The sequence below is a fragment of the Lithobates pipiens genome, unplaced genomic scaffold (genome assembly GCF_037356315.1).
Source record: "Lithobates pipiens isolate NorthernLeopardFrog02 unplaced genomic scaffold, aLitPip1_a1.2 Scaffold_27, whole genome shotgun sequence".
In the NCBI taxonomy this organism is placed as follows: Eukaryota; Metazoa; Chordata; class Amphibia; order Anura; family Ranidae; genus Lithobates; species Lithobates pipiens.
Window position 1 is genome coordinate 95,056,650 of NW_027507788.1, and position 144,179 is coordinate 95,200,828.

The following is a 144,179-nucleotide window of genomic DNA, read 5'->3' on the forward strand; positions in this document are numbered from 1 at the left end:
ATTCCATTTTTTTCTCTATAAAGTAAAATTCAATTAGCTTCACCTAGAATTATGTCCCTTGCTGCTTATGTATAAACTGTGGGAAGATTGTATTCTTGGGAAGCTCGCTATAGGCTTTTTGGAGAAAGCCTTACTAGAGAAAGCACTAAACAGCATATCAGTAGAAAGGAGAACACTTACAAAGTGTGTTATTGGCATGATGTCAAATGCCAGAATGACTGTACAGTTTGTTTAATGTGATCTATGTGTGTGAAGTGCAGTTCCCGGTCTTAGTAGCACTCTGTGAAGGGAAGAACAAGGTTAGGACACATCAAGACTTGTTCTCACATGCAGATTCATCATGAAGACGTTTCTGTTTACAGAAAGCAACCTTTTTCTTATGTCTCAAACGTACAATGTAGTGGAAAGTACACAAAGCATTATTTATATTTAAATTTCTGAGCAGCCCCGTTTAGGATCAGGGTGCTACATATTTTTTGTCTGCTAGGTGGTAACTAGCCTGGATAATTGTTAGGGTGATCTACTGACTTTTGCCCTAAACCTGAATTCAGTGCACCTTTCTCTTCTGTCACTAGGTGGCATTGCCATGACAAGGGCATAGTGAGTTTGGGATGGAAGTGGATAGGTTGTCCCAGAAAAATTGGTAGGCGTCTCTTTGGCCCCATGGACTGCTGGGAGAGCCTATTTGTTCGGGAGGAGTCAGGTGATTGGGGTTCTGTGTGGGTTTACATGTGTTCGGCTTCTGGCCTTGCAACTGGGAGAAATATGAGGCCTATCTGGGAGTACCTGGCAGCTAGACTGTCTTAGGCCTATCCAGGACAGTGAGAAACGGCGCAGGGTTGGGGCTTCAGGTCGGGAGCCTAACCAAGCTGTAGAGGTTCAGCCGGACGGGGAACTGAATGTTGGCAGTTGCCATAAGGGATGGCCACTCCTGTTATCAGAGGCCAGTGCATGAAGTCTGAAGTAGTACCAGAGCAGCTTTTTTTCTAGGGCTGTCACTGATTAAAATTTTTCATGTTCGATTAATCAATTAAACAACTAATTTCGATTAATTATAATGCACATACAGATCCAAATACTTTTAGCTGTTTTAGCACTTGTTTTGGTAACGGCCGAAGCCGGACATAGCAGGGCATGGCTAGGATGTCACACGTCTTAAACTCAGCCTCACCGCACCCATAATTGCAGCCTCATCCTGCCCATAATCGCAGCCTTACTGTGCCCATAATACACTCTCACGGTGCCCATAATCTCAGACATACCGTGCCCATACTGCATTCTCACGGTGCCCATAATCGCAGCCTCACCATGCCCATAATGCTGTCTCGCCATGCCCATAATCGCAGCCTCCCTGTGTCCATAATGCTGTCTCACCCTGCCCATAATTGCAGCCTCGCCGTGCCCATAATGGCAGCCTCACTGTGCCCATAATGCAGTCTCACTGTAGTCAGTGCCTCTGCCTGGATTACACAGTCTGCGGGTATCTCTCACTGTGTGTCTCTCCGAGTTGAGTGTGAAAACTTTGGCCGCACTGTGTGAAAAGACCCGCCCTCCTCCTAGATCAGCTTGTGTGATAGACAGAACACTGCGTCTATCACACAAGCTGATTTAGGAGGAGGGCAGGACTTTTCTCACAGCATGGCCAAAGTTTTCACATTCAGCTCGGAGACACACAGCAGGAGATGCCCACAGACTGTGTATGACATATAGTGGAGGAGGAGGGAGCGGAGTGCTGCGTTGCAGCAACAGCTTGGCCCAAACGGCCACAGGGCAGGCAGCCTACTGATCATTTTTTTGATCCATCAAAATTCTTTTGAACGATTAATAGAGGAATTCATTGTTCATTTCCGCATCCCTAATTTTTTCACTAGCCAGGGACGGTGAAGAAGTGGGAAAGCTTAAGTAGAGCCGAGTCAGGGACCCAGTGGGTATCATGGGTGAAGCTTGAGAAGTATACATCGGATTAGCTGTGAAGGAGGTCAGGGGATCCGGTGCCAGCTGGGATCTTGGAAGTCTAGTGAAAAACTGGGAGCTCAGTGTGAAGATCTACAGTGGGATACTGTGAGTTAAGTGTACAGATCTCTACTGACTGTTGAAATTTCAGTTGCTATAGGAGACAGCAGTTCTACAAAATACAGTGCGCTGCATTCAGCTTAAAGACCCTCTACCTGTATCGCTGTCTGCCTATTACTATATTTTGTCTGCGGAGTCTGCAAATTGCTATTGCATTTGCCTAAGGGTGTCCTGGCCCTAAACTCTCTCTCTCCCCCAGTTCTCGTTAAGAGACAATAAAATCTCTTTTGTTGCATTCAAAAGTGATTGGTACACGTTTCTAACTTGCATTACACCCACCAAGCCCAATGACCTGCACCCTGAGGAGGAATGTCGGTTCTCTCTGGCTCTAAGGGTCACCATCAGGTCTTTGGAAGTCGGGAAGAACGCTACAAATAGATTGAATGTAAAATGAAATATAAAAGAACTCTTGTGCATGGTGTCATAGCATTTATGCTGCATAATACTGCACAGAAAATTTGCCTTTCATCTACATTCCTGGTATCTTAATGCCCGTTGACATCAGCATCCCAGTGTGCCAACACTCACACTGCACAGAGATTTTTCAGCTTGCATGACAATAATTTAAGCACCAGCAGTAATAGTCACTTGGTCAAATCACTGGGTCAGATTAACTTTACCCATAACAACCTTATAAAAAATAATGTTCTTTAGCAAGTGTAGCGCTGGCTCCTGACGAGCAGGCGCCATGTTTTTTTCTAACGTTAATTTGCCTGAAACCACAGTTGGGTTTCAGGACTATTCTCAAAATTTCTGGTTTCAGTACCAGTCCAGCTGGGTTGCACTGGGTTCTCCTTGACCGCAAGTGTCGCTGTCACCGCCGGCAAAAGTAGAAGCGCAGTTTAGATGGGCGTATTGACTGCCACTGTTCTCTCAGAACCAGCCCAGTGGGAGTGTTCTCCTGCTGTGCATTCTGGGGGGTGGTATTTAAGGTGCCGATGCCACGTGGTTCGGGGTTTTCCACCTGTTGATTTTCTGTCTGTTCGGGTCTGGTGGTCCTCCTGACCCAGCCGGCTGGCCCGAGGCAACGCAACTGCAGGGACAGTCCCGAGTGGAATTTGGGGCCTATTGAGCCAAGGGTGATCTGGTGCCGTCTCATCTGAAGGGAGAGGCCCAGCAACTGAAGAACCCCAGGGAAGGACTGTTCAGGAGAAGGCCGTGCGCAAGGCTGGCTTCTCTGAAGGAGCCTGGAGGCTTAGTTGAAGGACACAACCTGGATCCACACTCATATGGTATCGCCGGATTGGCTGAGAGAACCCCAGTACCTCGGTAACGCTCAAGTGTAAATAACAAGTCTGTGGCAGAGACTTTGTCAAACACCCTACCAGCTGCTAGGCCTAGTGAGAGGAGGTCTATCCAGGGGTTGTAAAATCCAGCTGTGAAACGGTCTTTATTCTCTGGATTTACTATAAGGACTTCCTTTAATTGTTGCAACTTAAGTACCTGAACTTACTCCTAACCCTCTACCCTTTATTGAAAGACTCTGACACTGAATCTTCTTTTGGGTTATTTATTTGTAACAGAAACAGTTTCCACATTCTTTGGGCCATCAACCACAGGAATCCCTAGACGGAGAAGCAAACAAGGAGGTAATGGTAAGCCCAATAAAACCAGCAGCTCCTTCGGGGGTCAGTGCTACACAAGGAACATACATTCCATATTAATAATTATGCTACCAAAATGAGTGTGTGCTGTACATTTCCCCCAGCATTGTTCCTGTTTCTTCTTGCTGCAGGCTGCCATTTTGCTGAAGCACAAAGCCCCTGAGCAGCAGTAAATCTTTAGGCTGTCAGCAGCTCGGCCTCTATTTTTCAGCACTGCCCCGAAAATGTAGAGAGCAACTAAGCATGTGCAGAGCAGGGTGAAACAGTGTATTCCATGTCATCTGCTTGTGTTGGTCCACTGTGCTTTTTCCATCGTCAGCGCAGCCCTTTACCAGGAAATTCATGCTTCCCTCTGCTGACCAGCTTTATGGAGATGCTGATTTCATTTTTCAGCAGGACTTGTTACTTTTGGCAGTGTCAGCCTGTACCAACACCTGGTTTATTGATCATGGTATCACTGTGCTTGATTGGCCTGAAAACTCCCCTGACCTAAAGCCCATAGAGAAGAATCTGTGGGGTGTTGTCAAGAGGTAGATGATAGCCACCAAACCCAACAATGCAGACAAGTTGAAGGCCGCTAAGCAACCTGGGCTTCCATAACACCTCAGCAGTGCCCCAGGCTGATCGCCTCCATGCCACGCTGCATTAATGCAGTAATTCATGCAAAAGGAGCCCCGACCAAGTATTGAGTGCACACTATACTGTACATGGACATACTTTATATTAAACCAACATTTATGTATTAAAAAAGCCTTTTTTTTTATTGGTTTTATGTAATATTCAAATTTTTTGAGATAATGAATTTTGGGTTTTCACTAGTGTAGGCCATAATCATCAAATAAAAAAAAAGCTTGAAATATATCACTCTGTTTGTAATTCATCTATATAAATTATGCGTTTCACTTTTGAATTGAATTACTGATATAAATGAACTTTTTGATGATATTCAAATTTTTGAGATGCACATGTAGCTCTTTACCAATGGGATGTACTGTACAGAAAAGAAGTCTAATCATTATTATTATTTATTTTTATTTTTAGCAATAAAGCTTTTTCATCAGTGAGCTGTATAGTAAACACAACCCATTCAATCAGAAGATAAAATAGGAACATGGTGTGTGATTCAACATTTTTATGCTAATTTCAGAGAATGGGTTTGTTAATAAACAGCAAAACCTATTCATTCAATTAAATCAATGTAAAAAAAAAAAGAAAAGCAAAATACAACATATATATTTTTCTGTTTATTAGATAAGAAAAAAAATGAAGTCCAAATAGAACATTTAAAAATGTAGAGACGGCGACATAAGCATGCACCCATGCAGATGCATGCTTAACAAAACTGTATAGATTGAAGCATAATGCCAAACATATTGGAACTTGGATTTTGGGTTTGGGTTTGCATACACTGGGTGCGCAGGTAATGGCCCAAAGTGGTAAATACAAATCTCTTGTTTGCTGGTTTGATGTCACTAATGCCGCGTACACACGACCAGACTTTTCGACGGACTAGGTCCGACAGCCTTCCCGACAGTCCGTCGGACCTCCGCCGAAAATTCCTTCTGAACGAAAGTCAGTTCGTTTTGAACGTGATGCCGTAAATGGGACTAAACAAGGAAGTTAAATAGCCAGTAGCCAATAGCTGTCCTTGCGTCGCATTTGGTCCATCGGACTAGCACACAGACAAATGGTTTGCATGCTAGAAAGCTGAGACCGTCGGATAGATTTGAAACATGTTTTATTTCTAGGTCCATCGGACTTTTGGGAAAAAAAAAGTCCACTGGAGCCCACACACGATCGAATTGTCCAACGGATTCTGGTCCGCCAGACCTAGTCTGCCGGAAAGTCCGTTCATGTGTACGCGGCATAAGGTTCATGTTGATCTCTTGTGGTGGGTTACAGAACTTCACACGTGCTGCTTTGCCCCTGCTTCGGTTTTCGAATAAGCCAAGTAGCATGCTGTTGAGTCATTTTCTCCATTACAAAAACAAGTCTAAGTAAGCAAGTGTAAGTAAAAGTCTGCACAAAGATGTGCATATAAACACCGGGATTTATTAAGTTAGTGGTGCAATAACATCGATATTACAAGACAGCAGCAAGCTAGGCCTGTCTTACTCTGCAGCTTATTTAAGCCTTGCAGTATTTAATCAATATACTGTAACAGGAACTTGCCACTCTCCATCCATTCCTCTGGGATGACGTCTATCTAATGTAAATATCTATAAAACTAAACACGCACTTGCAGTCGTTGTTTTATCTAGCGCTAGCTACACATACATTGCATTTTTTTTCTCACCTGATTTAACCATTTTAAAACCATAATGCTTTTTTTAGTTTTTTTTATATGGTATACAGTGGCAGTAGTAAGCAATCAAAAAGGTTTATTTGTCTAACCATTTTATGCAGAAGTAGAAGTAAACATTTAAATTCACAGCTGAATGACAGTGTATTTTTTGGCAGGTAAAATACTTTTATTTTGTTCATCTGGTCTTCTAAGACCCCCTTCACACCTGCGAGCCTATAGCGTCGGCGGTAAAACAACGCTATTTTTAGCGGCGTTTTACCGTCGGATTCGGCCATAAGGCGGGGGGCTTTTACCCCCGCTAGCGGCTGAGAAAGGGTTAAAACCGCCTGCAATATGCCGCAATAGCGGCGTTTTGCCGGCAGCATAGCCGCGCTGCCCCATTGATTTCAATGGGGAGCAGTGGTGGAGGAGCGGTAAACACACATCTCTCCTTCACCGCTCCAAAGAAGCTGCTGGCAGGGCTTTTCCTGACGTCCTGCCAACGCACCGCTGTAGTGTGAAAGCCCTCAGGGCTTTCACACTGGAATGAATGGTGCAGCAGTTTGAGGGCGGATTGCAGGTGCTATTTCTAACGGTATAGCGCCTGCAAAACACCCTCGGTGTGAAAGGGCTCTAATTGTCAGGGCTGGGCTCAGCCCTTCTCTGAACTGGCTGCTCAGCTGTCGGCTAATTGCCAGATCCTATCTCTCCACAGTTACTCAGCTGTTGATATCTCGCTCGTCAGTCCTGCCTACTTAGGTCCCTTTCACACTGAGGCATTTTTCAGGCGCTACAGCGCTAAAAATAGTGCCTGTATAGCGCCTGAAAAATGCGGCTCCTTTCACACTGGAGCAGTGCGCTGGCAGGACAGTAAAAAAAGTCCTGCTAGCCGCATCTTTGGAAAATGGGGCTGCAGCGGCACTTTGCAAGTGGTTTTAACCCTTTTTCAGCCGCTAGCGTCCGAATACCGCTGCTAAAGCGACGGTAAAGCGCCGCTAAAAATAGCGGCGCTTTACTGCCGACGCCGCTCCCGCCCCAGTGTGAAAGGGGCCTTAAGCCTGCTGTCCCCTTGGAGAGGCTCTGGAAAAGTCCTGGAGACAAGCATGGGAGGAGGTGACAAGGGAGCTTGAGAGCAGGAGGTCTTGAGATGAACGAAGAGAATGATTAGGATGGTATTTTTGACTAGGTCAGTAATGTAGATGTGGGCAGAGTTGTGGATGGCTTTGTAAGTAGTTGTTAGTATTTTGAATTAAATTCATTGGGTGAGCAGAAGCCAGTGGGGGGATTGACAGAGAGGAGTAGCAGACACAAAGCGATTGGTAAGGTGGCCTTAAGCACCTGCCTTAACCGTGTGAAACATGTTAGTGGTTTTATCCTTGCTGTATGGATTTATGACAGTAAAGAAATCGTTTTTCATTGGAGTGCGGTTTTGTTTTTAGGGAATTCAACTTGGATAGGGTAAAAAGGGGAAATGGGTTATGCCTACTTGACTCGAAGGACAACAAAATGAGGAAGACCTCCTTTGGCACGCTGCAAATATATTTGACTGTGTTCCCTTCGGAACAGCAACAAGATTTATCAAGGGTAATCCCCTGCTAGAAGCTAAATTGCCTTGAAAAAGTTTTCAGACCCCTTAACATTTTCCACATTTTGTCATGTTACCAAAAACGTAAATGCGCTACAGTATTCTTGGCAAAGTGAAGATTTGTCTTGTTAACTAAGCTCTGGAGCAACAGCACTTGCAAAGGGCACATTCTATTTGGCTTTAGTAAATCCACCCCACTGTTACATTGGCAATGGGCGCTGGTTTTTGGGGTCATGAGCCATTTGTGGAAAGAATAAACAGGGTACGACCCATGTGAGGCACTCTTACCCAGAACATCGTAGTTCATCAGATCTAAAAAGTCGAATGTTCTGCTTCCAGATACAGGGAATTACCTTCATAGCTATGAAACACCTAATGCTGCCAAGGCAGAGTATGTGGGTGTAAAGCAGATCATTGAGGAGAGCTCCCATAGCCACAAATATGATTAATTTACAAAAATTTTCCACACCTGCATAAAACTTTTGCACAGTACTGTTTATTGAGATTTCTTTTAGAAATAGAAGTGTTAACTGATAAAAATAAACTTTTAACAAAATGGACAGTAAATGAACAGAAGATAAATACAAATCAAATCTCCTTGGGGTGACCACCCTTTGCATTCAAAATAGCATCAAATCTTCTAGGTACACATGCACACAGATTTTGAAGGAACCCAGCAGGCAGTTTGATCCAAACACCTTGAGGCTGGGTTCACACTGCTGCGGGGGGAGATCCGGATGTGATTCGCACCGCAAATCACATCCGATCTCCGTAGCGATGCGAGTACAGCCATACAGATAGTATGGCTGAATTCGCATCGGTCCCGCAGCAAACTCGCACGGGACCCTTTTTTTGGTCCGCAACAGAATCGGATCGCATGGGGGTTCACACCATGCGATCCGATTCCTGTGCGAGTCGGCAGATCGCACTGCGATATGCGGACGGATCTGGGGGTGTCATTAACATATCATTGACACTCCCAGCCGTCCGCATAGGGCAGTGTGAACTGCCGGCGGGAGTAATGCGATGCGGGAAAACGCCGCGGATTTGCGGCGTTCCCGCATCGCAGCGGTGTGAACCCGGCCTGAAGAACGAACCGCAGATCTTCTGTGGATATAGACTGCCTCAAGGTCTTCATTACATTGAAGATGGTTCATAATGACAATGGCTGTAAGTTTGGGGTTGTCGTTTCGCTGCAGATTACATTTGGGGCCAATTACACTCCTCCCTGATGGTATGACATAATGGATAAATATCTGACTGTATTTCTCAGCATTGAGGACACCATTGATCCTGACCAAATCTCCAACTCAATTTGCAGAAATGCAGCCCCAGATTTGCAAGGAACCTCCACCATGCTTCACTGTTGCCTGCAGACACTCAACTATGCGTGAAAACATAGGCACTAAAGACCCTTAGACACTATTAGATTTTCTGCAGATTTTTGTCTTCAGATTTACCAAAACCATGTAGTGCAAGGGCCTGCCTGATTGCATACAAATTGAAGCGCTAATGCTGCGTACACATGATCGGAGTTTTAGTCGGAAAAATCTTGGATAGTTTTTCAGACGGAATTCTGCTCAAACTTGGCTTGCATACACACGGTCATACATAAGTTCTCTGGACTTTCGACCGTCAAGAACGCGGTGATGTACAACACCACAACAAGCCAAGAAAATTAAGTTCAATGCTTCCGAGCATGCGTAGGAATTTTGTGCTTTGGAATTGCTACAGATGATTGATCAGAATTTCCGAACTGAACTTTTTCCGTTTGAGAACAGGTTCTCTATTTTTCCATCTTTTGCTGGCAGAAATTCCGCCAGCAAAAGTCCGATGGAGCATACACACGGTTGGAATTTCCAACCAAAAGCTCTCATTGAACTTTGCAAGAAAGCCTGCAAACAGTTTGCTGAAGACAAGCAGACTAAGGACATGGATTACTGGAACCATGTCCTGTGGTCTGATGAGATAAACTGTTGGTTCAGATGGTGTCAAGCGTGTGTGGCGGCAACCAGGTGAAGAGTACAAAGACAGGTGTGTCTTGCCTACAGTCAAGCATGGTGGTGGGAGTGTCATGGTCTGCAGCTGCATGAGTGCTGCCGCCACTGGAGAGCTACAGATCATTGAGGGAACCATGAATGCCAACATGTACTGTGACATATTGAAGCAGAGAATGATCCCCTCCCTTCGAAGACTGGGGTTGTTATCCTGTTGCAATACTGCCCTGTGGCCCAAACACACCTCCAAGATGACCACTGCCTTGCTAAAGATGCTGAGGATAAAGGTGATTGACTGGCCAAACATGTCTCCAGACCTAAACCCTATTGAGCTCTGTGATGTCTTTATGGAGGAGTGGAAGAGGACTCCAGTGGCAACCTGTGAAGCTCTGGTGAACTCCGTACCCAAGAGGGTTAAAGCAGTGCTGGAAAATAATGGTGGCCACACAAAATATTGACACTTTGGGCACTTTTGTTGCCCAAAGTGCCATTACATTCATGGTCATGGACATTAATGGCTGTGTGTTGAGTTATTTGTGAGGGGACAGCAAATTTACACTGTTATACAAGCTGTACACTCACTACTTTACATTGTAGCAAAGTGTCATTTCTTCTGTGTTGTCACATGAAAAGATATAATAAAATATTTACAAAAATGGGAGGGGTGTACTCACTTGTGAGATACTGTGTGTGTGTGTATGTATAATCTTTTTTTTTTTTTTTATGTATCACAGGATAATGCCAAACTTGGCAGGGATTACTCTGCTCCCCTTTGAAGCTCCCCTCATACCTACCTGAGCCTATCTCGATCCAGCGATGTTGCAGGAGAGTCTCAGCTGCCCGGGACTCTCCCTCCTCATTGTCTCAGATAACAGCGTGGCGCCATTGGCTTCTGCTGCTGGCAAAGTTAGTGAGCCAATGAGGAGAGAGAGGGAGCTGGGCCAAACCACGGCTCCATGTCTGAATACACACACAGAGCAGCGGCTCAACTCAGGTGCCCCCCATAGTAAGTTGCTTGCTGTGAGGGCACTTGGTTAGAGAGAGGGGCCTGGGGTGTCGTCAGGGACTCGAGGCGAGGAGGATCTGGGCTGTTCAGTGCAAAACCACTGCTCAGAACATGTAAGAATAATGTTTGTTATTTTTAAGTGATAAAAGTGATAAAGTGTCATTTTTTTATTTTAATTAAATTTGCCCTGATTTATAGTAGATGGGCTCTGGCAGAGGACAAGTGGGTGAGTTAGTCATGTTTTGGGCCCCACCAACAAGTTAGCCTTATACAGTTCAACATTAGAGTCGTTCAATTAATTTCCGGTAAGACTACTATGTGTAGCACTGACCCCCGAAGGAGCTGCTGGTTTTATTGGGCTTACCATTACCTTCTTGTCCTCATGTGCATCTAGGGGTTTCCCAAGGTAGATGGCCCAAAGCATTGTAGAAATTGACACTGGATCCACTTTATATTTATTTGAAAACAAGTAGACAAAACAGTCTCTCAAAGAAGGGTAGAGGGTTAGGTAGGAAGTTCAGGTACTTTTGAAACTGCAAAACATAGGAAGTCTCTCACTATAGAAATCTAGAGAATTACCGCTCACAACTGGATTCTCACAGCTACCTGATAGACCTCCTCTCACTAGGCCTAGCAGAGTGTTTAAGCAAAGTAAGGTCTCTGCCACAGTCCTGGATGTAGAACACTTGTGAATAAATTCTCTGCCACAAACTTGAATGTAGAACACCTGAACAAACTCTCTGCCACAGACTTGGATGTAACTGAGGGACGTAGACAAATTTAGAGAGCTATCATATGGTACCAGTATCTTGCAGCTGGTCCGGCGATACGGTATGAGTGTAGATTCACTTAGAGTCCTTCAACTGAGCCTCCAGGCTCATTCTGAGAAACCAGCCTTATGCATGGCCCTCTCCCGAACAGTCCTCCCCTGGTTGCTTCTCCAGTTGCTGGGCCTCTCCACAGATGAGACGGCATCGGATCACCTTTGAATCCTCCTCCCAGTTACTTTGCCTCGGGCTAGCCAGCCCCGAGACTTGGAATTGGATGGATCCGCACCCCAGGCCATGAGGGCTGGTCAGGAGGACCAGGACCAAGCAGACAGAAAGATCTTCTGGACTGGAACCCAGAAGCACGTGATGTCAGTACCTTAAGTACACTCTCCGAGAATGCACAGCAAGATGACACTCCCACTGGGCAGGCTCAGAGAAAGAATGGCACTCAATGCGCCCAGCTAGACTGCGCTCTCACACTTGCCAGTGGTGATAGCAACACCTGTGGCCAAGCAGAACCCAGTGCAATCCAGCTAGATTGGTACTGAAACCATAATTTGGTAAAATTAACCCTAAAACCCAACTATGGCTTTAGGAACTCTAAATAGAAAAAAAAACATATAGCGCATGCTCCTCAGGAGCCAGCGCTACATACCTATACAGAGTTTGTATTATCCACTTATTTGCATGCTTTCTCTCCCACAATCCAAATATATACTAGAAATTTTATTGACCCCAAAATGTGTAGAAATATGTGACTGCGGTAAGGACATTATTAGACTATAAACGCAGTTGGGGCAGGGACTGACGGGAACAATCCAGTGTGTTTTCTGTAAAGTGTGGTGGAAATAGTCAGCATTTAGTAAGTTGGTAGCTAAAATTAAAAATGAGTAAAACTGTTTATTACAATTTCTATTTTCCGCAGAGGACTTATTGATCGTTAATGCACAGCCATGTTTCCTGCCTCAGAAGGCATAGCTTCTAGCTAATGGCTGTACAAAATGAGCCGTGTCAGAAAACAACATGCTCAGGCAACTAGAAAAGCTTCTAGTATACACACTTGTTCGACAGTGCAGCAAATGAAAAACATTTAATCTTACTCAGCTATCTCATGCTATCTTCAAACAATATAAAAGTTTGACATCTGTTGTGTTGTCAATGACTATAAATTAACAAATAAGCTGTACGGCATGCCATGAAGTCATAGTTGGTGACTTATGCTTGGCTTGTGAGTTCACAGGCCGGTAACCTTAGGAAAGAAAGTTTAAAGTAGAACTAAGAGCAAAACATTTTTTTTCATTTTGGATAGAGTAAGGGATGGTTATAACCCCCGTTAGTTAATTTTTTGCCATCTGTGCCCCTTTGGACAGATTTGCCTTAACTTCCTGTCCCATCACCAAAACAGGAAGTGAGAAGAAATCCCTGCAAATTAAGGGAATACTTCAGGGACCCACAGGTCACCAGAACTAGTGTCCCCATTGGAAGATTTTCCCTTTATTCATTTTCTTTGGACAACCCAAAATTTGGGATTTTCTTTTACTTTCAATGCGAATGGTGAACAGGACAAATAAAGAGGATGAATCTCAATAATCGCAATAAAAACTGACAGGTGTTTTAATCCCTTTCCACTCTGTCCAAAATTAAAGAAATAGTTTTGCCTTTAGTTATAGTTTAGCTTTTTTCTGTGATGGATTTGTGCTTCTCAGAGAGCAAGGCTAACTTGCCAAGAATTGGAAATTTAGTAGGAAATTTGCGTGGCAAGTCTCTAGCAAGAGCAAAGTTGCAGTGGTGAGTCTACAGCAAGAATTTTGAAAGTCTATAGCATGAAAATTCAGTCACAGTGACCCCTGTGGTGGGATGACTATTGCACAACATAACAGAACCAGAACCTGCAGCAGACTTGCAAAGAAAGTTGATCTGGAGTCGTGCAATGCAGACTTGCTGCAATTGTGCAACAAACTTGTGAAGCCTGGCAAGTTTAGCTTAGCAAGTCATTTTCAAACTTGAGGCACAATTGCTTGCTATCTGGGATATTTACAATGTAGATTTTGATGCTCAGATTTTGCAATCATAAGCCTGCAGGTTGACCTATTTGGCATTGGATGTTGCCAGAATGGAAGATTTTAAACAGCGTAAAGGATGTGTAATTGGCTGAACGATCAGACAGGGGATAACTGTAACTTCACATTTACTAAATTGGTGCAGATTAGAAAGCCGTCCCCGCCGGCAGAAGACATTGGCACAATGTCGCTGTTAATGGGGGGAATCAAGCAAATTTTGTTCCTGCAACCCATGCTCCGTGTATAGCCCGCCTAAATCTCTGTTATTCTTGAGCTTCATAGAGACTGTGCTGTGCTGGAACGTAAAGCCTTGAAGGAGCCACAGAAATCTGGCTTTGAGGCACAGCCTTTATAATCGGTTTAACGTTGCTCTCTACTGGATGCATATTCTTTGTCTTTCGGACCCTTTTTGTATTGTTAATCCTAATCTGCACAAATTTAGTGATTATTTCTAGAGGCTTTAGCAGTCGCTTGTAATAACCTTAAGCAAACTCAGCAGGTTGGTTTACCCAAGTTGATTGACTAGGCCACAAGACAGTATTCCAACATAAGGACCCCAAACACACCTCCAAGAGGACCACTGCCTTGCTAAAGAAGCTGAGGGTAAAGGTGATGGACTGGCCAAGCATGTCTCCAGACCTAAACCCTATTGAGCATATGTGGGGTATCCTCAAATGGAAGGTGGAGGAGCGCAAGGTCTCTAACATCCATTAGCTCCGTGATGTCATCATGGAGAAGTGGAAGAGGACTCCAGTGGCAACCTGTGAAGCTCTGGTGAACTCCATGCCCAAGAGGGTTAAGGCAGTGCTGGAAAAATAATGGTGGCCACACAAAATATTGGCAATTTGGGCCCAATTTGGACATTTTCACTTAGGGGTGTACTCACTTTTGTTGCCAGCGGTTTAGACATTACTGGCTGCAAGTTATTTTGAGGGGACAGCAAATTTACACTGTTATACAAGCTGTACACTCACTACTTTACATTGTAGCAAAGTGTAATTTCTTCAGTGTTGTCAGGTGAAAAGCTATAATAAAATACTTACAATAAATGTGAGGGGTGTACTCACTTTTGTGAGATACTGTGTATATATATATATATATATATATATACAGTGGTGTGAAAAAGTGTTTGCCCCCTTCCTCATTTCCTGTTCCTTTGCATGTTTGTCACACTTAAGTGTTTCGGAACATCAAACCAATTTAAACAATAGTCAAGGACAACACAAGTAAACACAAAATGCAATTTGTAAATGAAGGTGTTTATTATTAAAGGTGAAAAAAAATCCAAACCATCATGGCCCTGTGTGAAAAAGTGATTGCCCCCTAAACCTAATAAATGGTTGGGCCATTCTTAGCAGCAACAACTGCAACCAAGCGTTTGCGATAACGTGCAAGAGGCTTTTACAGCGTCCTGGAGGAATTTTGGCCCACTCATCTTTGCAGAATTGTCCTAATTCAGTTACATTAGAGGGTTTTCGAGCATGAACGGCCTTTTTAAGGTCATACCACAACATCTCAATAGGATTCAGGTCAGGACTTTGGCTAGGCCACTCCAAAGTCTTCATTTTGTTTTTCTTCAACCATTCGGTGGTGGACTTGCTGGTGTGTTTAGGATCATTGTCCTGCTGCAGAACCCAAGTTCGTTTCAGCTTGAGTACACGAACAGATGGTCGGACATTCTCCTTCAGGATCTCTTGGTAGACAGCAGAATTCATAGTTCCTTTTATCACGGCAAGTCTTCCAGGTCCTGAAGCAGCAAAACAGCCCCAGACCATCACACTACCACCACCATATTTTACTGTTGGTATAATGTTCTTTTTATGAAATGCAGTGTTCCTTCTACGCCAGATATACTTGGACACACACCTTCCAAAGAGTTCCACTTTTGTCTCATCGGTCCACAGAATGTTGTCCCAAAAGTCTTGGGGATCATCAAGATGTGTTGTGGAGAAATTGAGACAAGCTTTGATGTTCTTTTTGCTCAGCAGTGGTTTTCTCCTTGGAACTCTGCCATGCAGGCCATTTTTGCCCAGTCTTTTCCTGATGGTGGAGGCATGAACGCTGACCTTAACTGAGGCAAGTGAGGCCTGCAGTTCCTTGGACGTTGTTGTGGGGTCTTTTGTGACCTCTTGGATGAGTCGTCGCTGCGCTCTTGGGGTAATTTTGGGCGGCCGGCCACTCCTGGGAAGGTTCACCACTGTTCCATGTCTTCGCCATTTGTGGATAATGGCTCTCACTGTGGTTCGCTGGATTCCCAAAGCTTTGGAAATGGCTTTATAACCCTTTCCAGACTGATAGATCTCAATTACTTTCTTTCTCAATTGTTCCTGAATTTCTTTGGGTCTCGGCATGATGTGTAGCTTTTAAGGATCTTCTGGTGGACCTTACTGTGTCAAGCAGCTCCTATTTAAGTGATGCCTTGATTGTGAACAGGTGTGGCAATAATCAGGCCTAGGTGTGGCTAGAGAAATTGAACTCAGGTGTGGACAACCACAGTTATAGTATGTTTTAACAAGGGGGGCAATCACTTTTTCACACAGGGCCATGATGGTTTGGATTTTTTTTCACCTTTAATAATAAACACCTTCATTTACAAATTGCATTTTGTGTTTACTTGTGTTGTCCTTGACTATTGTTTAAATTGGTTTGATGTTCCGAAACACTTAAGTGTGACAAACATGCAAAGGAACAGGAAATGAAGAAGGGGGCAAACACTTTTTCACACCACTGTATATATATATATATATATATATATATATATATATATATATATATACATGCACATACGGTAGATACACATTAGATAATGTCTTTTACTTTTACTACACCTCCCTCTGGTGGTACATGTAGAATATTGCAGCATATCGGTTTTCAATGGTTAATGAATCAGATTTGGCATATTCACAGCTTTGTCATTTCCTGCATGTGGAAACCTTAGTAAGTGCAATTGCCTGTTGTCAGGAAGTTTATGCATTTATAATGTATGTATAAACGTGAAAAATAAAGAAAGCAGATCCACCTATGTCTGTCCTTTTCTCCAAAACAGCGTACAATCTAATTCATTCAAACACATGGGCAGTTTTGCAAGACACCAATTCAGTAACAATATTTCATGACTAAAATGAGTTATGGTATGAAAACCGATCAAAAATAGGGATTACATACATGCAGATAGCATACCTGGTATGATTCAGCTTCAATCCCAGCACTTGCGAGGCAAAAATCCAAAAACAGAGTCTGTGCAATTACTAATTTGGTATAATCTTAAAAACAAAAGGTCACTGAATTTTAATATTTCCAAGCACCCCCAATGCCAGTAGAGTGGTACATGTAGCTTGCATCAATTTTGTTTGTTAGGAAGTTGGTTGGAGCTTAAAGAGGGATTCCACCTAAAAAAAAAAATATTAAAAGCCAGCAGCTATAAATACTACAGCTGCTGACTTTTAATAAATGGACACTCACCCGTCCGGGGGTCCAGCGTTGCCGGCAGCCGAGGCCGATCGATCGCTCGGCTCTCGGCTGCTGCCGTCACCATTCTAGGTGAGGGAATCAGGAAGTGAAGTGAATCGGCTTCACTTCCCGGTTCCCTACTGCGCATGCGCGAGTCGCGCAGCGCAATAGGAATTGTCCGCGCTGTCACTGGGACCCGTGTGTGTCCCAGCAGACAGCGCGGCAGGACAGGAAATGACATAGACTCCCACGGGAGTCTATGCCCGGAAGTGGGTGTAAATACCTGTCTTTGACAGGTATCTCCACCCCCCTCCCCCCTGTAAGGTGCCAATTGTGACACCGGAGGGGGGAGGGTTCCGATCAACGGAAGCTCCACTTTAGGGTGGAACCCCGCTTTAAGTGGCTTATGGCATATGGGGTAGAATAAGAAGCACTGGCAATACCATGGGGAGATTTATTCCCGATTACAGCCCATAATGACCCCAGTGAGTGCTGCTTCTTCAACATGATTGCTGTCATTCCTGATCTGTATTTGTTATGGTGTGTGCAGAAGTGACCACGATTTTCTAGCTCTTGTTTTTGAGCCATGGCATTTATATTGTTACCAGACACATTTTTTTGACAAACAGATTCTAAAGCACAGCGATGAGTTGACATAACAATATTTATTATCTACAGTATATGATCATTAGACTTACAAAAAACAAACAAGGAACTTTTTTTAAATGAGCAACCAATCGACTGCTGCCCTTGAAGTTTATGCTACTTGTGGAGTGATCCATTTTGATGGAAGAAATATTCTCACTGGCAAAACTGGGTGGGCATATGAGGTTGGATAGTTCCTGGATGTAGCACCCTTGCAGCAGAGAATTCTGGCAATGCTACCAGTTCTTCCTTTAATTTGTAAAGATCAATGATGATCCCAAGGTAAAATGTATTCCTTATTCTTGTATTCCTTTTTTACTTCCTTCTTCCTTCTAGCAGTTTTTAGTGCAAATTTAATGTGTGTAGATAACACAAAAAGTGACTGTTGTAAAAAAAAATTGGGTAATACATTCTTTTTTGTTATGCGGAAGTATTTTTTTTGTACCATATGATCACATTGAAGTTCACAGTTTGACTCTGGTTTACATTAAAGGGTAAGACCAGTTAAACAAGAAAATATATATATAGAAACGACTGTACTTGCCAAAAGGTTTGTAGGGTAATTTACATATCCTTGCTTTGCTAAGCATAAGGATCATAATAATACTTTTCAGAGCCTGTAGTTCTGCAGAAAATGTGCCACTGCTCTACTGGCTGCAGACTGTGCCACTGCTCTACCGGCTGCAGACTGTGCCACTGCTCTACCGGCTGCAGACTGTGCCACTGCTCTCTGCCTTCTGCAGATTTTGTGCCACTGCCGTACCTTCTGCCTGTTCATTTTGCTCGTTACCTGCCCTACTCCAACCCATCAGCTTATAAAGGAGTCACCTCTGAAAAATGCAATGACACTGCTTCTAAGAAAATACAAATAGTTCTGAATGAATACATAGATAAACACAACCAGCATATGAGGCTTATATCCAAAAGTCTAAATTTTCTTTTTATTTCAGCAATAAGCTGCATTGTTCCATCTTTATTCTATGTCTCAGGTAACATCTTTTGTTACACATGAAGATGGAGTAATGTAGTAGGTCACCTGTTCTGCCTGGTCATAATGATGCAATGAGTAGGGAGAGAGGGGCGCCCGTTGTTCTGAATAAGGAAACTCTTAGGTCCCTTTCACACTGACGGACTGATCCGGTCCACCTGTCCGTTTGGCAGGCAGATCATATCTGACCATCCATTCCTCGCTATGGAGCGGTGGATTTTCAATGGACATGTGTCTGTTGACACTCGACGACATCCGATTGGATCCTGTCCGCTAAAAACAGACTAATGGGAATTTGTTTCCCATCCATCCAGTGGATGAGATGAGAGATGTCTACGGACCACCTGTCCATTTCCATCTGACTAACAGCAGGCTGTGTCCATGTCTGCTCTGCATCAGTGGAGCGGTCATGGACCTGTCATCTGCCTGGTCAGTGGGGATTAACAGGGAGATCCCCTGCTGAGTGGGCAGATCTACTGGTGGACGCCACCAGTGTGAAAGGGTTGAAAAGAAGGAAAACATGTATATGTTTTGCTTGCAATAAACAATTATATTCTTCATTAAGAGTTCTATTCTGGACACCAAACGCTCCTCTCGCCCTATACACTAAATATGCTCCTTCCTAAATGTGCTCCTTTCTCCCTACTCAAGTATCTCTTCAGCTGAAGAAACCGCTTTGTTGTACCACTAAGGTAGCAGCCCATATCTCCAAAGAGAGATCATCACCATCATTCACCCGCGTAACCATCCAATATCTATCGAGAACCGTTCTACTGGTCCAAGCGTGGTCTCTAGCTCTAACTAATAATGATGTAATAGGAAAGTTTTTTTAGACTTTTGGATACTTGTGCTGGCTACTATCGCATGGAGAAAAATTATGGAGAAACCCTTCTTATAGTGAGACTGATGGTTTTAAAGAATACACTAGTGAACTAAACTGTGATATATATTTGATTGGATCTTGTTTAGAATGTGGGCCCTGTAGCTTATAATACTCATATCTATCATAACCCCTTCTTACAGCTAGTATCATTGAAAACCTCTCTAAGTGTAGGAATAATATGCAAAGGCTTCATATTTCATAACTAAAGCTGTGCTGTTTGGTGTCATATTGACATTGTCTCTTTGGGGATTGATTCAACAGGAACACTAATGAATATTCTGTAGATTCCCACCATTCACAATTTGGTTAATTATGGCTTCCATTGATAACATCTCGTGCATTAATTCTCCGAGACATCTGAAGTAAAGGGGGAAGAGGTGGCAAAGGAGGCGCTGATGGATTTGGAGAATCAAAAGTAGAATGGCGGAAGGATGGAGGTAGAGGGGGTGGAGGGAGTGGTCGGTTTCTAATCCAGTCCACGTCTTCTTCATCGAGGAAGGATTCAGATAATGTGCTGGCCAAGTCAGCAGAGGCAGCACACTCCTAACACAAGACAATGTCACATTATAATGCCATATATGGAGTCACCAGTGCACACAAAAGGAAGGACAGTCTTCTATGTGGTCAGACAACAGGACACAGCACTGCAGAGACAGGACAAAGAGAGACAGCCGAACAACGGACGGGAGTCACAGTGATCATTACTCACTTCATGAGGTGGTGGCTTCGGAAGGGTCTGGGGACTTGAAGTCTGTTTTTGATGCTGAAAGGTAAATAGAGCGCCATGAGGAAAATCAGATCTATCATAACAGTGTACGGCAGAGAATATTCCCAAGCAGGTTTTTCAGGTGAAATTTCTAAAAACAGCCCAACACTGGTTCAAAGCCAACCAAACCTGCTCTAACTACTGGATGAAAAATAAGAAAAAACAAAGAAATTTAAACTTATATTTTCCTCATCTTGCTGTGTATACCAACTACCATTATAAACCACATAAAAGTTTATCTATTTCTTGTTTTTTTCCCCACTTTCCCACTCTTATGCCGCTTACACACGATCGGAATTCCGGACAGAAAAAGACCGATGAGAGATTTTCATGGGAAAATGCGACCGTGTGTATGCTCCGTCGGAATTTAGCTGTCCAAATTTCCGCCAGCCAAAAATTGATAGCATGTTCTCAATTTTCCCGACGGAAAAACTTTCTATCGGTAATTCAGATCGTGTGTATGCAATTTCGACACGCCAAAAATCACGCATGCTCAGATTCAACTACGAGACAGAAGCTATTGGCTACTGGCTATTGAACCTCCTTTTTCTAGTCACATCGTACGTGTTGTACGTCACCGCATTTATAAATGATCGGAATTTGATGTGACCGTGTGTAGGCAAGACAGCTTGAGCCGAATTCCTTTGGAATTCCGTTGGGAAAACTATCAGAGCTTTTTCCGACGAGAATTCCGATCGTGTGTACGTGGCATAAGTTGACAAAATTCATACTGGTAACAAAACATTTTCGTAGACTAAATTTAATACTATTTCAGTCGCCTAAAATACAACTAAAACAATTGAGATGACTAAAATACAACTAAAACTGAATTTTAGTCAAGAGTATGACTAAAACTAAATTGAAATTTGACATTGAAATTAACACTGGTCTGTAGTGCATGTTTAAACCTTAATACCATGAATAACAGATTTTTCACTCCAGCAGTAAGTATAATATGTTTGGAAATCGTAGAGAAATGCATTACAATTTAACTACACCCAATAGATTTTAGATGACTAAAATGTATTGGAGAATTTAGTTGACTAAAATGTACTGGAGATTTAGTCAACTAAATACGATTAAAACTAAAACAATTGCAGAAGACTAAAACGGGGCTAAAACTAAAATAGACTTTTGACTAAAATTGCAAAGACTAAAACTACCGTAATCGAAATTTGCTGCCAAAATTAACACTGGTTGTTACCCACCTCTTCTGGCTTTGGTTGTGACGCAATGTGGACCTTCTCTTTGCCTGTGATTTGACAACGGCAGAATGGACATGTGCTGTCATTTTTCTGCAGAGAATAAAATACAGTTAGGGAATGGTGGGAAATAAAATTCAGAAGTTTGCCAGGGTCCTAAATGGCGCAGAACACCTTGCCCATGATAAAAAGTTGCACAGTGGCATGGTGAACAACACAATTTCTAGTATTAATGTCCACCCTCTCCTAGAGTCTAGGGCAGCCTTTCTCAACCTTTTCAACACAGAGGAACCCTTGAAATAGCTCTCTAGTCTCGGGGAACCCCTGCTAAAAGTTAGAAATCTACAACTCGTGATACATTAGTGTGATGGTCAGTGGGAATAATAGTCCTTACACTTGTGGCATTTGGGTAGAATTACCTCCTTGCAGATAGCTAAAAAGATCAATGGTGTAAGTAGGAGCTTAACTGACAGGTGGAAATTGCCCAATGTTGAAGGAACCCCTAGCAACCTCTGGGGTTGAGCAGCACACAAGGCTATCTGTGAGTTTCTAAGGCCAGCATTGAAGGGCTTTTGATCACTTCAGAAATGCATCTCTTCCAGGTCAATGCATCACTGGTAATTTAAAATCCTGGAGGGGAAGAAACCACTTTGTGATCCTTTGAGTTTTTATCCTTATTTTGTGGCATTTAGCTAAAGGGTGCATTTTCTTAATAGGCCTGCCCTTTAAAGAGGAAGTAAACCCTGATGAGTTTACTTCCTCTTTCATTCCCTGCAAAGGTAAAGCATAATGGACTACTATGTATCGCATAGTAGTCCATTATGTGTCACTTACCTGACACAAGAGCCAGCGCAGTCACCGATGTCCCCTGTAGTCCGGCGCATCCATCTTCTCATGGGTCTCGCTGCTCCGCCGCTGTCATTCGGCGAAGCCGCGATGACGTCACTCCCGCGCATGCGCACGGGAGCCACCACTCGCGGCATATCGCCGTTGATCGTGGCTCGCTCAGTGCGCCTGCACACCGCTGTCTATGGCGCATGCTCCGTAGACAGCGGTGCCTGTCTTTCGGCAAATATCTCCTAAACCGTGTAGGTTTAGGAGATATTTCTTGGACCTACAGGTAAGCCTTAATCTAGGCTTACCTGTAGGTCAAAATTGGTTGCAAGGGTTTACAACCACTTTAAGCTCAAGTAATATCTGAGCCCCTCCAATGCCCAGTTTGTTCTTTTGTAGAAAGTGTCTTGCAAAAGTTTCCCCAGCTAGCTGACACAAGACCACACCCAGGCCTACTTTTAAAGCATCAGTTTGCACCAAAAACTCTTTCTGAAAGCGCAATACTATTGCTACTGATTCCTGGGAAGAAGCATGCTTCAACTGGCAGACTGCTGCTTCTGTCTCGGGATACTAGGGTTTTGCAGATGAGGTTTTTCCATTTGTGGGAACTGCCAAGGGGGTGGTTAAGGTAGTAAAGTTGGGAATAAACCTTCCTCCCAAAGAAGGAGTGTACCTTTTATGTGAGGGGACAGAGCCATTTTTGGATGATTTTCACTTATTTTAGCTGGGGTCTGATGGTGCATATGCCTACCACGTACCCAAACAGTGGGTTTCTTCCAGTCCACTCACACTTTTCTAAGGGTTTACCAAGAACTCTGCCTTTTATTGGGGAACTGGAACTATTTAAATGTTTTTTTAATAGGCCTTTCCAGTCTTGGTTAAAAAAAAATGATGACATCTAGACAAGACCCTTAAAATGCCTGAGGAATCTCAGGATACTTTTTCTTTAGCCTCTTTGTAGAGTGCAATTTGTCAGGGAGCCTTTGTTAAATTAGGAGTAGTGATATATCCGGCCAGACCTAATCTTTCAATTTGTCCACCCAGGGCATCCGAATACACTCTATATTCAACTTGGAGACTTAGTTAAAATCTTTACAGAATCTCCAGATTCCAAAGAAAATATTTAGCTTGGGGACTGGCACTATAGGATTTAACCATTCATTCATTCAACCAGGTCTCCTCAATGATTCCAAGATCTAACATATTTTTAATCTCTGATGCTACGATTTCCTGGTGGGCTTAGGGAATTCGTTAAGGCTTGATGTTGACACACATGGTAGCGTCTATAAGAATATCATGCTCAGTTACATTGGTTGGCAAACTTGAAAAAAAAATCCTGATCTTTCTGCAAAAATTCCAGCAACTGTTTGTGAGTGGGAGAAAGTCTTTGCTATTGTCAGTTGTTTTTCTGTGTGTTGAGATGCTCCTGAACTGTCTTGTCCACTGTCAAAGCCTTTGCTTCCATGGTTTGATCAGGTTAAAATAATAGGTTTGGTAGAGCTTTCTCTTCGTGGGCTTGTAGACCTTATAGTTAACACTTCCTACCTTTTTCAACTCATAGTGTCCCTGCCATTTTGGTGTAAACTTGCTCCCAACAGATTTAACCTGTTGATCAAAGTTCTTGTATTGGTGAAAACTCTCTGACACTGGAGGATTGGTTATACAATCGGCTTTGAGTCGCTTGCATAACCCACAAATGCTCCCCGAGTATGGGCATAAATTGTGTAATATTTTTCACTATGCTCTGATAGGGCATTATGTCTCGTTTCTATGGTACGTTAATCCATGAGGATGTCACCCAAAAACCACTGATTGTGGTTAAAGTCAAGAAGTGAGAACTTCATGTACACCTGGGGAACCTTCCGTACGGCCAATGGCAAATGAGGTAGTAAACGATCCCAATTATCACCATCTTTCAATCACATTATTGGGCATCCTCTTTAGGGTTAAACCTTTCAACTAACCCATCAGTTTGCAAATTATATAAAATTAAGCAGTTGCAGACTTTGGTATATCATCTCCAGAGTTCTTTCATACCCTTGGACATAATTGGGGTTCTTTGATAAGTCAGAATTTCAGGCGGGAGTCCTGTTCTCATGAACATTTGAAACAACCCTGGTGAAAAAACATTGGATGAGGTATTTTTTAAAGGAACTGCCTCCAAGTATTGCATGGCATAGTCAAGAACTACTAAAATATATTGATATCCCCAGAGGCTATGGGATCATATGGATGGTACATTTTATAGTCTGTATCAGCAGACTCCGTATATGGGGTTTGCTATTTGACAGGTTGAAGCAGACTCATAGCAGGCCTTCATCCTCTGCTACCACCTCAGGTCAGTAAAAATGTTGCAAAACCTATTCCTTAGTTTTAGCAACCCCAAGATGACCCCAAGCACATGAGCATGAGACTGTTGCATTACCTGCCAGGACGTTAGACACTTGTCACACAGTAAGTGGCCACAAGGCTCTATCCGCATATTCTTTTCATTGTCCGCACAGATTTTGCACTGTTCGAAGGTGGAATCCATGTCTGAATACAATTCCCACTGTTCCTGCATGGACAGCACAGAAAGCTTTTACATTTCAGGTGGCTTGCTGAATTTAATTTGTAAGAAAGAACTCAGTATAAGGTTAAAGGGAATGAGCAGTGTCACATACATATATAATGCAACAAAAAAAATGTGAATATGTAATATATTTAAAATCACTATTTCCACCAGGGAGTAGGATTTCCTGGCTATTTCACGCTTAAAGCAGATGTAAACCCTCACATATACCCAGTGACGTGAACAGCTTCAGATGATACACAAGGATGAAACAAATCTCCCTACCTAAGTTTTACATCTATGTCTGCTGTCTTCAGCTTTATTTATCCTTTAAAAAGTGCAACTAGTGTTGAACAGGAAGAGAAAATCTGTAACCTGGAGTGTGAAGTCTGGGCACACAGCCAAGACAGCTGATTGGAGGTAAGGATGAGCTCAGGCGTGTTCACAAGTCCGCGTGCCCAAGCCCGCCAGAAAGCTGACACTCCACAGCGCTAATCACAGACATTTCCTGATCTGTGCAGCCGCGGATTGGGAAATGTCTCACTGCCTGCGATTTAGCGCTGCAAAGTGTCAGCTTCCTGGTGGGTACGGGCAAGTGGACTTGTGAACAGGCCTGAGCTCATCCTTAATTGTAGGAAAGACACACGCCCCCACTCCACATTGGCAAAGGAAGGAAGGAATGTGCAGAGCTCTGCCGTGAGAAGGCAAACTGTCTGCTAAGCTTTTTATAGCAACCTCACACGACACAAATTTCAGGCCGGTTTTAACTTCTGACAAGTTCTCCAACACAGGAGATATCAGGCTGATAACAGAGTTACAGAGCAGGAGAAAGCCATGGGACTCAGTGCTGGAGAGAGATATGAAAACAATACAGATATATGTGCCCAGCTCAAATTTCATGAATCAGGGTTTACATCCACTTTAAAGCGTTACTAAACCCAGGACCCTGCATTCACTATATCAGATCAAAAATGACATAAGACTATCCCCTATTTTGTAGACGCTATAACTTTTGTGCAAACCAATCAATAATAAACGCTTATTGCGTTTTTTCCCCCCAAAAATATATAGAAGAATACGTATTGGCCTAAACTGAGGAAAAAAACTTTTTTTATATATAATTTTGAGGGATATTTATTATAGCAAAAAGTAGAAAATATTGAGTTTTTTTCAAAATTGTTGCTCTTTTTTTGTTTATAGCGCAAAAAATTAAAGAGAAACACACAGACCCATGTTCTGTCAGGGGAGAGGAGACCGATCGCGTGTTCCCATTCCCAGTACAGAGGAACACTGATCAGTTTCCTCCCCTTGTGAGTTCCCTCCCCCTACAGTTAGAATTACTCCCTAGGTAACACATTTAACCCCTTGATTGCCCCTATTGTTAACCCCTTCCCTGGCAGTGACATGTTATACAGTGATCAGTGCTATAAAAATGCACTGATTACTGTAAAGTGTGAATGGTCCCAAAATAGTGTCAAAAGTGTCCGCCACAATATCACGATAAAAATCACAGATCGCCGCCATTACTAGTAAAAAACAGTGTGCAACTTTTTTTTTATTAACTTTTTTTTATAAATTTTTTTTTTATTGTGCAACTTTTGTGCAAACCAATTAATATACGCTTATTGCATTTTTTTTTAACAAAAATATGTAGAAGAATACATATCGCCCTAAACTTTTTTTTTTTACCACTTGGCATCCGTAGGCCATCATATGACGTCCTCGGATTTGTGGGGTTATATCTGAATGATGCCTGAGGCTACAGACATAATTCAGATATCGACATTTTCAGTTGGCGATTCTCTACACCATAAGAATGATCATAGTGGCTGTTCCGCCACTTGATCGTTCTTATGGGTGGTGAAAGGGGACTCCCCCCCCCCCCCGCTGCCCTCCGGTGCCCCTACCAACTCACCGTAACGATCTGTGAGTTGGACAGAGGATCCGCCGGCCCCGGGAAATTTCCAGCGGACCAGATGGTCTCCAGAGTCTCTATGATCGTTGGAGGCTGGGCGTGATGTTATGACATCACGCCCGGCCTCGGCTGGGAAGCGGTGATCGTTTTTTTTTTTTTTTTTTTATTTATTTCAGGCTTCCCAGCCTAGAGGTGACATGCGGGGTCTTACTGACCCCACATCTCATTGTAAAGAGGTCCTGTCATGCTATATTTCTATTACAAGGGATGTTTACATTTTTTTTTTTTAAAGTGTAAAAATAAAAATGATTATGTAAAATTTTTATTTTTTTAATTTTTTTAAAGCGCCCCTGCCCCTGTGTGCTCGCATGCAGAAGCAAACGCATACGTACGTCCCGCCCACATATGAAAACGGTGTTCAAACCAAACATGTGAGGTGTCGCCGCGATCAATAGAGCAAGAGCAATAATTCTAGCCCTAGACCTCCTCTGTAGCTTAAAACCCGTAACCAGTAAAAATTTTAAAGCGTCACCTACGGGGATTTCTAAGTACCGAAGTTTGGCGCCATTCCACAAGCGTGTGCAATTTTTGAAGTGTGACATGTTAGGTATCTATTTACTCTGCGTAACTTCATCTTTCACATTATGTAAAAAAACTGTGCTAACTTTACTATTTTTTTTTTATTAAAGCATGAAACTGTTTTTTTTTCTCAAAAAATGCGTTTGAAAAATTACTGTGCAAAAACTGTGCGAGATAAAAAGTTGCAATGACCGCCATTGTATTCTCTAGGGCAGTGATGGCGAACCTTGGCACCCCAGATGTTTTGGAACTAAATTTCCCATGATGCTCATCCACTCTGCAGTGTAGTGGAGCATCATGGTAAATGTAGTTCTAAAACATCTGCAGTGCCAAGGTTCGCCATCACTGCTCTAGGGTATCTGCTAAAAAAAACATGTATAATGTTTGGGGTTCTATGTAATTTTAGAGCAAAAAAATTATGATTTTTACATGTAGGAGCGAAGTGTCAGAATTGGCCTGGATGCGAAGTGGTTAAATTGGGATATTTATTATAGTCAAAAATATTGTGTTTTTTTCAAACTTGTCACTCTTCTTTTGTTTATAGCGCAAAAAATTAAAACCGCAGAGGTAATCAAATACCACCAAAAGAAATCTCTATTTATGGGGAAATAAAAAGATAAAAATGTAATTTGGGTGCAGTATTGCATGATCGCACAATTGTCATTCAAAATGCCACAGCGTTGAAAACTGATCTTAAGTTAACCTCTTCAATACATGGCATTTTCACCCCCTTCCTGCCCAGGCCAATTTTCAAAGATTTAATATATTGCAGCTTACAATTCCATAGTTATGGTGACTGCATTCGATTTATTTTTATTTATTTTTTACTCTTTGTATCACCTGTTGATCCTATCATAAACACACTACCCGCCCTAGGGTGACAATGCTCCTTCACCGTACTGTATAGTTGAAGAAGTAGCTTTGTTCTCCTAGGTCAGGACTACAAGAAACTGCAGGTGTTTTTTTTTTTTACCTTTGCTCTTACCAGACAGATCCAAGAAAATGCATTTAATTGTATACCGGTATTCAACAGTACAAATAGAAGTTCATTGTAAAGCTCACAGTGGGCTGAACAAAAACAGATGACGGAATTGGTATGCTTTTATCTACAAAAATGAGGTGAATGGAGCAATCTACCTCCCAAAACGTTGGGAACCACTTCTGTCAGATTACACTGACTGAGGAAAAAAATTTCCCAACATGTTCCTTCAACAGAAGGTTAAACAATTGTTATTTGTTGAGAAGGAAACAACCATGCAGATCCAAAGTCACACGTTCCTTGTTGGAATGCCCAAATTAGTGTCTGGCCAGTTTTAGGTTTTATATACCATTTAGGCTGGGTTTACACCTATGCGAATTGGATGCGGTTTCTCTGCATCCAATTTGCATAGCAGGAGATGTGTGAACCCGCTCCAAAGAGAGCCAGTCACAATCTCTGCAGCGGCTCCTATGCAAATTGCACAAGAGTCCTGTGCATGTTTCAGGTCCGAATTCAGCCCAAAATATGGGCTGAAATCTGACCTGAAACAGTGAATGGAGAAGCACCAGACTCCTGCTGTGAGCCGTTGTGTGTTCCAATGTGAACCCTGCCTTAAAGCAAAACTCCAGTTTCAGACTGCATTCACACTTCAGCGGCAACCCGCATTGCGGGAAGCATGTCGCCCAAAAGCAGTTCGGAATTTTTTTGGGGCACCATGCTTGCCGAGACTGCAGCACCGCACAGCGATTTGAGGTGTCATCCAAATCAATCTCAAATGCGAGTCCCACGATTTATTATTCACACATCAGCGCTTTTAAATCATGAGCAGATTCGCAGCAAATCTGCCCACAATTCAAAACGCTGAGGTCGTGTGCGTCCTGGTTCACCGTTTCAGGTCCGATTTCAGCCCTTTGGGCTCACTTCAGACCTGAAATGGACCAAAAGATGCACAGATGTGCAAATTCGCTTTGGAGCCACATCGGAGATAGGTGAACCAACTCTATAGAGAGCCGGTCACATTTTCCTGCTATTGCGAATTGGATGCTGAGATCCCGCCTGAAGTGTGAATGCAGCCTTATAGAGAAACAAAATCTCTCCAGGTAAACTAAACGCTTTAGAAAAATACAATTGAAAATCCGTATCTGCCTCTGTTTTGTGTGCACTGAGATAAGTTCCTCTGATGCTCTTACTAAAAATAGGGGTACCTGATATACCAGTAGAACTTCAATCGACCATTCATATGGAAATTCCAATTTATTTATTTTTTTATTAGAGCACTTGATCTTGCCATATTTGTTTCAACTAATTTTGTTTGAAATCCCTAAAAATTTTTTCCAGATCTGCAACTTGAATGGAATCCCAGCCATATTAACCACTTAAGCCCCGGCCATTTTCCACCTAAAGGTCCAGGCCCCTTTTTGTGATTCGGCACTGCGCCGCTTTAACTGACAATTGCGTGCCGTACGACGTGGCTCCCAAACAAAATTGGTGTCCTTTTTTTCCCACAAATAGAGCTTTCTTTTGGTGGTATTTGATCACCTCTGCGGTTTTTATTTTTTGCGCTATAAACAAAAAAAGAGTGACAATATTTTTTACTTTTTGCTACAATAAATATCCCCCAAAATTTTTTTTCCTCAGTTTTGGCAGATAGCTATTCTTCTACACATTTTTGGTAAAAAAAAAAAAAAATCGCAATAAGCGTTTATTGATTGGTTTGCGCAAAAGTTATAGCGTCCTACAAAATAGGGGATAGTTTTATGGCATTTTTTATTATTAATTCTTATTTTTAATAGTAATGGCGGCAATCTGCTTTTTTTATCGGGACTGTGACATTATGGCAGATACATCGGACACTTTTGACACTATTTTGGGACCATTGGCATTAATATAGCGATCAACGCGATTAAAAATGCACTGATTACTGAAAAAATGTCACTGGCAGTGAACGGGTTAACCACTAGGGGGCTGTGTAGGGGTTAAGTGTGAGTGTGTGTGTTTTTTTACTGTTGGGGGGCATGGCTTGGCATGTGATGTCACTGATCAATTTTCCCTATAACAGGGAACAGACGATCAGTGACAGCCACACTAGGAAGCACGAAGAGAGGATTGTTTACACTTACCTCTCCTCGTTCTTCAGCTCTGTGACCCGATCACAAGACACTGGCAGTGATCGGGTCCCACGGACACAGTTACGGAGCTCAGGACTGGGTCACAAGTGCGCTGCCGGCGGCGCATACGCGACCCACGGTTGGTCTCTTAAAGGGCAACGTACCTGTGCCCAGCCATGCCATTCTGCCGGCGTACAGGCATGAGGCGGTCCTTAAGTGGTTAAACAGGTTTCTTTTGTGCCTAGTACATGCATATTACAACATGTATGATTTTGAAAATAACATTGGCAGTAATGCCGCGTACATACGACCGGACTTTGACAGCAAAGGTCCGACAGAACGAATCTGTCGGAGATTCAGATTGTGTGTGGGCTCCATCGACCTTTGCTGTCCAAAAATCTGACGGACTTTAGAACATGTTTCAAATTTTTCGACCGGACGCAGTTCCTATGGAGAAATTCGCTCGTCTGTATGCTAGTCTGATGAAGGAAAACCGACACTAGGGCAGCTATTGGCTACTGGCTATGAACTTCCTTATTCTAGTCCAGTCGTACGTTATCACGTTCGAATCCATCAGACTTTGGTGTAATTGTGTGTGGCCAAGTCCGTTCATTCGGAAAGTCCATCGGGAACTCCCCCCGAAAGTCCGTTGGGAAGACCGTCAGACTTGGCCTGCTGGAAAGTTCGGTCGTGTGTACGCAGCATTAGAATTTTGTTTGAGAGAATTTTTCCATCCTAATTCTTTCAATTTTCTCTTCACTAGGGTCAAAAACAATTGTCAATTTATTTGCCCTCACTAACCATTAGAAAATTGAACAAACATTCCAAAAACAAAGATTTTTTTATTTGAATTGAACTTCTAGTATATGGCCAGCTTTAGTGTTGTAATAAGGAATATTGTATCCCTTGCATATCTCTTGTGCAGCACCCTTGGCACACCTTTGAAACGCCTCTGCTGTGGAAAGTCATAAAAAAAAAACATTCCTTTTAATCTTCTCCCACTACTTATAATTGAACACTACCTGCAAGTTTGTTATCGTTTAGTAACTCTAAAGTCTCAACAGGTTATACTTTTATACTTCCTGCATCATGCTCTTTAGCTGAAAAATATTTTCAGTGTACACTTGACATACCTGAGTCACTTGAATCGTCATGTTTGGATTTGGTTTGGGGACGGATGATACATTATGTTTGCAGCTCAACCCGTTTGGATAGAGATATCTGCTTGATACATCACATACATGTTAAATACATAAATAGATGTTAAATAAATAAATACATATTAAAAGTATAGTCGTGATTAATGTACCCTGACTATTCAAATATCACATAGAATATATAAATATGTCTGTGTTGCACATTGCAACCAATCAGATTCTTTTAGTTTATAACATTGTGTGAAAGTGGACATAGCTTGTCACTTCACTGGTGACTTGAGATTGGCCAAGCTCATAGTCTGCCACAAGAAATGACACTGTCAGCCACCTGAAATCAAACTTTAACTGGTTTATTTAATCACTGCCACTGACTGATCCTTGGCGCCTGCCTAGTCCCCTTTTTCACGGCTCCTGACCCATTTTCTTACTCTAACCAACATTTGTCCATGCCTTAATTTGGACCAGTCCTGATCAACCCTCACCCTTATGGCCCACTGTCCAGTCATGACCCTCACACCCCTGACCTCCCCTTACACTCAAAGCCTCCTGAACAGCCTTCATAGACCTCTGATCAGCCCTGATAGACGTTTGACCAGCCACCACCATCACGCCCTCCCGACTCTCACCGATCTCTCATCAGCCCTCATCCTTATAGGCCCTTGACTGGCCATCACCTTCACAGCGTCCTGACTGGCTCTCACCCTTATAGCCTCCCTTATCAGCTCTCAACCCGAGCCTCCAGAATAGTTTTCACCATCACAGACCCTGACAATCCCTCTTCCTTATTGCCCCCTGGCCAGTCCTTTCCCCTACCTCAAAGACCCCTGACTAGGTCTCACCTTCACAAACCCTTGACTATATTTCACCCTCAAAGCCCACTGACCCATCATCACCTTAACAGCTTTCTGACCAGCCATCACCCTCACAGACCCCTGATCAGCCATCAAGCTCAGTCTCCTGATAAGCCACCGCTTTCACAGCCTTATGACCAGCTATCACCTTCGCAGTATTATGACCAACCATTACCCCCACAGACCAGCCATCATGGTCAGTCTCCTGGCAAGCCATCACCCTAACAACCTTATGTCCAGTCATTACATCCACAGCCTTTTGACCAGCCATCACCCTCACAGTATTCTGACCAGCCATCACCCCTACAACATTCAGCCTCACAGACATCTGACCAATGGTCATCCTCAAGGCCTTCTGACCAGCAGTCATCCTCACAGTACCTGACAAGTCATCAACATTATAGCTTCCCTCACAGACTCTGACCAGCTCTCACACTCACCAGACTAGCCCTTATCATCAAATCCTCATGCTAACAACCCATTTCCAACCATCGCCATCATAATCTTAGATCATTCGTCACCCTCACATTCCCTGAACAGCTCTCGCTCTTACAGCTTTTAATCAGCCCTTTCCCTCACATCCTTTGACCAACACTTACTGTTACAGCCCCTGAAGCACCTTCTGAGTTCTTTGCATCCCCTAAAGACCCCCATAAAACCCAAAGATGCATTTCTGACTCACAGGCCCTCTTTCTCTCCTTCATTCAGGGCTTCATATAAAGACTTGTGAGGGATGGTCTGCAGGATACCGCCAGTAGAGGTCACATAGCCAATGGCCCACTGTCCGAGATGTGTGCAGCTTAACCGGAAGATATAACTATGGAAAAACAGGAGGCCAAGTATTAATTAAAGTCTGTATATGTTCACCTTGAAAGTTATTGGACAGTTTCCTGTGCTGACTTTGCCACCTGCTTGTAAAAAAATGTAATTGCCTGGCACTTATTCTTATCCTCTAGATCAGCGATTCTCAACCAGGGTTCCTCCAGAGGTTTGCTAGGGGTTCCTTTAGCATTGAGCAAGTTTCACCTCTCAGATAAGTTCCCACTGACACCATTGATCTTTTTAGATATCTGTAAGGATGACCACAAGTGTAAAGAGCATTCTTCCCACTGACCATCACACTAATGTATCATGAGTTGTAGATTTCACATTTTTAGCAGGGGTTCCCTGAGACCGGAGAACAATTTCAAGGGTTCCTCTGTGTTAAAAAGGATGAGAAACGCTGCTCTAGATTCAATTTCTTGTAAGTCACTGACTGGGAACAAGTTTGCAACTGAAGGGTTCAGAACATTCAGTCTGTATACTCTGCATCCTGGCTTGATTTCTCCTTTATTTTGTTTTGACAAAGCTTTTTAAAATCAATTTGATGATTGTTTTACTTTTTTAATATTTTCATGTCTTGCCTAACCGTAGAAAGCACCAGGAACCAGGTAAAAACAATATGATTGTAAAATACATCCTTGTTAAAACACTTTATAACTCTTTCTAACCATATCCAAGCAAGTTTTATTGCTGTTTGTATCCACACTGAGGCGTTGCACAGTTCCTTTTTGTCCTGGTAGCCATTGCCACAATAAAAACGTGATAGGATATATCCAAAAGGTTATGATTATCACTTCAAATAAAGGTGAGGGGAAATATTATAATGGAGACACCTGTTTTGATGATGTCTGTGTCAGAGAAAACTTCCCTTCATTTTGGAGGGTTTTCTCTCCAAATAGGAACCAAATGGGGTTTTAACCACCGCCCACTATATCCAAAAAGTTTTGGCTTCAGATTTACTGCAATAGTAAATCCCCTAAACTTAAACCTACCCATTGCCACTATGGACGAGGTTCATAATTACTGCTACTCTGCATGTTCGTGGGTCCTAAAAAAAAAATGGTAAAATTATTCCGTTGTGCACACCAAAGCACACATATTTATCCCATCTATTTCCATAACTGACATTACATTTTGGCGCTCCCCTTTATTTGAAGAAAACAAATACAGGCAGACCTAAAGTGAAAAACATTCTGCATGCAGAGGTATGAGGGGACAGGTTCTGAGGGACAAAGAAGTAGTTGGCCCACAACATTTAAAAGCAGGGCATGTCTGCCCTTTTTCTCTCAGATAGGTTGTGTTATATAGCCACAACACATGCAGGAGGTAATTGAGTGGCATTCCTCCTCTTCCTTCTCCCAGGACCAGAACAGCAGCCTGCACCCACTTCTTCCTCCTCTTCTGTCAATCCTGTCATAGTCGCACAAAATGGCAATAAGGATTTTTTTTAGAATGCGATCATAGACTTGCTGAAAGACGATATTGGTCATAAACAAACATTCCTTTTTTTCTTTTTTTAAAATTGAGGTTGAGAGAAACATGACCATAAGGAGAGGGAACCTAAGTAAGGGAGCAGCTTGCAAAAGGCAGTGAGGTTCCAGCAGCTGAAGTTTAATTACAACAAGGGCCCCAGCGATGAGCTTTGGGTGAATAATGAGGTGGCAGACCATCTGTGGATGCCACCAATTGGTGAGAAGAAAAGTTCTGAGGGAGAGGCAGAACATCAGGGAGGGCAGATTTTGTCTAGGTCCAGCCTGCAAAGGACTGGAGGGAGCAGCCGTCCTTATCCATATTATAGTACTGCCCCACAAGTATATGCCACTGCTTTCCCTAAAGCCAACTCACAGAGCTATGCATTGTGGGCCTATTTAACCATATCTAATGTCAACAACATTATTTTGTGCTCCAATTTCTGCCTGCAGCATTTCAGCCATGGTAAACATACAGGCCATTTGGGTCATACATTAAGAAACATCTGTAATCTCTAGTGAAAGAGAGGAAACTTTCACAGGGTTTTTAAAGGCTTTAAATATGCCACATCAAGTGGAGCAGAGGGTGATAGGGCCACGCTGAGGCGGGGGGGGGGGGGGGGTAGGCAAATAACCTCAACACAATTCTCCTACACCCAAGCCGTCATCTTCACCAGCATCCATTCTAGGGCAGGTGTCTCATTTCCAGTTGCTGAAACTGAAGAAAAAATTATCTCCATTTTCCCCCCATACCCAACATCCTAATACCAGTTTAGAAAAACTGTTAGCTTTACAGCTGCACTGTTCTGGTTGTGGAATGAATTTATGGCCTGTGCTACACTATAGTGGGAGGTATCCAGCCCCCATTTATTTGCTCAGAAAGCCATCTCTGCGCTTCAGCTAGCATACAAAATATAATGCATCTGCCTCTAACATCTTCACCCAGTGGTCCAATGACACAAGATACACATGTGGTCCAATAAGCATGGGCTGGAATGCTAGACATCCTTCATGGCACACTGGATAAATCTTCTGGCGGTTGGTAAGGATGCAGGGAAGGACACATCCTTAGCCCTTGTACACACGGTCGGAGAATCTGTCGGAATGAGTCTTATCGGACCGTGTCGTCAGATAATCCGACTGTGTGTGGTATGCATCGGACTGATTCCGTCCGAATCTCCGTCCGACCCAATTTTCCAACATGTTGGAAATATTTCCAGACCAACTGGGCTGGACGGACCTAATCCGATCATGTGTAGAGCATTTTCATCGGACCAAGTGCCACGCATGCTCAGATCAAATTCCTACATCAAAGCTATTGGCTACTAGCCTGAATGTAGTCCCATCGTAACTAAATTACGTCATCACGTTCTGAAAGATCGGATTTTTCGCCAACTTGGCCCGACCGTGTGTATGCAACAGTTTCGGACACAATCCGTCGGACTAAATCCGACGGGCAAAATCCGACGGATTTGGTTGGCAAAATCTCCGACCGTGTGTACGTGGGCTTAGAACTGGTGGTGCCATTACTTGTTTTCTTATGAAGGTGACAAGATCCAGGCTGAGAGGTGGCTGACCCCACATCACCTTCAGTTCCACTCTACTTATACCAAATAAGCATGGCGATTGAAGGGCATAACAAAACCTCATGTAGTTTTGCTCTCCATAGCTCAGTATTATTTGTGCATTTGTTTAATAAATATAAAACCCCAGAGTACTATGTTTGTTGGTTTATTTGATTATGTATGCTGGCAATTGGCTTATTTGAAATGTAAACCTTAATGCAAGTTGTTTGCGATTTATGAAGTTCATATTCTTTCTGAATAATAATAAAAATAAACTGTCCAGTGAACTAACAGTATTTGTGAATATTGGCTCTCAAATAATACACTCTAATTTCTATTTCAATATAAAACCTGCCTTATCTCTACCTCTTATATTGTGGCCTAACCACACTGCTTAAATACTGCCCAGCCACTGAACAATATTTGTGGCTACTGCCTTTCAAAGAATACGCTTTGATTTTTATCGCACAATAAAACCTGCTTTATCTCTATTGCTTATTCAAGTGCTTGTTGGCAGGGCTGGGCTCAGCTCTTCCTTCTCTGAGCTGGCCGCTTAGCTGTCGGCTAATTGCCAGCTCCTATCTCTCCACAGTGACTCACCTGTTGATGATCCTGCTCGTCGGTCCTGCCTACTTAAGCCATCCAGTCCAGATGATCTCTGCCTTCGCCTTGGTCACATCTCTAGAGACGCTCGCTTGTGTTCCTGTTAAAGACTGCCTTGGCAGACATTCCTTCTTGCTCCCTGACATTTTGGCTTGTCTGACTATCCATTCTGGTTCCTGAACTCTGGCTATGTTTTGACTACGTTTACTCTATTTATCTTTTTTATTATTATTATTAAACAAGTGTGATTTAACTGTACTTCTGTCTCAGTCTGATTCATGGTTTCTGACACTTGTGTATTATTCTATCCATACCTGAAACCTACATTTGGAATAAGACAATAAAGTCTGGTACGGCAAAAAAAGATACACTATTAAACCATTTTTGCAACTGGACAATTTGTATGAAGCTTTATTTTTTTGAAGAGTAAATTTTACTAAACTGGTTTGGTCTGCTACTTCCACCAGTCAATTTAGGCCAGGGGTTAGCAACCTGTAAAATACCAGTGGATCTCAGTCTGGGTTTGATGACCTGCCATTCAAGAGCATCAAACAGAGTGAAATGCAGAGGGACTACTTGTAAAGTTGTAGCTGTTGTAGGGAGCAAGAGCCCCATATAAGCCGATGCCTCCTCCATAGTGACGGATTCTGTCCTATGTGGAGTGATACCTACTGCACTCCACCTCTTATCCCGCCTAGCGGTCTCCATAGTAGTGCCAGCATCAGGAAAGAAGAGCTCTTCAGGTCAGTGTGAAGGAAATACACGGGGCATAATAGTATAGGGTTGCTTTCACACTGATGTTCTGCTGTTTACCCACACCGCGGAGCAGTGCAGTGTACCTGCAGCTTTCCTGTGGGTTTGCTGCACTTAGCCATAGACTTCCATTATATCTTGCTGTTTTACTACCCCTTAGCTTTACGTGTGAATGAGCACAAGTGCTCTGAAAAGAAATCCGAGTGTGTGTGTTGATAGGTGGTGAGGAAACGATATGTTGCCATTTCAACCCATGATTGCCGTGCAATGCATGCATTTGTGACACAGTAGTCCTGCAATTAGATGATAAAATCAGGTGTGAAGAGGCGACACTGTGTCCAGTGATCTTTGACTTCTCCTGTGTTGTTCAGGTAGATCTCCACCTCCGTAAGGTTGTCTATCCCTGATTTAGGCCAATTACTGCTTGCTTAAAAAACTGGTTTTGCAGCCAATATTATCTAAAAAAAGCCTTCAAGTTGACATAATTTAGCTAGTTATGCTGCTGTTCTATTTTATCCATACTAATGTAAAAGTTGAAAAAAAATGAATTACAAAGAATATATGATGCGAGAACAAGGAGGTCATGGATGCTGTCTGCAAGAATCATACTGTTCTTTAATATCACATGCGGATTAAATGCAAGTTATTTAAAGGATTTGCATTTTTTTTTATATTGTCCTTGAAATTGAAGCAAAGGACCCTCTTCTCATTCTATGGCATTTGATTTGTTAAATGTCCCTCATGGCAGTACCCAGCACCCTTTGCCCTTTTTTTCACAGTAGTTTGCTTATTTGCATTTAAAATGGCCAAAATTCAATGGGATTCACTACTAAAGCCTCATACCCATGATCGGACTTTGTACAAACTTTCCTGTGGACTTTTGTACAAAGGGCGTAGTCCACAAGTTTGTATTACATACACGCGATTGAACTTTTTAGGCAACAAACACGAACGTAGTGGCGTTTCAACTTCAAACACTTCAAAAGAGGACGTTCAATTACTCCAGCGCCACCTTTAGTCAACTTCTGTATTGGCTAATCTTTTGCATTGGTTCTCAGCATGCGTGTTTGTACCTTGTACAAAAGTCCGATGGTTTTGCGTACACACAGACTTTGCTGCATCGGACTTATGCTGTCAAAAAGTTTGTCCGTTCGCACAGCCAACAAAAGTCAGATGAAAAACGGGAAATGTTTGTCCGATGGAGCGTACACACGGTCGGATGTTGCTCCAAAACAGCTAATTTGCATGTTTGTTGTCAAAAAGTCCGATCGTGTGTACGGGCCTTAAGTTTTTCAAAGGTCAGAGAGAAGTCAATGAACCTGCAAGTCAAATCAAAGTAGATTTCCTTATCCTTATGCCCTGTACACATGTTTGGATTTTCCGACAACAAATGTTGGATGTGAGCTTGTTGCCGGAAAGTTTGACCGTGTGTATGCTCCATCGAACATTTGTTGGTGGACTTTCCGCCAGCAAATGTTAGCTAGCAGGTTCTCAAATTTTCCGCCAACACATTTTTGTTGTGTGACTTTCCGATCATGTGTACACAAGTCCATCGCAAAAAAGTCCATGCATGCTCAGAATAAAGTACGAGCCGGAAGCGCTCGGTCTTGTAAAACTAGCATTCGTAATGGAGATATCGCGTACGTCTTGTACGTCACTACGTTCTTAATTGTTGGCCAACATTTGTGTGACCGTGTGTATGCAAGACAAGTTGGAGCCAACAACCTTCGAACAAAAATCTACAGTTTTGTTGTAGGAAAGTCGGATCGTTGTGTACGGGGCATTAGTTGCCACTACGGTTTTAGCAATACCTATAATTATCTGAACAAACATACCCAATCAAATCCGCATCAGTTAATAATACTGGATGTTGGCCAAAAATATAGCAATTACATTTTTGCACTGACTAGAGCTGACCATACAGTAATGTTAGAAGTGTATTTAATGCTTGTGTTTGGCAAACAATTACAAACTAATATTACTTTCATTAAATGCAAGGTATATATTGTATGTACACTCAGTACAGGTGTTCTGTCCTTGTTACTCCCAGGCACTATAAATGCATTTCACATTAATGTCACTTCCAGAAATAAGCAGGTGAACCTGGGGCAAGGAATAATCAGGGAAGTATTCAAATTAGAGTTTAAAGTCCATCAACAGTGATAATTTGTATCCTGGTGAGAGTTTTATCACCATAACATTTAATGCAATTTTGACATGAAGCATAATCCCTGTCTCATAAACCTTTGATTGAAAGTGAGGTTCTTCATTCATGGGTCATGTTAGATGAGTGACATCACTCACCATAAATCTGAATAAGATTTGCTTCACTCTTTGATTGCACAACCAACAAGCTGCATAAAAACCACTTCAGAGGCCGCGGAGACAGGTGCTTTGCATTGTGCCAGAATACTCCAACGTCATGATGATACCACAAAATCATCAAATTTTTCTTTCTTGTAACCATGCCCTCTAAATGCCTAGAATCCTCACCTCCTTGCTTCTGTAACTCACTCATGGTTCATTCCAGAAGAATAAGCAACAACAAAGAATTATTGTACGAGTACATATTAAGCACAAAGTATTTGGATGTGCTGCTACACTCCTGACCATCCCACCTGACCTGGCCATGTAGCCAAACATAAGTGGACAACCCTCCGAGCTTGCTTTTTTCATAAGTAGGGTACAGCTAATTCTACTGCATACAAAGACAATTAAGCTGGCCATACATGGATCAAAATGTAGCTGGTTCAGCAGGGACCAGACAAATTTTGATCCATATGTGGCCTCTGTGGTTGAACAGAAACTATAACTCAAATAACCACTTGTTACAACCAAGGTATGCAGAATACCATCTCTAAATTCACAACACACCCTTGAAACAGATGGGCTGCAGCATCAGATGATCACACCGGGTGCCAATCCTGTCAGTTAAGAACAGGAAACTTCGGCTACAATTCGCACAGGCTCACCAAAATTGGACAATAGAAGATTGGAAAGACCTTGCCTGGTCTGATGAGTCTCGATTTCAGCTGTGACATTTAGATGGTAGGGTCAGAATTTGACATGTACAACATGAAAGCATGGATCTATCCTGCCTTGTATTAATGGCTCAGGCTGGTGGTGGTGCTGTAATGGCGTGGGGGGGGGGGGGGGTTATTTTCTTGGCACACTTTGGGCCCCTTAGTACCAATTGAGCATCGTTAAATCCCGCCATGGGCTACCTGAGTATTGTTGCCCAGAATCCTCACCTCCTTGCTTCTATAACTCACTCATGGTTTCTTCCAGAAGAATAAGCAACAACACATTATTGTGAGTACATGTAAAGCACAAAGTATTTGGGTGTGCTGTGAAATTACACTCCTGATGATCCCACCTGACCTGATCATATAGCCAAATATAAGTGGACAACCCTTCAAGCTTGGGGGTTTCATATGTAGAGTACAGTTAAAACGAACGCATACAAAGACAATTCAGCAGGGACTGGACGCATTTCAATCCATGTGTGACCAATGTGGTTGAACAGAATCTGGTCTGTCCATCTCCACTGTCACATATCTTCACTTGATCTGTGCAGGCAATAGGCTGCAGCGCTGATCTGTGTATGCTGATGGCAGGAGGTCTCACCGCTGTCAGAATACAATGACACAGTGGGGAGGATTCCCCCATCCACACAGAATGAAATTGAGTCAGTTTTTTTTAATTCAACCTGCTATACTGGCCATACAAGGGTCAGCATAGCAGGTTGAATTTAGTCTGGCCCCCTTATTGGAATCACAAGTATTTCTATGTACATTTCACAAGCAACATCTTCCTTGATCAGATCTTCCACCTAAAGAATGACAAAGTTATGTCCAAATCGTTAACAATGCTGCTTGTTCTTTTCCTTATAATCATGAATCAGCTTTTTTCAATTGCATTAGTAACTTCAAGAACTATTCAGAGTTGTGAAAAAGATGAAGTTGAAGTGAAGTCAAAATACAGGAAATGTTCCTTAATTTAGTCCATATGAAAATTTCATCTTAGCTATTAAGCATTTAACATCAAAATGGTTTCCTAGTGATTGTAAACTCTTACATATAATCACTGAAGTGGCAAGCCTCAAGTGCAAGTTGAACCTGTTTATCTGTAGCCCTCTATTTTCTACAGTCTTCTAAAACACACAGATCAAAAGCTATTTCTCAGCTTTAGAAAAAATTATATATAAAGTTGCGCTGAAATTACATGAAAAATGAAAAGTGAAAAATCAAATGCAAATTATTGAGATTATAAATCAAAAAACATCCTGTGTAAAATTCAATCAAGAAAGAAAGTCTTTTTGTAATAAGGGACTCTCTGTTTCCAAGGAAAACCAATGGATAGGAAAATCAATCCTTTTTACTAATTCAGTGTAATCTTCTTACAAATCCAAAGCTGAAAAAAGTTTGACCCTTACCACAATGGGTGGACTCCCAGTCAATGGAGTCGTTAGCGCGAGCAGACAGCCCTCTGTGGGGTTCTTTTACGTGTAATCCGTTCCGTTGTGCTGCTAAACGCATGGATAGATCAGCACAAACAGCCCGACATGTTTCGTAAAAACTTACATCCTCCTGCCCCAGGAGGATGTAAGTTTTTACGAAACATGTCGGGCTGTTTGTGCTGATACCACCACGCTTAGAATATTCCCTAGCACGGGTGTATATTTGTTCTTATTTTTAACCGGCTTTTTATGCATATATATTTTTTTCATTTGTTAGAATCAGACCAATTTGGTCATACCTTTGGTCTATTGGTCTATTGTATATTAAAAATTTCCTCTAGAATCGGACCTATTCGATCATATCTTTGGTCTGCTGTATGTTTGAAATTTTTTTTTAATATTTTTTAGTAAATTTACCGCTTTCCGTTCACGATCGGAGTCCTTCTTTGTTTTCCCCCTTCCTTCTACTCGTGGGCGAGAGGCCCGAGTAGTTTGTGTCTTACCACAGGTTTGCGTATTGAAAAACCTTGACATCGGACGATTCGCTGGGGAGCTATACACAAACTCCAGACGTACAGAGAGATCGGATTACCACAATCTACGGTGTTCGAGAAGGGAAGGAGGACGTACAGAATCGTTGTAATCTATGCCGATTACTTCCGAATGATCTGCATCTATCCATGCGTTTAGCAGCACAACGGAACGGATTACATGTAAAAGAACCCTGCAGAGGGCTGGCTGCTCACGCTAACGACTCCATTGACTGGGAGTCCACCCATTGTGGTAAGGGTCAAACTTTTTTCAGCTTTGGATTTGTAAGAAGATTACACTGAATTCGTAAAAAGGATTGATTTTCCTATCCATTGGTTTTCCTTGGAAACAGAGAGTCCCTTATTACAAAAAGACTTTCTTGATTGAGCTTTACACAGGATGTTTTTTGATTTATAATCTCAATAATTTGCATTTGATTTTTCACTTTTCATTTTTCATGTAATTTCAGCGCAACTTTATATATAATTTTTTCAGAGTTTTTCCATATCTTGATATTAGATGGTTTGTAGTTGCAGCTTTTAGGTTTACCCCAAGCGCAATATTTTTTGTTCTTTTGTTTTTCATTTCTCAGCTTTAGCAAGCAGTGGGCAAGGGATTTGAAATCACATACTGCATAGCATAATGAGGAGAGCTGGGTGTAATTGGAGACCTGACTGGAGGGAAAACCCTCCCCCCTGCCAAACACACACACAGTCTTATTGCGAAATATGCACAGCAGGGGCTGTCAATCACCATCTGTGTGCTGGAGGGGGGGACAGGCCATCTCCCGAGGCAGGCAGGACCCATCAGAAACGAGTCATGCAGATAGCAGTGGGATGACAGAAATCACACTAGGTGCTTTAGATTAAAGCAACACTATAGAGGGATATGCTCTGTTTAACTAATCCCATTGTTGCAAACCTCTGAAAATAAACAACTATAATTAAAGTGGTTGTAAACCCTTACAACCAACTTTGACCTACAGGTAAGCCTAGATTAAGGCTTACCTGTAGGTCCAAGAAATATCTCCTAAACCTACACAGTTTAGGAGATATTTGCCGAAAGACAGGCACCGCTGTCTACGGCACATGCGCCGTAGACAGTGGTGCGCAGGCGCACTGAGCGCGCCGCGGTCAACGGCGATATGCCGCGAGTGGCGGCTCCCGTGCGCATGCACGGGAGTGACGTCATTGCGGCTTCGCCGAATGACAGCGGCGGAGCAGCGAGACCAACCGAGAAGATTATGCGCCAGACTACAGGGGACAGTGGTGACTTCGCTGGCTCCTGTGTCAGGTAAGTGACACATAATGGACTACTATGCGATGTATAGTAGTCCATTATGCTTTACCTTTGCAGGGAATGAAAGAGGAAGTAAACTCATCAGGGTTTACTTCCTCTTTAAGTGTAAAGCTCACACTTTAGTATTTGTGGTTTTAAAAGATTTCAGTAAGTACACGGAAATAGCTTGTCTAAAAAACACATGCAAGTAAAAAACACATGCAAGTAAAATTGACCATAAACAATTTCAGGAGGGGCTTTCCTAATTGCATGACTACTGGATCAATGCCATAGAAAGAAATGGATTCCCCTTGGGGTAGGACTTTAGCGGCACTTAGATAAAGGTCACAAATCCATAAATGAATTATGGATTTGTGACCTTTATCTAAGTGCCACTAAAGCCCTACCCCAAGGGGAATCCCTTTATTTCTATATCCCTATATTTGGATGTTGGCACCGTGAAACAATCACTGCTAACCTTATTGCTGAATCAATGCCCTACAGTTGTAGGGTAAAGATAAACATAAGTGCATATTATAAAACTTTCATGTGGTTGAGAACTTGAGATCTCTACTTACACCTTTCCAACAAGTCTACATACATAAAATATCAATCAGCAATACGAAGACTGCAACATGTAAGACCTATACAAGTCAACTTCTCAGATTTCCTGAGAAACCAAGTAACTATGCACCCCTAGGCTTGACAAAAACAATTTAGCGTAAAGCCCAACACTGGGCATACAGCCAAATACACAGTTGAAATATGTAAAACTTGCCAAAGAACTGTAATTCTGTCCAGCCAGTCATGTGAACCAAGAGCCCCACAGTTGAATCAGTAATTTCACTTTTTTTTACTGCAATTAAGAAGCAAATTGTCTGCTGTCACCAAGCTAGAAGTGTAGTACTGCAATCTTTTGGCTCACAGTGCTGACATTTCCTTTTCAAACCTGAGCCTGGCTGCAGGACCAATGAATGCTAATCTGAAGCTAGATTCTGGTAATTAGCATTATTTATAAATGTTTTTAGTTATTTTCATTATTTTTTTTGTTTTAATCTGTGGTGGTGTGCAAAAACAAAAACCCAGAGGAACAAAAAAGTGCATGTGAAACATACACAAAAAAAGTGCACTTAAAGGGGAGTTCCACCCACTTTTGAGTTGTGGTCTTAAATGAAAGACCACCTCCCCGCACCTTGTTTTTGGCTAGTTAGAAAAAAAAAAATTGTAACTCCCCTTTTTATGAAGTACAGCCTGCACTTCCGATCCAGCCATTCTGTGGCGCAGGATGTCATTTCCTCTTCGGCGAGCCCCTCCCCCCCCTACGATGTCTAATAGGACATGTGTGTGTCCCAGAAGACAGCCGACCATTCACAATGTGCTGCACGACTCACACATGCGCAGTAGGAAATGGGCAGTGAAGCTGTTTCCCTTAATTAGAATGGTGGTGCCTGTACCCTATCCAATGGATGGATCGGTCTCGGTGGGGCTGACATCGTGGTATACCTGGACAGGCAAGTGTCCTTATTAAAAGTCAGCAGCTACAGTGTTTGTAGCTGCTGACTTTAAAAAATTAAAAAATTGCGGGTGGAACACCACTATAAGAATGTGCGTTTGGTACACCCCCCGAAATGGTAAGACCTTACCCTGACCTCCCCGGGGCACAAGGGTCCTGACAGGGGCAAGGTTTGAACAAGGTCCACCTAGCCAAAAGACCTAGCAGACCCCTCTCAGCAGAAGCCAAAAAAAGGACTAGCTGAGGGGCTCTCCTGAAAAGAGACTCCCCTGTTCATGGGAGAAAGGAACCTAATGTCCACACATCTACCCCCTAGACTTCAGGGTAGGCCCCAAAGACCCACACCTTCCATCCAAGTAATAAAGACATAGACAAAAGTGCAAAGTGACAAACGTGAGAGGAAAAAAATGAATAAATAAATAGTGCCCGTGCTAGGGAGTAGGCTAGGCTTTGAGGCCTGGTAGCTACCAAAATTGCCCCGTACTTAGCCAAAAGGCCTAGCCCAAAGAGGATGAGTGCAGAAAAAAGCAAGAAAGAAGTGATCACATGGTCACGGCACATATGCTTTTTTCTGCAGCACTTCTCTCTATGCTCCAGCAGTAAAATGTCCCTCATGTTCAGCGTGTGGTAATGGGCTCTGCCTTGGTCCGCAACCGCTGGAGCATAGAGAAAAAGAGGATGTGGGGATTGGTAAAGCAGCTTGGAAGAGCCTGCAAGAGCGAGGATCAGGTAAGCAAAACTGCCGTACCAGGTCTGGGGCAGTCGTCACGTTGACCGATGAGGGGGAAGAATCATGGATAGATATGGAAGGCAAGGGGAAGGAAAGAAGATGAAGAAAAAAAAAGGGGGCTCGGGGAGAAAAAGAGGGATTCAAACATGGAGATCCAGGAAGTCGCCAAACACTCAAGCCCTGCCTGAATTAAAGATGTAAAATTAGAGGAATAGCGAAAATGGGACTATACTATCCATGTGAGCCGGTATGACTCTTCTGTCTTCCTCCCAGGCTATCGTGTTCCAGATGGTCAGTTCTGTCCATTTCAAAAGCTCAATTAGCCAGCGATGGTGGTTCGGTTTGTCCCCAATGTATGGCTATTACAGATCGAGCAGCAGTAAGGAAATGTCTAATAAAGCTCTTTTTGATTTGTTTATAGGAACCTGGCAGCATCGACAGGACAGTCATGTGGGTGATCAGTTTCCTAACTTTCCCCCAAAGTCTTTCATAAAGTTGCAGTACATTGTCCCAAAAGAGGTTGATCCACGAGCAAGTGCCCCAAATATGGGTCATAATGCCAGGGGCCTGCAAACATCGTCGAATAGGTATTTGTTTGAAAGACAACTGTACATTATTTTTAAAAATTATAAAAATATTACAGTCACCTAGCATCAGGGAGCCATAGACTGCCCCATGAATAATACATTTCTTTGTTGACCTGCATGGACAAACAAGGGTAACGTCTTTAAGCAATTTTTAAAATGTAAAATTCAGCTGTCCTTGTAAAAAAAAAAAAAAAATGCCCTGCTTCCTTAGGTGAATATAATATTTTCCAAAACAGCAGGTGTCCATTAATAGATTAATAATAATAAAAGTGCAGAGGGTGTTATACCTGCCAGGCTTGTGTGTGTGGCCCTGTAGAAGCTCTTTAACTTCATCATAGGTGAGAAATGCCATGTAACCAGGATGGGTGACGGCAAGCAGCATCCAGTTCTGCAACAAGGTCTCCCAGGGCTGTTGGATCATAGACAAAGGAAAAATCATTTTAGGAAAAAGAACAAGTCCAACTTATCTAGTTACATTTTTTCTGTCATTTTTCTAGAACAAAGGGTAAAGATATGAGGTGCTAGAACTTTACATAACGTCTCATCTCAATATTAGAAAAGTAAATGATTAGTGGAGCTCAGTGGCTCTAACTAGGAAGCTCTGATACACCGGGGAGCCCCAAACAAGAGCCCTGGGTGGAATCTAGAGCTTAGGAAAACAATGAGAGCATTGTAGCAGTGTCCAGAAAAATGTATAGCTTCATGATTGGAATAACACAAGATAAATCTGCCAAAGCGTTACGGGGTATACACCAGTCTTCCTTTTTCAGGGCTACGAACAATAAACAAGAACAAGAAAAAACATTTTTTTTTAGCTTGTCCTAAAAAAATAGTTTCAATGAAACATGCCTAATAGTTTCCTTTATTGGTGAAATGTATTATATATGGTGGTGGTAAGTTAAGCTTGTTTTTTTCCTTGGATTTATCTTTGGCCTTGTTTGTACCTGTTGTTAGCCTTCCAATGCTTCTTACTGCGATAGTCAGCTATAGATGGGGTCTTTTTTGTATCACAAACAGAATATTGGCATGCATTAAAAAGGGGATCAACTCCAGAGATAAAATGATAATTCTCCCGCTCTACAAGACTCTGTTCCGGCCGCACCTAGAGTATTCTGTCCAGTTCTGGGCACCAGTCCTCTGGAAGGATGTACTGGAAATGGAGCGAGTAGAGAGAAGGGAAACAAAGCTAATAAAGGGTCTGGAGGATATTAGTAAAAAATGTAAAATAATGCATTTGGGTGGAAAAAATATGAATGCAATCTATACACTGGGGGGGGGGACCTCTGGGGGAATCTAGGATGGAAAAGGACCTGGAGGTCCTAATAGATGATGGGCTCAGCAATGGCATGCAATGAATGCCAAGCTGCTGCTAACAAAGCAAACAGAATATCGGCATGCATTAAAAAGGGGATCAACTCCAGAGATAAAACGATAATTCTCCCACTCTACAAGACTCTGGTCCGGCCGCACCTGGAGTATTCTGTCCAGTTCTGGGCACGAGTCCTCGGGAAGGATGTGCTGGAAATGGAGCGAGTACAAAGAAGAGCAACAAAGCTAATAAAGGGCCTGGAGGATATTAGTTATGAGGAAAGGTTGTGAGCACTGAACTTATTCTCTCTGGAGAAGAGACGCTTGAGAGGGGATATGATTTCAATGTACAAATACTGTACTGGTGACCCCACAACAGGGATACAACTTTTTTGTGGAAGGGAGTTTGACAAGACATGTGGCCATTCATTAAAATTAGAAGAAAAGAAAGGATGTGGAATTCCCTTCTACAGGCGGTGGTCTCAGCGGGGAGCATCGATCGTTTCAAAAAATGATTAGATAAGTACCTGAATGACTGCAACATACAGGGATATACAATGTAATACTGACATATAATCACACACATAGGTTGGACTTGATGGACTTGTACATAGTTACATAGTAGGTGAGGTTGAAAAAAAGACACAAGGGCTTTCGCAAAATTAATACAGAATTTGGCATAGCTTTTTTTTTTAACTTGCATAGCTTGTTCACATTTCACATGTTAGTAGTAAGGTTGGCTATAGATTATGCAATTTTCTTACCTTCAACCACTGATTGAAGGAAAGAATATCACTTCCTTCCCTCATTAACACAATCAGCGTTTATATGGGAATCTCTCCTGCTGTTCTAGTGTATTCTGACAGTGTGAGGTTTCCCCGCTATCAGAATACAATGATTACTGCTGGTGGCTATAGCCATCAGCAGCGATGGTATGAAAAAAAACAAATTACAGGCTGGTCATATTGAAGTCGATCTATTGAAGTGGAACCAGCCTGTCCATAGATAGATCGCATTTCAATCTGTCTATGGACAGCTTTACTCTTTCTCCATAGTAACCCTTCTTTTTCATTTCAGGTAAATAATGTATTCCAAGCAGAAGAAAGGTGTGAAAAGACAGGTGTCTGACATCCACAGAAGGCTACAGAATGTTTATGGAGATGACACCATTGACGAGACAATGCCTTGTCATTAGTGACTCTGGTCAATGCTCTCATCTCCATAAACATTCTGTAGTCTTCTGCTGGTATTGGACAGCCTGCACCCCCTTCTTCATCAAGAACTCAATGACGGCACGTCTCTTCTGTTAGGAATCCAATATATACCTGAAATGAAAAAGAAGACGTAGGAAGCCACAGGTAGCTCAAGTATCTAAGACGGCCTGGCAGTGGTAAGTAAAACCCGCTGCAGGAAGACAGTGCTGGCCTCCAGGCCCTGGTATTACATTTTAAAAATCAGCAGCTACAGAATTTTAGCTGCTGACTTTAAAGCTTTAAACCTTCAGTTTTTAAGCACTTTCAGCAGCTGATTTAATCACAAAGTATTTATGCAGCTTCTTTATCTTTTAATCCTTGGCTATGTTCTTGTTTCAGCTGGTGCCATGACTGTTGCTCCAGGTTTCCAGTTTCAGGGCTGGCCCCTTTCTCTTGCAGGATCCTATGAAGACACTCTTGCACGCAGACACTAGAGCTGTGTCTCTCTAAACAGTGTACATCAATAGATACCATTCTGTAGCCTAGTTTATCAAGGCACTCCCCTGCCCCTCCCCCTCTCTTCTCCAAGCTAACAGACTGACACCAGACTGCACTGTCCACTGTTAAAGGAATTGTAAAGGCAGAAGGTTTTTATTTTTATCTAAATGCATTCTATGATTAAGGTAAAACACCTTCTGTGTGCAGCAGCCCCCCTAATATTTACCTGAGCCCCATCTCTCTCCAGCGATGTCCACGAGTGTCTTAGCCACCCGGGACTCTCCTCCTGATTGACAACCGCGAGAGCCAATGGCGCCACTGCTGTGACTCAAAGTAAGTTAGCCGATCATTATTCTTCTTATTATTATACAGGATTTATATAGCGCCAACAGTTTAGACAGCACTTTACAATATAAAAAAGTAGACAATACAGTTATAATACAATAAAATACAAGAGGATTAAGAGGGCCCTGCTCTGAAGAGCTTACAATCTAATAGGGTGGGGCAGGTGGTACAAACTGTTGTAACTGTGGGGAATGAGTTTATGGAAGTGGTAGAAGATTAGTTGGAGACGTGATGGGCTTTCCTGAAGAGATGAGTTTTTAGGGATCGCCTGAAGGTAGCAAGAGTAGGGGGGACAGCCGGACAGGTGGAGGTAGCGAGTTCCAGCGGATGGGAGAGGCTCTGGAGAAATCCTATCGGGAGAGAGAGGGGGAAGGGCCAAACAGCAGCTACATCTCTGAATGGACACACGGAGCTCCAGCTGGGGTCAGGTGCCCCCATAGCAAGGTGCTTGATGTGGGGGCACTCAACAGAAGGGAGGGGCCAGGAGCACCGAAGAGAGATCCAAGAGGAGGAGGCTGCCCTGTGCAAAACCACTTCATAGAGAAGGTAAGCATAAAATGTTTGCAAGCTCTGGGGTAAGAATTTTAACAAATACTTTACTGGGGAACTTTTTCTCTTATGTGTGCAGTGTGTTATGCTAAAATGCACTAAGGGTTTAATACTACTAGTAATAAAAATAACACTTTTTCAAAGCATTATATCAATTACATGATAACATACTGTACATATAATTAGGTACCTGGAAAAGACGTGTGAAAATGTCAAACTCAAACACGGAGATGTGATCATTGCATGTTAAATCCATCGTACTGCGCAGTGCAGATTCCAGAGGCCCCGCCTCTATGTTGTGCACAGGATGCAGTCCATCCCTAAACTCCTCCCACTTCACCAGACACCTGTAGAACATTAAAAATGGCATGTTGATAAGTAACGGATTAAATTTAGCTTTCATTGTGTTGGTGCATCACCTCTATGTGGACCTCTACTATCAAGTGCCAGTTGGCAAAGGATGGACATTGTAAAAAGGGAAAGAATGTGATCTCTCATAGATTGCAACAAGAACATACAAAAGCAAGCTTCTAATTAACCATTCATAACCAGGGTTTCATGGAGGTTGCTGGAGTTCCACCCATCTGCGTGCATAGTTAGTGCATGGAGTTAGTGGCATGTCTCCAATGGTCTTTTTGACTGTGTGTAAGGGTGGCATTTTTCTCATTGACCACCAATGTAAGGGAATCTGTTTAATTTCTGGCCATCATTACACTGCCACATGGACATAAAAGACTAAGCTTCTATATCAATAATTTAAATGTAGGACATTTTAGTGATAAAATGATCCAACATTAATGTAAAAATACTCTCGTAGGGATGAGCTTGATGTTCGAGTTGAACATACGGTTGACTCAAACATCGGGTGCTTGCCCGTTTGTCAAAGAGAGAACATTATGGGGCATTTGTGGCAAATTCAAGAGCCGTGGAAGGCCCCATAATGCACTGCGAGATCGCAGTGCATTTCTGTATGAGGATTGGCCAAAGCATGCACATGACCTGCATGCTTTGGCCAATCCCAGCGCCCTCTGCTAAAGAGAGCCATAAGTGGCCAAAGGCAGGGTGCCTTTGGCCAATCATGGCTCAGGGGGACTAAGTCCACGCTCCACACAATATAAGGCTTACCTACACGACGGCCCTGTGTAGTGTAGTTGCTGTGGACAGAGCGATAGCTTGATTTAGATTAACCTCCCTGGCGGTATGATTCAGTCTGGAATTAGGTGCTGAAAGCGGTACAATTATTTTGCACGGAAATCTGGCTTTTATTTTGTAGTCCTGTAATTCTTAGGAATAACTCTCTTAAATCTGTTCAAACCAGATTCTAGCAGACATTCCGGGTATGATAAAGTTTATAATATAATAAAGAATAATAAAAATTATTCAATAATGTAATAAAATCCTAAAACACTGAAAAATTGACACTTTTTGGTTGCTATGGACAATCTCCAAATTCCAGGCAGTAAAAAACTGTATTTATAATATAAAAGTGCATGCAGGGCACTGCACAGACCACTAGGGACAAAGGGGGTGTGTATTTTTTAATACAGCACTGTAATCTATAAGATTACAGTGCTGTGTGTGTTTAGTGTGTTTTTAATTTTTTGAATTCCGTTCTCCGCTCCCGTGCGCCGTAACGTCGCAGGGAACGGAGCTGGGCGGCATTCGGCACTGTGAAACGAGCGGAGGACGGCTCGATCGCGCGGCGGACATCGCTGGATCCAGGGGACAAGGTGAGTAACGCTCCCTGTGTCCTCCCCTGCATCGAGCGAAGCCATCCCGAGTCTGGCTCGGGGTTACCGCTCCTGTCAGTATATTCCTACCCCGAACCAGACTCGGGATTACCGCTAGGGGGGTTAAGCAGGCAGGTTATTCAGTTAGTGGCAGTGTATTATATATATATATATATATATATATATATATATATATACACACACATACACATACATACCCTCTGCATCCAGTGTAGCCTATATCTACAGTGCATTCCGTGGTGTACTGTTTCTAATACACTTCATCAGGCGGTGTACACAGTATCTAATACAGTGTGCACTACACTTCTGGCGGTGTACACAGTATACAATATAGTGTAGCCATAGTACAGTTTCTACTATTTTTCTGGTGGTGTACACAGTATCTAATACAGTGTATACATTCTCTACTACACTTCTGGTGGTGTACACAATACAGTGCAGCCATAGAACAATTGTTACTACAGTGCAGGTGGTGTACACAGTATCTAATACAGTGTAGTGTGGTGTTGCAAAACAAAATATACATCATGTCCGGAAGGCCACCAAGGAGAGGCAGATGCTCACAGGCCACTAAAAGAGGGCAAGCAGCCTCTGTGTTTACAGCCAACAGTGCTGGTTGTGGACATGGTGCATCCTCTGCAGGTAGTCGATGGGCACGCTTGTCCTTTTTTTCTGCTGCTGGCCGTGTTATTGAGCCAGAACATGCAGACGAGTTAGTGGAGTGGATAACAAAGCTGCCCTCGTCCTCCTCATCCTCCTGTCAACCAGGCTTAATGCAGCTGCCAAAGCGACCTATTCCACTGGCTCCTTGTCCACAGTCATTCATTCCGTAGTCCCACCATCATGCACGGAGGAGCCCCCCGAACTAGTCGATCACAGTGTCGGCTACATGCTGCTGGAGGATGCACAGCGAATTGAAGGCTCCGATGTTGGTTCACAGGTTGAGGAAGGGAGTAACGTGAGCCTAGAGAGAGGGGGGTACCCAAGAAGGACAAGAAACTGGCAGACATGTTCCCCCAGCTGCAGCATACTGCCAGGTTTGCTCCAGCGATGAGGAGGGATCGACCCCTTACTCCGATCTGTGACCACCCAAGTCTCACTGACTCAGTGATCACAGAGCGGGGGCGCACGGAGAGTGTGCAAAAGAGGAGGCAGTCTATTAACGGCCTCCCGGCAAAGTAGGTCCACAATGTAGCCATCATTCGGCTATAGCGTGGATCTGAAGGAGTTAAAGGAATATTTCATTTTTATTGTTTAACTGTAAGCATTAATAAAATGACAGCACCCGAAAAAACGGCCGTTTTTTTATTTAAACTTTTTTTGTATTGTCTCCTGGGACAGGACCCGGGTCCCCAAACACTTTCTATGGCAATAACTTGCATATAAGCCTTTAAAATTATCACGTTCGTGTCCCATAGACTTTAACGGTGTGCGTGTGTTCAAACAAATTTTCTGCCTGTTCGCATGTCATGCTGTGAACTGAATCTGGGGGGTGCTCCGCTCACCCCTATACTCTAGGTAGGCCACATTCTTTATTTATTTTTTATCATTAATATAGGAATAACTTAGGGAACCACTGATAAGTGAGCTGTATGTGTACTAAGAACCAATCATTATTTCAAGGGTTCCTCTAGGGTAGACAAAAACAATTCTAAATGGCTAAATAAACTAAAATGGTGTTGCTTTTGTTTAATCATTGGATTGGGTGATGGTCATCTATTTTCTATGGACATATCCATGACTTGCTATTTCAGGCTAAACACATTTTTATGCACTTTTATATAATTTACCATTAAAATATATTACTTTGTGTAAGCTTTGTTCTCACTACCATGGACCGGATCAAGCCTGTGGAATGGAATCCTTTAAAACCACAGTGCAATTCCATGAGATCACATGTTAACCCAATGTGCTATAAGCATGACCCTGAAGAGTACAGTAAGTAATAGAATGTTGTTCGAAACATGCTGAGGTCTAACATAATTACCTAGTCCCAAAGGCTTGTGACCAGAAGTTGGATGCCTCCAATTTTGTGATACGATATGTGTTCCCTTGATACCGTCCACCTGGGCACAAAGCCCGAAGTTCACACAGGATGTGACTGAAGATTAGTGAAAGCTTGGTCAGAGTTCGCCTGAAAAATGGAAAAAGGAATGAGTCAATCAACAAATAGACACAATAGTGTAGCAACAGTCCAAAATTAGTTGTAGATCTAATGGAATCTGTTCCTTTGTGCAGACTGCAAATGTTAACTGATGATCTGACCATTTTGGTAGATATGCCCTAAGGCTGGATTCACACCTATGCAGTTTTAGTGTTTTGCAGATTTGCCCTACAGAACGTGTTCCATAGGAAACAATGTTAAATGGACTGTAGTGCAAATCTGCAAAATGCAAAAAGCACTAAAAATGCATAGGTGTGAATCAGGCCTAAAGGTAGACACTTTCGCATAACAGTCAGTTTGAGAAAAGTACCAATATCTCAAAAAACAAAAAAAGTTAAAAATATTAATAGAAAATGTAGCAGGTGTACAATCATAATAACATTTGTACATTTATCTTGAACATAGTAAATTCAAAAGAAAAGATTATTTTATAAATGACTGACCTTTCTTACTGATCATTCTGTAGATAAAAAAAAAAAAAAGTGGATGAGATACAGTATGTGCAATGAACCATTGCCGTGTGTATAGTTTACCTGGAGGGGATTAATTTCCAATTTTTTTCTACAGAATAATAGGTAGGAAAAGTTACTTTTTTTAAAAGATATTTACATTAATAAGCTGATATAGATATTAGTTCTTGGTGCTGGTAGTTTGAGATACAGTTGTGCTCATAAGTTTACATACCCTGGCAGAATTTATGATTTCTTGGCCATTAATAAGAGAATATAAATGATATAATAAAATCGTTTCTTTCACTCATGGTTAGCGTTTGGCCGAAGCCATTTATTATCAATCAATTGTGTTTTAATCCTTTTAAATAATAATCACAACAGAAACTACCCAAATACAGTTGATAATTTGTTCCCTAGGGCTTGTGTCGATGCAAATGCAGTAGACCTCCTTCTGACCTGCAGTAGACTTACAACTTACACGTATAGTCCAGGGGTCTCCAAACTTTCTAAACAAAGGGCCATTTCACTATCTTTAGACCTTAAGGGTTAGACTATGAGCAGTCGGAGTAAACAATGCCCCATCATTGGTATTACGAGGAGAAATAGTTGGTGTCAGAGAAAGGAATTAAGCCACATCGCTGGAGTCAATATCCACAGCAGTGCCCTACTGTGTGTGTCAGTGGGAAGAATAATGCCTCAAGGGCTGGACAAAGGTAAGCAAAGGACCACATCCGCCCCACCCCACCCTGCAGTTTGGAGACCACTGCTCTAGTCTGTTCCCTGGGTTGATGTGAAAATGCAGTAAGCCTTCTTCTGACCTGCAGTAGATCTACACACTCATCTCTACACACCTAACCTACAATCTATTCTGCAGGGCCTGTGTTGAAGGGGTTAAGGCTTGTGTTGATGGGCCAATGCCTTAGACCTCCTTCTGACCTGCAGTAGACCTCCTTCTGTTATGTCTCTTTAACCACTAAAGCCCCGGACCATTTTTCTGGCTTAAGACCAGACCACTTTTTGCGATTCGGCACTGCGTCGCTTTAACTGACAATTGCATGGTCGTGCGACGTGGCTCCCAAACAAAATTGACATCCCTTTTTCCCACAAATAGAGCTTTCTTTTGGTGGTATTTGATCACCCCTGTGGTTTTTATTTTTTGCGCTATAAACAAAAATAGAGCGACAATTTTGAAAAAAACGCATTCTTTTTTACTTTTTGTTATAATAAATATCCCCCAAAAATATATAAAAAAACATTTTTTTCCCTCAGTTTAGGCCGATACGTATTCTTCTACATATTTTAGGTAAAAAAATCAAAAAAATCACATAAGCGATTATTGATGGGTTTGCGCAAAAGTTATAGCGTTTACAAAATAGGGGATAGTTTTATGGCATTTTTATTAATATTTTTTTTTACTAGTAATGGCGGCGATCAGTGATTTTTATTGTGACTGCGACATTATGGCGGACACATCGGACATTTTTGGCACATTTTTGGGACCATTGTCATTTAGGGGTTAACCAGTGGGTGGCAGTGCAGGGATTAAGTGTTCCTAGGGGCGTGTTACTAACTGTTGGGGGCTGGGCTTTCTTTTAGTGAACACTGATCTCTGCTCCAATCGCGGCACGCTCGCGATGGCAGGGCCGCAAATTTAAAGGGACATACAGGTACAGGTAATGCCCGTGCCATTCTGCCGATGCACATCGGCGCGCGCCGGTCGGGATGTGGTTAAAAAGACAGTAAATAACGGATTTTCCTGCCAGAAATGCAGTCAGCTCCTAACTTCCTGTAACAGGCTGACAACATTGCCACTACTCTACTATGATGGGTCAATAGAGAGGTGTGGAAGGCAACAGAGAGCAAGCAAGCTTCATCACTATTAGAAAGTGTCAAAGCCAGTGGTGCAGTGCTGCCCCCCCTGACACCTCCGCTGCCCTCCCTATTCATGTGCCCGGCCCCTGTACACATGAAATACTATGGTGGGGATAGGCGGGGGGGGGGATTTTGAAGCAGGTAGGCTTCAAAAGCCATGAATAGGCTTAGAAATAGGGCGGGCTCGGGGGGGGGGGGGGAAGCACTGCATCCCGATCCCACCCTGTTGTGTGGCATAGCAAATGAATTTTCACTATTTTCACAGTAACGTTCCTCCCTGCCAATCAGCAAGCAGATCAGTGAGACCCGTCTCCCGATTGGAAAAAACATTAGGTGATCCTATTGGATGCCTAATGCTTTGGCGGAAAAGGAGACACGGGGGAGGAAGCCTGAGGAGCCAAGCGGACACAGGAGCTGCAGCCACTGCTTCCCACCACTACAGAAGAGGAGGAGGAGGAGAGACATGTCACTCCAGGAGAGGAGCAAAGCCCTGTCACACAAGCACTAAATGCCACCAGACCGGCTGCAGGGGGGGTGGGTTAGTGAAGTGACAGTCGAGCTGGGGGATGTGGCTGCTTTTGATGGGCACAGTGGCTGTGTTTGATGGGCACAGTGGCTGTGTTTGATAGGCACGATGGCTGCATTTGATGGGCACGATGGCTGCATTTGATGGGCACGATGGCTGCATTTGATGGGCACAGTGAGGCTGCAAATGATGGGGGGGGTTTCAGTATTTTTTAGTTTATTTGACCACCGGCCACCGGCCACCACTGGGCAAAGCTTTGGCCATCAGAACAGCCCAGGATTCAAGGCAGAAGCTGGGCTTACAAGCACTTCTGGGTTCCTGCTCTTTATACTTAAAAAAAAAAAAAAAAAGTTATTATTTATAATTTTTGGGAGTGACATGGTTGTTTTAACCCCTGAAACTCTGAATTCATAAATATAACACTAACATAAACCTTAAGCAAAGTCATCACAATAATTAACCCCTGTTCTGATTAATATTTACCTCATCTTGTGTCAGAGGCCCTCAGCAGAAATGTCACATAGGTTAAGGATCTAAACCATGGAGTGTGATTCTAGAACCAGCATAACCTGTTTCAGTATTCTATATGTGACTTGTTTTGGCATTCTTTGCATAATTTCATTATTTTACAAACAAACATTTAATATAGGGTGATCCCATGCTTTAGTTTTTAGTGCATGTGGTCTGCTCTTGTTAAAGCAGAACAAAATGTATTCTACCCAAAAATATGACTTGCAGGCAAATTTTTAAAAAAATATTATTATTACAAGTATTTTGCAGCACTTCACATACTGTACATTCACATCAGACCCTGCCCTAAAGGAGCTTACAGTTTTAAGGTCCCTATGTCATATGCTTGCATACATACGAGTGGCAAATTGGAAATAAGCCTATTAACCCAATACCATGTTTTGGAGTATGGGAGGAAACCTTTCAAAGCTAGAATATGCAAACTCCATGCAGATAGTGTCCTGAACAAGATTTAAACTTGGGATTCCAGCAAGGCAGAGGAACTAACCACTAAGCCACTTTGGTAAAAAAGACGTTTTGCAATTTCCTATACACTCTGTAGTATTATCAGCCTTTTTCCGTACTTTGTGAACCACAGAACACTTCCTCCCTAGGTTATAAAGATGTTCTGTAATTCGAATGCACGTCCTTTGTAACACGGCTACTCCATAGGTAAGGAATACTGTCATCCTAGGACTGGACGTCTGTTAATGGCAGGATCTGCTGTATTGCTTGTTACATAAATTAATAAAAATGCAGCGCTACCTAAAAGTGCTATCCCAAAATAAATGTAAATCAGATAATATCCACTAAATGCAACATAAATAATAATGGTGGAAATAAATCAATATAAATAATCCAATAAAAATGAACGTGTAGCCAATATGTGTACAAAAATGGTGAATAAAAGTCAGTGAAAAAATCAATCAAATGGTTTCACGGACTTTTATTCACCATTTTTGTACACATATTGGCTACACGTTCATTTTTATTGGATTATTTATATTGATTTATTTCCACCATTATTTTTTATGTTGCATTTAGTGGATATTATCTGATTTACATTTATTTTGGGATAGCACTTTTAGGTATCGCTGCATTTTTATTAATTTATATACTCATTTTTGGTGCTGAGATCACTGTTTTGATGCTGGCTGCTTCCTATGTACATCATTTTTTGTATTTAGTCTTCCTATGACATATTAGGTGGAGCGCACTGGTTTTCCCTTTACACAATTGCTTGTTACATGTATTCTCATTAATTACTTCTAATGCCGCGTACACACGATTGGAATTTAGGCCCGCAAAAGACCGATGAGAGTTTTTCGTTGGAAAATGTGACCATGTGTACGCGTCCTCTGTCTTTTGCTGGCTGAATTCCAGCCAGCAAAAGATTGAGAACATGCTCTCAATTTTTCAGTCTGGAAAAGTTCCTATCCGAAAATGCAATAGTCTGTGGCAATTCCGACGTGCAAAATTCCTACACGTTCGGAAACAATTCGACGCATGCTCGGAAGCATTGAACTTAATTTTCTTGGCTCGTCATAGTGTCGTACGTCACCGCCTTCTTGAAGTTCGTAATTTCAGCAAACTTTTGCGTGACCATGTGTATGCATGGCAAACTTGAGCGGAATCCCTTCGGAAAAGCCATCATATCTTTTTCCGACAAAAAATCCGATCGTGTGTAAGAGGCTGCTGCAGTCCCTTAAAGCTGAACTTCAGGATTAGCAAATATTGTCTTTATACAAGAGTTGTGTGTGCTGTATTCTTCCTTGAATCTCAGTGTGCTTTGTGTATTTCTTCTAGATTTGTGCAGTAATCCAGTGCAAAACTTTACCTCTGTGCAGGAGCTTCCTGTAATAAAGACTAATTATGGCTGCTCTCTCTCTTTGTGCAGGGTGACTGGTCTTGTCTCTGTCCCCTCCTGTAGTTTTCAGCAGGCAGCCTGTAGTGGGTGGACGTGTTAGTTCCTTCAACAACAATATGCTCTCTGCACAAGCTACAGTGCCTTCAAAAAGTATTCACACCCCTTGACATTTTCCAACTTTTGTCATGCTACAACTAAAAACGTAAATTAATTTTATTGGGATTATATGTGATAGACCAACACAAAATGGCACATAATTGTGAAGTAGAAGGAAAACGATAAATGGTTTTCAGATATTTATTTGTAAAACATTTTGAAAAGTGTGGCGTGCATTTATATTCAGCCCCCTTTACTCTGATACTCCTAACTAAAATCTAGTGGAACCAATTGCCTTCAGAAGTCACTTAATTAGTAAATAGAGTCCATCTGTGTGTAATTTAATCTCAGTATAAATGCAGATGTTCTGTGAAGCCCTCAGAGGCTTGTTAGAGAACCTTAGTGAACAAACAGAATCATGAAGGCCAAGGAACACACCAGACAGGTCAGGGATAAAGTTGTGGAGAAGTTTAAAGCAGGGTTAGCTTATAAAAATATCCCAAGTTTTGAACATCTCACAGAGCACTGTTCAATCCATCATGACAGGCCAGGCAAGGAGAGCATTAATTAGAGGAGCAGACAAGAGGCCCATGGTAACTCTGGAGGAGCTGCAGAGATCCACAGCTCAGGTGGGAGAATCTGTCCACAGGAGAGCTATTAGTCGTGCACTCCACAAATCTGGTCTTTATGGACGAATGGCAAGAAGAAAGCCTTTGTTGAAAGAAAGTCATAAAAAGTCCTGTTAGCATATTGCGAGAAGCCATGTGGGGGGCACAGCAAACATGTGGATGAAGGTGATCTGGTCAGATGAGACCAAAATGTAACTTTTTGGCATAAAAAAGCAAAACGCTATGTGTGGCGGAAAACTAACACTGCACATGACCCTGAACACCATCCCCACCGTAAAATATGGTGTTGGCAACATCATGTTGTGGGGATGCTTTTCTTCAGCAGGGACATGGAAGCTGGTCAGAGTTGATGGGAAGATGGATGGAACCAAATACAGGGAAATCTTAGACCTTTTAGGTAGGTGACGCTAATTCTAGTTTTTTTTATAAACGTTAGAAGAAAACCTGTTATGCCCTGTACACACAACAGACGTTGATCGGACATTCTGACAACAAAATCCATGGATTTTTTTCCGACAGATGTTGGCTCAAACTTGTCTTGCATAAACACGGTCACACAAAGTTTGCCGTAAATTGCAAACGTCAAGAACGTGGTGACGTACAACATGTATGTCGTTCAATAGCCAGTGCGGCTCTTCTGCTTGATTCCAAGCATGCGTGTATTGTGTACATATGATCAAAATTTCTGACAACGGATTTTGTTGTCAGAAAATTTGGGAACCAGATCTTAAATTTTGTGCAACGGAAATTCCAATGGAAAATGCCCAATGGAGCCTACACACGATTGGAATTTCCGACAAAAATCTCCCATTGAACATTTTCCATCCGAAAATCCATGTGTAGAGTCTGTAAAACACTTGAGACTGGGGCGGAGGTTCACCTTCCAGCAGGACAACGACCCTAAACATACAGCCAGAGCTACAATGGAATGGTTTAGATAAAAGCATATTTATGTGTTAGAATAGCTCAGTCAAACACCAGACCTAAATCGAATTGAGAATCCAATCTGACAGAGCTTAACCACTTCCCGTCTGCGCTATAGCCGAAAGACGGCTGCAGCGCGGACTTAGTTCGCTGGGAGGGTGTCCATGAACGTCCTCCCGTGCCTGAGCAGCCTGCGCACCCCCTGCAGGGTGCACACAGCATGCTCTAAGGGGTAAGGGGTCAGGAGGTCGATCCCGACCCCTTACCAGGTGATCAGCTGTCAGCCAATGACAGCTGATCATGTAAAATAAACAGAGCCGGTAATCGGCCATTGCAAATCACAAGTGGCTGCGAGAGGGACATTGGTCCCAATCGTGGAAAGGCTTCTATCCCCCCCCCCCCCCCCAGCGCCACCTACCAATGCCATCTATAAATTGCCAATCAGTGCGTCATCACAAGTTTTGCTTATCAATATCACCTACCAGTGCCACCCATCAGTGCCATATTATCAGTGCCGCCTTATCTGTGCCCATCAGTGCAGGCTCATTAGCAAATATCAATGAAGGAGAAAAATGACCTATTTGCAAAATTTTATAACAACCTATGAAACATGTTTTTTTTTTTCCCAAAATTTCTGTCTTTTTTTGTTTGTTTAGCAAAAAATAAAACCCCCAGCCGTGATTAAATACCACCAAAAGAAAGCTCTATTTGTGTGAAAAAATATATAAAAATTTCATTTGGGTACAGTGTTGTATGACCGTGCAATTGTCATTCAAAGAATGACAGCACTGAAAGCTGAAAATTGGTCTGGGCAGGAGTGCCCAGCAGTGGCGTCGCTAGGGGGTGGCTTTTGGGGCTATAGCCCCGAGTCTTTGCAGGGGTCCCCAAGGGGAGAGGAGGCTCTCTGGGGACCCTAATGTAAGGGGGGCTCTCTGGGAACCCTGATGTAAATGGGGGCTCTCCTGGGACCCTGATGCAAGGAGGATTCTCTCTGGGGACCCTGATGTAATGGGGGTCTCTGGGGACCCTGATGTAATGGGGGGTCTCTGGGGACCCTGATGTAAGTGGGGGGCTCTCTGGGGATATATATACACACACGTATATTACTGTATATACATGTGTATGCCCGCCCAAGAGTACCACTTTCTTTACTATGCTGCTATGGGCTCTAGCCCCAGATCTTTTGTAGACCTAGCAACACCCCTGGTGCCCAGTAAGCAAGAGGTTAAACTTTATGTGCCACTTTGTATTCTATTGGGATTTTATGTGATAGACCAACACATTTACATTTTTGCCTGTAACATGACAAAATGTGGAACATTTCAAGGGGTGTGAATACTTTTTCAAGGCACTGTATGTACAGCACAGTGATAATGTCACGGCTACTTTTACAAAGTAATATCTAGATTTCCAAAGAGATTTGGTGCACACAGAGTGGATTTATATTCTTTCTGGCTATTGAGAATTCAAGTGTAAAGCTGAGCCCCAGCCAAATTACAGAAAAGACATTGAACTCCTATCATTTTTTTTGCACTTTGGACTGTGACCCTGTTATGATAGAATGTAGATACTAAGGTGGTAGCTATGGCGCTCTCCTATAACAGCTAATACAATGCGTATAACATATAAAATACCAGTGCTAGAATAAACAACTTTCTTAAAGTGCTAGTGCTACCCAAACTGCTGTATGATTATTGCTTTGCAAATTACAAGTGATAAATAGAACCAGAAGAATATTGAAAAAATATTGAAAAATACTAGCTGAATATGGAAAAAAAATGTATGCTCTATGTTTCACAGCTATGTGCGATCAAAAGTGCTTACGTGCTTTTAGTGCAAAAATGTGCTTGTAAAACTTATATATGATCATCATACAATAAAGTCCATTGGAGAACCATTAAAAAAACATAAAAAAAAAAAAAACGCACAAATAAAGTCCAAGAAAAAATAACTCCAAAAAATTCCACAGTAATCCAATCAAAGTGACTTGTGCTCAGTGTCTGGTGTATCCTGAATTGCCACCGGTGCGTTTTCCATGCATAGGACAAAATGCCGCACTCACCAGCTCCCCTGCCCCTGCAGGGGTTAACTCGCCTCCACAGTGTGAGCCCCTGTATCGCTGTATAGAGCTGGTCCGGTTAGCATTCAGTTACTCATTTCCTTGTGTTAAATAAAGAATAAAACATCCATAGTGTAATACTGTTTAAGACTATAATCTTTATTGTAATGCAAAAGTGGCTACTCACATAGATCAGAGATAAAAACGCCTTTAAAATATGCCTTTAAAATGTATAACCACCGCCGCCGCCTTGTGAGAGAGAGTCTGTACACGTTAGGCCACGCCCTGCGCGTTTCGTCATTGGACGTCGTCTGGAGCGGCCATCTTGGTGCACCTCTCTCTTAATATAGGGTGTATTGCTTATACTGCGCATGCGCGAGCGCATGAACGCCATTTTTTTTATCTGGAATAGGATATCGGATGAACGTACTTGGTGTTGCGTCATATAAGCACGTACAGCATTACATCCACCCCCTAGCTCTGCTCTGACATTATTAAAACAGCGGCTTTGTTGTACATATATGCGGCGGCTTATTAAAAACAACATGATGCATTATACTATGTTACATCGTATCTCTTATATGTTAATCCCCTAAAAAATCTTATGTAGATGTTATGATAGAAACTGATAGAAAATCTCCACAGATTGCAACAATTGCTTTTTCAGTATAATGGAGAACGGCCAGAAACTGTTATTATTACTTTCTGTATCTTCTAACCACTCCGATAACTTCTCCTTTCACTTTCTGACTTGCTGTTATGGGACACCACAGGCACAGGATGGAAGGAGCACAGGAGCAATCACCCCAACGGGGGAGGCAGTCATAAGGACGTCATAAATTATTCACTTTTTACAAGTCTATTCAATACTTTTTAGAAGCCCAGTCAATTATTTTGTTACGGTAATTATTTTAAGGGAAAGAAAAACTTATTTATCGGTGTATAACACGCACCCCAATTTAAGAGGGAAGTTCCAGAAAAAAAAATAAAAAAAAAATAAATAAACCACTTTGAAGCAAATGAATGGTCAGTGAGCATCAATACAGTCTGATTAGTGCCCATCTGCAGCCTAATGAGTGCCCATCTGCAGTCTAATCAGTGCCCATGTGCAGCCTAATCAGTGCCAATGTGCAGTCTAATCCGTGCCAATGTGCAGTCTAATCCGTACCAATGTGAAGTCTAATCAGTGCCCATGTGCAGCTAATAAGAGAGTGCCCATCTGCACTCTAATCAGTGCCTACCTGCAGCATTGCTCCTCACTGCAGCTTGATCAGTGCCCATGGGCAGCTAATCAGTGCCCATGTGCAGCCTAATCAGTGAGTGCCCATCTGCAGTCTAATCAGTGCTCACCTTGCTCCTCACTGCAGCTTGATCAGTGCCCATGTGCAGCCTAATCAGTGCCCATCTGCAATCTAATTACTACCCATGTGCAGCCTAATCAGTGCCCATGTGCAGCCTAATCACTGCCCATGTGCAGCCTAATCATTGCACATCTGCAGCCTAATCAGTGACCATCTGCAGCCTAATCAGTGAGTGCCCATCTGCAGTCTAATCAGTGCCCACCTGCAGCATTGCTCCTCACTGCAGCTTGATCAGTGCCCATGTGCAGCCTAATCAGTGCCCATGTGCAGCCTAATCAGTGCCCACCTGCAATCTAATTAGTACCCATCTGCAGCCTAACCAGTGCCCATCTGCAACCTAATTAGTGCCCATCTGCAGTCTAATTAGTGCCCACCTGCAGCATTGCTCCTCACTGCAACTTGATCAGTGCCCATGTGCAGCCTAATCAGTGCCCATCTGCAGTCTAATCAGTGCCCACCTGAAGCATTGCTCCTCACTGCAGCTTGATCAGTGTCCATCTGCAGCCTTGCCAAAATATAGGCTGCCACGTGGGGGCGAGCACTGCAGAAATAGAGCCGGATCTCCTGTGAACTCGGCTCGGCATCACGCCCAGTCCCGCCCCTTGGCCCGGATCCTATGATGGACATAATGCCAGTCCAATGCTGGGACATCAATGCTAAGAGATCTCCAGGAGGCGGGACTGAGCGTGACTGCGAGCCGAGCTGAGTACACAGGATATCCGGCTCTATTTAGGCAGCGCTCGTCCCCTCGGTGGCAGCATATATCAGCATATAACACGCACACACGATATTTATTCTAGTTTTAAGAGGGAAAAATGCGTGTTATACGCTGATTAAATATGATACATTCCTTTTTCATGTACAGCTTCTTGATATCAGCCTCCTGTCATCCCTCAGGCTAGGAGAGGGAGGGGCAGTACAAGGAGCCAATCAGGCTCTGCTGCATGCACATGTGCTGAAAGGGTTTTTTGATAGGAGGAGAAAGCAGAGTGCGCAGAGGAGATGGCTTATCAGTGTGTTGCTGCTCCTCCATCATCCAATCAGCAGGCTGTGAGCAGTAGCTGACACCAATATTTTCCTTAACCACTTAAGCCCCGGACCAATTTGCAGCCAAAGGACCAAGCCCCTTTTTGCGATTTGGCACTGCATCGCTTTAACTGACAATTGCGCGGTCGTGCAATGTGGCTCCCAAACAAAATTTTTTCCCACAAATAGAGCTTTCTTTTGGTGGTATTTGATCACCTCTGTGGTTTTTATTTTTTGCGCTATAAACAAAGATATATTGCATTTTTTTCAAAATTGTCGCTCTTTTTTACTTTTTGCTATAATAAATATCCCCAAAAACTATATAAAAAAACATTTTTTTTCCTCAGTTTAGGCCGATACGTATTCTTCTACATATTTTTGGTAAAAAAAAAAACGGGAATTGGCGATTGATTGGTTTGCGCAAAAGTTATAGCGTTTACAAAATAGGGGATAGTTTTATTGAATTTTTATAATTTTTTTTTTTTTACTAGTAATGGCGGCGATCAGCGATTTTTATTGTGACTGCGACATTATGGCGGACACATCGGACATTTTTGGGACCATTCTAATTTATACAGCAATCAGTGCTATTTAAATGCACTGATTCCTGTGTAAATGCTACTGGCAGTGAAGGAGTTAACCACTAGGGGACAGTGTAGGTGTTATGTATGACGTTATGTGTTTTTTTTATTGTAGGGGGCGTGGCCTGGCATGTGACATCACTGATCGTCTTTCCCTATAACAGGGAACAGATGATCGGTGACAGACACAGTAGGAAGCACGGGGAGAGGTTTGTTTACACAGATCTCTCCTCGTTCTTCAGCTCTGTGACCCGATCGTGGGACACCAGCGGCGATCGGGTCCGCTGGTCCCGCGGCCACGGTCACAGAGCTCAGGATCGGGACCCACGGCTGGGCACTTAAAAAGAAACGTACAGGTACGTGCTTGGGCCCAGCCATGCCATTCTGCCGATGTACATTGGCGTGAGGCGGTCCTTAAGTGGTTGTAAACTTCAGACATGAAATATGAACAAACATATCCCTCTATAATGCAGTGTAATTTCTGTTTGCTGCCTCGTTCCTCTGCTAGCTACACTTCTGACAAGTTTTTTCTGACACCAGGGGAGAAAGGTGTCGGGGAGGGAGCTCCAGCACACAGCCTGTGATTGACAGCCTTTGCTCTGTTCCTCTGTGCTGTGAGGGAAGAGATACACCAACTTTACAATCACACTCTGCAGAGCTCAGTAAGGAGAGCTCTGAGAGCTAACTTCAGCTCTCTACCTCCTTTTATCTGACAGCTCAGACAAGCTTCATAAAATCTGGTCTTGATACAGATATAGAGAAGAGAAGACAATAAACAGGTACAACTTATGTAGGAGGATTTATTTAATCTCTGTGTATCACCTGGGGATAGTCACTTCATAATGTATATGTAAGGGTTTACAACCGCTTTAATTCGTGTCACCTTTCGTCAAAGAAAAAATATTACTTTTTTTTTTGAGAGAGTTAATCAACTTACAGGGCACAGTAGCCTCCAGTGCCAAGCTTGTAGTGCCAATTTGGCACAGAGGGTCCCAGCGCAGAGTGGTAAGTCTACATGTCAATGGTGGAGAAGAAAATCATTCCCTGCGGCAGGAACATTGCTCCGAAATGGCACGGCGCTGTACTATAAGTACGTATACTAAAGTATATGTAAACCCCAACAAGGAGATTTTTGTATTTTACTTTTTTTGGTCAGGTAAATAAATCGAAGGTGGGCACAACATTTAAACTGGACTTTTACTTTTTTTTAAATCACATCAGCAGGCACTTAATGGGTTGAGGGCTGCAATATAACATTTTTGCTCGAGTTTGTATACTCTTTAATGTATCATCACATATACCCCCCTGGAACCCTGACAGAGATACCAGGGCAGTGGATGCCAGCCTTAGGTACCAAGCAACACGTTAAAGCAGATCAGAGGTCTCCAAACTTGCTGTTCTTCGATCTGTGAGTAAACAATGCCCCATCTTTGATATTAGGGGAAGGAATAGTGCCCCATTGTTCATGTTAATGGGAGGAATCGTGCCCCATCATTGGTGTCAGTGGAAGGAATGGTGCCATATCATTGGTGTTAGTGGAAGTAAACAATGCCCCATCTTTGGTATTAGGGGGCGAAATAGTGCCACATTGTTGGTGTCAGTGGGAGAAATAGTGTCCCATCATTGGTATCAGTGGGCAGTGGGGGGAATAGTGCCCCATAATTGGTGTCAGTGGGGGGAAATGTGGATCATCATTGGTGTCAGTGGGAGGAATAGCGCCCCATCGTTGGTTTCAGAGGGAGGAATAGTGCCCCATCGTTGGTGTCAGTGGGAGGAATAGTGCCACATCATTGGTGTTAGTGGTATAAACAATGCCCCATCTTTGGTATTAGGGGGAGAAATAGTGCCACATCATTGGTGTCAGTGGGAGGAATAGTGCCTCATCGTTGGTGTCAGTGGGAGGAATAGTGCCTCATCGTTGGTGTCAGTGGGGGGAATAGTGCCACATCACTGGTGTTAGTGAAAGTAAACAATGCCTCATCTTTGGTATTAGGGGGAGAAATAGTGCCCCATCCTTGGTTTCAGAGGGAGGAATAGTGCCCCATCATTGGTGTCAGTGGGAGGAATAGTGCCCCATCATTGGTGTCAGTGGGAGGAATAGTGCCTCATCATTTGTGTCAGTGGGAGGAATAGTGCCCCATCATTTGTGTCAGTGGGAGGAATAGTGCCCCATCGTTGGTGTCAGTGGGAGGAATAGTGCCCCATCGTTGGTGTCAGTGGGAGGAATAGTGCCACATCATTGGTGTTAGTGGAAGTAAACAATGCCTCATCTTTGGTATTAGGGGGAGAAATAGTACCACATCGTTGGTGTTAGTGGTAGGAATAGTGCCCCATCCTTGGTGTCAGTGGGAGGAATAGTGCCCCATCCTTGGTGTCAGTGGGAGGAATAGTGCCCCATCCTTGGTGTCAGTGGGAGGAATAGTGCCCCATCATTGGTGTCAGTGGGAGGAATAGTGCCCCATCATTGGTGTCAGTGGGAGGAATAGTGCCCCATCATTGGTGTCAGTGGGAGGAATAGTGCCCCATCGTTGGTTTCAGAGGGAGGAATAGTACCCCATCGTTGGTGTCAGTGGCAAGAACAATGCCCCATTGTTGCTGACAGGGGGGGAATAATGTCCCAGGGGTCAAATGAAAGTAAGCAAGGGGGCCACAGTTTGGAGACCACTGTAGTCGATGTACCATTGTGTACAGTGAATTACAGTATACACAATACAGGTATGTTGCACTTACCTGCCAAGAGCATCCCATCTGTTGAGCACTTGTATGCATTGCTCGGTCTTGTTGAGTAGGCTGTAAATGGTCACCTGCAGGTACTGGTTATGTCCCAGGTCCGAGCTCTTGTCTAAGATCTGGCGCAGATGCTCCTTGGTGTCCCGAGCGATGTCCGGAAGGTAAGGATGACCCCTCTGGAAATAAGATGACCCGCTGTACCCCGACAAAACCTCCAACTTCTGGATGACCTTCTCCACCGTCTTCTTGTCCAGGTGGACACTGCGCCCTCCATGCATCCCGTGCATGGGGAGAAAATTAGCAGCCAACGAGTAGAAAAGTCTTATCAACGGCAGAGAACTGACTGTGTAAAGGTCGCTGGATATGATCTACACAATGAAAGCAAACAAGGAAATAGGACGGACTATAAGGAAACTTTAGTGAGAAAATAAATTGTGGTTAGAGAAGAGCTGGAGGAAGCTGCAGAGATTGTAAAGTGAGAAGAATCAGAGAAGGGATAGTAAATATCCTGAATAGAGAATGAAGGGTCTGGTATAGGACAGGAATCCTCTGTGAGATGATACCAGAGAAAGTACAGAGCAGACGTGTTATCTCTTCCTGCTTGAGATGACACGCCTACTACACGTGAGCTACACCTGAAATACAGGTACTCCAATGCTTGCAGGAGTTTCATAGGTACTTTGACACTGTGTCAGATGTGATCAATGCGAGAAGAATCCGACCGCAGAGCTGGCATCACATACTGACCACAGGGAGGGCATTGTAACATTAAAAGGCTGGCATCCCTAGGAAAGAAACAACAACGTGCATTTGGGTGTCATCAATACCGGGCACTTTCACCCCCTTCCTGCCCAGACCAATTTTCAGCTTTCAGCGCTGTCACACTTTGACAATTGCACGGTCATGCTACACTGTACCCATATGACATTTTTATCCTTTTCTTCCAACAAATAGAGATTTATTTTGGTGGTATTTGATCACCGCTGCGTTTTTTCTTTTTTTTGCGCTATAAACAAAAAAACAGCAACAATTTTGAAAAAAAGCACATTATTTTTTACTTTTTGCTATAATAAATACCCCCCCCCCCCCAAAAAAAAAAAAAAAAAAAAAAAAATATATATATATATACATATATTTTTCCAGTTTAGACCGATACCCTGTTTCCCCAAAAATAAGACTGGTGATGGCTGCAATATAAGCCCTACCCCCCAAATAAGTCCTAGTAGGTCTTATTTTCAGGGTACAGGGTAGGGCTTATTTGGGGGGGTAGGGCTTATATTGCAGCCATCACCGACAATCACGCTAGGTCTTATTTTCAGGGGAAACAGGATATGTATTCTTCTACATATTTTTGGTAAAAAAATAAATAAAAATCACAAGCGTATATTGATTGGTTTGCGCAAAAGTTATAGCATCTACAAAATAGGGGATTAGATTTATATTATTTTTATTATTATTATTTTTTTACTAGTAATGGTGGCAATCTGCGATTTTTATAGTGACTACGACATTATGGCAGTCACATCAGACAATTTTGACACATTTTTTGGGACCATTGGCATTGGTTACTGTAAAAATGTCCCTGGCAGTGAAGGGGTTAACACTAGGGGGCGATCAAGGGGTTAATTGTGTCCCCAAGTGTGTGTTCTAACTGAAGGGGGGCTGACTAGGGGAGATGACAGATCGCTGTTCATATATGAACAGACGATCTGTCACTTCACCTCTCAGAGAACCGGGATCTCTGTGTTTACACACAGAGATCCCGGTTCTCGCCGTGTTATGAGCAAATGCGGGAGCCTGGCGGTCATCGAGACCGCCGGGCACTCGCATTGGCTTCTGGGGGCGAGCTGGTGGCCAACAGAGAGAGCGACGTAACATAACGGCAATTTGCTCAGCCGAGCCATGTTGCTGCAGTACAACTGTGGCGGCTGGTGAAAAAAATCCTGAAAATGAAAAAAAAAATTAAAATAAAAGTTTATTTTTAGTTTCTGTCAGTAAATTTTGTAAATAAGTAATTTTTATCCTTCACTGATGGGAGGTGATAGGTGGCACAGATGAGGAGGCACTAATATGCTGCTCTGATGAGCACTGATAGTTGGCACTGATAGGCAGCAGGGCCATCTTAATACAAGGGCACTGCCCAGTGGCCCCAGGTACATGGGGGCCCCCAATATAATATTATATTGCATCATACTTGCCAACTGTCCCAGATTTGCTGGGACAGTCATGCTTTTTACTAAACCGTCCCGATATGGTCATGCTCTGGGAAGCATCCCAGAACCTATATTGTGCCCTCCTGATCTCAGTATTGTGCCCTCCTGATCCCAGTATTGTGCCCTCCCGATCCCAGTATTGTGCCCTCCCTAATCCCAGTATTGTGCCCTCCCGATCTCAGTATTGTGCCCTCCTGATCCCATTACTTTTGTAAAATCAATTTTATTGAAAGTACTAATGAAAATATGTTTAATTCTATTAACTATTCACACTTTATTTCTTGATGGTGTGTATATTGGGGAAATCTGGCAGGGGCCCCAGTGCATTACTTTGCCCAGGGGCCCATAATGCTATTAAGACGGCCCTGATAGGCAGCACTGATGTAGAACAATATTCCAAGATCCAACAGCTATGATACAGCAGCTCCTGACCACGTCACGCCAGCTTGGAGTTTATAAAAACATGAAACAGAATTTACAGAATAAGGACCACAAAAACTAAAGAAAAGGTGGAAGCTGCCAAGAAGAATTCTGAAAGGCAGCACTGACTGGCATCACTGATGGGCACTGATTGGTGGCACTCATGGGCACTGCTGAGGGGTACATTGATAATCAGGGCACTGATTATCAATGCCCTGATTACCTGTACACTCTCTGCTGTAAGGAGATGCCTCTGATCTGCTCTCCCCACCTCATATTGACAAAGTGTGAGGCGAGGAAAAATGGCACTTCCATGTTTACATGTGATTGGACACAGCTGATTACATGGTTAAAAAGTCGCCTTGGCTCGTTACCCAGATAGGGGTTGCGCTGTGTCCTAGGCAGGGCTTTATTTCTCAGGGAATATGTGCAGAAACTGCCCCTTTTGGGAGTTACCCATTGTCTTTGCCCCACCTATCTCTGAGCAGCAGCCCTTGGTTGCACCCGCTACCTACCTACCTCCCAGCACTGCCCCTTTTAGAGAATACAGAACATTTGTGGTAGTAAGTAATTTGTATGGGATTTGTTATTGATAACAAGAGCCCCACAGCCAACAACAATAGATCCACCAGAAACAGTAGATCACCCCACAACAATGGACCGCCTACAACAAAATACCACCCAGCAACAAAAGACCCTCTAGCAGCCAGCTATAATAGACTGCTCTCTCAACAGTAGATCCCTCCCAGCGACAACAGACCCTCCAGCAACATAAGCCCCACCCCAGCAACAATAGATCCCCCACCAGCAGCAATCAACCCTTCTGCAGAAATAGATCCCCTCCAGCAACAATAGATCCATCAGCAGCCAGAATCAATAGACACTGTAGTACAATCCAGCACTCCTTGCCATTACATACATTCAGGGGTGGAGGTGCCGGAACTGCGTTCCCCTGCGTTCCCGCTGAAAAAAAGCCCTGGTCCTAGGGACACGGTGCAACTGCAATCACTACGCTGCGCACCAACACTGTCGCCCTAGCATGAAAGGGGATACCGTCCACCGTCATTACACTATATGGGGGGCGGGAGGTAGTTAAACAATAATTAGGTGTGGTGGCTGCATTCGTTTTAGCCCCCATTCACACCTATGCGAATTTGATGCGGCTTACACCGCATTCAATTTGCAGGACATTTTAAAATACATACGTGAACCAGATGCATTCAAATAAATGTGAGTTGCATTCGCACTGCGCATTGCACAAAAAGTGTGTGTTTTCTGGGCATTACAAGCACATTATCTTCTATGGGAATCCATCTGATTCGCAGATGCATTCCGTTCTGATCACAAATTCTCTCCTTTTCCTCACTACACCTCCCCACCCCCCCCTCTCCCCTTCTCCCCCCTTCTCCCCCCTTCCTCCCCCTCTCCCCCCCTCTCCTCCCTCGCCCTGCTCACTGATCCGCAGCTAAACACAGAGGAACCTCTGAACAAATGAATTCTATCTTCACAGAGAAACCAGAGCTTCAGTTCACAACACACATGTGTGAACCCAGGCTTAGGCTTTTTTCCCTCTGTTTTCACCCATTGATCGGGTCGGTAACACACCACCTGTTTTAGAATGCCCCAACTGTGGATGAAGGGGCACAGGGGGCACCTTTGAACAACAGCATTGCCAGTCTACGGGGAAGGAAGTGGCAGATAAACTAGCATATTTAGATACACTAACAAATTGAAGCTTAAACACTTCAGCTCTGAAAGATTTACCCCCCTTCTTGACCAGGCCATCTTTGCGATACGGCACAGTGTGCCCTTAACTGACAGTTGCGCGGTAGTGCGACGCTGTACCCAAATAAAAATGTATGTCCTTTTTTTCCTCCAAATAGAGCTTATTTTTAGTGCTATTTGATCAACTCTGCATTCTTTATTTTTTGTGCTATAAAACAAAAAAACTACAACAATTTAAAAAAAAAAAAAAAAACAACAATTTTTACTTTCTACTCTAAAACACAAAACATGGAAAAAAAAAATCAAATGTCTTCACCAATTTAGGCCAATATGTATTCTGCTACATATTTTAATAAAATAAATCCCAATAAGCGTATATTGATTGAAGACATTATAACTATTGTGCAAACCAAACTATGGGATATATTTAGGGAATTTTTATTTATTTTCACTAGTAACGGGACTGCGATATTGCAATGCACAAATCGGACACTTTTTTTGGGGACCAGTGACACTAATACAGTGATCAGTGCTAAAAATATGCACTATCGCTGTACTAATGACACTGGCCGGGAAGGGGTTAACTGTAGGCTTAACATGTAATTCAGTGTAGTGGGGGAGGTGCTTTTACCACTGGAAAGCATGGATCAGGAACAGAGGATCCATGCCTTCTGTACTGACAGAATGGAAAGCTGCCTTGTTTACATTGGTACACTGACAGAATGCCAGTCGGCCTAACGATCAGTGGGTGCTGGCGAAAATTGGGTCCAAGGGACCCGGTGATTAGCTCCCGCTGTGCTAAATCACTCGTGCCCAAAACCCTGAGGTTCAGAATCACGTATATATATGGAGGATATCAGTGATTACTTTATATCAGGAATCTGCAATTAGCAGACCTCCAGCTGTTGCAAAACTACAATTCCCATCATGCCTCTGCCTCTGGGTGTCATGCTTGTGGCTGTCAGAGTCTTGCTATGTCTCATGGGAATTGTAGTTCTGCCATAGCTGGAGGTCCACTAATTGCATATCCCTGCTTTATATAGTGCCACATCCTAAACTTGTAACAAGAAACAAATTTCCCCTTGGAATTGGACTTTTAAGGCACTTGGACTCATATAACAATCGTAAAAAAAAGTAGAAAAATAATGTATTAATACCACATGATTAAAGATGGTAACATGGAATGTACATAGCAATAAGCAACTAAAAAAGCACCGACTGTAACATGATTGACAATATAGAAGAGATATCCTTTACCCGACACGTTTCAGTTTCTTTTATCTCCTTCCTCAGGTGTAGGGAAGATATTTATTCTAGTCACTTCAGTCGTATATAAGCTCACATTCCATTTAGATTAAAAGCAAAGAACATTGCCCCAAAGAACTGCTGCCTCCTTCATCTCCAAGTGTCAGGCATGTAATGTAGATTTGAGTAGAAACAAAATGTTTTACGTATATCAAGGGAACCTTGTGAGGTTCCCCTTGGGCATGGGGAATCCAGACATACCGAGGCCTATAGACAGGACACTTCAAGTGAATGCCTGATGGAAAATGGACCTGCTCCTGATGGATGGGTTCATAGTGGTACACCAAATCAAAAATAGTGTCCTCATTAGGTCCTGGCCTCATGTAGGTAAGGTGCGTTCCTTGTCTATATTGTCAATCATGTTACAGTCGGTGCTTTTTCAGATGTACATTCCATGTTACCATCTTTAATCATGTGTTATTAACCACTTCCGACCAGCCGCCGCAGTTTTACTGCGGCAGAATGGCACGGCTGAGCGAAACAACGTTATGTTACTTGATTCGCCTTATGACCAATAGGGGTGCGTGCATGCCTCCGCTGCTCTTCCCCTGAGTCGATGCGAGTGCCCAGTGGTCACGATGCCCGCCGGGCTCCCACGATCGCTGCTGACACACCGGAAACCGGGATCTGTGTAAACACAGTTTCCAGTCCTCTGAGGGAAGAAGAGACTGATCGTCTGTTCATACGGAGTATCAACAGCGATCTGTCATCTACCCTGCACAGTCCCCTCCCCCCTTCAGTTAGAACACACACTAGGGAACACAGTTAACCCCTTGATCACCCCCTAGTGTTAATCCCTTCCTTGCCAGTGACATTTATACAGTAATCAGTGCATTTTTATAGCACCGGTCGCTGTATATTAGTCAATCGTCCCAAAAATGTGTCAAGTGTCCGATGTGTCCGCCATAATGTTGCAGTCCCGATAAAAATCGCAGATCGCCGCCATTACTAGTAAAAAAAAAAATAATAATAATAAAATAATAAAAATGGCATAAAACTATCCCCTATTTTGTAGACGCTATAACTTTTGCACAAACCAATCAATATACACTTATTGCGAAAGGATCACCTGTCAAAACCAGTTACCCGCTCCCCTCCCCCCCAAAAAAAGTGCCAAATGTGGCAGTGGAGGGGGAGGGTGTGAAAAAGCGGAGCTTCCCCTTTTGAGGAGCTCAAAATGTAGTTACACAAGCAGTTACAGCAACAGTTTTTTCTGTTTTGGGATAAAGGTTTTATATAAAAGCTGATCATTGCAAGCACCCCTGTACATTTGTTCTTTTGAAAAATAACAGACTTACTGGCTTGTATCACCAGATGGAAATAAAGCCTAAGGCAGGCCATACATGGTACGCATTTCTTTCCTGTGTAGCATCCCGATGTTTAGGCAGAGTTGTTATTACATTCATTTGCCAAGTGATAGTTGCCTTGGCCAATTGATAGGTCAATTAATTTCACCCTAATTCTGGAATTGCTGCACTTCTCTCTTCTGTCACTAGATGGCCGGGTATTCGGTGACATTAGATAGGACAAGGGCATTGCAAGGACAGTTTAGAAATGAATGGGGTGTCTCAGCCAATGGGCATGGATTTTCCTGGGTCCCTTGGCCTGCTGGGAGAGCCTATTTAAATGGGTGAAGTCAGGTGATCAGGGTTCTGTGCCACCTGGACAGCTGTCTGGGTGGACGTGTGTTGTATTGCCCCGGGCTGCTAGGCCAGAAGCCTAAGGCCTATCCCAGGGACATCTGGCTGCTAGGCTATCTGAGATCCTATCCAGAAGGAGTGCAGGGTTGGGACTGCGGGCTTGTAGTCAAACCAGAAGTAACAGTTTCACCGGACAGGGAACGAGTCATGGTCAGATGTAGAGGGGAAGCTGTCGACACAAAGGGACCATCCACCTTGCTACTGGAGACCATTGTGAGTAAGCTGAGGCCAGTACCAGAGCAGACTTCTTGCCAACTGGGGACGGTGAAGAAGTGCGAAAGCATCAGCAAGTGCCAAGTCAGGGACTCAGCAGGACAGCAGAGGTGACACTTGTGGAGTGCCAAGACAGGGACCTAGCCTGTCAGCAGGGCTGAAGCTTGAGGAGTATCTGTGAGAGCCAAGCCAAAGACCCAGCAAAGAAGCCGGGGTGAGGAAGATTCCAAGTGCTACAGTGAAGGAGCTCAGGGGATCCAATGGCTAGTAGATCTCCAGTCTAGTGAGAGAGACCGGGAGCTCGTTGAGTGAAGACCCACAGTGAGTGAGTGTGGGGTAAAGAACTGTTCTTATTGCAGAAAGTTGAATACCTTTAACTTTAGTAACAGCTATAAGATTGTTGCCACAGCGGTCCTACCTATACAGAAGTGGCGTCTGGCTGGAGGCCTTCACTTGAATAGCTGTCTACCTATAGAAGTTTCGGAGTTTGCCAATTAGCATTGCATCTACCTTGTATCTACCCATAAGGGTATCCTGGGCCTAATCCTCTCTCCCACAGTTCTGTTTAGGAGACAATAAATCTCTTTGCTTTCAAAAAGTGTCTGGTGCCCACCTGTTCATGTTGCATTACACCCACCATGCCTTGTAACCCACACTGAGGGATGTCAGCTTTTCTTAACTCTGGAGGTCACCATTGGGCTTCAGGGGACTTTGCTACACCTGCAACCAGCATTCACACGATTCTCCCATCAACACATACAATGTTGACAGGGGAATCAGAAATTGTCTTCTCCTGGTGGGGGAAGCCGTCCCCATCAGAAGACGGTGATTATCGCTAGCGGCAAGAGAATCCAGCAGGCTGGTTGGATCAACTTGGTACATTAAGACTGCCCATTAACGGTCCGAATCTGGGCAGGAACTTGCCCAGATTTTAACCATGTATGGCCAGCCTAAAGCTGGGGTCATACATGTGCGGTGCAAAGTGTATGTCCATTTTCACTGCAAATAAAAAATGCACTTGTTCAGCAGTTCAGGTGTGTTATTGATGCAGTTCTGATGCAAATTTGCAGGGCTCAAGACCAGATTTTTGTTACAGTGGCGGTTACAGCGCTGGCCAATACATAGTAGATAAATGTTGCCAACTTCTGTAGTAGGAGAGCAATCCGTGCTGAAATCCTGAACTGAATCATGAACTCAATTGAACTCATGCAATTCAGAAGCGTCCCCATAGAACTCAATGAGCCTGGAATTCGCACCTGAATCCGACCGCAGTGCTCAGAAAACGCGCAGGATTCCAATTCGCATATATCTATGCCAAGCCTAAAATAGATGTCATGGCTGCATTCATTTTCTAAGAATTGGTAAGCTACAATATAATAAATGTCTGATTTTAGGTTTACCACTTCAATACCAGGCACTTTTACCCCCTTCCGGCCCAGGCCATGTTTCAGCTTTCAGCTGGCTTTTGCGCAGTCATGAGACACTGTACCCACATGACATTTTTCATCCCCCCCCCCACAAATTCACCAATGGCTTGTTTATTTTTTTTACGTTACAAATAAAAAAAGACTGAAAAAAACAAAAACTTTTTCTTTGTTTCTGTTATACAATGTTGTAAATAAGTACGTTTTCTCCTTCACTGATGGGCACTGATGAGGAGGCACTGATATACAGCACTGATGGACAATGATGGGCGGCACTGACGAGGAGGCATTGACAGGCATTACTGATGGGCACTGGTAATAATGGGCACTAATTTCTATAAAATGTAGGTACAGGTAGGCACTGATTGGCATCACATGTGAGTACAGGTGGGCATCACTGGTGGGGCACTGATGGCCATCACTGGCGGCCATTGCTGATGGGTTTGCACTAATAATCAATGTGCTGATTAGAAAGACAAAGGGGGTCTGCACTGATAAGTTCCCCCCCCCCCCCCCCCCCTCTAAACAGTGTATTACCTGTTGATACTGCCAGTAAGTCTATTATTTTTCAAATTAGAGTACCCAATGTGCACATCACCGAGGAACACGGCTTCACCCCATGTACCAACATTACCTGTGTAAAATGAGCAGCTTCTACTTCTTATGTAAAACAATCCTAATATGTATCAATTTATCTATTTAAATAAATAAATAAACATTTCTATTCTACAATTACAACTAATTGTACTACAGGGTTTCAGTTCCATACTAAAATATTATTTTTCTTGTAGGCTTTATCCTCCTCGTCTTGCCACCGATGAGTCCAGGGACTGTCAGGCCAGTTAGACGCCACCGACTAGCCAATGAAGACCATCAGAGGATCCTGCTCGGGCTTCAGAGGATGGTTCGCCACCATCCTTTCTGGAGACAGTAAGAGCCGGTTCACACAGGAGCAACACGACTTCCAGCGTGACTTTTGGAGGCAACTTAGACGCAACTTGAGTATGAATAACAGCGCGACTTTGAGTGACTTCAACGCGACTTGGGGCAACTTACAACATGACTTTAAGTCGCCCCAGGCCAGTCAACTTTGGCCATGGCCAATCAGAGAATAATGAGCTCTCAAGAGGGAACTGCACGCCAAATTTTAAATAAAAAACCAGCATGGGTTCCCCCTCCGGGAGCATACCAGGCCCTTAGGTCTGGTATGGATTTTGAGGGGAACCCCCCACATAGAAGAAACGGCATGGGGGTCCCCCCAAAGTCCATACCAGACCCTTATCCGAGCACGCAGCCTGGCCGGGCAGGAAGGGGGTCGGGATGAGCGAGCGCCTGTGCCCCCCCCACCCCAAAGCACCTTGTCCCCATGTTGATGAGGACAAGGGCCTCTTCCCGACAACTCTGGCCGTTGGTTGTCGGGGTCTGCGGGCGGGGGGCTTATTAGAATCCGGGAGCCCCCTTTAATAAGGGGGCCCCCAGATCTCGGCCCCCCCCACCCTATGTGAATGTGTAAGGGGTACATCGTAAAAAAGGGTCAATAAAAAAAAAATAGGATTTTCGTACTCACCGTGTGCTATCAACCCTCCTCACTGCTCCCAGCAGCTTCAGTATGTCAACAAGCAGTATAATGTAGAAAAAAGGAGGGGTGGGTGCTGTGTCGGTCGGTGAATTACAGAGAAAAGGATTTTACGGTGAGTACAAAAATCCTATTTTCTCTTATATTCACCGACCGACACAGATCCTCTCTGTAACTAAATGGGAGGTCCCCAAGCAGTGCCAAACGAGGGGTGGGAAAAAACAGCATAAAAACTTCATCCACTATGGCAAGTGGGAACTAGTGAAACTTCCACACACTGCTGTTTTTTTTGTGGGTTTAAACTTGCGGAAGTAATGCAACAGTGCATCAACAAAACAGTACTGCGTTTTTATCGAAAAACCCAGGAAAAAACTAAATTGCAATTACACGGCCACCTGCAAAACTGTGCGGCCAAAACTGGCATCAGCCGATGCACTGACGTCTACCTTGTAGAACTTGGTAAACGTATGGACAGATGACAAGGTCACCGCCTTACACACCTGAGCGACAGCCGCTTGGTGTCAGAAGGCCCAAGATGGTCCGATTGCTCTTGTAGAGTGGGCCGTGACTGGAAAGGGGGCACCTGCCCCTTCAAGGTGTAGGCTTGTACTACAATCTGTCTGATCCACCTGGAAATGATGGCCGACGAGACCGCCATGCCTTTCTTAGGACCAGCCACCGAAACAAACAGTGAGACTGACTTCCGAAAGGGGGCTGTGGCAGACAAGTACACCTTCAGAGCCCTAACCCATCGAGAGCATGAAGGGCCACCTGCTTGGGGTGCTTCGGTTTAGGACACAACGATAGTAATACAATGTCTTCATTGATATGAAAAGCCGAAACCACCTTTGGTAGAAAGGACGGTTGCGAACGCAACACCACCTTATCCCTGCGGATGACCAGATAAAGCGACTTGCATGACAAGGCAGCTAATTCTGAAACCCTCCTCGCCGATGTAATGGCCACTAGAAAGACCACTTTCTGTGAAGGGGTCAACAAGGGACTCTCCCTGATATTCTCAAACGGCGGCTTCTGAAGCGCCAACAACACCAGGGTCAAATCCCACGGAGGTAACGGAGGATGCACCGGAGGTACTACATGTCTCTCAGGATCCTGGATATAGAGAGAGAGCGCGGATGCCACCCCTTCTCCTCACAAATGGATATATAGGCCTTCCAAGTACGATGGTATATCTTCCTGAAAGAAGATTTCCGCGCCCTCAACATAGTTGGAATCACCGAGTCCGACAGACCCCGGTTCCTCAACACCTGGCTTTCAACAGCCATGCCGTTAAAGCCAGCGATGGTAAAGCAGGGTGAAAGATTGGACCTCGAGAAAGGAGGTCCTCTCGCAACGGCATTCGCCAGGGAGCGTCTGCCACCAGACGCACCAGGTCTGCGTACCAGGGCCGCTGAGGCCAGTCTGGGGCAACCAGGATTACTGGGACCCCCTCGGCTTCCACTCTGCGCAGCAGGTGTGGCAACAGTTTTAGTGGAGGAAAGGCCTAGATCAGCTGGTACTGATCCCACAGAGCCACCAGCGCTACTGATGCGTCTGCCCATGGGTCCCTGGTCCTGGACACGAATCTTGGTACCTTCCGATTGAGACGGGAGGCCAATAAATCAACATCTGGTGTGCCCCACCGCAGGCACAGCAGCCTGAATATCTCCAGATGCAATGCCCATTCTCCTGGGTCCAGCATCTGTCGACTCAGATAGTCCGCCTGCCAATTTTCCACCCCTGGGATGTAAATGGCCGACAGGGTCAGTACGTGTCGCTCTGCCCACCGAAGTATGCGAGCGACCTCCCGAGCAGCGGCTGAGCTTCTCGTCCCCCCTTGGTGATTTTTTTTTTTTTTATATTCTTTATTTTTCTTTTTCGTACATTATTCAGACATCATTATACAAATCTTGAGAGTGGAGTCGTAAAGTGTATTACAGAGATACCAACTCCTTACACCTCTCATCTTACATAGTACCCTTAAAAACCCCCTTCCTCCCTCCCCCCCCCCCCCCCCCCCTCGGGCACAAAAAAAAAAAAAAAAAAAACGGGCGGAGCTGTGCCCCCCATTCTCCGCCCGTGTCCTTCGCCCTCCTCCCCTGTTCCCTACTCCTTTTAATCAGACATGGCAGTTCCCACTCTCTATGAATGTCAGCCATTGTTGCCATTTCCCTTGGATTTCACTTTCTGGCTCCTGGGTTTTATTGATCGAATCTTCAATCAGTCGACTCTGCTCCACCCGCTTCACCCACTCAAGAATTGTCGGCCCCTGGGGGTCTCCCCAATGGTTTGGTATTAAGGCTTTGGCTGCATTCAAGAGATAAGGGATGAGAGAGGCTTTGTACTGCCTTACTCCCATGTCTGTATCGTGGAACAGGCAAGCCCATGGACATTTCCTAATCCTCTTTCCGGTTATTAAGTATATATTTTCAATTATCTTATCCCAAAAGGGTCTTATTTTTGGGCAATCCCACCATATGTGTTTGAACGTGCCTTGTTCTTTACATTCCCTCCAACACATCAAATCCTCACCCCTTCTTAACTTCTGCATTCTTATGGGTGTCATATACCACCTCGCTATTAATTTGTATGCCATTTCATATGTTCGTGAATCTTTCGCTAGTGCATATGTCATTATTAATAATTTTCTTCTGTGTTCATCATTTCTAAGTGTCCCCAGTTCCCCTTCCCATTTCCCTAAATATACGGGTAATTCCCCTTCTCCCTCTCCTCTTAATATTTTGTATAATTTAGATACCCTTTTCACTGTGCTGTGTGGGTCCTTAAATAATTTTTCTAGTGGCCTTAACTCATTCATTCCTCGTAGGGGATGTGGAAGCCCTTGTGTGAAGTGTAGTAATTGATTATATCTCCATTTGTCTAAAGGTCTGTGTCCCCATTGTTGAGTGATTTCCCTATATGTTAGGATCTTATCTCCTTTCATCACCTCTCCCAGTGTTACTTCTACTTTCTGTGCCCATCTACTATAATACATCCGCTCTTCCATTCCTGGCAAAAAATATTTTGTGTCTAGTAGTGACATTAAGGGGGAATTACATGTCCAGTTATGTGACTTGTTTATTTTATCCCATGTTCTCAATGTGTGCCTTGTGATAGTGCTAGTGCCTGATCCTAAGTTCCTTACTTGGGCTGGTACCCAAATCATTTTTACTAAGTCTGTCCCACTTAATCTTGTTTCCAGCTCTGCCCAGCTCTTCCCCTCTAAGTTGTGTATCCAATCTATTATCCTGGATAATATTATGGCTTCATAATATTTTTTAAAGTCTGGGAGACCCACTCCTCCTTTTTCCTTCTCCTTTACAAGGACCTTATGTGCGATACGCGTTTTTTTTGGGTGCCATATGAATGCAAGGACAAGAGATTTTAATTTTCTAAAAAAAACTTCCCGGCAGGGAGATGGGGACCATTTGAAATGTATATAATACCGTCGGCAGTATGAACATTTTTATTACGTTCACTCTGCCTATCCATGATATTCTTTTATGTTTCATATTTTCCATTTGAGCTTTGATTTTATTAAGTAGAGGTATATAATTTGCTTCAGACAAATTCGTCCTTTTTACCGTTAGTTTTATCCCTAGATAGCTCAGTTCCCCTCCACTCCATTTAAAAGGTAGGCTAGCGGTTAAATCTCTCTGATCTTCTTCAGATAGATTCAGATTTAGTATTTCTGTTTTAGATAGATTGATTTTAAAGTTAGATATTCGGCCATATTGTTCCATTTCCTTCATTATCGCTGGGATTGATATTCTAGGGTATGTCACATACAATAGCAGATCATCCGCAAATGCAGAGACCTTATACTCTCTACCTCCCACTGCGATTCCCCGTATATCCTGACTGCCCCGGATCGCCGCCAATAACGGCTCCAAGGCAATCACGAAGAGGATCGGGGACAAGGGGCATCCCTGTCTCGTCCCGTTGCATAATTCAAGGGGGCGAGACAGGGAGCCGTTCACCTTGATCCTAGCTGTCGGTTTATTATACAATGCTTTTACCCTCTGCATCATTCTCCCACCCAGCCCCATATATTCTAAGGTCTCATTTATAAACTCCCAATCTGCTCTATCAAATGCCTTTTCGGCATCCACCGACAAGAGCAGCGTGGGAGTCTTTCTTCTAGTTGCTTCCTGTATCAGCATTATTGACTTCAAAGAGTTATCTCTCCCCTCTCGTCCCCCAACAAATCCCACCTGGTCGGTATGGATCCATTCGGGGAGGAGTGTTTTCAATCGCTCGGCCAAAATTTTCGCGTAGATCTTTACATCCGTATTCAATAATGAAATCGGCCTGTAACTCTCCATCGCTGCTGGGTCCTTTCCTTCTTTCAAAATCAATGTGATGTGGGCGAGCAGGGCCTCTTCATGGAAAGCCCCCCCGTCCCCCACCTCATTGAAATATTCACAGAGCTTGGGTGCTAGAAAATTTTTAAATTTTTTATAATATAAAATAGAGTAGCCATCCGGTCCGGGGCTTCCCCCCATAGCTGTTTCTTTAATTGCCCTTTCCACTTCCGTAACTGAGATAGGGGTCTCTAGTTCCTGTAATTCATCACGTATCACTTTTAAGCAGTTAAGCTTCTCTAGGTATTCCCTGATCGTTTCTTTCCTTTTCTCCCTTTCCTCCCTTCTCATGCCTATGTTATATAAGGCGCTATAGTATGACTGGAAGTTCTCTGCAATGTCCGGTGTTGCAAACTTCATCTCCCCCTCTTTATCTCTGATCTTCGGTATATAGCTCCTATTTTTCTGTTCTTTTACTCTTCTGGCTAGCCACTTGCTTGACTTATTGCCCCACAGATGTCTCTCCCTATTTACTTTATGGAAAGCTGTCCTCCTCTCTTGTTCTAGAAATTCTTCTAGCTCTTTTTTTATTTTGTAGTTCCTGGGATTCCTGGAACCCTCTGGGTCTGGTCATTTGTTCTAATTCCTCAATCTTCTTATATAGCTGTACCTTCGCCTTCTCCCTGTCTTTCTTTTTCCCTGCACCTATTCCAATCAAAATTCCTCTAATAACCGCCTTATGCGTCTTCCAAATAGTAGCCTTTGAGCATTCTCCTGTGTCGTTAGTCTCATAGAAATCGCTTAATTCCTGCAGGATTTTTATGCTTACATCTTGCTCTTGAATAAGTGAGTCATTCAGTTTCCATGCGCTTCCTGTCCCCATATGACCCTGTATTTCTAGTTGGATTTTTACCGGGGCATGATCGGACAAAGTGATTGACTTAATTTCTGCTTTTTTTAAATTGGCTACCAGTTGTTGTCCTACAAAAATATAGTCTAGTCTTGTAAAGGTTTTGTGTACTGAGGAGAGATGGGTATAGTCCCGTTCTTTCTGATGGGTAATCCTCCAGCCATCGTGTAGCTGAGCGTTGGTAAATGCTTTATTTATTTTTCTATACCGGTGATCTGCCCCCCGTATACCACCCCCTGAGGAGTCCAGCTTAGGGTCTAAACACCAATTTAAATCACCTGCTAAGATTACCATGCCCATTCTGAATTCTTCCAATTTGCTTAATACTCTCAACAAAAATTTCTCTTGATTACTATTTGGTGCATACACATTAACAATCGTACATTGCATACTCCCCAATTTGCCCTTTAAAAATAAATATCTCCCCTCTGGGTCAGTCAGTCGGTCCTCGATTTCAAATCTTACTGATTTTCAAAGCCAATTGCTACTCCTCTGGAGTGCGCTGAGGTGGAGTCTCCGTAGAACCACATTGGGAATTGGTGGGATGATAAATTTATCCCTGAGCTACTAGTAATATATGTTTCTTGGAGGCATATAACTTTTCCCCCCATAAATTGGAGTTCTTTATTGATTTTATACCTTTTTTCCCTTGTGTTTAGTCCCCTCACATTGTATGTTATCACGTTAATAAGAACCATTGGCCTCTAATATGTTATTCTATCGTTTCCCGAGCGCTGACCCAGAGGGGGCTTCCCCATTCCAGCGGACCAGGAGGACGCGAAGGACACCACCAAAAAAAAAAAAGAACCGATGTATGAAACCCCCTATCCCCCTCCCACCTCCCTCCCTCTCCCCCAACTCTGCAACTGCAGCCGTTGGTAGGGGTCTCTCCCCCCTTTTGTGTGTACATGAACCCGACCCTATCTCTCTGACAGCGTCTATACTTCATGTCTACTCGGGGGTTCGTACCTGGTAGCACCTACCCAGCGACGACAACTCCCCCTCCCCCACCTCCCCCCTCCTCCTTCCCGCCGGACCCCTCTGACCCTCAACATTGCTGCCCCCTGTTTCTATTGTCTCCCTCTCCATCACTCCTCTCTTTCATTCTCCTTCTCTGCCATCTTAGCTTTCTTTGGGGAGGGTGCGTGTCTATTTCTTCCTGCCAATCTGGTAACGGAGGGGGGGTGATCTCTAGGCTCTCACAAAACCCTCTTAAGTCCTCCGGAAAGCGGAGCACCGCCGAGCGGCCATCTCTTCGCCCCCTCAAACACGCTGGGAAACCCCACTGATATGGGATGCCCGCCGCGTTCATAGCTTCCGTTAAGGGTTTTAGCAATCTTCTTCTCCTCAGCGTTTCTGGGGCTAGATCTGAAAACACTCGCAGCTCTGTACCCTCGAAGGGAATCTCTGACACTGCCCTTAGTTTCTCCATTATTTGCCCCTTCTCCTCTACGTAGTGAAACCTGACTATCACATCCCGTATTGCTTCCCTACTTACTCCTCCCTTGACTGCGATCCTGTGAACCCTATCTAATTTTTGCTTTCGGTTGGCTCCCTTTGTAATAGCGGATTGAAAACCTGCTGCACTATTTTGCCCAACTCTGCGGCGCCATATTTTTCGGGGATACCTTTAATGCGTACATTCTTCCTCCTACTCCTGTTCTCCTGATCTTCTAATTTGTAAAGGAGGGACCTATTTGTTCTCTGTAGGTTCTGTACCTGTTCTGCTATCTCCTCTATCCTCAGCTCCTGGTTGTCCATTCTCTCTTCAATCTCTTCTACCCTCTCTAGAACTCTACCTATATCTGCACGCACTCCCGCTATTTCTGTCTTTAGGGCCGCCTCCATTTTTGCGAACATTTCCCCCAGCATCTCTTTTATCGGGTGGGATCCACTTGGGGGTTGGGTCGCAGGGTCTCTTCCTCGGGGATAGATTCTCCCATTGCTCTCTCCCCCCCTTTCTCTCCTTGGCCTCTGTTCAGGCTTTGAATTGAGGTGCTTGTACTTATCTCTTTCGTCCCCCCGCTTCTAGCCCCGTCTGTTTTTGCACCTTTACCTTCCTCTCCTAACTTCTGTCTACTCAGACCTGACCTCCTTCCCACTCCTTGTTTTGGACTTTCCTGCCCCTCTTCCAGCATACTGGTATTCACATTGTTACATGCCATATATCTCTGTATCCCTCCAGGGCTGGATATCGGGGGGGCGCTTTTACCTGATTTTGTCTTCCCCCTCATTTTCCCTTTCCCCCCCCCCCCCCCTTTTTTTTTTTTTTTTAGCCCTCCTCCCTACTTCCTTTCCTAATCTATTCCTTCGATTGTCCCACCTATCTAATTCCTAAAGTCCTTTCTGATGGACTCGTCCAGCCCAAGGTTGGCCCTTTTTGGGGTCCACCTGTGCCCCCTTTACATACACAAAAATATACGGAAATGTCAATATATACAGAAATGTCACTATAAACCTTCAGTATACCCAAAGAAAGAATACAGAAATATGTGGGTAGTGTTCTTTCCAGTCTATTAAGCTGGGCTGACGAAATTGTCTCCTGGAGGGGTCAAAGGGCGCAGACAGATAGTCTATACTAGGGTATGTTGGAACTGGGGGGTCTTCTAAAGTTTCTCCGATTATCCGGCGTATACTCTCCTATCTCTTGCACAATTTCCTCCTCTTAGGCAGGGAGGTATTCCATATCGCTATCTCTGTGCCTCCCCCTTCGGGTCAGTAGATAAGATGGTCGAGACTAGCGTCCTGCTACTTCCAGGGAGAGGTATTAATACCCTCTTACTCTTCTGAAGGGAGAGGCGAACACAAAGGGTGCAAGGGGGTGTGAGTAACCCAGTTAATGCTTGTCCATACACTTGGGGAGAGGCCCTCTAATCCACCGATTACTGAGGAGGATACAGACACTCTAACTCCCCACTTTAACAAATCAGATCACTTCCTTGCAGTTCCCTCTGTCCTTTATCTCACCTTTCGGGCGGGGGGGGGGGGGGGTACCTTCACTCTTGGGAGGGGGTCTGGTCAGAAAATCGTTTGAAAACCTTCTAGGAGTATTCACCATCCACCCATATGTTTCCGGGGTGGCCTATAGAATTTCAGAGCTAGTCACAGTCCTTGTCTTTCTTGCTTCTTACATGGTATACCTGGTGCACCTTGGCATCTGGTGGATAGTCATGTACTGTGTATAAAACAGCTTGTGGGTAGGATAGGACCTTTTCTCTTCTTGTTAGCCAACCATGATCAGCCAATTTGACTCATATCTCTAGACATCATTAGCGATCGTTTCTGTAACAATCCTTATTTAGTGAGCCCTTTGCAAAACAGTCTACTCACTTCATATCGTATTCCTGGTCATTCTCCCCCTCCCCGTCCGGTACCTTTCCTCTGTGGCTCCGTCCCGTGCTGCTTCCGCTCACCGGGTCCTTGCTTGGCACTCCCACCTGTAATGGGTTACCGTTAGGGATCCGACCGGCTGACTCCTATTCCTTTTAACTCGTCTTCCTGACTGCCGAGCTCCACTGGTGGGTCAGGGGACACTGTTACTGGGTCGCGGCTCTCTTTCTTTCTCCCCGCAGCAGCCACTCGGTCCTTCCGAGCGTCTCAGCCTCGCTCTCAGGCCCGGCGTTGTTGCTCACCTCATACGTCTGCACTCGTCATAGGCTGCTGCTTAGCGCGGGGATCCTGTGGGTCAGACGGAGGAGGGAGGCGGGCGGAGGGAATCGTCCTCACCGCGCGCCTACGTCATGGTGCTCCCCCCCCTTGGTGATTTATGTACGCCACAGCCGTGCCATTGTCTGACTGTGTCCTGATCGGACGCCCTTGAAGACTCATCAACCATGTGTGGAGGCACACCCTGATCGCTCTCTATTCGAGCAGTTTGATCGGCAACTCGGATTCCTCCACCGACCAGAGGCCATGAGCCGACTGAATCCCCATCACTCCACCGCAGCCGGACAGACTGGCGTCCGTAGTGATCACTGTCCATATCAGAGGAAGGAACGATTTTCCGGACTGAATCACCGGGAACCTCAACCACCAGATAAGGGAGTCCCTGACTGGATCCGCCGATCCAGGGACAATGGAGATTTGTCTCATTTTGTCAAAATCTCCTTCTGCAGGACTCTGGTGTTGAACTCGGCATAAGGTACCGCCTCGAAGGAGGCTACCATGAGCTCCAGCACTCACATGCAAAAGTGGAGCGATGACCACTTGCGGCTCATTAGTAGATTGACCGCTGATCTGAGAGTCATCAATTTGTCTGAGGGGAGAAAAACCCTTGCTTCCCTGGAGTCCAATAGTAACCCCAGGTACTCCAGACGCTGGGTCAGTACAACCACCGACTTCTTTAGGTTCAACAGCCACCCAAATTCTTGCAGGGTCTGCAAGGTGATCGATACATCCTCCTCTAATTCCGAGGCGGAAGATGCTCTCAGGAGGAGATCGTCTAGGTAACCCACGATCGCGATCCCGCGTTGCCTCAGCAACGCCAATACTGGAGATCAGTACTTTGGTAAAGACTTGGGGGGGCTGATGCCAGGCCAAAAGGAAGAGCCACAAACTGGTAGTGGGCTTCCCCGACTGCCAAACGCAGACATTTTTGATGCCGAAGGCAAATGGGTATGTGCAGGTAAGCATCCTGGATGTCCAAGGACGCCAGGAAGTCCCCTTGATGGAGTGCAGCGACTACTGAGCGAACTGTAAAAGTGCAGAGGTTCAGAATTGAATCAAAGTGATTAAGGGCCTTCCAGTCCAAGGTTTGAGTAGAACCCCTGGAAGCATTCCGATTCCGGAACCGGTACAATCACCCCCTGATTCAAAAAATCCCTTACCGCCCCTAACAGGGCCTCCCGGCGAACCGGGGACACGGGTATGCTGGAGGGGAAGAATCTGTTTGGCGGCCAAGAGAGAAACTCTATCTTGTAGCCTGTGGAAATCAGATGGCAGACCCATTGGTTGGATAACCGGGACGTCCACCGGGCTGCAAACTCTCGAAGACGACCCCCCCCCTGAAAAGTGGGTGGGGGAAAACCTTCATGCGGTAGCACTTTTCTTCGCAGGCTTGTTAGGCTTGCGGTTCCAGGGATGCTTCTGACCGTCCGTGGGCGTCCTGTCGGGCTGGGGGCATTTTCCCGAAGCACCGGGCAGACGAAAAAGCAGCTTGTGAGTGGAAAAAGAGGGCCCTTGCCTGCGGCGAGGCTCCTTAGCCTTCCTGGCCTGTAGGAGTAGAGTACTCTTACCACCAGTGGCATTCTTAATAATGTCATCCAACGAGGCTCCAAAGAGCCGCTCGCCAAGGAAGGGAAGATCCCTCGGGGCTTTCTTGGATGCCTGGTCAGCAGACCAGCATTTCAGCCAAATGAGGCGCCTCAGCACCACAGCTGAAACTGAAGCCTTGGATAAAAGAGGGAGAGTATCCAGGGCCGAGTCACAAACATACTTAAGGCCTTGCACTAGTTGGTCTGCTAGCTCCATGTAGACAGGGGAGGGGTTCTGCTCTCCCAATTCGTGGTGCAAAAGTTTTGCCCACTCAGTCAGTGTCTGCAACATCAGTGCAGATGCCAGTACAGGTCGCACGGCTGACCTCACAACCGTAAACAAGGAACGAGCCACCGCCTTGGCCTTCCTGTCCGTTGAATCCTTGAATGCAGGAGTCCACTCAACCGGGATCGTGGTTACTTTATTTAACTTAGATACTGGGGGGTCCACGACCGGAGGAGCAGACCACTTTTTGAGAAGGCTTTCCTCAAAGGGGTAACGCACCGCCAAATTTTTGGGGACCGAAAAGGTCCGTTGCAGGCGACCCCATTCCCTGTAGATGAATTCATCAAAATAAGCCAAATATGGGAACAACTTAGGTGAACGTGCTGGCTTGCGGGACCCAAAAGGGACCGGTACATCAGCAGAGGGATCCGCTGGCTCCTGAATCTTCAGGGTATCACGCACAGCTGTGATAAGTGTTCCAACAAGCGCTTTGTCACGCCCGGACCCGGATGGGGAATCATCCTCACTGTCCCAATGGTCCTGGTCAGCCACGTCTGATAGGTCAGAGCAGGGGTCACCAGCCACAGCAGGACCCGAGTCTGCATCAGAGCTCTCCCCAGAGGATGAGGGGGGGGGGGGGGCAGGGGACTTTTACGTGCACCTTTCCTTCCACGTGCCGCCTCTATCTTAGCAACATAGAAGTCAAGGACCGCTGCCAGGGTGTTCATGCGCACCGCGCTAACTGCAGGTGACCTGGTTGCTATAGCCTGGATTTCGGGAGATGAAACACCAGTTTCTGAAGCCATGCTGACCCTAGCCTGTCTGTGTGACCGGCGGGTGATATCAATTAGGTTTTAGGGTCAGATAGGGTCTGCGTCACCCCAGGCAGCGCTAGGTTAGTGCCAGTACCGCTAACACCCACGCGCAAAGCATAAACCTCCCGTAGTAGTATAGAATCTAAACAGATCAATATCTGATCAGATCAGATCAGATCTATACTAGCATCCCCAGCAGTTTAGGGTTCCAAAAAAACGTATTGTTAGCGCGATCAGCCCAGATACCTGCTAGCACCTGCGTTTTGCCCCTCCGCCCAGCCTACCCAAGTGCAGTATCGATCGATCACTGTCACTTACAAAACACTAAACACATAACTGCAGCGGTCGCAGAGTCAGGCCTGATCCCTGCGATCTCTAACAGTTTTTTGGTAGTGCCGTACGTGGCTAGACTCCCAAAAAGTCCCACATATGTGGTATCCCTGTACTCAGGAGAAGCAGCAGAATATATTTTGGGGTGCAATTCTACATATAACTATGGCATGTGTGAGCAATATATCATTTAGTGACAACTTTTTGTAAACTTTTTTTTTTTTTTGTGTCATTATTCAATCACTTGGGACAAAAAAAAAAATATTCAATGGGCTCAACATGCCCCTCAGCAATTTCCTTGGGGTGTCTACTTTCCAAAATGGGGTCATTTGGGGGGGGGGGGGTTGTATTGCCCTGCCATTTTAGCACCTCAAGAAATGAGATAGGCAGTCATAAATTAAAAGCTATGTAAATTCCAGAAAATGTACTCTAGTTTGTAGACGCTATAACTTTTTGCGCAAACCAATAAATATACGCTTATTGACATTTTTTTTACTAAAGACATTTGCCTGAATACATTTTGGCCTAAATGTATGACTACAATTTAGTTCATTCGATTTTTCTTATAACAAAAAGTAGAAAATATCTTTTTTTTTTTTTAATCAGTCTTTTTCCTTTTATATCGTGAAAAATAAATATTGCAGAGGCAATCAAATACCATCAAAAGAAAGCTCTATTTGTGGGAAGAAAAGGACGCAAATTTCATTTGGGTACAACATTGCATGACCGCGCAATTACCAGTTAAAGCAGTGCAGTGCGAAATTGTAAAAAGACCTCTGGTCCTTAGGCTGACAATTGGTCCGGGGCTGAAGTGGTTAAGAAAGCACATCAGTATTCATGGTGTAGTGTAGTACCTTGGACACCGGAAGGATAGAAGGTCATGTCCTCGGTCTATATTGAGTGAGTTCAGATTCTGGATTCCCCTATCCCAGGGGAGAATGGCATGATTGATGGTGATTTAAAACTTTGGTAGATCAGCGTGGAAAGCAGAGGGCAATATCAGGCAGGCATGGAAAAGCAGTACTGCAGGAGCAGCAGCTCTGATCTCATAGCCAGCATAAGACCCCTTTCACACCGAGGCCGTTTTTCAGGCGCTATAGCGTTAGAAATAGCGCCTGCAATCTGCCCTCAAACTGCTGCACCATTGTCCCCAGTGTGAAAGCCCCGAGGGCTTTCACACCGGAGTGGTGCGCTGGAAGGACGTCTGGAAAAGTCCAGCAGCTTCTTTGGAGCGGTGAAGGAGCCGTGTGTTTACTACTCCTCCCCATTGAAATCAATGGGGCAGCGCTGCAATCTTGCTGGCAAAACGCTGCTATTATGCGGTTTTAACCCCCCCGCTAGCGTCCGAAAAAGGGTTAAAACCGCCCGCAATACGCCGCAATAGCAGCGTTTTGCTGGCAGGATTGCAGCGCTGCCCCATTGATTTCAATGGGGAGGAGCAGTAAACACACGGCTGCAAATCCGACTGTAAAACGCAGCTAAAAATAGCAGCGTTTTACCACAGACGCTATGGGCGAGGCAGTGTGAAAGGGGTCTAAAAGAGACTCAAACTGACAGCTGTCAAAAGTTACATAGTTAGTCAGGTTGAAAAAAGACCATCTAGTTCAACCAAGTAAAAAAAAAAATAATAATAATAATATCACACAATCCTATACCCACAGTTGAAACGAAGAAATGCAAAAAACCCCAGCAAAGCATGATCCAATTTGCTACAGCAGGAGAAAAAATTCCTTCCTGATCCCCGGAGAGGCAATCGGATATTCCCTGGATAAACTTTACCTATAAATGTTAGTACTCAGCTATACGAAGTCTGCCGGTATACAGCGTTTTTGGTGACCTCTACACGTGGGGGGTAGAGATGGCCTTGCGGTTCGTCTGGCGGTCAGTTTGCGGCGAACTTTGCTCGTTCCAATTCGCCAAACCGGCGGACTGCTGGCGCTGTTCGCGGCGGCCATATTCGTTTACATTGTGAAGAACTTTGACCCGTGACACAAACATCATGGTGTACAGGACAGCCAATTGAGACATTTCAGCCCATGGACATACCCCCTACCTTATAAATAGACCTGATCTGGCGGCCATTTTACATTCTGTCTTTTGTCAGTGTAGGGAAAGGACGCTGTGTGGAGCAGGGACAGTCAGTCTAATCACTACCTATTACTATTAGGTCCACAAAAGTCAGTTTAAGGACTGGTATAGGTGTACAGTATATAGGGTTGTAATACACGTATAATATACTTTCTTTCAACTATAGAAAGCATATTATAGTGCACTGCACTGCTGTGCTACCGACCGATTCTGCAGCTGTGGTTTCTCAGTGTAGGGAGGGACAGTTTGGTGTTTGGAGCAGGGACAGTCTGCAATTCACTAGCTACTAGCTAGCTACTATTAGGTCCACAAAGGTCCTTTTAAGGACTGGTATAGGTGTACTATTTGGTGTGCAGTATATAGGGGTGTAATACACGTATAAAATACTTAATAGAACATATAGAAAGCATAGTATCGTGCATTTCCACTGTGCAGCATTGTGACTGCTGAGCGGTTCTGCAGCGATACTGCAAAGAGTGACAAACGCAATTAGAAAAAAGTATTATAACTGGTGTGATAGACCAGTAGCCCCCCCAAAACGACAAATTGAAGCGGGGTGTTATATACCTTCTTCCACATATACTGCACTTCTCTAGAGACTTTTATTACAGGGTCATATTTAAAAAATGACAGGCAGAGGAAGAGGCAGGCCCTTCGGCAGGGGTGGTAGGGGTAGGGCAGGAGCAACAGGCTTGAGCCAAAGTGGGAAATTGCAGAAGGTGCGTTCGATTACGTCAAAGGACGCACCAGACTTGGTTGAGTGGCTCACTCAGCCTTACTCTTCTGCACCCTCCTCATTCTCTCGATCTGCACCCTCTTCTTCACTCTCTGCTGTGTGCACCCCCAAAGACACTACCACCAACATCACCACCACCATATACCCTCCGCTTGAGTCACTGGAATTATTTTCTGATCCATCACAAGACATTGCCGATGTGTAGCCACTCTTGGCATTGGATCAGGAAGAGGAAGTAGAAACAATCGCCACTCAGCAGTCTGACGACAGTACCCAGAGCAGCCCAAGGAGGAGGTTGGTCCCCGGTGTTGCTGCCTACTCCGAGATCTCTAATTATAGCGGTGGGGAAGGTGACGTCGATGATGACGTGTCTAGTGATGTCACGTGGGTGCCCACAAGAGAGGGAGATATGGACCAGCAGATAGGGAGGAGAAGCAGGTGGAACTTACATTGCACAGGAGGGACAAACCAGACTGCTAATCTATCAGGAGCGAGGCATCAACCATGTACGGTCACATCTGGCGCTCCCAGGACGCCGGCACATGGCTCCGCAGTGTGGGCTTTTTTTAACGTGTCTGCTGCTGACAATAGTGTTGCCATCTGCAGCCTTTGCAGTCAACGCATAAGTCGTGGTAAGCCCAACACTCACCTAGGGACGACCGTCTTAAGAAGGCACATGAGCTGCCATCACCGAGCGCAGTGAGAGCAACGGAACCCACAAAGCCACACTCCAGGCTCTCACCGTCCAGCCTCGTCTTCCACTTCTCCTCACAATTGTCCTCCACTCCACCTTCCATAATGCCATCCTCAAGTTTTTCTGGAAAAAGGCAAGCTTCCGTGGGCCAAATGTTCGAGCTTAAAAAAAATGATGACGCCGGATAACCCTCTTGCCCAACGGTTGACTGCTGGCTTGTCAGAACTGTTAGCCCGCCAACTACTGCCATATAAACTGGTGGACTCTGAGGCCTTTTGAAAATTTGTGGCCATTGGAACACCACAATGGAAGGTCCCAGGAAGGAAGTATTTCTCACAGAAGGGCATCCCAGAGCTATATGGCCATGTTCAGCGGCAAGTGAATGTATCTCTGACACACAGTGTCGGTGCCAAGATACATCTGACCACAGACACGTGGTTTAGCAAACACGAGCAGGGAAGATATATAACTTTTACTGCCCACTGAGTGAACCTTCGTGACGGCCGTCAAGCATGTAACCCGTGGCACCTGTGTAGATTTGGTTTTACCGCTTCTTCTCCTCCTCCTATTCCATCCTCCCTCTCGTCCTCGGCTGACTCCTCCTTTTCCGCTGCTAGTGTCTCTTCCGCTGCGCCGCCCAAGATCCCCAGAACCTATTCGGCATGCCAGGTGAGATGTTGCCATGCTGTGCTGCGTCTGTTGTGCCTGGAAGCCAAGAGCCACACTGGCCCTGCACTCCTTTCAGCTTTGCATTCACAGGCAGATCAGTGGCTAACACCACTCAATTTGACAGTTGGTAAAGTTGTGTGTGACAACGGTGCCAATCTGCTTAGCGCATTGAAACAGGGCAAAATTACACTAAACTTGGGCGTGCAGCGATTCGTTGTCAAATACCCTGGAGTCCAGGACATCTTGCGGCAGGCAAGGAAAATCTCAGCCCATTTCAGAAGATCTTACACGACCATGGCTCACCTTGCTGACATTCAGCAGCGACACAATCTGCCGGTCAGACGTCTTATTTGCGATTGCCCGACGCGATGGAACTCAACCTTCTATATGCTTGATAGGCTGCTCCAGCAGAAACGTGCAGTTAACGACTACCTGTACGAACTCTGCGGCAGAACAGGTTCTGGGAAGCTTGTTTTTTTTTCACCGCGCCAGTGGCTGCTCATGCGCGACACATGCAGACTTCTGCAGCCATTTGATGAGATCACCAAACTGGTCAGTTGCAGCCATCAGTGACAGGTACCTTATGCCTTCTTTATGGAGCGTGCATTGCGTCGTGTCATTGATCAAGCCGTGGAGGAGCAGGAGCATAAAGATGAGGAAGTCGCAATGCTGGATGAATTCCCAGGGGGGGCTACTCTATCTGAGACAAGTCAACAATAGGAGTCTGAAGAGGAGTCAGAGGAGGATGGTGCCGGGGTGGATGAGGAGGAGCAAGAAGAGCATGCTTTAAACCTTTCTGGGATCCCTGTTGTTGTCCGTGGATGGGGAGAGGAGAACGAGGAGTACGACATTATCCTGGATGATGAGCAGGAGCCAGGCCACCACACCGCTTCCAGTTTAGTGCAAATGGGGGCCTTCATGCTCCAGTGTTTTAATAGGGACCCCCGTATAAAAAGCATAAAGGTCAAGGACCAGTACTGGGTGGCATTTATAAAAATGAATGAGGTATGGATCTCGGAGGAATTCAACACATGTGACCAGTAGACCATGTATATGCATAACTCTATAAACGATTTATTTAATCTAGCACACAGACCTTTTTTCTACCTTTGGCTCACTACCTTGTACAAAAAAAGCACACCGTACTATATGCCCGTACCCTCCTGTTTGAAGAGGTTGAGCAGGTTCATATTTTTGGGTCCCGCAGCGAGTTGCTGGTATCAGTGCTGGTGTCAATGCTCTTTATCTTGGTGCTGGTGTGGTGTCAGTGCTCTCTCTCTATCTCGGTGCTGGTGTCAGTGCTCTCTCTCTCGGTGCTGGTGTCAGTGCTCTCTATCACGGTGCTGGTGTCAGTGCTCTCTATGTCGGTGCTGGCGTCAGTGCTCTCTATCACGGTGCTGGAGTCAGTGCTCTATATCTCGGTGCTGGCGTCAGTGCTCTTTATCTCGCTGCTGGCGTCAGTGCTCTCTATCTCGCTGCTGGCGTCAGTGCTCTCTATCACGGTGCTGGCATCAGTGCTCTCTATCTCGGTGCTGGTGTCAGAACACTGACACCAGCACCGCGATAGAGACTGAGCACTATCTCAGTGCTGGTGTCAGTGAGGGAGATAGCAGCGGAGAAGCCAATCAGCATCAAGCTCCGAACCACCGCAGTGGAGCCCTGCATTGGTGGGGGTAAGGGCCGGGCAGAGGGAGGGGTCAGGGGCTCAAGCACAGGTTGGCACAGAACTGCGCTGCCCTGACTGTGGCACTGTTCATCTCCTGCACCCCCTTCATAGCCTGCCCTGACCTTGCCTCTCCTCCATGGCCTTCATGCGCTCCTGAATTGTCAAAATTTCACAGATAAAAAAAGAATGCTTGTTGTTGTCAATCCCAGATTCACTTAATACTTTTGTTATGTCAGTGTCCATGTTGTGGGACTATGTGCGCACAGCTAGTAAGTATTTTGTGGCTGAAAATATGACCTGGATGTTTTTAAGGTTCGCCTGCCATTAAAGTCAATGGGGTCCGCCGCGAACTTTGCGGTTTGCGAACTTTTGGCCACGTTCGCGGTTCGTGTTCGGAAGTTCGTCCATCACTAGTGGGGGGTACAGAGGGGCGTTAACGTGTAGAAAGACAGCCCCTTCTATTTTCACCAGGCAAAAATAGAAGAAAGAAAAGCCTAAAAAAGAAAACAAATGCAGCCATCACCTCTAATGATTGGTAGGGTGCAATATAATAAATGTTTGCTTTTCAGCTGCATGCGCTGCCCTATGGGGTGACTTGCAGAACATGCAAAAAACACGAGCAGAAATGCGCGTTCCCGCTACGTAAAGTGTAAATTGGGCCTAATGCCTAGATCAGAAAATCCTACTGGATGTAGAATACCAATTAGGCCTTGTTTACATGGGTGTACTACAGTGTGCCCCTGTGAAGGGTTGCGTTTTCCCACACGAGGATGTATAGGTATTCCCTGCATTCCCATGCAGGCAGTCCCACTATGTCAGCTGGGATGCTGCAGCTGCACAGACACAGCCATTGCTCCCCGTTTGCGCTCCAGGCTGTGCCCCACACAGATGTCAGACAGTGCGAGTTCGAAGGACATGCACCCAGACAGATGTCAAATTGGGATGCAGTGGCTGCATGGACACAGCTCCCTATTGACATCAATGGGACTACCTGTATAGGGATGCATGGAACCTCAGTGCATCCTAGTGCAGGTAAACATGGCCCTCCACAGGGGTACGCTCTGTATGAACAAGGCCTGTCAAGGCGTCTTTCATTGTGATTGTCAATGGATCTACATTGCCAAATAGGATTACCCTGTGCTCAGGTGTGCTATCTATCCTACAGCTGCTGTGTATTACCCACCAGGGATATGTGAAACCTACATCAGCTTGAACACAGCTCTGCTGTTTAATGTCTGGATAAAATCAAAACCAGAAAATCATTCCGGATTTACAATACCAATAAAACTTCAAAACCAAAAAATAATGATATCATACCAATTGGCTTGTTAATTGGAAATGTAGAATCATTATTACTACTGACATGATTAATGTTTCCTTTACGTTTGGGTGCCAATTTTGTTCTTAGTAAAAGTTATTTTTTTAAATATCAGCCTGAGTTCACATGTGTGCAATTCAGACCCGCATGCGATTCACACCACATTCCTGTGCACATCACATGTGATGTCTGTGCCGTGACATTTCAGCCATACATTTTTTTATGGCTGAAGTTGCATCTGCTCCAAAATGGTGCAGGATCCGTTTTTTCCCCTGCACCTGAATTTGCTGCTTTTCCCGCATCGCATAAGTGCGAACCAGGGCTCTGACCTCATGCATGCTGAATGCTTTTTCAACTGTTCTTAGGGGTGTCTGGCATTTTTTTTTCCTGTCTCTAAATGCCCCTGCATGTTAACTCATGTGTCCATGCACACATAGGCTTTTAGAGCCGTAAATGCCAGACACGTTTAGTGTTTTTTTTCTGCCACAAAGTTGCTGCCAGGAGGAAAGCCTTCTAGGACAGTTAGCAAAACGTCCTGTGGGCATGAGGCCTAATGTCTGTGTGTCTATTTACTATTTAACTTCTTCAGAATGACGATAGCTGATAGCTGAATGAGGTTTACAGCGCAAACCTAATTTGCAGGGAGGGCGTCACTAGACGTCCCCCCATGCTTGAGCGCCCTGCACTCCCTGTGATCAGTGAGTCTATGAGACTCGGCTGATCGCAGATCGGAGTAAGGGGTCGATTCTGAACCCCTTACGGCGTGATCAGCTATCAGCCAATGACAGCTGATCGTGTGATGTAAACAGAGCCGGTAATCAGCTATTTTTTCTCCTCACGCTGCTGTCAGAGGGAAACTGGTCCCAATCAAGGAGAGATGCTGCCAGCTCATCTGTGCCCACCTGTGCCACCTACCAGTGCACAAGAGTGCGGCCTACCAGTGCCCACCAGAGTCACCTACCAGTGCCTCATCAACAGTGCTGCCAATGAAGGAGAAAAATGACCTGTTTGCAAAATTTTATAACAAACTATGAAACATGATTTATTTTTATTTTTTTAACTTTCCATCTTTTTTTGTTTAGCAAAAAATAAACACCACAAGCTGTGATTAAATACCACCAAAAGGAAGCTCTATTTGTATGAATAAAATTATAAAAATTTCATTTGGGTACAGCGTTGCATGACCGCAATTGTCATTCAGAGTGCCTCAGCACTGAAAGCTGACAATTGGTCTGGGCAGGAGGGGGGTTGAAGTGCCCAGTAAGGAAGTGGTTAAATCATTTTTTTTTTATGAATAAGCAACAAGGGAGTACTACATACCCTGTACTCATTCACATGGGGGGGGGGGGGGGGGCCTGAGACTCTGGAGGCCCCTTTATTTAAAAGAGGGCTACCAGATTTTAATAAGTCGCCCCCACTCACAAGGCCAGGGATGTGGGGATCAAACCCTTGCCCTTATCAACAAAAATATAACAAGTTTCAGCTCGTCTAGACTTCTTCAGTGGGGTTCGCAGAGTTCAGGCTGGGCTAGCAGCCTCCCTCACCCCATAGACTTCAATAGGGTTTTCTGCACATTTCAAGAAAATGTTCAAAAACGAAACCTTGGCAAGATTGCCTGTGCCAAGTTAGGACTTTGCCAGAGGCTGTATTCATTTTTTTTTTTATTATATTACACATATTTATATAGCACCGTCACTTTACACAACATATTATTCATTTACATCAATCCCTGCTTTCAAGGAGCTTACAATCTAAGGTCTCTACCTCACATGCCTACTATAGACAGGAGCCAACCACTAAACAACGGTGCTGCCCACCAGTGCCAGAATACCAAATAGGCAGAGTAGTCATCGGCCTAAGAGGCTGATGCCTTTTAAGGGCCCCGCGAGTCGCGACAATGGATCAAAATAGTACTAATTTGATCATGAAAGAAAATTACAATGAAGCTTTCTTTAGACCCCTTTCACACTGGGGTGCTTTGCAGGTGCTACAGCGCTAAAAATAGCGCCTGTAAAGCGCCCTGAAAGAGTCGCCGCTGTATCTCCAGTGTGAAAGCTCCGAGGGCTTTCACACTGGAGCGGTGCGCTGGCAGGACTCTACAAAAAGTCCTGCTAGCAGCATCTTTGGAACAGTGAAGGAGTGGTGTATATACCACTCCTTCACCGCTCCTTCCCATTGAAATCAATGGGGCAGCGCCGCCAAACCGCTGGCAAAGTGCTGGTGCAGCAGCACTTTGCGGGTAGTTTTTAACCCGTTCTCGACTGCTAACGGGGGTTAAAACTGCCCCGCTAGTGGCAGAGTAACGCAGATAAAACTACAGTAAAGCGCTGCTAAAAAAACAAACGCTGTTTTACCGCTGATGCACAGGCGCCAGCAGTGTGAAGGGGGCCTAAATGGTTTACAAAAGATAGAAAAAAATGAATCAACTCAAAGAAATATAAATGTTACATTAGGTCCCTTTTCACACAAGCGGACCGAATGGGTCAGCCTGTTAGTCTTTTAGGCGGACCCGATCGATCGGACTAACCATTGTTCTCTAAGGGGCGCTAGATGTCACCTACTGGGCATCCGATCCGATAAAAAAGTGCTTAAAAAAAGACATATGGGAATACATTCACCATCCGTCCAGCGGAGGACAATCGGATGGAAATGGACATGCGTTTCCATCCGACAGCCCCATAGAGGACAGTGGCTGTGTCCGTGTCCACTCTGGATAGCGGAGCAGACAGGACCTGTCATCCCGAGATCAGCGGAGAGATCCCCCACTGAGCAAATTCCACTTGGATGGATCCGCTCCACCTGAAAGGGCCTTAAAGACTCTATTGGGTACATTACATTAAAGTGGTTGTATACTCAATTTTTTAACTTTTACCTACAGGAAAGCCTATAAGAAGGCTTACCTGTAGGTAAAAAAAAAATCTCCTAAACCGTAAAGGTTTAGGAGATTTTTTTTTTACCTACAGGTAAGCCTTATTATAGGCTTTCCTGTAGGTAAAAGTTAAAAAATTGAGTATACAACCACTTTAATGTAAAATAAAATATTCCCCTCGGTATGCGCCGCTGACTGCAGCGGCGCATGCGCACAAGGGGATTCTCGGCCTGAAAATCCAGCAGTGGCCGACCGGCCGGAATGAAATCTCCCACGCGCATGCGCGGGAGTGACGATATCGCGGCTCTGGCCACTCACAGCGACGGAGCCGCGATACCCGGAAGAAACGCCAAGGGAGCAAGTCAGCTCCCTCGGCGTGGATCGGGCCAGATGTCGGGGCCTCGTTCTAAGGTAAGTATTTCATAATGAGCTAGTATGCGGTGCATACTAGCTCATTATGCCTTTTGCTTTGCAGGTTTAAAAAAAAAAAAAATGTGCGGGTTTACTACCACTTTAATACAGTATTTTATTTATTTAGTATATAATCCATAGACATCGGGTTCACATTACAGTTTGTCTCTTAAAAGCTTATCTTCTTTAAGTTTGTAAAAAATTTTGGTGCAACCTACGCCCGTGTAACGTACAGTAGTGACGTGCCTCTCCATCTTGCAGCTGAAATGCACACTACTTAGTTTAACCACTTCAGCCCCGGAAGAATTTACCCCCTTCCTGACCAGAGCACTTTTTTGCGATTCGCCACTGCATCGCTTTAACTGACAATTGCGCGGTCATGCGACGTTGTACCCAAACAAAATTGACATCCTTTTTTTCCCATAAATAGAGCTTTCTTTTGGTGGTATTTGATCGCCTCTGCGGTTTTTATTTTTTGCGCTAACAAAAAAAGTGACAATTTTGAAAAAACAATATTTTTTTACATTGTGCTATAATAAATATCCCCCAAAAAAATAAAGTTTCCCTCAGTTTAGGCCGATTATGTATTCTTCTACATATTTTTGGTAAAATAAATAAATCACAATAAGCGTATATTGATTGGCTTCCATGCACAGCTGCATTATACATTTTGCGCAAACCAATCAGCTTTTGAGCTCTTTCACACGGGGCGGATCTGTGATGATCTGCCCCGTGGACATCTGTTTGCTCAGCAGGGATCGCTCCGTCGATCCCCGCTGATCAGGAAGATGACAGGTCCATCTCTGCGCACTGTGCAGGGACGGACCTGTCAGAGCGCTGCTTTCCCCTATCGGAGATCGGATGACGACGGACTGCAGAGTCCATCGTCCCTGATCCGCAGATGGATGGAAAAGTAGGTTTTTCGTCCATCACACTTTTTCGGATCGGAGCGGGTCGGATGTCAGCGGACATGTCACTGCTGACATCCGACGCTCCATAGAGGTCTATGGAGTGTACGTTCAGGTCTGCCTAAAAAACTGACAGGCGAACCTTAACGGATCGTTTGTCTGAAAGAGGCCTTTAACATTAGCTTGTTCAATTAAGCCTGGACAAAAAAAAAAAACACCTGGAAGCTGATTTTTTTTAATGGTTTTAATGCACAGCTGCACCAGATTTTGCACTATTGCTACCAGTGGTCTCCAAACTGTGGCCCTTTGCTTGCCAGTATGTGGCCCTGTTCCTCCCACAGAGTTACCATTCTTTCTAGAATCACAAACAGTGGGGAATTATTTATATATAAAGAATAGTGCCCCACCATTGTTATTAGCTGTAGGAACAGTGCCCTATCCTTGGTGTCAGTGGGAGGAATAGCGCCAAATCGATATCAACGGGAGGAATAATGCCCCATTGCTGGTGTCAGTAGAATAAATGGCGTCACATCATTCACACCAATAATGATGGTAGAGTTGTATCTCCCAAAGAAGATACAGCCTTTAAAACCTGATTGAGGTTCGTGTTTCCCACCACCATGGGATCATAGTAGAGGTGCAACGGATTGTTATCGATCCGTGATCCGAACATTCGGATCGGCACACCCTGCAATCCGCTGCCTCGGCCTTAAGAAAGGCCTCGGCTTCAGCCTAGCTCCGGAGAGGCGGCCATCTTTGTACACCCAGTGGCTGTTTACAATGTGATCGCTTCATCAAATGACGGAGTGAACACTTGTAAACAAACCTGTCATGACGCCAGTTGCTTTCTCCCCTCTGTGTACTGATCTGTACAGTGGAGGGGAGAGATCAGATGGAAGCAGCGCTGTGGGCTGGATTTGTAGTGCCCACAGCACTGCTCTGTGACAATTGCAGTCACATCCATCCCTCCATACTCTGCAATACCCAGCCATACCCTGCCAATACTCTGCAATACTCGGTAATGCCCAGCCATACTCGGTGATAACCAGGCCATGCTCAGCCGTACCCAGCCATACTCAGCCAATATTACAGTGGGGGAGATTACACGGATATTACAGTGGGGACTATATGGTGGTGGAATTTTCACAGGTTTTTGCAAATTCAATTATTATTTGCTGATCTGAAAAATGATCCGTGAGTTTTTTGATCCGTTTCACCCCTAGTTCATAGTAATGCCTGGTACACACAATGAGATTATTAGATGAATAATCGTCTGGGTTTTTTTTTTTTGCATGATCAAACCTGAAGAGTTTACTGAAGTACCGAAAATTTTTGCACGACAGAATAAAAATTTGAAAGTGATGTAATGTGCTGTAATGCATTTGTATTGCATTTTTGAACAGCTGTACTGATTAAAGAAAGATCGTACGAAAAAAAAGAACTGTCATGATCGGATCTTGAAAGCTAACGATCCACTTATTGTATGATCACTTAAAAAAAGTTGTATTTTTTCGGTCGATTTTCTGATTGTGCGTCTTAAATCTTGCAGGTTTAAAATTAGTCCTGGTGAGTATATATATATATATATATAGAAATTAGCGAGACCAAATACAAAGGGGTTAATTTACTAAAAGTGGAAAGTTCAAAATCTGGAGCAGCTGTGCATGGAAGCCAATCAGCTTATTCAATTAATCCTTGACAAAAAAAAAACTGGAAGCTGATTGGTTTTAATGTACAGCTGCACCAGATTTTACACTCTCCAGTTTTAGTAAATCAACCTCCCTGTTACCACAATGCACTGCCAGGTTTTTGGACTTGGGTCAGGTGACTTAGAAAGGCCAATAAGGAGACTTTTGAATAGGCCCACCCTCTCACTATAAAAAGGGGGAGGGCACAGCAGTCATGTTGACAAAGTATTTTATCTGTGATTGGGAGAGAGTTGTATAGATGTAAAGCTTATAAACTCTGATAGGACTTTTAAGGTAGATGGAAACTCTCACTGAATGTCAGGTAGCGAAGTGAATGGAGAAAACGTGGACATTTTTTATTTGTTTTTATATTTTTAGTTATATCTCAGTGCTGGGGATATTTTGCAGCTTCTTTACTGTCTGTACACATGTACTACAGTGATAACAGGCTACATGTGTTTGTTTTTTTTCACCCCGTAATTAAAAAAAAATATATATATCTTTTTCAAATTTATTTAAATTTTTATATTTTGAGAGGGACCGTAGTTGTATATCACTATGCAATGTATATCAGCACAGTAGCTTTCAGTGTCAATTGGGAGAGATTGTGATGGGATTTTCAGGCACGCTACAGGGTCAGAGCGTCATCTTCCCATGATATATATTCTCACTTGTAATTCCTGGTGAAAAAAATAATAATTGAGGGGACTTTTTTTACTGTGCATTAACGTGTTTAAGCTTAAATCTACTTAAAAAAAAAAAAAAAATGCTATACTTGATTTCTATAAATTGCAGTACGTTCTGGGGTACGTTGTCGTTTTGTGCCCTGCCTGTGTCTACAAATCCATGCTTGCACCCAAAAATCCTTAAGGACTACCTGCAAGAACGAATTTACCTAGTTAATTGCTAGTTCTTCAGTTAAGGGCAAATTTACACGCAGGGATTGATTTGCTAAAACTAGAGAGTAGGGATGAGCTCAGGCCTGTTCACATGGTGCAGAGACCGCAAGGAAGTCGGCGCTGCGCCAATCACAGGCAGTGAGACACTGGCCTGATGCGCGGCTGCAGGGATTGGGCAATGTCTCGCTGCCTGTGATTAGCGCTGCACCGACTTCCTGTCGGGCTCTGAACGTGCACCATGCAAACACGCCTCAGCACCTCATTACTAGAGAGTGCAAAATCTGGTGCAGCTCTGCAAAGAACCCAATCAGCTTCCAGGTTTTTTTTTGTTAAAGCTTAATTGCACAAGCTGATTGGTTTCCACGCACGGTTGCACCAGTGTTTTCCGTTTGTCCCATTCACATTGCAACACAGCCTGGAGCTGTGATGTACCGTGCTGCGATTAAACGTGCACCGATCGGGACAGTGCTGTTACCGGCAATAGGCTGCGATTTGGCATGTAATTTGACATGTCAAATCGCTTCCATGTGACGGGGGCGTAAAAAAAAAAAAAAAAAAAAGAGAAAAATCTTCCCTGGGGGTAAAAACTGAAAAGAATTTTACTGAAATATCTAGTATGTTAATAAATCCTTGGCATGGCCTCATGCACACAGGCATAAAAAATGCCGCTATTAAGGGCATCCTGCATTTTTTCATGTCTTTAAAACCTAAACTTTTGCATGGCCACATAGGACATCATTGAACTACGTTTAGGTTTAGTGGCACTTTACCACTGGTATAGCAGTGTTTTTTGCTGCTAGTGGGACACCTAGTGGTCAAGGAAACTGATAAAAGCGCCCATGTTGTGGTGTTGCCAAAGCACTTTGGCAGCCCTGCCCATTAAATTCAATGAGCAGGGCGTTTTGGGAGCGGTGCACTGCCCCAGGGGAAAAAAAAGTCCTGTAAGTGTACCAGGCTCAGTGTGAAAGCACTTGGGCTTTCACAATGGAGTGGCTTGAGAGGCACTTTACAGGTGCTATTGTGTTAAATGCCTGAAAAGTGCTCCAGTAAGAAAGGGGTCTAAGTCTGAGTGCGCTGAATGGAACGAAACTTGTCAGAGGGCTAATTCGTCTGACAAGTCGCCCCAGTGTGAACTGAACCTTAGTGTTTAGACCCCTTTCACTTTGCTAGTACGGCTGTGTTAACGGTAAAGCGCCGCTAATCTTGGCAGCGCTTTACCGTTGCTGCTTCCCTCCCTCTGAATCTCATCCACCAAGACCAGCTTTTTTTTTTTTTTTTTTCCACACTTTATTTTTCTGTCATCCTCTGCCAAAAAGATCCAGCATAGATAGATCAAATATAGCACACTTAAAGAGGAAGTAAACCCTGATGAGTTTCCTTCTCTTTCATTCCCTGCAAAGGCAAAGCATAATGGACTACTATGCATCGCATAGTAGCCCATTATGTGTCACTTACCTGACACAGGAGCCAGCGAAGTCGCCGCTGTCCCTTGTAGTCCGCCGCATCCATCTTGTTGGTGGGGTCTTGCAGCTCCGCCGCTGTCATTGGGCGAAGCCGCGATGACGTCACTCCCCCGCATGCGCACGGGAGCCGACACGCGCGGCAGCTCTGTCGCTGAGAATGCCGCGCTCAGTGCGCCTGCGCGCCGCTGTCTGCGGCGCATGCGCCGTAGACAGCGGTGCCCGTTTTCATGCAAATATCTCCTAAACCATATAGGTTCAGGAGATATTGCTTGGACCTACAGGTAAGCCTTAATCTAGGCTTACCTGTAGGTCAAAGTGGTTTGTAACGGTTTACAACCACTATAAGGCTAAATGCACACTGTAGGCCTAACCCAGGCGTCAACCCCTCCCCTCCTTCTGCGGCTCGCCTGGGCACTCCCATCCCATTGTATGGCCCGAGCAACCAGCTGGCACAGCTGCCAGCTTGGCTGGAGACCTGAACAAGGCCGGGTCTCGTAACCCAGAAGCAATGTTATGACACCACTTCCGGCTAACTGTAGCCTTAAAGGCGCCAGATTTAAATTAAAAGTTTCAGTATTCAAAAACAGCCAAACTTGACATTTTGAATGCTTTTAAAAACAAAAGAATGAATTTGGGATCCTCCATAATGAGTACCTGTCACTGCCTATCACGAGGGATGTTTACATTCCTTGTGACAGCAATAAAAGTGATCAACAGTTTTTTTTTTTTTTTTAAAGGGACAGTATATAAAAAAAAAATAAGAATTAATTTATTTTCTTTTAAAGGGCCATATCCCTCTGTGCTCACGCACAAAAGCAAATGCATAAATAAGTTGCGCCCGCAAATGTAAACAGTGTTCATCCCACACATGTGAGGTATTGCTGCGATAGAGTGAAAGCAACAATTCTAGCACTAGACCTCCACTTTAACTCTAAACAGGTAATCGTTAAGTACTGTAGTTTGCGATCATTCATGGAATGGTGACAATTTTAAAGCATGACATGTTAGGTATCCGTTTACTCGGTGTAACATCATCTTTCACATTATGCAAAAAAATTGTTTTTTTTTCCCAAAAACTTTATTTGAAAGACCAGTGAGCAAATACAGTGACTAGGGTTGCCTCACCCCTTTAACACCAAACGCATATTAATTACACAGGTTCTGTGGCTGATGAAGGCAGTAATAAACTCATTTGTTGCTTTATGCAGACCATACATGGTCGAATTTCGAACAAATTTTCTTTTCAAAATCTGTTCGTTTTTTTTATTTTTTTGTGATCAGATGGTGCCACCATTGAATTTTGAAATTCAGCCGACCAAGCTTTCAATTTCACCTCATGTTGCTACAGAAAATAATTTTCGTGGTCGGGAATCATCTTTTCTCTCCGTAAATTTTCTTTTCTTATTACATTTCTCGCATAATTCTCCCATCATTGATTAGAAAATTGTTTGTTTTTCAAAAAATTTCCAACATGTCCGATTCCTCAAATTTGATTTCCGCACGAAAATCGTCTATTGCTGCGGGCAATGGTGCAAAATTCGTACGAAAATTCTTAGATGCGATTTTCGAAAGAAATTTCGAACCGTGTATGGCCGGCATTAGCTGCATTAAATTAGCCTCAGAACCTGTGTAATTCATAGGTGTTCGAGTTTTAAAGGATGAGGTAGCTACCCTAATGCCCTATACACACGGTTGGATGTGAGCTTGTTCTCGGAATGTCTGACCGTGTGAATGCTCCATAGAACATTTATTGTCGGAATTTCCGCCAACACATTTGAAGCAGGTTCTCAAATTTTCCGACAACAAAACTTGTCAAAAATTCTGATCATGCGTATATAAGTTCCGACGCTCAAAAGTCCACGCATGCTCAGAATCAAGCAGAAGAGCCGCACTGGCTATTGAATTTCATTTTTCTCGGCTCGTCGTACTTGTTGTACGTCACCGTGTTCTTGATTTTCGGAATTTCCGATAACATTTGTGTGACCATGTATATGCAAGACAAGTTTGAGCCAACATCCTTCGGAAAAAAATCCACGGTTTTGTTGTCGGGAAAATCCTATCGTGTGTACAGGGCATTAGTGTGACATAAAACATTGCAACGACCACCATTTTTTTTTCTGTAGTGTCTCTGCTAAGAAACCCCAAACATTATATATTTTTTAAAGTAATTTTCTAGCAAAAAATACGGACTTGAATTTGTAAACAGGTGTCAAAAGGCTTAGGTGTGAAAGGGTTAATGAATAACAGTATTGTCCAAATAGGTTGTAGGCAGATCATATCCTCATTATTAGGGGCCAGGTCACACCAAAATCACACAGAATGCACAAACAATAGCAATTCCACAATTGCGCTGCTTTTCAATAACGTTCTGTGCCGTGTGATCTAATGCCCACAACCACACTGCTTTTGTAATCTTGTTAATGTATTGGCGCCCACAGCAGATAAATAAGGTAATGCATTTTGAATGTGGTGTAGGAAACACGAATGGAACACACCTTTTCTGGCACCGCCTTCTAATGTAAACCGGTGTTCTGCCGAGAACTGTCCCCCCATCAGATAGTGTCCAGGCGCAGCACTTGCGCAGTATGGAGGACAAGGAGATGCCGAAAATCTCCAAAGATGAACAGCGCTTGCGCACTTAATAGTACCTTCTGCCCTGAGTCCAGATTCAAGCCCCACCATGCAAGTGGACATAGGGTAGATGATGTAAAACAGCACTTAGTAACAGGGCCCCTTGCGGGCTCGCTTCGCTCGCCACGCTTCGCTCGCCACGCTTCGGGCACAGCCTCGCTTCACTCTGCTATCTCTTATTCTAACTCCATGTTCACTTAGATGGTGGGGCTTGAACATGGACTCAATGCGCAGCCGCCATAAATCTTCAGAGACTTTCAGCATCTTTGTCCTCCGTACTGTGTAAGCGCAGTACAGGGCAGACACTATCCGACGGAGGACAGTATTCGACAAAACACCGGCCCTTAAGCTAATTGCTGCACCTCAGTGGGTGAATTTGCTGAACCTCCTCAGTGGATGAATTTCGTTCATGAACAGATCTGGCACATAATTACTTTTTACAGGATGCCAAAGGTGCCCTCGCCTCCTTTCTGCTGGTGCCCCGGTAGACATCTGGTTTAAAATTTGCTTCCCACTTAACTTTTATGTTTTTTTCTTTTTGGAAGCATTGGAGAGTATAACGAGGAGAAAGAGAACCCACAAACTGTGTCTCAGACTTAGCGTATCTAAAGGTAAACCTTTTTGTTTAGTTTTGTATAGAGTGGTGAGGGAGTTAAAACCTCTGTCATGTTTTTATTATTGTATTGTCCTCACTTGTAACATTCACCCTCTGTATTTGTGCTGGAGACCATTTTCTCCTGGGCTAAAAGGAAGGAAAAAATCCAAAATTTTGAGTTATGAATGCAACATGGAGAGGACTCTTCCAATGACAACTATCTAAGAGGGAATTTATGTCACTTTGGTAAGACTTCCTGTTGGATAAGAAGTGATAGTAATTATCTCTCTAAAATCAAGCTTGTAGGCAGGTGCTATGAGCCTTCCTGAGGATTGGTGACCAGAACTGGATGGCACATTCTAGATATGGCCGGACCAGAGTGTCGGGTTAACATCCCCTGCCTATTTAAAGAAGAGATGCTAGTCCTGGTAATGGAATTCATATCTCGGTTACATATATTGTACACATTGAGATTGTAATTGATCTGGATTGCTTATATTGGTACTTAAGAACAGTGTATCTGTAGCTGCAACCAAGTTTGTTTTAAAATGCTAGTAAACTCAGATTTTTTATTTTTACCTACAAGTAAGCTTTATTATAGGCTTATAATAAAAAAATCAACCAGCGCTAAAAATAACAGTGAAAAAAAATTATATATATAAGATGCAGCTAGAATACTGTAGGTCAAATTACCAAATCCCACATTAAAATTAAAATATCTCAGTACAGCGCAAATACAAAAATTCTTTAAGGTGCAATACTAAATAAATAAATAAATGGAAAGTCCAAATATTAAATGATAGAATATACAGTGATCAAGGAAGATCAAAAAAAGAAGAAGAGTCCACTTGTGCAGTGTGTCTTCAATCAGTATATCCAGTGACGATGTGATCCCTTCACCAATGAACTAGTTGGACTCTCACCTCATCATATGGACCCCTGATAAATCAGATAGGTCAAAAACGCATGTTCCCATCAAGGGTGAAGTGTAGGGCTACAGCAGACCAAACGGAAGCGTTTCCAGATACAATCTCCTCAATGTCATCGAATCAACGTGATATCATGTATGAAAAAGAACAGGCAAATCTAGTGCTCTCCGTTTATGCCAATTTATTAAAACAGACGAATAAAAAACAAATTTCCACTCACATTTTCAAGCACTGATCTCCAGTGCTGAGTGTAAAGCAGGAAGTAACATGCATGGATCAGTGTGTCAGCTGGCGGGTGACGTCACGACGCGAGTCACGTGGTCCGTACGCGTTGCGTCCCAGGGAGTAGGCGGGACTTCATCAGCGAAGCTTATTATAGGCTTACCTGTAGGAAAAAAAAAAATGAATATTTCCTATACGTGCACCGTTTAGGAGACATTCTACTTAGCAGCAGCCGCTGACGTCCACTGGCGCTTGCATTCTGAAGGCACATCATACCCTTGTTGTTCCTTCAGAGCTGTGTGACATGGCCAAGACTCCCACATGCATGCATGGGAGTGACGTTATAGCTGCTCCGACAGAAAGCCGGAGTCCCGGAACCCAGAAGGAAGTCCGGGTGAAGATGGAAGCCTCTGCAGCGGTGACACCGTGCCACTGAAGGGCTTTGTTTTAAGGTACAGTGTTTAGCACAAATGACTACAACCCAACATATTTGTCAGAAAACCTTTCCTTTCCTTTCAGAATCAACATTTTCTATGGGACACTATACTACAAAATACTCCCACAAATGCTGGCCATTGATTGCAACCAAGATTTGTTGATTTTCACACACACATGTATTTTTCCTAACACATTCTTCCAAGACCATGTTGCAATAATGAATATAACCCAATGAAAGTCTTAGGAGAAAAGCTCAATTTTAGGCAATAAAATCCTAATTAACAAGAATTTAACTACAGTTGAGTCAAATTATTCATTAAACAGGTGTCCAGCAGACGATTGATTATAAAAAGGAGTTACTTAACAAAGAAAACCCCTTTCCATTTCATGCTGTGAGCAATGGCACCACATGGAAGAGAAATGTCACAAGGCCTGAGAAAGAGATCATTTCTTTACACACGAAAGGTGGAGACTACAAGAAGGTCAGCAAAGCTTTACTTATCAGTCAGGATACTGTAGTAATAGTGAAACAAAAATTTAACAAAGATGGAACTGCAAACATCTCACAGAGACCTCCAGGCTGTCCATGGAAGTTAACACCTCGACAGGAGCATCTTCTGATCAGAAGGGTTGAAGAAAATCACCATGTAAGTTCACTGCAGTTAGCTAAAGAAGTAGAAAGCCAAACTGGAGTGATTTTTTTTTTTTTCTTCCCGTGACTAGGGATGAGCTTCGTGGTCGAGTCGAACGTACGTTCGACTAGAACATTGGCTGTTCGTCCGTTCGGCGAAATCCGAACATTTTGGTCCGTTCGCGTCAAATTCGTGTGGCGCTCACGGCCCACAATGCACTGCGATGGCGCAGTGCATTGCTGGCTCATGATTTGGCCAAGCATGCACTGTGACCCCGCATGCTTGGCCAATCGCAGCGCCAGCAGCGAGGAGAGCCATGATTGGCCACAGGCAGGATGCCTGTGGCCAATCACAGCTCAGGCTCTGTAGTGCACGCCCCACACTATATAAGGCCGCCATCGCGGCGGCATCGTGTAGTGTGTTGGCGTCTGAAGCAGTGGGTGTTCTGTGTACCTTCAACACAGTACACACCGATCGTTTTCGGCCGATTTTCTATCTTGCTGTTGTGTAGTGGTTATTGTCTGCGTGCCCTGACCGCAGTATACACCGCTATATTCACCTCACCTATATAGCTAGTGATCTATCTTTAATAATAGAGCTTGCAGTCAGTAGTGTTAGGAGATAGTGTGTGCTGTCTGCGTGCTCTGTACCCAGTACATACCGCTATATCCACCTACATAGCTGTTCTCTATTTGAGCCCACTTGCCATCTGCAGGAGTTATTGGAAGTTGTGTGTGCCTCCAGCACAGCACAGTATACATCTGTATATACCCCTTTATCTCTGGTGTTCTATAATAAAGGCATCTGCAGGAGTTAGTAGGTGTTGTGTGCCTCCAGCACAATATACACTACCCAACTGCTGTTTTACCCAACTCCCTTCAGGCCATTACCATGTCTGGAAGGCCAGCAAGGAGAGGCAGACAGGCGCGAGCCGATAAAAGAGGGCAAGCAGGCTCTGTGTCTAGAGACAACAGTGCTGGTCGTGGACGCGGTGCATTGTCATCAGCACGTGGCCATGGGACATGCTTGTCCTTCTTTTCTGCAGCTGGACATGTTGAACCGCAACATGCCAACGACTTGGTAGAGTGGATGACCAAGCCCTCTTCATCCTCCTCATCCTCTCTCACCCAGTCTCAGGGTAGTAGCAAAGCAGCTGCCAACGTATCGTCTTCCCTCCTCTCAATGTCATCATCAGTGACTCCTTCCCTAGACCCACCACGTCCTCCTGAGGAGTCTCCTGTCCTGAACTCTTTGAGCACAGTGTTGGGTACATGCTCCAGGAGGATGCCCAGTGTTTTGTGGGCTCTGATGATGACACTCAGCTAGAGGAAGGCAGTAGTGTGAGCGCAAAGAGAGGGGATGCTCAAGAAGGACAGCAATCTGGCAGTCATGTTCCACAAGCTGCAGCATACTGCCAGGTTTGCTACAGCGATGAAGAGGGAGGGGATGATGAGGGCACTGACTCCACGTGGGTGCCTGGAAGGAGGGAGGAGGAGGAGGCACATGTCCAACAAGGCAGGATGCCCTCCGGGGGCCAGCTTAGGGGCAGCACACCGACTGAATCACACCGCAGAGCTCCGCCTGTGCAGAGCGCTGCCTCTGCGCGTTATTCTAAAAGTTCTTTGGTGTGGGCCTTTTTTGAGACGAGTGCATCAGATCGCACCGCTGCTATTTGCAACATATGTCTCAAGCGTATCTCACGTGGCCAAAACATCAGCCGCTTGGGCACCACATGCTTGACCAGACATATGTTGACCTGCCATGCAACTCGTTGGCAAGCGTACCTCAAAGACCCACACCAAAGAACAAAGCGGACCTCTCCTTGCTCCTCATCAGCTGGCATCTCCAACCCCACTAGACCTTCAGTCCTCTCTGAAACCTGCTCTGAGAGGAATGAAGGTGTAGAATTAGGTGTGTCACAGCCAAGTGCTTCCGGGAACTCTGCTAGCGGTACACCCACGTCCGATTATAGCAGACAAATGTCCCTGCCCCAGCTGCTGGACCGGCGGATGAAGTTCACTCCCAGCCATCCACATGCCCAGCGGTTGAATGCTAGCTTGGCTAAATTGCTAGCACTTCAACTGCTGCCTTTTCAGTTGGTAGACTCGGCCCCCTTCCGTGAGTTTGTACAATGTGCGGTTCCTCAGTGGCAGGTCCCCAAACGCCACTTTTTCTAACGGAAGACGATTCCGGCTCTCTACCGGCATGTGGAAGGCAATGTCCTTGCCTCGCTGGACAGGGCGGTCAGCGGTAAGGTGCATATTACCGCTGACTTATGGTCCAGCAGGCATGGACAGGGACGTTACCTGTCTTTCACGGCCCATTGGGTCACTCTTCTGGCAGCTGGGAAGGATGCAGGACAAGGTGCAGTAGTGTTGGAGGTTGTTCCGCCACCACGCCTCCAAAATGCTACTATTGGTTGTGACACACCTCTCTCCTCCACCCCCTCCTCTTCTTCTTCCTCCATGGCCTCTTCCAGTGCTCTGTCCTCAGAACCAGCGGTGCTCCGTAGGCGTTCCAGGGGCTACGCAAGTACGCAGGCAAAACGATGCCATGCCGTGCTTGCGCTGGTTTGTTTGGGGGACAGGAGCCACACCACACTGGGGCGGATGTTTTGTCAGCTCTGCAGGGGCAGGCCGAGAGGTGGTTGACGCCACGCCAGCTTAAGCCAGGAATGGTGGTTTGCGACAATGGCACCAACCTCCTCTCCGCCCTCTGACAGGGACAACTGACCCATGTGCCCTGTGTAGCTCACGTCCTTAACCTGGTGGTGCAGCGGTTCTTGGGCAGGTACCCCAGCTTACAGGATGTCCTGAAGCAGGCCAGGAAAGTCTGTGTGCATTTCCGCCGATCATTTAATGCCTGTGCTCGGCTGGCTGAGCTCCAAAAGGAGTTGAACCTGCCCAAGAACCGCCTTATATGTGACATGCCCACCAGATGGAACTCAACATTGGCCATGCTGCAGCGGCTGCACACGCAGCAGAGGGCCATCAATGAGTACCTGTGCGACTACGGCACCAGGACAGGGTCAGGGGAGCTCGGTTTTTTTCTCACCACGCCAGTGGGGCATGATCAGGGATGCATGCACTGTCCTGTCACCGTTTGAGGAGGCCACAAGGATGGTGAGCAGTGACAGTGCATGCATCAGTGACACTGTACCTCTTGGAGCATACACTGCGTGGAATAATGGACAGGGCACTTGAGGCAGAACAGAGGCAGGAAGAGGAGGACTTCCTTGCCTCTCAAGGCCCCCTTTATCCAGACAGTGTTCCTGCTGTGCCACCCATCGCACAGGAAGAGGATGAGGAGGAGGAGGAAGAGGAGGAGGAGGATGATTGTGTCAGCATGGAGGTGGAGGCTGGCACTCAGCAGCAGCAGTTTTGTAGGGATGAGTTACAGTCCCAAGAAACACGTGGACTTGTACGTGGCTGGGAGGAGGTAGCTGCGGATCATGTTGTCCTTAGTGACCCAGAGGACTCCGGACCGAATGCCTCAGCTAACCTACGCTGCATGGCCTCCCTGATCCTGCAAAGCCTGCAGAAGGATCCTCGTATTCTTCGGATCAAGGAGAGGGACCATTACTGGCTGGCCACTCTCCTTGATCCACGGTACAAGGGTAAGGTTGCCGACCTTATCTTGCCATTGCAGAGGGAGCAGAGGATGAGACATCTCCGGGAGGCCTTGCAGAAAGGTCTGTGCAACGCGTTCCCAGAGACTGGGAGGTTACAAACTCCTGGTCCTGGACAACGTGTTGCTGAGGCATCGGTCAGAAGGAGCGGTGGAGAAGGTGGCCCTCTGACTGTTGCTTTCAGACAATTTTTTTAGTCCGCAGCCCCAAGGTATGATCGGTTCCAGCACCCATCGCCAGCGTCTGATTTGCATGGTGCAGGAATATCTGGGGGCAAGGTCAGACTTGGACACCTTTCCCACCGAAAATCCTCTGGCTTACTGGGTCTTGAGGATGGATCACTGGCCAGAGCTTGCACAGTATGCAATTGAGCTACTGGCCTGTCCTGCATCCAGCGTTCTTTCGGAACGCACCTTCAGTGCTGCTGGTGGCTTGTTACCGATCACAGGGTGCGCCTGTCCACCGAATCAGTTGATCGACTGACCTTCATCAAGATGAATCAGTCTTGGATCACCCACAGCTACCAAGCACCCGAAGCTGATGTAACCGAATAATTTTTTTTTAAATACCACATCCCTTCAAGACTGCCTATGCTGATGCTGAGTGACTGTCCTGTTATGTTGATTGTCTATCCTCTTCCTCCTCCGCTGATATGTTGGAAGAACATTTCTGGTTCTGGTTGATGCCATCAGCCCAATTTTTCTGCCCCTGTTTAACAGAGGCGTTTAAGTACAATTTTTGATGCAATGCTTTGCAGCAGGGCTAATTCCTGCAATCAAACAAGAGTATATGGCAGAGGTTGCAGTGTGGTGGCACCAGTGCCTAAGGCCCAATTTTTCTGCCCCTGTTTAACAGGGACATGTAATTACAATTCTTGATATAATATTTCACAGGAGGACCCCTTCCTGTGCCCACCCAGAGTAACGGTGAGGACTTATAGTGTTGTGGCACCAGCACCACAACCACCAAAGGTAAATTTTTCTACCATTGTTCAACAATGGCATGTAATTACAATTCTTGATATAATCGTTCACAGCAGGGCGCTCCAGCGCCCACCAAGAGTCACTTTCAGGGCTTACAATGTTGTGGCAAAACCAACACCTTGTTCCGCCATTTCTGCAGAGCATATAGGGCAGGCCCCTACTTTCAAACATCCAACTTACAAACATCTCCTACTTGCAAACGGAAGGAGACAACAGCAAGTGAGATGAAAAAAGATGGACGACAAAACAAATTATACAGGGGTGATAACCCTTCCCTATGTTTTCCAAAAAGCTTAAAAATAGTTTTTTTGACTGGAGCTACACTTTAAAAATGTACCAGTTGAAAATTACAAACAGATTCAACTTAACACAACAAACCTACACAGTCCCTGTCTTGTTTGCACCGCCTGTATACTGCTGTTCTGACTATATAGGGCCTGGGGGCCACACGCATTTCCTTTTTTAATATGGGTACAGGGTTCCCCTTAATATGCGTACAAGACCCAAATAGGCTGGTAATGGGCAGGGAGGGCTACCCATGCCATTTTTCTCAATGATTTTCAACCATATTGCAGGAACCAGATATAACATTAAAACCGCAAGCAGTTTTAAATGGTGTTATTTCCGTTTAATGTCATTTTGTGCAGGGACTGTTCTAAACACGGGAAACACGTGGCACTTCACAGGCATACTACAGCCCCCCCCCCCCCCCCCCCCAGGCACCATATTTAAAGGAATATTTCACTTTTTTTTTTTCACTTTAATCGTCATTAAAATCAGTGCTCCCGCCAAAACTGCCATTTTAAAAAACATTTTAGGCATTGACCCATGTCCCCTGGGGCAGGAACCAGGTCCCCAAACCCTTTTTAGGACAGTATCTTGCATATTAGCCGTTAAAATTAGCACTTTTCATTTCGAACGTTCGAGTCCCATGGACTTCAATGGGGTTCTAACGTTCGTTCGAATTTGGGGTCCGTTCGAAAGTTCTGGTGCGAACCGAACCGGGGGGTGTTCGGCTCATCCCTACCCGTGACACAATATGGCATGCATGCTGTCATGCACGAAGAAAGCCTCTCCTAAAGCCCATGCACAAAAATGCCCACCTATAATTTGCCAGGACCCATGCTGAAAAAGAAGAGGACTATTGGGACTCTGGAGTGATGAGACCAAGACAAATGTTTTTGGAACTGATAGCTTCAAAACTGTATGGCATCACTAAGGTGAGGATTATTAAGAAACACGCATGGTGCCTACAATGAAACATGGTGGTGGCAGTGTCCTACTGTGGGGCTGCATGAATGCTGCTGGTGTCGGGGAGCTCCATTTCATTGATGGTACCATGAATTCACAGATGTACTGCTTTATATTGAAAGAGAAGATGCTATCATCACTCCGTGCCCTTAGATGTTTGTTTTGGATTATTGTCATGTTCGAAAAGTGCACAACAACTAAGGCCACTGTTGTATTTCTGAAAAAGAACCGGGTGAAAGTGATTCAGTGGCCAAGTATGTCTCCTGATCTGAACCCGATGGAACACCTATAGGGAATTCTAAAGAGACAGGTTAAGCATCACTCTCCATCCAGCCTCTAAAATAGGTAATTTTTGAAGAATGGAATAAGATAGATGTTAAAATATGTAACATGTTCATTCTATGCCTATAAGAAAATCACAGAGGTCATACAAAACACTAGATGTAATAGTTTTTGTTGTGAGGCGTGTTCATTTTTGCATGTGTCTTGACTTTCATGTAATGAGCTAAACAAATGTTCTATAAAACTCAGTTTTGTAAAAATTTGGGAAATTGTTCTTGTGTTCATTGAGTTATTGATTAAAATGTTACTTTCCAAAAGGGGTGTACTCATTTATGCTGAGCATACTAGCACATTATAAAATTACCTTTTCAGGGCAAAATGTGAAAATAGTTTTTTTTATTTATTATTTTAGCTGAACAATACTTGTCGCATGCAAACAAAAATCTCGAGTTCTGAAATTCACTGTTCGAAGTTCAAATATATTCACATTGCAGTAAGTTGAAGGACGAAGCTTTTAGGTAAATGTAAGAGGAAATAGCAGCTTGTGGGAACATTTTACTGCTAATCTAATGCAAACCACTTTTTCTTTCTTTTTCTTTCTTTCGTTATGTCTGATCAGTGTTGGGTCATGTGGCGGCGATGAGAAGCTGTAATAAGATCCATCAAGTCACATGACTTCTCCAAATTCCTCTGTTTAAACTAAAGCCTCATTCAGGTTTATTTTTATTGCAGTTATTTTCTAATGTAAGCAGTATTTCCTTAATCAGCAGAGCTCTAGCGGTTTAAGATTTTTCAAATTGTGTTACATAAGTAAAAGTGATTTACACAACTAAAGAAGAAAAAACAGAACTTTTAACGTTTTAACAAAAAAAAAAAAAAAAAAAGTACAATTATTTTCAGATACTTCTTTTTGAATAAGCATAATCTAGGACTTTAACCACTTCCCACCCGGCCAATGCACATATACGGCCGGGTGGGAGCCGTCTACTCCCTGATAGGACGTTCAGGAACGTCCATCAGGAGGAGCTGGATCGTGCGCGCGCGTGCCCGCGCAGCGGCGCGATCCCGATGCGCCCGTGTCACCGGGACACGGCGCATCTCAGATCGGCAGGAGGGCTCTGTGATTGGCCCTCCTGATCACATGACGGCCGTGTCCAATCACGGCCGTCATGTGATGTAAACAAACAGCCAGTTGCTAGGCAATCGGCTCCTCCTCTCCTCACACAGAAGTCATCGCTGAGGAGAGCAGAATGCTGCAGCCGGCTGATGATCAGTGAGTATGAGCTGTTTTTTACAGCTTTTTACTCACTGATCTTCAGTCTAGTGTAAACACACAACACACCACACAGTGTAAACACAGTCCCCACATATGTCCCCATAACACACATGTCCCCAAAACATACATGTCCCCAAAAAATAAAAACACATGTCCCTAATAATAAAAACATGTCCCCCACATATGTCCCACTAAAATCACTTGTCCCAATGATTATGTGCACACATATGTACGTGATCACCTGCACACATATGTACATGATCATTTGCGTACATATGTCCGTGATCACACAAACCAATTATTATACACTTAACGGAATTTTTTTTACCAAAAACATGTAGCAGAATACATTTTGGCTTAAATTTATGACAAAATTTGATTTTTTATTGGATTTCTTTTAAAATAGAAAAAAGAAAATATTGTTTTTTTTCAAATTTCCGATTTTTTGCGCTTATATCGCAAAAAATAAAAAACGGAGTCGTGAATAAATACCACCAAAATAAATCTCTATTTGTGCGAACAAAATGATAAAAATTTCATTTGGGTACATTTCATTTGGTGTAGCATGACCGCGCAATTGTCACTGAAAGCGCTAGAGCGATGAAAGCTGAAAATTGGGCTGGGAAGGAAGGGGGCGAAAGTGCCCTGTATTGTAGTGGTTAAAGAGAACATGTAGCTTGGAAGCTGTACCCAGAAAAAGACACACACATAGGCGCATGTGTGGAGCTCTGTGAAATGGCCGCTCCCAGCAGCAGGGGGCATCACCCCAGAGAAGCCAGCTCAGGACCGGAACACCTAGGAAGCCCACGGGTAACGTTTTATGCCAGTGGGGTCGGCTAAACGCGGCTTACAGGCTCAATTTGCAGCACTTCCAGAGGCGGCTATGGAATATAAGATGTCGGCGTAACGGCCGCTATACGAGGCACTTTACACAAGGATCCATCAAGAGATGGGGCAGCACACCCCACAGCCCCATGACATCTCCCTCATGTTTACCAGATTTGCAGAGATGCTGGGCAGGGTCCTAGCTCAAACTGCAGCAAGAATTACCTCTTCCAATGTCTCAGTGCAAAAGCCCAAAAGCTGTAAATCCTGTTTTAATGTCAAACAGAGTGGACTCCACAATAGACCGGGTTAACCAGAACACTGATAGCTTCCAAGATAAGATTTGCATAACCAACTGGAGGGGGCCATGGCCAAAATTGGCGACCTTGAAAATAGGTCAAGAAGGCTCAACTTTAAAATCAGAGGGCTGCCTGAGACCATTATGGATATACCAGAAGCAGTACACTCCCTCATTAAAAGCCTCATTCCACACATCAGACCCCACAAACTGGAGCTTGATTGGGCCCACAGGGCCCTAGAACACCTCTGACCTGATGGACTGCCTCGTGACATTGTGGTCAAGCCACACTACTATAATGGTAGAGGAAGTTATGAGAAGGGCTCATTCGCAAATCAAGATTATGGGACATCTAATCCAAATCTTTGCTGATATTTCCCCTTTCACCATTCAGAGAAGGCGAGCACTCAAACCCCTTCTGACAGTGCTGGCGCAGAAGAACATCAAAGATTGATGGCTTTTCCCCTTCAGACTTTCTACATTTCTGGAAGGAGAGAACCTTCTACAGAAACTGGGCATAAGTGCCACAGATCCGCCTTCTCCAATGCAGTCCTCCACCTCCATCCTGACCAAACAACCACCCCCGTCTAGCCCACTCACCTGTCTGTGGCAGAAGCCTAAAAATAAAAAAGCCAAAGGAGGAATACCCCCCTAATCTGGAGAACTTCTTCATTTTACAGTATTTACATCCTCTCACCCCCCCCCCTTTTTTGGGGCTGGGCCCATTCGGCTCCCTCTGCCTTAATGCCCACCTGGACTTACAAACCCAATGACCCCAAGGAGCTCCTGTTTCACTTTTTGATCCAGCCTGTCTCTTATAAGTTATCGCACTGCTTATATACTGTCTGGTTATTACTAGCCCCCTACTGGTTTTCTTTTATCCCAGAGACTCTCAAGACTCACCTGGATTTACTGAATTTAGCCTCGGACCAATCACCATGGAGCAACTCGCTCTCTATATCATTGATATGCAATTAGCGGACCTCCAGCTGTTGCTAAACTACAAGTCCCATCATGCAAGTGTCTTGCTATGCCTCATGGGAATTGTAGTGCTGCAACAGCTGGAGGTCCGCTAATTGCATATCCCTGCTCTATATAGTTCTGGCTTTCCAGGAATCAGTGGACAATTTACTCTTAGACCGGGTTTGCTCCTAGTCTTGTTTGCTGTCATCACAATTTTCCAGGGGGCACTCACAGTCCTTATCCACATTAAGGCTCTGACTGCAGGGAGGTTTTATCTGTCTGTGTCAAAAGTAATATTAGAGCTAGACAAGAAGTAGCAAGAATGGTACAGAAAGTCCAGATCCACAGAATGAATGAAGAAGAATAGGGAAAGCCTTGCTTTACAGGTCCTCACGTCCTTTCCAGCGAGGAGAACAATGAGCAGCACAGTAGTGGTATCACCAAATCTCATTTCTGCTCTGGTGAGACTAAAGCCTGGTACACATTAATAATACTAAAAACCGACAGCTTTGGTCAATGCCGTTATACTAACGATCCAATGTCAGTACAGCGACCCCCCCCCCCCTGCTGAGCAGTTACGTCCTGACAAGGGGATGGTTCCCCTCCCAGAACACTCTGGCTCCCAATCAGCGCTCTCAGCCAAAGGGTGAGAGAGCTGACCAGTCAGCTGCCGGTTTTCCAGCATGCTTGGCCAGCTTCTGTTGAACTGGATGATATACACTTCAATGTCGGACGCTTTTATTCAACTGGCCAATGTCTCCCAACATTCTGCATGTGTGTACTAGGCATAATCGTTAGAATTACAGGGCCTTAGATTCCCTACAAAGACTGCCCCATGTAACTTGTGTGCGTTCCCATGCATTCACCAGCCCATTGATATCAATGGGCCAACAAAACTGCACCTTCAAATGCATCTTTTATGTGATCCAGCCCTTAGAGTTCACGTCCAATTTAAAGACCAGTGCAGATACATTCAGAAATTATTTATTAATTCTGCAATATAAAGAAACCATTGTGAGACATCCCATGGGTGGCAGGAACACCTAAAACTCCACACTGGGTGGCAACAGGACTAGAAACTATGGCTGTGAACAGGTTTGTAATTAAGGTGGAGCTCTGTAGCAAAACCATTGTGGGGGGGCGCGCGCAATGCTGTGTCTTGGGCTAGGCCAGCAAGGCCCAGGCCTAGGGCGGCACTTTGCAGGGGGAGGCAGCACAAAAACAGTCCCCACTGGCTTGTGCTACATTTTTAGTGTAGCGCCAGCCTTATGGGGGAAGACAAATCGGTCCATATGCAGTCGACCAGTGTTCTGCAACTGTGGGGGGCACTTCTAGTTTTCCCTGTCCTATCATCACAGCGATCCTCTCGGCTGAGTTCTTGGCTATAGAGAGACAGATGCTATGTTGGGAAGCTGAAACTATCTGGAGGAGAAAGTCAGCTGATGGGCGCAGGCCAGTAGAGTGAAGGGGGAGGAGCTCTTCACTGTTTGAGGCTACCCCATGTCAGAAGAGGTGCAGTGGAGACATGTAAAGGGAGCCAGGCAGGCTGTCAGTACCCAGGCTGAAAGGAAAACCACACCAGTTGAGTGGAAATTGCAGGACAACTACCTAGCTGCCACGGGGCTTCTAATCTGGGTAGTAGGGATGGTGCAAACCTTTGGGTGATCATAATCTTATATATACAGTGTGTGTGTATGTGTGTATATATGTATACTAGAAACCCCTGAGGGCTTTAGAGCTTGTAATGATGCATATGGCAGTTAAATATTAGGAACTCTAATTTATTCGCCTTTGGCAGAGGAGTTGCTATATATTATAGTGACTTACCATAGATATCAGCTACTGGTAATCTATATAGGAGGTAGGTGTTAACGTTTATACAGTAGCTGACTAGATAGCATGGGGTACCCAGGGTAGAAGGAAAGCTAATTTGGGTGAAACTTGCATGGCACTTAACTAGCTGCCAAAGGGCTTTAAATCTAGGGAAGGTGTAGACACAATGGACACTGAAATGGTCACCTAGCAGGTAGGTAGTAGGACTTGCCTGCAATTCTTTGCTTGTGTTAGTTGTACGTATTGAGGAATCTTAATCTTTTTCTGTTACATAGGTGAGGTTGAAAAAAGACACAATTCCATCAAGTCCAACCTATGTGTGTGTGTGATTATATGTCAGTATTGCATTGTATATCCCTGTATGTTGCGGTCGTTTAGGTGCTCATCTAATAGTTTCATGAATCTATCGATTTTTTCCCCCCCGCTGAGACCACCGCCTGTGGAATGGAATTTCACATCCATGCCACGTACATGTGGTCAGAGTTTCCGACAACAAATGTTGATTGTGAGCTGGTTATCAGAAATGTGTGTAGGCTCCATCGGACATTATTTGCCGAAATTTCCTACCAAATAAAATTTGAGAGCTGGTTCTCAAATTTTCCAACAACAAAATCCGTTGTCATAAATTCTGATCGTGTGTACACAATTCCGACACACAAATTTCCACACATGCTCGGAATCAAGCAGAAGAGCCACACTGGCTTAATTTTTCTTGGCTCATCGTATGTGTTGTACGCCACCGCGTTCTTGACGTTGGGTATTTCCGACAACATTTGTGCGACCGTGTGTATGCAAGACAAGTTTGGAGCCAACATCCGTTGGAAATAAATCCAGGATTTTGTTGTTGGAATGTCCGATCGTCTGTACACAGCATTACACTAAAGAACCCTCTACATAGTTTAAAATTAGAAGAAAAGAGGCTTAACCTTAATGAGTGGCCATGTGTCTTGTTAAACTCCCTTCCGCAAAAAAGTTTTATCCCTGCTGTGGGGTCACCAGTACGGTATTTGTATACTGAAGTCATTTCCCCTCTCAAGCGTCTCTTCTCCAGAGAGGATAAGTTCAGTGCTCCAAACCTTTCCTCATAACCAATATCCTCCAAACCCTTTATTAGCTTTGTTGCCCTTCTTTGTACTCGCTCCATTTCCAGTACATCCTTCCTGAGGACTGGTTCCCAGAACTGGACAGAATACTCCAGGTGAGGCCAGACCAGAGTCTTGTAGAGCGAGAGAATTATTGTTTTATCTCATTGCTGATGAGAAAAATAAACATATGAATTTATATGTTCCAGTCGCCAATCCTCCCTTTGCTCAATGTCTGCACCAAATACCTTCATTACTGTGCTATAGGTTTTCTGCTGTACCACTGGCATGGTTATGTCCTCTTAGTCCTCTCCATAAATTTATCAGAAATTTTGTGCTTAGAGTAGAACTATAGGCAACATTTTTCTCATTTTGGATAGAGTAAGGGAGCCCCTGACAGCTCATTTTTTTGACACCCCTGTCCCATTGTGGACATTTCCCTTCATTTTCTGTTCCATAGACAAACCAGAAAAGGAAAGGAAATCTCTGCAAATTAAGGTAATCCATTGCACCCCCCCTCCCCCGGCTCCCTAGAACTAGTGTCCCCACTGGAAAATTTCAGGGCAGGGCACAAATAGGAAGGGCCATGGCCTTGACCAATAAATAAACCAATTGGGGGGGGGGGGGGGGGTGTGGGAGAGCGCATGTGCGCGCTCTCCGCTTCTGTGATTTGTATATCCAAGGTAATTCCATCCTATCTGCGTTTTATTTTCAAAGTGCTATTTTTACTTGCCTAAATTTCTAGATTGTAAGCTGTTACGAGCAGGGCCTTCTGATTCCTCCTGTATTGCAATTTATTGTAACTGTACTGTCTGCCCTCGTGCTGTAAAGTGATGTGCAAACTGTTGGTGCTATATAAACGTAGCCCTACCCCCGCTAGTGAACGAAGGTATCCCCCACTCTGCACAGCCAGGCACACAGAATTTTTCACCGCACGCTAGAAACAGGAATCATTCCTTGCAGCTTTGTTTTTTTTTTTTGTATTTTATTGGGGATATTGAAGTTGGATAGGGTTGAGGGTATTATGGGATTTTTTCAGGGACACAAACTATATACACTTCTATCTCCAGCACAATCTTGCTTGTAAAACTATAACTCCCAAGACCAGCTGGCACTGTTTGATCCAACAAAGGCTCAGTTAGATCTGTAGAAAATGGCCTTTACAGGCAGGGACTGCTGGCCCCTTTGGTAGTGTGGCACAAAAGAAAGTCCTAATGCTCAGTTGTCTTACTCCTGTAGCTACTGATCCCAGAACCACCTCTTCAGGCACTGCCAGCCCGCCTGGCTGTAGCTGCCCCTTTTGCTAACCCCAGACTACTTGCACTCAGTCCTTCCAGGCATGCCCCTCAGTTCTCCTGACTGTAGATTCACCAGCCCCCCTGGCTGTCTTGCTCCCTGGAGATTTGCCCGGCAGTGTCCTCTTGCTATCCTCAACTTGCTCCTGTGCCTCTAGTCAGGACATTTCTGCATGTCGTGAAAGGGTCCATTCTGCCATATGAGCCCAGGCCCAAGGTCCCCCCTTAAGGGCCACCAACACTTAGCTCCAACCCATCTGTTGGGGATGGGTCAGGGCCCTCATGAATAATCCAGGCAACTCCTTCTCACCTTTTACTCCTGTTCTTTTAGAATCTTCCCCAAGTTTCTAGAAGGGGGGGGGGTGGTTCAGAGATGCTGCCTGTGAGTCATACCTGCCTTCGAGTCACTCACCCCACCCAGATTAACAAAACAACACAGGCTTGGCTGCCAGCCAAGTGTGATAATTTACCTACACTAACAAAATCTATTCCATTTCTTGCATACTAGAGGGTGCTACATAAATCTTGTGTAGCGGCCATAACCCTTTGTAGGGCAGCCTTAATTGACTGGGCTTACCGGTTACCTCCGCTTGGCTTGTCCTTCCACGTCTAGGGGTTCCCAGGGTTGATACCCAACAACTTGAACGCTGACACAAATAGTCCTTTTTGAAAGGTTTTATCTTGCAGTGATAACATCTAATAACACAGTCTCTCATGGGAACAGAGGGCACAGGGTGAAGAACTCTGGCACCTTGAACTGCAGATCTAACAAAGTCTCTAGTTCCATCCAGAGAGTAGTCACTCGCAGCTGGGCACTTCAAGGCTGAACAGATCTCTAGCCAGAGATCATGGCAGTCAGCACGTTGACTCAAAACTTGAAACAATCCTATGAAGGTGTACAAATTGTAACTAAGGGTGAACAGGAACCTTTTTCTTCAGTACCTGGAACGTTCTCTGTCTCCTTTAATAGTACTGGAAAAAGTGTGGATTTGTCAATGTCCTTCCCAACTCAGTAACCAGACACTTCCCAGGATGCCGGCCCTCCTCCGAAGAGTCCTCCCCCGGTCACTTCCATGAGCTGTGGTGCCCCTCCAAGCCGAGAGCACACCCGGACACCTTGAATTCTCCCTCAGTTACTGCATCTTGGACCAGCCAGTTCCGAGACTCGGGAACAGACGGATCCCTGCCCCAGTCCAGACAGGTCTATTGGGGCATCTAACAGGAACATGTTGCGGGATGTCAAACACCCCGCGACCAGGATTCCTCATGGGGCTACCCCGGTCCTGGAACAAGAACAGACCACACGGGCCTCACAAACTCCTCCCTGAACACGTGACCCACACATCTTAAGTACCCCTTCCCAGACTCCCCAGCGGGGCCCGGCACTCCCACTGATTGGCTCAGAGAAGGTTGATACTCAAAACGTCCATCCAGGCCTGGTTCTGGCCTGTCATGTGCACCTCACTGTACACATGACCAGGAAGAACTACTAACAGAGCCCAGCCAAACTGATGACCCACATATTTAACCCTCAGAACCCCTACCGTTCTGAGGCAAAAACTAAATTTTCATCTGCATGACACTTTGTCCAAAATGTCATCCGCTACATTTGTATATAATAATAATTTCTGCTCTTAGTAGTCATATAGTCTGTTATGGCTTTAATTATGCAACTATGCTCTTAGCAGGTTGATGTCATCTCAGGGTTCCTGACAACAACTGGATGACTCAACTCAAAATGAAAGTTTGCTTCCTGTCCTACGGTGACAATGCTGCTACTTTATAGATTCAGCACAGTAAGCGTTGTCACCCTAGGTCATGAAGGGTGTTACTGTCAGGATCACCAAATTAAAATAAAGGAAAAATGCTTGTAAAAAAAACAAAGTATGACTGCTGCTACAGCGTATTTCCACTTTTGCAGTCAAATTTGAGAAACGCCCACTTCCCATCCACCTAACAATAAAAAAAAAGTACCGTATTTTTCGGACTGTAATGCTGCGTATACACGATCGGATTTCTCGTCGGAAAAAACTCTGATGGTTTTCCCAACGGAATTCGACTCAAGCTGTATTGCCTACACACGGTCACATCAAATTCCGATCGTTTATAACGCGGTGACGTACGACGGGACTAGAAAAAGGAAGTTCAATAGCCAGTAGCCAATAGCTTATGTCTCGTAGTTGAATCTGAGCATGCGTGTCGGAATTGCCTACACATGATCGGAATTACCGACCGAAAGTTTTTCCATCGGGAAAATTGAGAACATGCTATAAATTTTTGGCTGGCGGAAATTCGGACAGCTAAATTCCGATGAAAAGCTCTCATCTGTCTTTCTGCCCGGAATTCCGATCGTGTGTACGCGGCATAAGACACACTTTTTTCCCCCAGAAATATGGGGGAAAATGTGCCTGCGTCTTATCGTGCGAATATATGATTGGCACCGCCCCCCGCCGCGATCCGGAGAGCTCCGCGGCCTCGGCTTTAGGAAAGGCCACGGCTTCGGCCTAGCTCCAGAGCGGCGGCCATCTTGGTGCACCCGCTGTTTGCTATGTGATCGCTCTGTCAACTGACGGAGCAATCACTTGTAAACAAACCGACGTCATGATGACGCCGGTTCCTCTCTCCGCTCTGTGTACAGATCCGTACAGTGGAGGGGAGAGATTGGATGACAGCAGCGCTGTGGGCTGCATCTGTAGTGCCCACAGCGCTGCTCTGTGACAAGTGCAGTCACAGCCATCCCTCAATACTCTGCCAATACTCTGCCATACCCTGCCAATACTCTGCCATACCTTGCTAATACATTCTATGGTAATGGTCACTGCATTTCATGGGCACTGGAAAATATTTTAGTACACCATTTGGTTAAGAATATTTTTTTTTCTTGTTTTCAACCTCTAAAACCTAGGTGCGTCTTATGGAGCGAAAAATACGGTACCTATTTTTTTCTTTGGTGCAGGTTTACATATATCACTCTATAGGCAGCTTCTATAGTTTATTCACATTGCAAGCCATTCTAAAGGGACAGATTGAGAGGCATTTATTTAAAAAAAATGTACCCCTCTAGCATTGTGATCTTTAGCTCTTTGTTAGAACAGACAGTGTGCCCACCTTTTTGACAACTGATAATGAGATCTGCCATCACAGTACAGACAAGGTTAGTTATAGTAAACATAATTAGATGGCCCCTCTTTAAGGTCGTGTTCACACTGGTGTGCCGCGGTCCCATAGACTTCTATTGGGTAGTGCATTTTTGCCACGTTTCCTGAAAACGCACCAAAGATGCAGGACATTTGGGGCTCCGTCAAAAAAGTCAATGGCTTTTGACCTAGAATGAGCCAGGCCTGTCTAACTGAGCAATATTTCTGAATATGGGACTCAAGTCGAGTGTTGGAGTTTTTGTTTTTTCATTTTTCTTTTATTTATTTTACTTGTTTTGCTCAGCTTTGTTCTTTGTGTTTTTTGTTTGTTTTTATTTACTAAAATAGTTGTACTCATGGCTGGTCACAACTTTGTTTTTGTGCCGAGTTGGGCATAATATTTGTACTATGCAAAGCAATAAACTTAAAAAAACAAAACAAAAAAAAGTAAATGAGACTGCAGCTAAAACCACTGGTAAAACACATTGAAATTGCACATATACCTGCTCTGCGGCTAAACCACAGCATGCGAGTGTGAACTCAGACTAATGTAACATAGAAGGAAAAAGCTAGGTGTGATGTTTGAACATGTGAAAAAGTAACCAGCAATGTTTAAGTTGTCCTGTCTGAATGAAAATGTACGTACAGTAGGTGTTATCCCAATTTGTCTGCAAAATGGAAATACACTTTAACTCCACCTTCTTTAGATACTCCCCAAGGGTTAAATGCTTCTAAAGGGATGCAGCTTTTCTCAGAACACAAAGGGCACCAGGTTGTTATAATGAATCAGTCACTCCCTTTCAGAAACAATATCCTCTGGGGACATGGTAAAACAAACACTTATTACTTCTGAGCAACAGAGGGCAGGAAGCTACTATAAAATTTGTTCAAACCCCTGCAATTTACATTAATCCCACAGATGGGAATTGTTTTTTTCTCAAAAAAAAAAAAGTGGACTTAGTCTTTAACTGCTTGCCGACCTACTGCAGTACATATGTCGCTGCACATGTAGGAGCCTCCCCATTGCAGTATATGTGTATGTCACTGCCTGTGTTCATGTTTCGGGCATTCGCACTCTCCCCCACCTGCCTGCTCCTGCGGGAGTTTGTCAGGAGACCCCAGCCAATGATTCATGGCTGGGACCTGCTGATCTGCTTTGCCCAATCACAACCCAGAGCCCTGTGTTAACAATCAGCACAGGGCTCTGTACAGAGGGAACAACTGATTTATTTTCCCTGCAAAGAAAGAAGTTGATTTATAGTAAATAAAGCTGCACATATTATACATATTGTTAGTGTAGCACCCTGATGTTTAGGCAGGGCTGCTAGTAAAATTATTTGCCAAGTGATAGTTGCCTTGGCCAATTGATAGGTCAATTAATTATGCCCCAATTCTGAAATTGCTGCACTGCTCTCTTCTGTCACTAGATATCTGGTGACATTAGGTAGGACAAGGGTATTGCAAGGACAGATTAGGAATGAATGGGGGGTCTCAACCGATGCTCAGGGATTTTCTTGGGTCCCTTGACCTGCTGGGAGAGCCTAATTATTTGGGTGAGGTCAGGTGATCGGGGTTCTGTGTCCCCTGGATGGCTGTCTGGGTGGACGTGTGTTGAGCAACCCTGGGTTGCTACACCAGAGCCTGAGGCCTATTCCAGGGACATCTGACTGCTAGGCTGTCTGAGGGCCTATCCAGAAGCAAGAGAGCAGTGTAGGGTTGGGTTTGCAGTCCAACTAGAAGTGATGGTTCTGCCGGCTGGAGAACCTGTCGTGGTTGGAGGTAGAGGGGGAAGCTGTTGCCACTAAGGTACTACCACTTTACTACTAGGGGCCACTGTGAGTAGCTGAAGCAAGTAGCAGAGCGGTATTCTCACCCACCGGAGACAGTGAAGAATTGGGAAACTTCAGCACATGTCAAGCCAGGGACTGAGCAGGCCAGAGGGGTGACGCTTGAGGAGTGTCTGTGAGTGCCAAGCTAGGGACCGAGCAGAAACGTGGAGGTGACGCTTGAGGAAGATACTGAATGAGAAGATTGGAAGGGGATCCAGTGTCAATGGATCAGCAAGTCGAGTGACAGAATGGGAGCTCAGTTGAGTGAAGATATACAATAGGAGATTGTAGAAGAAGTGAATAAAGTTCATTACAACCTTTGTTAGGGCCGGTTCACACAGCGAGGCGCGGCGAGGCGTCTCCGACTTACCTCGCCGCGACCTGCGGGGACCTCAGCGGCGACTTGCAGAGGACTTCTGTATAGAAGTCAATGCAAGTCGCCCCCGAAGTCGCCCAGAAGTAGTACAGGAACCTTTTTTCTGAGTCGGAGCGACTCGAGTCGCTCCTCTCAGAACGGTTCCATTGTACAGAACGGGGGCGACTTGCGGGAGCGAGGCGAGGCGAGCCGTGTCGCCTCGCATCGCCTCGCTGTGTGAACCGGCCCTTAGAAACTGTTTCAAGATTGTTGCCATAAAAGACAGCGGTCCTACTCATGCAGATGTGGTGTCTTGCTGGATGCCTTTCCCTGCATGGCTGTCTACCTATATAAGTCTCAGAGTCTGCTAAATGAACATTGCAACTTCTAAAGGGTGTCCTGGCCCTAAACCCTCTCTCCCACAGTTCTGTTTAAGAGACAATAAATCTCTTTGCATTCAAGAAGTGTCTGGCGCCTATGAATCTACCTTGCATTACACCCACCATGCCTCGTAACCCATTCTACACAGAAGTATGTCAGCTGTCCCTAACTCTGGAGGTCACCATTAGGTCTGGAAAGGTCTGGAACTTGGCTGCATTAGGTACACAATCAACCTCTTGATTGTCACTAGATGTTAAAACCTTCCCAACCAGTGCCATTAGTACAGTTACAGTGTATAGTATTATCACTGGTTTTGTGTCAGTGGCAGTCAGTTCCCACAGTGTTAGCGTCAGCTTACCCACTGCTCTATCACAGTCCCACTATAATTCTATACTAGTATAAAATAAATTAAAAATACAGTGTATATATACCATAGTTTGTAGACACCATAACTTTCATGCAAACCGACTGTCATACACTTATTCAGATTTTTTAATTAATTTTTTTAGCAGAATACAATAAAAGTACAAAACCGGTGAAAACCATGTCCTGCCTACATACCAGGATTTAAAGGCTTTCAAATTGGGAGACATGGCAAAATGTGTAAAATAACGTGTTGTTTTTTTTTTTTTTTTTTTTTATATATACATATCTAAAATAGGTGTTATCTCATTTTAAAGGCTGATAAGTCTCTGTTTTTATAACAAGTACTGATACTTATAACTCTATTCAGGTACCAGAAGATAGTAACAGCAGTGTAGAAACGATATGCTTCCAGTAACCATCTATGCCAGGTCAATGTTTCGCCAAACGAATGGCTTTTTCAGGACCCACTAATGCACGACACAGCAACAGTAATTGTGGATCGTAAGATGTCCAAAAAAAAGTGCAGCTTGGGGGCAGACATAGGCAAAAAGAAGAGCTGTCCGGTGGGAAGCCACCGCGGGCAGAGTGTGTATGCTCATCATTGAAAAACAGTGTTGAACCAATAATATAGAAATTGAGCAGATGTCATTGAGTCATCAACTACAGTATATAGTGAAAGGGATCAGTCGCATTTACAGGCACAAATCACCCAAAACATATGGCCCAGCCTTAAAAACTGTACACAAGGTCTACAAACATATAGCAGTATATACTGTATGTACACCACACGCAAGAATACATTTTGTTGCATCTCCCATGTTGAAGCCTTTAAAGTCCAATATTTAGACAGGACATGGTTGTTGCTGGTCCTGTGCTTTTTTTTGGATGTGGCTTTTTTACCAAAATTAAATTGTTGCCTAAATTTATTAAGAATTTTTTTTTTACATTTTCAAAAAGTTCCGCTTAAAAAAAAAAAAAAAAAAAAAAGCGGAACGCCGCTTTAAATTGATGTCAGTGTTAGTGTGCTGTTCTTATCCAGGCAAATCTTAAGAGCAAAGTACCTGTTAGCAGGGCAAAGGTAGACCTATACTGAGCGTTAAGTCACTCCCAGCCATCCCTTTTACAAATCGGGCTTTACCTCCAATTTGTGGATATCTGCCTCTGCCTGCTGTTAGATGGAGTAGGGAAGTAAACTTGGGAAGAAGTGAATTCATTAATAAGTAACTGTACATAAGTGTATTATTGACAGAAAAAAACGGCTCACAGGAAACTCCTAGCTGGATTAAAGGTTACATGGTGAAGTCCGGGAGCAAAGAATGAAAACGGTTTCACTTTGGAGTGCTGTATTGTTCTCTAGATATTTCCACTGTCTTTATGCTGATAGCATAGACCAGTGGTTCTCAACCACAAGGCCATGGCCTCTCTTTTCCCAGGCCTCCAGCCAACTACAGATCTTCTAACCTACCATAGTGCCTCCAACCTGCTATAACTGCCCACAGTGCCCTTCAAACCCACCATCACAGTACCCCAGGCCCCTGAGAGCCTTCTGTCCCTACAGTGCCCCAAAGCCTGTTTCACAATATCCAGCCCCCCATAATGCTCCCAACCTCCAACAGTGTCCCACAGTGAGCCCTACCCTCCATCATGCCCTCCAGTCTCCTACAGTGCCCCTGTAAAGCCCTTGACCTCCTGCAGTTACCCCAAACCACAACCCCCAGAAATCTCATTCCCAACAGGGCTACTAAATCCCCTATCCTCTTCCAGAAAGAAACCCTATGTTCCCCACATTGACACCCAGCCCCACCAAGAGGCCTCCAGCATTTAAATACATATTTCTTTATTTTTTAAACAGAGATTTATTTTTTATTAAACATCAAGATGTACAAGCATAATGAACATAGAAGCATTATGAACCTATACATTGTACATTCAATCGGCATAGTATACAAAGTAAACACTAGTGTGTGTGTGTGTGTGTGTGTGTGTGTGTGTGTATATGTGTATATATATATATATATATATATATATATATATATATATATATACCGTATATACTCGAGTATAAGCCGAGATTTTCAGCCTCTTTTTTGAGGCTGAAAGTGCCCCCCTCGGCTTATACTCGAGTCATCGCTGTCTGCCTGCTCGATCAGCGTGTCGAGCAGACAGACAGCGGCCATTCTATAATTCAAAAGCCGCGCCTCCGGCTCCGCCTTCGCCTGTGATAGGCGGAACACTGAATTTCCCAGCAGCCTGTGTTCCGCCTATCACCGACATCGTCTCATCCTCGTACTACGGACGAGGATGAGACGATGTCCGTGATAGGCGGAACACAGGCTGCTGGGAAATTGTGTTCCGCCTATCACAGACAGGGAGGCGCGGCATTTGAACAGGGGAATGGGCGCCGACGAAGAGCGGTGATCCTGGGACGGGACCGGACGGAGTCTCGGGACGGGACGGGACCGGACGGAGTCTCGGGACGGGACGGGACCGGACGGAGGCTCGGGACGGGACCGGACGGAGTCTCGGGACGGGACGGGACGGGACCGGACGGAGGCTCGGGACGGGACCGGACGGAGTCTCGGGACGGGACGGGACGGGACCGGACGGAGGCTCGGGACGGGACCGGACGGAGGCTCGGGACGGGACGGGACCGGACGGAGGCTCGGGACCGGACGGAGGCTCAGGACACAGGTAGGCTGGACACACAAGGCCACACACACACACACACACACACACACACACACACACAGGGATGGATGGACACACACACAGGGATGGATGGATGGACACACACACACACAGGGATGGATGGATGGATGGACACACACACAGGGATGGATGGATGGATGGATGGACACACACACACAGGGATGGATGGACACACACACACACAGGGATGGATGGATGGATGGATGGACACACACACAGGGATGGACAGGCATATCTCACCCTCGGCTTATACACGAGTCAATAGGTTTCCCAGTTTTTTGGGGGTAAATTGGGGGCCTCGGCTTATACTCGGGTCGGCCTATACTCGAGTATATACGGTATATATATATAGTATATAGGGTTCCTAATATACATTGAGGTTTCCTCTTTAAGTCACCCCTAAAGGGAACATACTGTGAACAGGCTAGTATGATGGATGTTCAGGAACTCTGACAGCGACCCTTATGCCACGTACACACGACCGTTTTTCCTGTCGGAATAAACTCTGCAGGTTCTTCCAACGGAATTCTGCTGAAACTGTCATGCGTATACACAATCACACCAAAGTCCGACTGTCAAGAACGCGTGACGTACAACACGTATGACGGGACTAGAAAAGGGAAGTTCAATAGCCAGTAGGCAATAGCTTCCATCTCCTACTTCAGAGCATGCATAGTTTTTGGTCCGTTGGAACAGCATACAGACGAGCGGTTTTCCCGATAGGAAATGGTTCAGTCAGAAATATTTAAAACATGTTCTATTTCTAGGTCCGTCAAAATTTTCATGAAAAAAAAAGGCCGATGAGGCATACACATGATCAGAATATATAATGAAAAGCTCCCGTCAGACTTTTTCTGTCGGACATTCCGCTCGTGTGTACGCTGCATCACGGTGCTCACTTGAGGTAAGTAGTTTAGATGCTATACAATAAAAATCAGGTAAATAATAACGATAATGGTAATAGTAATAGAACAACATAACAGTTGTAAGGAACTAAGTTTAAAACTCAAAATATTGCAGTTGTTTCTTGTCAAGTCAGTTGATGCTGTGGCGTGTTTCTTTATAATATCCAATACCACTAGCTGGCTTCTCACTCAATCATATGTGATATTATCGTCTCTTATGTAACACCAGAGGCTTTTTGGGATGACAACCACGTGCTCCAAACTTTGTGGAAAGTCTGTGCTCTCTCTCCTTTGTATGGGAGCAGAGACTCTAGAGACAACTTCTTCAATACTCGAGGGTTGCTATTCTCCATTTTCTGGTGGGCTGCAAATAATATGTGTATCACTATTTTTCTCGATAAGTAAGAGAAAATAACTTACACACAACTTACAATGCCAGTTGTGGGGTTAAAGTGCACATGGAATCCGTCATTTCTGGTATAAGGGAGAGAACATCCCTTGTCCAGAAAGGTTGTAGAACACGACTACTTTTGTTTCCAGGGGTTTAGACATTAATGGCTGTGCGTTGTGTTATTTTGAGGGGAAAGCACATTTACACTGTTATACAAGCTGTACACTCACTACTTTACATTGTAGCAAAGTGTCATTTCTTCAGTGTTGTCACATGAAAAGATATAATAAAATATTTACCAAACTGTGAGGGGTGTACTCACTTTTGTGAGATACTGTATATATGAATCTGCACTACCGCCTTGGGGGAACGCCACTTCGGGCAGAGACACACAACGGAGCTATGCCTATGTAAACAAGGCAGATCGCTGTTCTGACATTCAGGGAAAGGATGGATTCAAATCCATCCCCCCCCCCTTAGTAAAAGCAGCACACATACAGTAAAACACTGGCTAGGCACACAGTTAACCCTTTGGTTGCCCTAGATGTTTAACCCCTTCCCAGCTAATGTCATTAGTACAGTGACAGTGCATATTTGGGAACCGGTGACACCAATACAGTGATTAATGCTACACAAAGTGTCAAAAGTGTCTATCCACTGTAATATCGCAGTCTCGTTATAAGTCGCTGATCGCCACCATTACTAGTATAAAAAATATATATATATTCTAGTGTGTATATATACCATAGTTTGTAGACATTATAACTTTTGCATAAACCAATCAATATAAGCTTATTGGGATTTTTGTTTACCAAAAATATGCAGAACACACATTGGCCTAAATTTATGAAGTCAATTTTTTGAAAAAAAATTTTATGGATATGTTTTGAAAAAAACAAACAAATATATTTTTTTACTTTCTGCTATAAAATTGTCAGTCTTTTTTTTGTTTATAGCACAAAAATAAAAAAAATACCCAGTGGTGACCAAATACCACCAAAAGAAAGCTCTATTTGTGGGAAAAAATGACATTTATTTTATTTGGGTACAGCGTTGCACGACCGCACAATTGTCAGTTAAAATAACACAGTGCCGTATCGCAAAAAATGGCCTGGTCATGAAGAAGGGTAAATCTTTCCTAGAATCAAGTATTGAAGTTTTATTTAAATTTTTGGATGGAGCAAGACAGAGTTTGATCCTAGGTTAGTTATTTTGCTGTCCACGGCCAAAGCAGTTCCTCTATTACATTCTGAGACCTAGTTATAAAACATATCACTGCACAAGTGTCTCAAGCATTCACTCAGCCGTCACACATAATCCCTGTAATTTGTCTAATATTTTTACTTCATATGACCTTTAGTTCCATCTAGTGGCTATAATTTGGTATTTTTCTGAAATTCATCAATGCTGTATTATGGCCACTAGATGGAGCTGATCACAGGAAATAAAAGGTATTGGGCAAATTACAAGGATAATTTGTGGCAGTTGTGCGAATGCTTGAGACATTTTCACAGCGATTTATTTATTTCTTTTCAAAAACAGACTTAAAAGAGCCTTCCATATACAGCATATCTATAATGAATCCACTACAGAACCAGTGACACTATAAAATGATATTTAATTTTTTTTAATTCACAATTTTCATTGTAGAAACATGTTTGTGCATCAGCCTGACATAAGTAAATATACAGTAAAGTATCAATTATGATGTATACAGTGTGAGTAAGCTAAATTACATTCCATAGCCTCTTAATTGAACAGTAATTCATTTCACAGTAAAGGCACAAACATTGTTCTACATCATTACATGACCCGGGAATGCAGTATTGGCACGAGGTATAACAATGTACAATGTTTAGAATGAATTCAGTTTATAGCGCACAATAAAATTTAATATCAGTGGGTAAATCGAATCTTATGTATACAGATGGCTGTAAGTTTATTAATGGTTCTTGTAAATCATCAGCTCCATGTTATAATGCCCGTCAGTACCTCCAGGGCATAGAATGTTATACAGTGGCAGTGCATCCATAAGAGCGCAGGGGCCTCCCCCTCTCTCCAGCCACCCCCATAAGGCCAATGCATTGGATGGGCACAGTGGCGGTGTTTGATGGGCAAAGTGGCAACGTTTGGGCACAGTGGCAGCGTTTGATGGGCACAGTGGCTGAGTTTTGATGACACAGTGAGGCTGCAATTGAGGGTTTTTGGATTGTGTTTTTTTTTTTTTGTGCCCCCCAAAAATTCAATCTACTCCGAAAGATTTACCCCTTTCTATGACAGGGCATTTTTTGCAATAGGGCACTGCGATACTTTGACAATTGCACGTAGGGCTGCAACTAACGCTTATTTTCATAATCGATTAGTTGGCCGATTATTGTTTCGATTAATCGGGTAATAACCTTAAAAAAAAAAAAAGTAGGTCAAATTGACATTGATTTTCAGCCACAGTGACGGGAAAATTTGAAAATTCCTTTGACTAAGAAGTTTTCTATTTCCAGACAGTGTAAGTGATTTTCATTTTAAAAACAGAATGTTAAAAACAAGTGAAAATTTCAAACAAAATTCTTTGAGCGAATGTACAAAGATTTTTTGTCAGAATATTCTCATCTGTGGCCAGCATAAGGCTCGGTACACACCTATGCAGATTTCTTTTGATCTGTTTCTGCAGTGCTTTTTGCTGTGCGTTTTGATTTTTGTGCACGTGATTTTACTGCAATTTGTATTTTTTTGGGCAGATTAAAAAACACAAGTTGTAAAAACGCATTAAATGCTTTTTTGCAGCTTCTCCATTGAAGTATATTGAACCAATAAAGCACCATTTTGCGTTAAAATTCCCTGACCCTTTCAGATGTGAACGTGTCCCATAGGAAACCATGTAAATTAACTGTAGTGCATTTCTGCAAAAAGCACCATAAAACGCATAGATGTGAACCAGATCTAAGCCCTTGTACACACGGTCGGACATTCCGACGGAAATTGTCCGATCGGACTGTGTTGTCGGATAATCCGACTGTGTGTGGGCTCCATCGGACTGTTTCTGTCGGAATATCCGACGGACAACGTTTTATAGTTGGGCTATAAAACTTTCCGACAACATGATCCGATCGGGTCCGATCGGAATTCTCTACACACAATCGGACAAAGTGCCACGCATGCTCAGATCAAATTCCTAGACCAAAGCTATTGGCTGCTAGCCTGAACGTAGTCCCGTCGTAATTAAATAACGTCATCACGTTCTGAACGATCTTTTTTTTCGACAACTTTGTCCGACCGTGTGTATGCAACAGTTTCGGCCAAAATCCAACGGATTTGGTTGTCAGAATATCCGACCGTGTGTATAAGGGCTAAAACGTTTAGTAACATAATGGGGTTAACAAAAACTAAAATGAGCCCATTATAGTAGAAAAAAGCAGATAATCACTACTGTAACAGGTTATTTTTTTACAGTAGAACAGTGAAAGTAATATTTACAGTAATGATTATTTGCTCTTTTTGTACTATAAAGGGCTCAGTTTAGTTTTTTAACCCCATTATGTTACTGGCCGATTTAATGGATTATGAAAATAGTAATCGATTAATTTCATAATCGATTAGTTGTCGATTAATCGATTAGTTGTTTCTGCCCTAATTGCACGATTGTGCAACACTGTACCCAAATAAAATTTGTTAATTTTTTTCCCCACAAATAGAGCTTTTTTTTTCTTTGGTGGTATTTCATCACCACTGTGTTTTTTTATTTTTATTTTTTTTGCACTATAACCAAAAAAAGACTAATAATTTTGAAAAAAACTATATTTTTTACTTTTTTCTATAAAACATACCCAATAAAAACGTTTAAAAAATCTAGTTTCTTCATAAATTTAGGTCAACATATTTTCTGCTACATATTTGTAGTAAGAATAAATCCTAATAAGCGTATATTGAATGGTTTGCACAAAAGTTTTATAGTGTCTGTCTATTTATTACTAGTAATGGCAGCGATCAGCGGGACTGCGATATTGTGGCAGCCGATCGGACACTAGCTGACACTTTTTTGGGAGCCAGTGACACTAATACAGTGATCAGGGCTAAAAATATGCATTTTTACTGTACTAATGACACTGGCTGGGAAGGAGTTAACATCAGGGGCGATCAAAGGGTTAAATGTGTGCCTAGCTGGTGTTTACTTACTGTTTGGAAGGTTCTTGTACTAGGGGAAGACATGGTTCATGTCCCTGCTGTGCAGGAACACAGGATCCATGTCTTCCCTCCTGATTGAACAATAATCTGTCTTGTAAGTGGACTGCCATTATGCCTGTGTACTGAGTGATCAGTGGGTGCCGTTGCTGACGAAACATGTTGACGCGGGCATTCCCAGACACGTCACTTCTGGTTAATGGGAAATGCCCAGTGCTTTAGCATGGAACAGGTGAATGTGACAGGAAGTTCAGGAAAGAGGTGAAAGTGCTGCAACACCAGGTCAGTGCTACATGTACTCCACTCCTGTCAGATACCAACACTGATGGGTAGGGTGACCACATTTCCAAACTGCCATTTAGGGACACTCCCCCTTCCTAAAACTCGAATCTAACAAATCCCAGCACAGCTGGGGCGGTGGGTGCACGCTTTACCCAGAAGCACTGATCACGCCCCTCAAAAATGGCCAGTGCATCGCTATTTTACTCACTGACAGTACTTGTCCTGGACAGTTGAGATGCGATTTACCTCGTTCCAACGCTGGCTCTACAGTGATTACACGCAAGAGGCGGGATTTATGGTTTCTCTATTTACAAGCAGGGTGCGGGGATTGTGGCTCTCTAGACATTTCCGGCCAGGACAAGTACTGTCAGTGAGTAATGTGGCGATGTAGCAGCCTTTTTTGGGGGCATAAGAGCAGCCCTGGGGGTGGGTGGCAGTGTCAGTTTCATTCCGGGACACTGTATTGTCCTGGATTGAAGGTGCCCGGGACAGACCCGCAAAATGCGGGACTGTCCCGGGCAATCCAGGACGTGTGGTCACCCTACTGATGGGCACAAGTGGAGGCTCCTTGTTAAATTACTATGTACATGCAAGCTGTGCAAGGATTTTACACTGTGTGTGCATTACTATTGCTTTTTATAATAACATGTAACATTACAGTATGCCAGCGCGTGCTTTCCTGTTTTCTTATACTCTCCAGGATATAAAAGCATATACTGAGCCAAATGGCTTAATACTGATTTCTTCTTTCTTTGGGCATTGATGCCTTCAACACCTTCATCTGGCAGAGAGCATTGAGTTTATGGGCAGAACAAATCCTACAGTAAAAAATATGATATACGGTAATAAAATTATGAACCTTTTCCTTTCCTCTTCTGGACATTCTAAGGTGTTCCCCAGAATTCAACTGCTTTGCGACCGCACATATACTGCGGCAGGGTGGCCTTTCTGCCCCAGATGACGTACCTAGTACATGAGCTGACACTTTGGGGTCTGGGGCACGCACACGCTGCCGGTAACCCATTCCCGCTGTCATCGTACACAGAGAGAGCCCAGCGGACATCAAAGCACCTGCCAATTGTTTAGTACACAGGCAGACCATCATTCTGTCAGCGGGGAAGACATTGATCCTGTGTTTCTGCTAAGCAGGAACACAGACCTTTGCCTTCTCTTAGTAGAAGCACTTACCACACGTTAACCCCCCACTGGCTAGGAACACATTTAACCCTTTGATCGCCCCTGCTGTTAACCCCCTTCTTAGCCAGTGTCATTAGTACAGTGACAGTGCATATTTTTTTTTTAGCACTGATCACTGTATTGGTGTTCCCCAAGGGGTGTCAAAAGTAAAAGGCTCCTTTCACACTGAGACAGTTTTCAGGCGTTTTAGCGCTAGAAACAGTGCCTGAAAACTGCCTCCCATGCAGCCTGAGTGCTTTCACACTGGGGCGGAGCGCTTGCAGGATATTACAAAAAAATCCTGCAAGCAGCATCTTTGGGGTGGTTTGGAAGCACTGTATATAGCGCTCCCAAAACACCCTGCCCATTGAAATGAATGGGCAGCACTTCCGAAGCGACGTAACACAATCAGTTTTTAACCCCTTCTTCAGCCAATAGCGGGAGTTAAAAACGCCCCACTAGCGGGGGAAAAGCTCCACTTAGACAGCGCTAAAGTGAGCAGTATTTTAGTGATAACGTAGCCGAATTCCCTGTACACATGCTTTTGGTCGGAAATTCCGACCGTGTGTACGCTCCATTGGACTTTTACTGGCGGAATTCCCGTCAGCAAAAGATTGAGAGAAGGTTCTCAATTTTTTCGGTCAGAAAAAGTTCAGATCGGAAATTCTGATCGTCTGTACAAATTCCGATGCACATGCTTGGAAACAATTCAACACATGCTCGGAAGCATTGAACTTCATTTTGTCTGCTTGTCGTAGTGTTGTACGTCACCGCGTTCCTGGCAGTCAAAAGTTTAGAGAACTTTTGTATGACGTTGTGTATGCAAGCCGAGCTTGAGCAGAATACCGTTGGAAAAACCATCCAAGTTTTTTCCGATGGAAAATCCGATGGTGTGTAAACAGCATTAGCGTCAGATTTGTCTGTCGCAATATCACATAATTTCCTGCTTTAAGTCGCTGATCGCCAATATTACTAGTGAAATAAATAAAAATATTGCATAGTTTGTAGACACTATAACTTTTGTGCAAACCAAGCAATATTCGCTTAATGGGATTTTTGAACCGCTTAAGGCTGGCTGGGCACAATCACGTACCTGTAGGTTGCTCTTTAAGTGCCCAGCCGTGGCGCGTTCCCGACCCGGTCCTGAGCTCCGGGACCGTGGCTGCGGGACCAGCAGACCCGATCGCTGCTGATATCCCGCGATCGCGTCACAGAGCTGAAGAACGCGGAGATGTCTGTGTAAACAAACCTTTCCCCATGCTTCCTACTGAGCCTGTCACTGATCGTCTGTTCCCTGTTATAGGGAAAGACGATCAGTGACGTCAGACGCCAAGCCACGCCCCCTACAGTTAAAAAAAAAACACACACACGTCACACTTAACCCCTCCTCGTGCACTAGTGGTTAACTCCTTCAAATATGTAGAAGAATACGTATCGGCCTAAACCGAGGAAAAAAATGTTTTTTATATATATTTTTTGGGGATATTTATTATAGCAAAAAGTAAAAAATGTTGCCTTTTTTTTCAAAATTGTCGCTCTATTTTTGTTTATAGCGCAAAAAATTAAAACCGCAGAGGTGATCAAATGCCACCAAAAGAAAGCTCTATTAGTGGGAAAAAGAGGACGCCAATTTTGTTTGGGAGCCAAGTCGCAAGGCCGCACATTTGTCAGTTAAAGCGACGCAGTGTCGAATCGCAAAAAGGGGCCTGGTCCTTAGGCTGCAAATTGGTCTGGGGCTTAAGTGGTTAAACAAATATATAAATTTAGCAGAATACATATTGACCTAAATCAATGAAGAAATTTTTATTTTTTTTGTGTTTTATAGCAGAAAGTAAAAAAAATTATATATTTTTTTTTTCAAAATTGTTGCACTTTTATTTATAGCACAGAAAAAAAACAAAAAAAAAAACGCAGAGGTGATCAAAGGCCACCAAAAGAAAGCTCTATTTGTGGGGCAAAAAAAAAGGACAAACATTTTATTTGTATACAGTGTCACACGACCGCACAATTGTCAGTTAAAGTAATGCAGTGCCGTATCGCAAAAAGTGGCCTGGTCATGAAGGGGGGTAAATCTTCCAGAGGTCAAGTGGCTATACAGTATTGAGGAAAAAAAAGTGAAAGGACAGGTGTGATTGAAACTTTAAATACATCAAAGGAGTGAATAAGGTTAAGGAGGACAATATTTTCAATATGGAGCTAAGCTCATGAACACAAGGACATAAGAGGAGGAGGAATGTGCAAAACTAAACTTATGCCGCGTACACACGGGCGGACTGTATGGCCTACTTAGTCCGTCGAAACACATTTCAGCGGACAGTCCACTCGTGTGTGGGCTTCAGCGGACTTTTTCAGCGTGCAGTCTGGCGTACTAAGTATTTCGGATTTTTCGAAATTCTGTCCGTCATACTTTGGTTTCAGCAGACAATCCGCTCGTCAGTAGGCTAGTTCG

General features: G+C 44.2%; 1 protein-coding gene across 1 annotated transcript; it reads right to left on the reverse strand.

The window, feature by feature from the left end:
• Positions 1 to 17,475: 17,475 nt before the first annotated feature.
• Positions 17,476 to 69,629, reverse strand: CBLC (Cbl proto-oncogene C). Its single transcript, XM_077457233.1, has 10 exons — positions 69,039 to 69,629; positions 54,229 to 54,375; positions 50,681 to 50,837; positions 46,885 to 47,006; positions 32,970 to 33,104; positions 31,413 to 31,500; positions 24,573 to 24,704; positions 21,320 to 21,406; positions 20,055 to 20,108; positions 17,476 to 19,888 (listed from the first exon to the last, which is right to left on the reverse strand). Exons 1-10 carry the CDS (start codon positions 69,323 to 69,325, stop codon positions 19,652 to 19,654), a joined length of 1,446 nt encoding a protein of 481 aa, XP_077313359.1. The 5' UTR covers positions 69,326 to 69,629; the 3' UTR covers positions 17,476 to 19,651.
• Between the last annotated feature and the right edge of the window lie 74,550 nt (positions 69,630 to 144,179).

Excerpts from the sequence above, each read along its gene's own strand:
- CBLC (XM_077457233.1), bottom strand. The coding sequence starts at position 69,325 with ATGCACGGGATGCATGGAGGGCGCAGTGTCCACCTGGACAAGAAGACG. Across the intron at positions 24,705-31,412 it reads TGACGATTCAAGTGACTCAG|GAACAGTGGGAATTGTATTC; the intron begins GTATGTCAAGTG and ends CTGTCCATGCAG. Across the intron at positions 19,889-20,054 it reads CGAAGCCACCACCTCATGAA|GAGTGTGCTGCCTCTGCTGA; the intron begins GTGAGTAATGAT and ends GTCTTGTGTTAG.